The sequence below is a fragment of the Telopea speciosissima genome, chromosome 4 (genome assembly GCF_018873765.1).
Source record: "Telopea speciosissima isolate NSW1024214 ecotype Mountain lineage chromosome 4, Tspe_v1, whole genome shotgun sequence".
Classification (NCBI taxonomy): domain Eukaryota; kingdom Viridiplantae; phylum Streptophyta; class Magnoliopsida; order Proteales; family Proteaceae; genus Telopea; species Telopea speciosissima.
The window spans coordinates 14717681-14861859 of NC_057919.1; the positions used below are offsets into that span (position 1 = coordinate 14717681).

The window sequence follows — 144179 nt, forward strand, 5'->3', positions numbered from 1 at the left end:
TATAGATGTTTAGATAATTCATCGTTAAAATTATCATTGGTAAGTAGCCTCAACTCCTACACTCACTTAGGTCAGCCCTAGTGTGGACCACAATTTAAACACCCCCACCTTTGATTGAGATTTTGGCTGATCGAGAATCCTATAACTCATCATCTAATCATTGGGGTGAATACTATTTTCCCATCCAATCATAATGAACAACTAATTAAAAAAATAATTTGGTGATTTCATTTTTATCCTTTGAACATAATTATATCGATGTACTCTCACTTAGTAATAAGGTATCATCATATGTCATATGTCACAGGCCTTAAGCTCATTCCTCTAGATGAAAACATATATAACTTTGGTGAACTGAGACGTTTGTAAGCATATGTCCTACAGTCCTTTCACGACTTAATATAATTGTTAACAATGCTAACATTTATGTATTCCTTCATGAAGTTATATCTAAGGTGTATATGTCTCATCTTTCCATTATAGTTTGCCTCTTACATTAGCAATAACAACCTACTAATCACAATGTAGTGATATGGGAACCGTCGACTTATGTCATAATCGAAAGTCAGCCACTAAATTTCTCGACTATTTTTGTACTAGTTTCTCAAATCCACAAGTTAGTTCCCATTAAAGTAAACCTCTTGCAGAAAATTTGCACTTATTAGCGAAACCCATATTCTAATTTATTAAACAAGGTAAAACAAGAGTAAATATCATCCCCTCCCCTCTAATTATCCACAATATCAAACCCCTCCCCCAAGTTTTGAATAATGATAATGCCCTCCCCTACTTTTGAAAGATTCTATCAACCGTACCCTAAGTGGCTTACGGTGTTAAAATAGTTGTTCAAAAGATGATATTACCCTTAATTGGAGTTAAAAAAAAGGCAGAAGCCTTTAATTGGCTAACCACATACTTTTTTTTTTCTTTTTTTCTTTTTTTCTTCTTCTTCCTCCTGCAACTAATGATCGAACCCATTTAATTACCGCAGTAACCGAATCCCCAACTTCTTCTTCTCCTCCTCCACCATGGCCGAACCCACCGAATCATCTCCTTCTCCTTCATCTCTTCTCCGTTTTATAATGTAAAAACCCAACTCAAACCTCCAAACTCCATAGCTGCCACCAACCAAACCCTCTTCGTCCCCTCTGCTTCTTTTCTTTTTCTTCTTCTTTAATACCTTAAACTTGTAAGACCATCTCTATGGATTACATAGGTAATTCCAAAACATTCTACACCATCCATCATGGCAATAAGGGAGTCTACTACCAAAACGGCAATGCAATCAATTTCCTCTCCCCTCCCAAAAAATCTCCTTATCACACATAACAAGCCTTCAGTTTTTCTAAGCTTTCAGGATTCCCCCATTATAGCAGAATCCACAAGATGCAAGAGTTCTGGGGAAACGTTTGGCATAACAAATTTAGGCTGAGGTTTTGAGGGTGATGCAACAGGCGAAGAATACCCAGTTTCTCCATAGAAACCAGAGGAAGAATCGAAACTAGTAGGACTCCAAGAAGGTTGAACTTGCATGTCAAGGACCCAATGCTCTTGCTTTTCCAGTATATGATTCCAAGGCTGCCTTGTTTGCAGATAACTGGCTCACATTATCTGAATTAGAAGATCGAACTGAATCCACATTGCCCAAAGAAACCAACACATTCCTCTCTTGGTCTTTCAAAGATAGTGGCTTAAACTGGTCCTCTCCGTCCCCTGTTCTGCCCCAATCTTCAACAGTTTTGACTGTACTCATAGAAATTAATCCTTGCAAAACGTGATCATTTTCCAGCTCAGCCTCATCATCAGTTGCAATATGCTCAGAGGGCAATTATCTTCCAATTTTTCAGGTAAATCCGGGACAATCTTCGGCCGGCGAATCTCACAGCCTCAATCCCATGGGTTTGTCAAAGAGAATTCGAACGAAGAAGTTCTTCTTCGTTTCAATTAGTTATTTTATTAGTAGGGAGGGTAATCTTGAAATATCACATTATATAAGGGTATTTTTGGGTTAAATGAATATATTAAGGCTGATGTCATCACTTAACAACGTTTTTTCACGAAATGGGTATGGTTATCATAAAACAATTCCTCCTCTCTAACCTTGTCAACTTTTCTCTCTCTAGCGAAAATCCACAACATACTTCTTCCAAAGTCATTCTTCTTATAACTATAAAGACCACTAAATAAGAAATAAAGCTTGCCAACACATTAATGGGCCAAACCCAACTTGGCCAACACGGCAACACCCGACAAAGATGGGGATTTAAATATACCGCAGGATAAAGAGGTGGAAATTTTGGTAGGGGTACATGCAGAATGAATCATATATGTGTAGGTGAACGTAGATCTCACAGTCAATCATATGTTTATTTTAGGATCTGGATCCTCTACTGCCAAGCTGCCCGGCAGGACCGTGCTGCCCAGACATGGTGCTATGCGCAAAGACCGCCTTACCCCCATTCGGGCAAGGCTTTTGGGCAGGGGTAAGGCGGACATTGCCCACAACACCGTGTCTGGGCAGCACGGTCCTGCCGGGCAGCTCGGCAGTAGAGGATCCAAATTGTTTATTTTATTTTCATAAATACCTGTCCTCCCTTTGTAAATAACAAAAATAGGATAAGTGATTGCGTCTCACATGTAAGTGCACCAGCATGATTTTATAAGAAAAGCCTCTTCCAAGGTCTATTGGGGTCAAGGAGAGGCTGACTCCAAGGTTCAGTGGATTTCATGGAATCGGCTTTGTAGATCCAAGTCTAGAGGAGGTCTGGGATTAAAGCATTCTTCTATTCAAAACTCAGCTCTGTTGGCCCAGGTTGCGTGGAAGCTTTGGATGGAACCAGGCTCCTGGTGGGGCAAGCAAATGAAAGCTAAATATTTTCCTAAGACGGATTTTTTGAATGCCATTGCTGGTAATCGTCCATTCTGGACTTGGCGAAGCATTCTACATGGCAAAACAATTCTGCTTGATGGTCTCAGATGGGCTATAGGAGATGGCACTCAAGTTAAGCTTTGGGAGGATAATTGGGTGCCTGATTCTAAGAACTTCAAACTGCAATCCCCCCCTCTGCTGGACTGCCCTTTGTCTTGGGTTGCAGATATTATTGACTCTAATCGCCAATGGAATTCGACCCTCATTGATCGATGGTTTTCTCAGCAGGATGCAACCAATATTAAGAAGATCAGCCCGAGTGTTTAACCTTGTTTGGATAAATTGGTCTGGGGTATGTCTAAGAAAGGGGTCTTCTCAGTCAAAGTTCCATATCATCTCATTTCTAACAAAAAAGAAAGCGAGGAAAATGGTCGCCCTTCATCTTCTCACAGCTCTGTTAGACCCCCGGTGCCCAGCAGAATCTGGAATTTCATTTGGAATGCTCGCACCCTTCCCAAGATCAAGGTCTTTCTATGGCGAATGTTAGCGAATGGATTGGCCACTGCTGAGGGGCTTCGGCGTCATCAAATCCCTGTTGATTCGATGTGTCAATGATGTGGAACTACAGAAGAGTCAATTGAGCACATTATGCTGCATTGCCCTTTAGGGCCGTTTGGTTTGGTTTGGTTCCTTTGTTTCCTTTAGGATCCCTGAAAGCACTGATTTCAATCTCCATTCTTGGTTCCATCAATGGCTTTCTTTGGGCTCTGCTACTTCGAGGAATTTTAGCCTTGCTACCTTCATATGTTGGTCTATTTGGCTGTCCCAGAACGATCTTCTTTTCAATAAGAAGTCCTTATCCCTGGTGGAGGTTATTCAAGTGGCAGAGAGACATTTTGTGGAATTCTGGAGCTTGCAGTCTTCAGGAGAAAAGGAGCCCCTGGGGCGGGGCTAGGGTAGCAAAGGTTGTATCCAATGGTCTCCTCCTCCTCTTGATTACATCAAAATCAACACGAATGTCTCTCTCTCTGATGGAAACGCTAAAGGGGGATTAGGTTTTATCGGAAGAGACCACCAAGGTTCCTTGTTGTTTGCGGTGTCTGATCACAGCTGGATGTCGTCTATACTGTGTGGTGAAGCTGACGCTATTAGATCAATAGTGCTTTATGCTCTTCACGAAGACCATGTGCGCATTCTAATCAAGTTAGACTCGACCGAGGTTATTCGAGCGATATCTCAAACGTCTCCCCAACCCCTCTGGAGATTACCCCTATTGTGAATGATATCAAGCTCCTTTGTGCTCTCCCTCTTATGTGCTCTTTTAGCCATGTTTCTAGAGATGTTAACGGCTTGACCGACACTCTAGCCCGGAAAGGTCACTCCTCTTGGGTTTAAGATTGTATGGCCTAATTCCACTCCTTGACTTCTTCGTTGTTGTGAAGAAGAAGCCTTGGTTTGTAACCGCTCTTCGTTTGAATAAATCCATCTTTTACCCAAAAAAAAAATGTAAGTGCACCAGCACGAACGTGCAGAGGAACCGAATCAGGGTATATTTGAGTTTGACTTTGTTTAATACATGACTATACCGTCTATACGGCAACGACGAATTCTATATTTCTATTCTATTTAGGACTCGGCTCAGATTAACGTACGAGAACATCGGAGGATTCTAACGGATTCCATCTGAATGGCATCCAGGCGTAAGAGAATGTTCTGGTACGTGAACGGTGAACCTGAGCCGGCCTCTTCTATTTATTTAGGGCTTGGGGTGTGAAACCGTGAATCTGATTGCCGATAACCTGATTACTTCTCAGGAAAAGAAAGATTAGCACCAAACCCAGAGAGAAGTCGGAGAGAATAACCAGAAAATGCCGTATTCCAGGGGAAGATACGATAATGATGGTGAAGAGTTTGAAAACAACAATTCCCCACCCCAACAGAAGGGTGGAAGTCATGGCGGTCCAGACGGTTATAGCGACTCTAAATCTCATGTAATTCCTGCTCTTCCATTATCTCTGTTCTTTGTTCTTCGCTTGTTACTTTTCTTTTTGCTCCCTTCCTAACCCAAACAAAAGATTTCGAGAGATGGGGGACAAAAAGAACCGATAAGAATATTTATTTCATCCTTACTTTGGGGTGTTTCACTGTTGCTGTTGAATTGTATCTGAAACTTTTGTAATCCAACTGTTTTTATTTTGAACATGGATGATATTTATTGTATGATATGGTTCTTGGCAAATCAGATCAAACTATGCGTGATCTACTCCCACGAAAATATTATCCCCAGACAAGTATTATATTGTTAGGGATTCTTGTAAAAAAAATTCAGGGTTAGGACTTTGGATCTCTCCCTTGTTTTTCAATACCGTTTTGTTTATGAATCTTGCGTAGAAATTTACAGTGCCGATTGTTGGTATAAATTATGAAATTGCAACTAAATAATTTGTTCTCTCAATGTAGCAGCATCGAGATTGCTGGTGGCCTATTTATTTTTCGTTTACATGCAATGTGTTGAAAATACCCAGAGACTAATGCTTATGCTGCATCCTTATCAACCACATAGACATGCCGGCACCTATAACACATACATCTGTGTCTGTGTCAATGTTATTTGGTACACACAGAAGATGGACTCTCCTATTCTTATTTGTTGACAGTTGACACAATGTATTTAACATACAGGGCCATTGCTTAGAGCAGTGCTAAAAAGGTTTGGGTTGCTAGGGCAAATGCCTGGGTTTGAGTCTTGAGGGCGGCCACTTTGCGAAAAAATGTTGGTTAGGATCGACTCCAAACTCACCCCTCCCAGGACCCCGTTTAGGCAAGACCAGCACTGGGTAATGGCCCTTTAATGTATTTAACATACATGTCCATGTACCAGTCAAATGTGTGTGTTCGTCGAATGCTCAATTTTTTTCCTCTTATTTTTCTCCTCATTGAACATGCACCTCCTTGTATCCGTAAAATATATGCTTATCTAAGAGTTAATCCCCCACCCCCTCCTCCTCTTTCATATATGCTTTTCTCTTGAGTTCTCAAGTAGCTTCCTCCTGGACAGTCATTTGAAACATGGAACTGGTCCATCAAATAATGTATATAAAAGTACTGGATGTTATTCTCTTATTCTTTTCCTTGCTGGATGTTCATGCTTGTTATATTTCATTGAACGATAGAGCGTAATTTCTTGGCTATATTTATATTTTCATTTCCTTACTGAAGCTGAAAGATTTGTATCTTTATTCATTGCAGCATGGAACCCATGATTATGGCCGAGAATATTTAAGAAGCAAGGAGATGCATAAATTTAAATTGAGGGAAAGGGAAAAGGAATGTAACAGAAATTGTGATCGCCACCATAGAGACCACAACAGAAAAGGAAGTGACAGAAATCATTGTGTTCAAGATAAAGATGACGATTATGATCGTCACCGAAGCCGAGATTATGTGAGGTATGAAATGACTAGAGCTTGCAGCTATTTTCAATTTCATATTATTTTGATGGTGTAGTTTTGCTCTTATAGTGACTGAAGTTGATGGGATTTTTTTTTCTTCTGAGCACCTCCTTTATGTTGCTGGCCTATTCATAGTTTTTTAGTTAATTGGATGGAGTCATTTATGCATTTTACTGAGTTGCTTTGTTTGTTTATTTGTTGTGTCTTTTTTGTAGGTTGGATATCTATTAACAACATAAATGTAGGAAGTCCATGATACAATTCTACATTTTGATTCATTAATGATTTACTTTTCTTCACTCTCCAAGAAGACATGTCAAGTATAATCATCAAGGTGAGCATTAAGGATAACTCCTTGCTACTTGATTTAATGTACATGCAAAAAGATTGAGGTATGCGAGACACAGCTTCATGCTGTGAAAAGTTGGGAGCATGACTCCCTAAATTTGGCACAGAAAATATTCTTGTACAAAAAAACTTGGGAATGGTAAAAGTATTATGTTTCTGCTGATGATATGTCAGATCAATAGTCTCACTATACAGTTTCAATAGGATTCGTTTGTTTAGAGAAACTTGTGTTGAAGGTGTCCTTTAGTAATAAATCTAGTAAAATATTAATTTATTATTTATTCACTTTACAAAATAGCATTTGCAGTCATCTCAATTGTAACACAGTTGATTATGTAAAACCAGAGAATCGAATAAGAGAAGAGAAGATGGAAGGGAAAGAGGAACTGCTGAGGGACAGAAGTCGATGCTCTGCTTTCCTCCGTTCACTACTGAAATCCCCAATTCCTTTATTTATAGTGAAAAGATATTTCAAGGCAGGATTCCTAATCCTACTAGGATTCAGTACTAAAACATAGAATTACAATTAGGAAACTAAAATAGAAACTGAAATAGAGTTAGGACTGACATAGGACTAACACTAGGACACTTAAATGAGAATCTCGATTAGAATATTCCTATTCAAATCGAGGTACATTATTAACACTCCCCCTCACGCTAGAGCATACAAATCACCTATGCCCAGCTTGGAACAACCTCTTCGAAAAGCAGGAATAAACAAGGGTTTGGTAAACATATCACCAAGTTGATTAGTAGACAAAACAAATGTAGTAGAAACTAGAAGCCAACTTTTTCATAACATCATCTCTCACAAAGTGACAATCAACTTTAATGTGCTTGGTCATCTCATGAAACACTGGATTGCTTGCAATATAAATAGTAACTTGATTATCACAAAACATCTTCATAGGTTGATTGATTGGAAACCTCAACGGTTGAACTAATGATTTTAACCACATTAACTTAGCGGTGGTATGAGCCATAGCTCGATATTTTGCTTCAACACTAGATCTAGCCACAATAGTCTGTTTACTTTTCTAAGTGACTAAATTGCCACCAACAAAGGTACATTAGCCAATAGTCGATTTGCAATCACCATCATCACCAGCCCAATCAGCATCAGAGTATCCTATTAGATCAACACTCCGATTGGGTTGATAAATAAGCCCTTTACCAGGAGCTCCTTTTAGGTATCATAGTATACGACAGCCTGCATCCCAGTGAATCTTCTTTGGTGATTGCATAAATTGACTGACGAATCCAACTACAAAGGATATATCTGGGCGAGTAGCAATTAGATAAATAAGTTTTCTTACCAATCTTCTATACCGGTGTATATCTTCAAATTCTTCACTCTCACTAGAACCAAACTTTGATGAGAATCCATAATGTAGTTCCAGATAGGATTAATTCCCACTAGAAACCAGTGAATCAGGATCTCTAATAATGCCAGCCGATTGGAGTAGGATTGGGTAATTTAGGTTAAAACTAGGGTTAGGGTGAGATAATGATGGTAAGGCTTATATGGTTTTAATAGGCAGGTCAAAGGGGTTATTAATGTATAAAAATATCAGGGTTTTAATACGTTTGAAATTCTGTAAAATTAGGGCAGAACTGGTCTATCGATCTCTGGGTTTTGGGCTTTAATGGTGTGTGGTGATGAGGGGGTTAGAGGAGGAATGAAGGGCTGAAACTTGGCTCGAGTCCTGGGGGGATGGATAAGGAACTCAATGGGAGTTTGGAGGGGATTAGGTGGCTGGAACTTGGTTGCTTGAAAACCAAGCTATGGTTTCAATGGAGATTTGCAGGTTTAATGGAAGGGCTGGGGTTGGTGGTTCGATGGTCTGATGGGGCTATAAAAAGGAATCAATGGTGTAGTGGAGGTTCGGGTTGGAGGATGAGGAAAAGAAGGAATATTGCAAAAACTTAAAACAACTTACTGGTTTGAAGTATCTCCAAAGGCAGCAGCTTGAACAATTCAGAGAAACCTTTTGATCTTCACGATGCAAGGAGTCGCAGGAGTCCACCTACCCTATCCACCTTGAGATCCACAAGGATGCAAGCACTCAAAGAGCAATCGGTAACAATGGCAGCAAAGCTAAGAAGCAAAATTTGAATATTGAACTGTGGGAGAGCCTCCCATGATAGTGCTATTTATTAAACAAGGCTAACGCCAAAATCCTATTTAGATTAGGATTCAAATAAAAACCCAAATCTGATTCTATTACAAAACAAATCAACTCTCCAAATAGAAATCGTGGAGGGGAAGTAAAGCTAAATAAACTACTAAATTAACTTAGCTTAAAAGATTCCTAATGAACCAATCAAATTAAAACAAACTCCAGCCAATCAGAATTAGTCCTTAAAGGCTGTAAAAAAAACTAAGTATGGGAAAAGGCTCCAACGAAAAAACAAAGATCAACAGCCAAATTCAAGGCTTCTTCTTCTTCCTTGTGCTTGGACATGCATCAATCCATGGGAGTATCAACTAGTTTAGAGGCAACCATTCCAGTCTCAGTTTGGAGATCAAGTACATATTTCCTTTGTGGTCAACTAATCCCTTTCTTACTCCGTAAAGCCTCAATACCCAAAAGTACTTTAGAGAACCTAAATCTTTCATCTGAAAATGTTGATGAAGATAGGATTTAACTTGAGTAATTGTAGACACAACGTTGCCTGATACGATAGTATCACAGTAATCAAGGCGACCATGGTGTTGGAGAGGGTTTAAAATCAAGGCGACCAAGGAGCTTAGGCACCTAGGTGATGCCTTGATAACTATGGATAATATCATCCACATAAACTACTTGTATGACCGATTTTGAATTTTGGAAACGAACAAAGATTGAATGAACAGAATAACACTGTGAGAATCCACAGTGAGTAACTATGGAACTGAATTTATCAAATCATGTTCTTGGAGATTGTTTTAACCCATAGATGGCCTTATGAAGTTTACACACTTTGGTTGAATTCTCCCCCTGAGCAACATACCCTGGAGGTTGCTCAATATATACCTCCTCTTGAAGATCACCATAGAAAAAAACATTTTTAATATCCGTCTGATACAAGGGCCAATCTCAGTTGACAGCCAGAGAAATAAGCACACAAACAGAGTTTAAATGAGTGATTGGTGAGAAGGTTTCAAAATAATCCACACCATAAGCTTGAGTGTATCCTTTAGTAACCAAACTTGCCTTCAGTCGCTCAATAGATCCATCAGGATTGTGTTTGATAGTATATACCCATCGACACTTGGCAAGGTCATTGCCAGTAGGTAAGTAAGTCCATTAGAGACCATGTCTGTCAAGATAATAAAGCATCCATTTCTGTGTCCATTGCTGCTTTTCAGTCGCGATGAGAAAAGGCCTCGCTGTGGTGTCTGGGAGCAAAGGCAGTAGATATGGAAGAGGCAAGGGTATATAATGAAGGGGGTAGATGAGAAATAAAAACAAACTGCTCAATAGGATAATATATAGTCATGGATTTTTGAGTATAGGAACGAGTACCTTTATGAACAGCAATTGTTAAGTCAAGGGAACCATCAATATCAAGATCCGATTGAGCAGGTGGTAGAGTGGGGACTGTAGTAGCGGCATAGTTCGAGAACTCGCGAGATCTCGGCATCGCTGAGTTTCTCGGTTTTTGGAAAAGCCGAGACTAGACTGCCTGCGAGTCTCAAAAGTGCAATATCTCGGAGAGATCTCGGCGAGATCACGGATCTCGGTTTCGACCCATTATTTTAACCCACCTACCACTTAAATACCTTACCTAATTGGACAAAACTTGACATATCTCGGTGAGATCCTGAATCTCGGGTCCAGGTCTCGGGTTGACTCAAAGTTGAGGCTTCGAGTTGGAAAAAAAAATGCACCAACTCGGAGAGATCTCGCCCCGACTCGTCTCGGTTTTTCCAAGAGCCGAGTTGGTACCAAGACCTGAGTTTTAGTACCTTGAGTAGCGGGTGGCAGCTCCGGAACAACAGTAGAGGAAGGTAAATCATCAATAGGATTGGAGGATGGTATTTCTGCATGTTGTCGCTGCTGATAGACCTAAATTGGTTTTGGAGGGTGCATTGGAGTTGGGACTGGAAGAGGTGGACCAGAGATATCATCTTCTGGAGAAGATAAAAGACGGAACAATAGGATAATACGAAGTATTTGCGAAAAAAAATTACATCAGCACTAACAAACTGTTTATTTGTAATAGGATCAAAGCACTTATACCCTTTTTGTGTCCTAGAGTAGCCTGAAAAACTACACTTAACAGAACAAGGTGACAACATATCTAGGGTAGAAGAATATGAACAAAACAAGCACACCCAAAAATTCATGGGGGCAACCCAAACAAAGGTACATTAGGGTATAAAACAGAAAAAACAATCTTGTTGTGTAAAATAGACGAAGGCATACAATTAATAAGATAATAAGCAGTAAGAACCGCATCACACTAGAAACGTTGGGGACATGCATATGAATCATAATTGACTGGGCAACCTCCATTAAGTGTTTGTTCTTTTGTTCGGCCATTTGCCGTGGAGTGTTCGAACAACTAGTTTGATGAATTATACCATGAGCTGAGCAAAAATTAGAGATCTCATTTTGAGTGTATTCAAGAGCATTATCTGATCGAAATATCTTAATAGAAACATCAAACTGAGTTTTTATTTCATGAAAAGTTTTGAAATACTTAAGAAATTGGGACTGATCTTGTAATAAGTAAACCCAAGTTAAATAGGAGTAATCATCCACAAAACTAACAAAGTAAGAAAATCCTAATCTAAAGAAAACATTGAAGAACTTCTAGGTGCAATGTGAACAAGGAAAGAGGCATGGTGATGTTTTCCAAGTTCGCAGGCTTCACACTCAAGACGATGAACTAATCTGCAACTAGGAACCATTAACTAAAGCTTTGAAAGAGATGGGTGACCAAGACGAAGATGCCACTGTAAAGGAGAAGGTATTGTGGTGGTGGTTGCAGCAGTAGAAGGTCTGATGCCATCCAAGTAATATAGTCCATTGTGCTCAAGCCCTCCACCAATTGTATTCCTTGTTTGACGGTCCTGAAAAACACAATAAGAAGGATAGAAAGTAACAAAACAATTGTGAGTTTTGGTTAGTTGACTAACAGATAACAAACTTAAAGGTAATTTGGGAACATGAAGAACTGGTGAAAGTCATGGAAGAAGTTGGAGAGACAGTACCATGACCAATTACGTGAGTTGTGGAGCCATCAGCAAGAATAATGAGAGAGGAATTTTGAGTTTGATTTATAGAGGAAAACAAACTTGACTAACCAGTCATATGAAGGGATGCACGCTGGAATCAATAATCCACAGGGTGGAGGAGATATGAAATGCATAATTACCCATGTGGGCTAAGGTGACAGTAGAAGTGGAGGCTGACGCAGCTTCAAGATGTTGAAGGCGTTTGAGTAACTGGCTTTAATCATCCTGAGACACAGCAGAAGAAGTAGCAGATGTAGAACTATCATTAGCTTTCTCAATAGAAGCATCAGTTGTGACTATATTAACCAACTCATCCACCCACTTAGGTTTTCCATGTGTGGCCCAACAAGTATCAATAGTATGATTTGATCTGCCACAGTAAGTACACTGGCGAGAAGATTTATCAATAGGCTGACTACCTATACCACGACCACTAGTACCACGACCTCGTCCGCGATTGGCAACAAATGCTGAATTGTTTATCAGTTGTAGAAGGATTAGCCAGACGGTTGAAGTGAGAGAAGGAACCTTCTCCCTTGTGAGAAGTTGACTCTTCACATACTGGTAGTCATGATGTAGTCTAGCAAAAATTTTGCAACATGGAATCCAGCCTTTTGTTGCTTCAAGTGTTCCAGATTGGTAGTCAAGGGCTGATGTATCTGGAGTTCTTCAACCATACCTTTGTAATTAGCAAAGTATTCATTCAAAGTCATATCTCCCTGTTTGAGTTTAAAAAGTTTCTCATAGAGATCATACATACGAGAGATATGCTTCTCCTGAGAAAAGCTCTCTCGCTGTTGAAGTCGTGAGTTATATGGGGCAAATAGGTTTTTGTGTAGTTACTTTATTCCTTTGTTTCTGTCCTTTATATTTCTGTCTTTTATATTTCGACTATGTAAGGGCAATTCTGTCCAGTTAAGTTTTATATAAATAAATCATATTAACCTGCGAGAGAACATTAAGTTCTCACGCATGTCTTCTCTCTTACGGCTTGCTCTCTTTCTCTTCTCCTCTTTCTCCCTATTCTCTCTTCTCTCCCACCTTCTCTAACCTGGTTCTCTTATTTCTGGTATTGTATCGTGGTATCAAAGCCTGAATAATCAGATTGGAGAAACCCCCTCGATTCTCTTTTGATTTCCCTTTATCGATTTCTGGTTTGTGATGTACAGCCACCTATAGCTGTCTCTACGATGTAAGTTCACTCCTTGAAGAATGAATAGAGTGATACATATTGGTACCTACATGATTTGATGATCGATTGGAATCCTCCCTCGATTTTTTTTCTTGAAGGCTGCTGAGATCGAGTACAGGAGAAAACCCTGACAATTATTGTTTTGTTTCTTTCGAAGCTCTTCCTTGATGTCTGGTTGTTCTGGCCTTCTCCTACATGGTATTTAGTGATTCTAGAAATTATCTTACCCTGTTTTGGGGTGATGCTGCTGCTGCTGTGAAGATCCCTTCTTCTTCTCAGAAATTCTGAGATCGATTCTGCCTGTCTGCTTCTATCAGTGTGGGGCTGCTGCTGTCTATTACCTCTGGGTTGCTGGAGATTATTCATCCTTTTATTATCCTTTGCTGCTACTTATTACTGCTGTTCTTGGCTGCCTTCATTGAGTGATATTGGCTGCTGCATATTTACATTATTTCTGCCTCGGTTTTTGACGTATATACACTATGGCTGATTCGAAGACCTCCAACGACAATGTGAATGTTCAGATTACATCCATAAAGTTGAAGGGAGGTTCCAACTACTTATTGTGGGCACAGGCTGTTCGAGTCTACATTATGGCCAAGGACAAGGCTGACTATCTTACTTCTCCTCCTCCAACGGCTGACTCTAAGGATTATAGTACTTGGAAAAGGGAGAATGCTATTATTTTGATTTGGTTGTGGAACTCCATGGAGCCAGACATTGCTGCGAATGTTATGTTCCACACCACGGCAAAGGGATTTTGGGATGATCTCAAGGAGACATACTCTCAAGAGAAGAGTATGACACGTATCTTCGACCTTTATGAGAAACTATTTCAATATCAGCAATCGGACAAGTCTCTCCAAGACTATTAGAGTACTTTTAAGGGAATGGTCGAAGAACTAAATATGTTCCAGCCCCCTCCCCACTGATATTGAGAAGTTGAAGTCTCAAAGAAACGAATTCTTTGTATCTAAATTTTTGGCTGGTTTGAATCTTAGTCTCAAGGCTGTTAAAGGACATATACTTGCTGGGGAATCTGTCCCTACATTGAGTGACACTTTTTCTCGATTGCAGCGTATTGCTTCTTCTAGCTCCAAGCCTGACACCAATCCAAAGGAAAATTCTGCTTTCACTACTACTAGAGGCTGCGGTATAGGCCGTGGCTCAGGGGGAGGACGCGGATTTGGTGGTCGTAATTCTGGCGGACAGCATATTGACAAAGCAGCCCGTTTTATGTTCTTATTGTGGGAAGACAAATCATACTGTTGACACTTGCTGGTCCAAGCATGGGAAACCCGAATGGGCTCAAAACTTGGCCAATCATGCAGTCTCTGAAGATGGTTCTGATTTTGCTGCACCTAGCGATTCTAAAGCTGGTTCAACCGTGGGAGATTCTTCTACCAACCTTCGTGATGAGATTCAACAACTCATGCGTCGCATCAAGAGTTTGGAATCATCCACTTCCACTTCTGGGGCCTCCACCACCACTGCCACCCTAGCTCATGCAGGTACTCCTGCCGCTCTCCTTTCTACTACTTCCACACCCTGGATCATTTATTCGGGGGCTTTCGCTCATATGACTGGTAAGTCATCGGTTTTTAGTTCTATCTTTTCTAACTCTCACACACCTCCTGTTATTGTGGCCAATGGTTCCTCCACTCCTATTACCGGGCATGGTACTGTATCTCTCAATTCAAATATTTCCCTTTCTTCAGTTCTACATGTTCCTCAATTTCCTTTTAAGTCTTTTGTCTGTTAGGCAACTTACTAAAAATCTAAACTGCTCGGTAACCTTCTTTCCCTCTTACTGTGTTTTTCAGGATCTTCACACGAGGAAGACGATTGGTGGAGGGTGTGAGAAAGATGGTCTATATTATTTGTATGGCGTTGCCCCGTCTGCTTCGGCTGCAGCTACTTCTGTTGGTGGAGAGTCTTCGTTTCAATGGCATTGTAGGCTAGGACATTTATCTTTATCTAGATTACAGGTTGTTTTTCCTCAGTTAAAGAGTTTGAATAAATTAGAGTGTGAGGGCTGCGAGTTGGGTAAGCATCATCGTGCTACCTTTCCATCTCGTTCTATGCCCCGTAGTGAGTCTTTATTTTCCTTGGTACATTCAGATGTGTGGGGTCCTTGTCGTGCTAGCAATAGACATGGTTTTCGTTATTTTGTCACTTTTGTGGATGATTATTCCCGGACCACTTGGCTGTATCTTTTAAAGGATAGATCAGATTTTTTAAATGTTTTTCAGAATTTTTGCAATGAAATAAAGACTCAATTTAATGCTGTTATTAAAATTTTTCGGTTTGATAATGCTCTAGAGTTTGTTCAAAATGAGATCTCTTCTTACTGTGCTTCTACTGGGATGATTCATCAGACTAGTTGTTCATATACTCCTCAACAGAATGGAGTTGCGGAACGGAAATATAGGCACGCACTTGAAGTTGCCAGGGCCCTCATGTTGCATATGCAGGTGCCCAAACATTTTTGGTATGATGCTGTACTTCGTGTTTTTTGATTAATCGCATGCCCTCTTCTGTCCTTGGTGACAAATCCCCTTTCTCTATTTTATTTCCCGGTGTTTCGACTTTTAGCTTGCCTCCTAGAGTTTTTGGGTGTGTTTGCTTTGTTCACAATCTCCATCTTCATGGTGATAAGTTGGACCCTCGGTCCACCAAGTATATCTTCTTGGGTTACTCTAGGACCCAAAAGGGGTTTAGATGCTATGACCCTCTCACTCGCAGACAATTTGTGAGTGCGGATGTCACCTTCTTCGAGGGTACATCCTATTTTTCTGACAACCCTACTATATCTAGTGATCCATTAGCTGTGTCTGAGGCTCCTCCTATTCCTGCCATTGTCCCTATGACTCCTCCACTACAGGTGTACCGGCGCAAGAGGCACTTTGGGCAACTCCATCCAAATCAGCCTGGCCCATTCGCATCGCTTCCTGCACCTGTGTCAACCTCTGGTGGAGATCCTACTCTTCCTGTCTCTCCTGTCGCACCAGTTGATCCGGATCCTGATGCCTTGGCTATTGCTACTCGAAAAGGTAAACGTTCATGTACTTAAAATTCTCTCGTTGCCTATCCTATTGAACAATTTGTTTCTTTATCTCATCTTCCTCCTTATCCCCATGGTCTTGCTACCTCTTTGTCTTCATATACTATTCCCCGCATTCACACTGAGGCTCTTCATAGTCCTGCCTGGAAACAGGCCATGGATGTGGAAATGGATGCTTTATTGACTCGACATACATGGGAGTTGGTGGATTTACCTCCTGGTAAAGACCTAGTTAGGTGTCGTTTGGTGTACACTATTAAGTACCATTTCGATGGGTCTGTTGAGCGGCTTAAAGCCCGCCTGGTGGCTAAAGGATATACCCAGACTTACGGTGTTGACTACTTTAAGACTTTTTCTCCTGTGGCTAGACTGAATTCTGTTCGCATCATTATCTCTTTGGCTGTGAATTTTGCTTGGCCGTTGTATCAGTTAGACATCAAGAATGCTTTTCTTTATGGTGACCTGTTTGAAGAGGTCTATATGGAGCAACCTCTGGGCTATGTTGCTCTGGGGGAGAATAGTGGTCGTGTGTGTAGGCTGCACAAAGCCATTTATGGGCTGAAACAATCTCCACGTGCATGGTTTGAGAAGTTTAGTTCTGTTGTCACACAATTTGGTTTTACTCAATGCTTCTCTGACCATTCTATGTTTGTTCGCCGCCAAGGAGAGAAATTGTTGCTTCTAGTGGTTTATGTTGATGACATCATTGTGTCAGGAAATGATGAAAATGGGATCCAGGAGGTGAAAAGTTACTTACAGCAGCACTTTTAGACCAAAGATTTGGGCCAATTTCACTACTTCCTTGGGATTGAGGTTATACGAAGCAAGAAAGGAATAAGCCTGTCTCAAAGGAAATATGTACTAGATCTGTTGACTGAAACTGGTATGCTTGCTGCAAAACCAGTGGATACTCCTATGGACCCTAATCACAAGCTTGGTTCTGATGATGGTGAGAGTCTTAAAGATATTCATTCCTACAAAAGCTTAATTGGGAAGTTGTTATATTTGACAGTCACTAGGCCAGATCATAGTTATCAAGGCGGCAAGGCGACCATGGCGTTTGAGGGCCTTCCTAAGTGCCTTGGCGATAGGGCAGCCGTAAGGCGTCGCCTTGGCGAACAAGGCTTTTTAGTGTTCTTTTTTTATATAACCATTTTATTAGGCGTAAATAGCATATTAATTTTTATATAATTATACTTATATACTAAATAAATATGAAAGAATTGAAGTATATAATCAAGGAATTGCAAAATAGCATAATCATAGAATTACAAAATCAGTGAATCACATACCTACAAAATCAATGAATCACATAATTACTACTCACATGATGTTAGAATTATAAACTCACATAATCACAGAATAAATAGTTACATAACCACAAATTGCATAACTTACAATAACAGATGCATTTCATAAATTATACTAAGGAATGCACAATTTACATTGAATCACAGAAATTACAGCAACAGCCACTCCGGCAGCAGCCAAAGCCACCGGCCATCACTAGTAGAAGCCAGCCATAGAAGAATAAGGTTTAGGAGAATAAGAAAAATAAAAAAAATAGAAGATGGTCAGACATGGAACAAAGAAGAGGAAGAAGCTAGAAGAATAAAAGGAAAAAATGCAGCTGCCAAAGCCACCGGCCAGTGGCCTGAAGAAGTGAAGAAGTGCTGCTGGCCGGAAGAAGAGAAGAACTGAAACTGAAAAAAAAGGACACTCGCTGCTGGCCGGAAGATGATGCCGGAATGCCGGAGTAAAGGAAGACAGCGGTGCCGGAAGATGTAAAAGGTCACGGCTGCAAAAGGAAGAAACACAGAGAAGGTTAGAAGAAGGGTTTAGACTTTAGAAGAAGAAAAAAAATTGGCAAAACACTTCCCGTGGAAGCTGGAGATGTCGCCGGTGGGGGTGGAGAGTTGGAGACTGGAGACAGGGTACTGGAGATGTCGCCGGTGGGGGTGGAGGTTGGAGATGGTTAGAGAAAGGGTTTAGACTTTAGAAGATAGAGGTTTAGAAGGAAAAAGAGAAAAATAAAGCACAATACTTACCTTCAAGGCTAGAGATGTCGCCGGACGTCGGTGGAGGTTGAGGCTGGAGATGGAGATGTGGGTGGAGGGTGGAGAGTGGAGAGTGAAGAGGTTAGAAGGGGTTCAGATTTTTGGAGGAAAAAAGAAAAAAAAAAGGCACAATACTTACAAGGCTGGAGATGTCGTCGCCTCATCGGACGCCGGTCGAGGATGGGGACTGAGAGGGATTGAGGAGTGAGGTCTGAGGGAGTCGCGACAGTCGCCCTCGCCGCTGCTTCTTTTTCTCTTTCGCAGGTTTTCTTTCTTCTCTTTTGGTTATGGTTGAGACGGTGAGGAGTGAAAGACTTTCGTGTTTTTTTTTTCGTTTTTGTTTGGCTTAGGTGATTCCATGCAACACAATATACAGAAATAAAGTATACAAGCCTATGAAAATATAAGAAATAGAATAAAACTCTACATATTTTAATTTTATTTTGTTTTTAAATGATTCGGTGTGTCGCAGTGTAAGAAAATCATATACACAAAACCAATAAAAATATAAAAAATAGAATAAAATGCAAAAAAATTAATAAAATAATGAAGTAATGCCTTTCCACTAAGGTGCCTAAACGCCTTGACTCTTCAAAACCGCAAGGACGCAAGGCGACGCCTTAATAACTATGGGCCAGATATTTCCTATGCTGTTGGGGTTCTTAGTCAGTTCATGCAGTCCCCTTGCAAGTATCATTGGGATGCAGCTATCCGTGTTCTTCGGTATTTGAAGGGAGCCTCTGGGAAAGGACTGATTTATCGTCCAAATAAACATATGGAGCTGGTTGCTTATTCTGATGCTGATTGGGCAGGTTCTGCTAGTGACCGTCAATCTACTACAGGATATTGCACTTTTGTTGGGGGAAACTTGGTTATGTGGCGGAGCAAGAAACAGACCACGATTGCCAGGTCCAGTGCTGAAGCTGAGTATAGAGCCATGGCCCATACCACCGCAGAGCTGATATGGGTTAGGTCTCTCCTCCTTGAGATGGGTTTTTCTATTCCAACCCCAATGAAGATGTTTTGTGACAACCAGGCGGCCATCTATATTGCTAGTAATCCCGTCTTTCATGAGAGGACTAAGCATGTAGAAATGGATTGTCACTTTGTTCGCAGTGCCGTGTTGAAGAAGCTGGTTGAGACACCTTTTGTCTCTTCGTCTGATCAGGTTGTTGATGTGTTCACAAAGTGTTTATTTGCTCCTACTTTCCGGTCTTCTTGTAACAAGCTGAGCATGGGTGACATATATGCTCCAGCTTGAGGGGGAGTGTTGAAGTCGTGAGTTATATGGGGCAAATAGGTCTTTGTGTAGTTACTTTATTCCTTTGTTTCTGTCCTTTATATTTCTGTCTTTTATATTTCGACTATGTAAGGGCAATTCTGTCCAGTTAAGTTTTATATAAATAAATCATATTAACCTGTGAGAGAACATTAAGTTCTCACGCAGGTCTTCTCTCTTACGGCTTGCTCTCTTTCTCTTCTCCTCTTTCTCCCTCTTCTCTCTTCTCTCCCACCTTCTCTAATCTGGTTCTCTTATTTCTGGTATTGTATCACTCGCAAATCTTCCCAGACTTCTTTAGCAAGAGTGTGAAACATCACTTTAGATGCAATAACAGGTTCAACACTGTTCCATAAGCATACTTTGATAGTAGAATTCTCACGCATCCACTCATCATAAGATGTAAATGAGGAAGGATCTTTTGGATCAGTGGCAGGAGGATCATTAGTAATGTACTTCAGTTTACCTTTGGCATGTATATATATGCCTGTACTGCTTGGGCCCATAAGAGGTAGTTTGAAATTCCGGAGAGTTAAATAGTAGTAATTTGAACTTGAACATTGTCCGATGGAGGTTTAGGATCAGCCATGAAGAAAACTGATCAACACCACAACAGAAAAATAGTAGCAGCAGTAGTTTAGTTACAGCCGGCTCTTAAGAGAATCCAAAATTAGGGTTTAAAAACCCAAATCATAACATATATCAGAATTAGGGTTTAAAAACCCAAATCATAACAGATATCAGAATTAGGGTTTTAAAATCCAAATCTTAACAGATATCAGAATTGGGGTTTTAAAACCCAACTTCTAGCAAGTCAGAGAGATCGAACTGAGTAAATATCAGAATTAGGGTTTTAAAAAACCCAACTTCCAGCAAGTCAGAGAGATCGAATTGAGTACTTGAATAAGGGAATAAATTCCCAGAAACTCACAGTAGTGTTATACTAAAAAGGGTGTATCGCATTGAGAGAGAAGACCTTCACTTGAATAAGATCGAAGGATCAGACCAGGTTCACCCTTCAATCGAACTAGCCTTCAAGAGTAAATAAGAATCTTCTGGTTGGAAAACAAAAGGAGCAGAAACTGAGTCCTTGATCTTTGAATTTAATGGCTGTCAATTGATCTTCACTCCATGCAAGTAGTATAGTAGCAAAGTAGAACCCTAGTTTATTAATATCATCAACTAGGGCTCTGAAGTATGCAGGATAGGGTGCTGCAACCTTTTAATGAAAACCTTGAAAGACCTTCAAACTAGAATCGATAATGGATAACCAATTAATGGTTATGCTCTGATACCATGTAACACAGTTGATTATGTAAAACAAGGGAAGAGAACGGGAGAGAGAGGAACTGCTGAGGGACAGAAGTCGATACTCAGTAGTTCCCCCAATTCCTTTATTTATAGTGAAAAGATATCACAAGGGGCAGGATTCCTAATCCTACTAGGAATCAGTACTAAAACATAGAATTACAATTAGGAAACTAAAATAGAAACTGAAATAGGACTAACACTAGGACACTTAAATGAGAATCTCGATTAGAATATTCCTATCTAATCGAGGTACATAATTAACATCAATTGTTTAAAATTGTTATAAATTTTGTGTGTTTATTACATTAATGTTTTTCGTCAAAAGCCATTCTCGTGGGGTTTAAAGGTTCCACTGGAGGCTTACATGTTTACACCGCAGTGCTTGAAAATCCCATTTCTGTGAGGTTATTATAACTCATAAACTAGGTATTATATTATTCTTGAGAATACTATCTGGTTACATTTTCCAAATATGTTCTGATTACTGATGTACACCTAGTAGGGTTTGCATCACAACATGTAAATTCTCAGGTGATTATGGGTTCATATTTTTAGGTTCTAGATTTGGTAGGTCTGATTTTAGTATTATAGTTCCATTGATATCGCTTTTTAATTCTCTCTGTCCTGGCCTGTTAACGATTGCATTTTATAACTGTGCTTGTAATGATTTGTTGTTACAATTACGTTGCAGGCATAGAGACAATGATCGGGATGTGGAAGGGTGGCACAAGTGGCATAACTATCGATCTAGGTCCAGGGTTCGATCTCATCATAGATCAAGATTTCAATCTCCTTCTCAATCCAGATCAAAGAGGTAAGGGATACATGTCCTTGTTGATTCATTGTTGAAGCAGGTTGAGCATGGAGCCATCACCCAATTCAGGCATAGGTTATTCCTCAAAGCTTCATTTTGGACCTTCACATATCTGTTGTGGACCATCAATGCAGAAATGCAGAATATTGTTTGACCAGGGGCCACTGTTAGGATTTTTGTGATAAGTTACATCATAAACTATTTTTTTTTTATTTTACATTTTGTCAGCCTGTTTTGAGTGAAAAATAAAAAAAAACCATCAGGTAAATCAATCAACATAATGGGGGCAATTTTTCATATGCTCTTTATGTGAGGTTGGTACAGGTTGGGTACCCCTGCTTTCATAGGTTCTGCGAGGGGGAGGGGTAGATTGGATTCGGTCCTAACCTTTGGCAGTTCTGCAGAAATTTGCGGCCCTGCGAATTGAAACTATAACCATGTCTTCATGCTAGCAGCTCCAGTTTTTTAGAACCCAACTGAATATCTGACCATATGGCCTGATGGTGGTCCAATGTTCTCAGCCTCTGATACTCCCCCGTTCCAGCCCACCTCTACTGGTTAGGGTTGTCACTTTTTCTCCTTTTATGCTCAATCCTCCATCTGAAACTTGATGTCTTTTAATTCCTTTCAAATAAATAATACATACTTGCAACTTCATAAGGGAAATGTACCGAATGTCATATAGAGAAACTTGATAATATGGCATCAGTGCCATACTCAACTGACCTTGTTTCTAATGGAACACTCTCATCCAATGTACTTCAATACACATAACCTTTCATCTTCAGATTGAAATAATCCAGGTTTTCTTGGTGAAAATGGTTAATTTTAACTTGTATTGCAGCAAGCGGGTGAGTGGTTTCGATGTGGCACCTCCGACAACTGCATTGATCCCAGGGACTGATGCTACAGGTACATAATCTTTATTTCTGGCTTAAAATTTGATTTATTGCCAGTGTGTTTGGCTTGGAAAATCATGTGAAATTGCATGGTATCATTTGATGAGCTATTCTCGTTTTTTTAAGATTTGGGGTGAGTAGATATGTTATGACCTTTACATGATGTTACATTTTGTTACAAGATCGTGTTTTCCCTGCCATGTGGCAGACTTGGATGGGCATAAGTGCATCTATGTGATAGAGGACTCCACTCGTCTCACTAGTTGAATTTCAGCCTAAAAACAAGCTTGGGAAGTGGTTAAAAATTTGAAGTTTCAGAAAATTACAAAAATTACATCTCGTTGTAATGGTATTTTTGTACTTTCACTCCGAGCAAGATTTTAAGATACTTTAAGTACTTGCATTGGATTGAAACTCAACAGTGAGATAGGTGTGGGGTCTTTTATCACTTGAACCTACCTAAACTGAGTTGTTCTTTTATTCTGTTCTTGCTTTTGTTATTTGTGTTTTTGTATGTTGTAAGAAGGCAACATTGGCTGCTTCACCCAGTGTTTGGTAGTCTTTACGAACATTCTCGCCTGTTCTTGACGATTTATTCTTCTTATCTTGTCAATTTGATTACAATGGGCCACATCATTCTTAATTTGTTGAGTTTGTCAGGGAAAAGAAGTTTAATTTATTGAGAACACATGAAGATGTGGAGGCGTGTATTGATTTGTTATTTTATTAGTGCCAGACCAGAGAGAGAGAGAGAGAGAGAGAGATTTTTCAGAAGTGTGTTTTTTTATATATTTAATTTGTGCATTTACACCACAATATGATTTAATTATCTTTTGCAGGTCAATTGACGGGGGCAATTCCAACCGTTCCTGGAATGTTTCCAAACATGTTAGAGTTTACTGGACAGGTAAGTCTATTTCTTCCATGTTAAAGTGATATTTATGTAGATGCATCGACTCATTTAAATTCTTATCATATGCTTTTGTTCATATATGCCAGTTTGGAAGCCCACTCTTGATGCATCCCCATGCAATGACTCCACAGGTATGGTGGCTCAGTTGTATCTTTGTATGTTGAGTCATCCTCTGTGATTCATTTGATGTCTAATAATTTTAAGGTTTTCTTTTTCTCTTTTTAGGCGACAAGACACGCTCGACGGGTTTATGTTGGTGGCCTTCCTTCAACTGTGAATGAACAGGTTATATACATCCCTATCAAACTGTAGTCATTTCCTATTATTGGACTTGTTTATTGTTTATTCTGTGAAATGTTGTCGTTGTATTATGTTGGATTTATTTTATTTTGAATATGAATTTCTTTTTCATTTTTTTGGGATAACAATTGCTAGCTCATGAAAGTATAAGATTTACTATTGAAATTATAATATTTTACAGGGGTGGGCTCCGACTGCGAGTCAGGTGGAAGGCATTCTACCAGTAGGCCTTTTTTTTTTTGGGCTACATGTCAGTGTCTGGTGGGCCCCAATGTTTGTGAATGTGTCCTCCATGTCTTCAGCTAACCATGTTGATTTTCAGCCTAGTCTAACAATGTCATGTGTTAGAGAATGATTATTTTGTTGGGATGAATGAGAATGCTTTCAAAACTGTAGAAAGCTTACTTTGTTTGATGAACAGGGGCCTTAAAATAAATGAGGGGAATATAGCCCTACGCATGTGGGACCATCATGGAGATAGGTCACCAACATGTGTCCTGGGATGACTGAATGTCCTGTTCATCTGGCAAAAGGTGGGTCATGCTGCAGGGGACCCCCCTTCTGTTTTTAAAGTAGGTGAAAGCGTGAAACCCTCTTCTCATATTATAAAATGAAGTATTCCATCTCTTGGAAGACCCATTAGAGTACAAAACTAATTTTTGCCAATTCAGTAGGCAGTCTTTAATGCAGAAGAAAGGAAGATTTTACATTGGAAGCTTTAATCTCTGGAAAGCATAAATTTAAATTACTGAATTTTGATAAATTGTAATATTTTTTAGATATCAGATATTGGTGACTAGGATCAGCATCTGATCCATTTAAATTGGGATTTTAAGATGGAAGAAACCTGGTGTTTGACTATTCTTCCGGAAAATATTGTTGGGTCCCTTCAGAACCTACAATATTTCCTGCAACTTGTATTGTATTTTCCTATTACATACCAAACTTTAGTTGTGAAAAATTTATTTCTTTGCTTACAATTGTCTCTTCTCCATTCTCCACTTGATTTTTTTATATGCAATTTTTGGTGTATTTGCTGGGCATTCACTTCATTGTTGAACCTGTTACCACAATATGCTTTGTGGTGTATTTGCTGGGCAATCACTTCATTGTTGAACCTGTTACCGCAATATGCTTTAGGATGTGTCGGGGTACTTCAGTATGTTTGCAATTTTTTTTAAAACGTGATACATATAAAAGACTTATTGATAGCTTCAAAATCTATCTTTTCCAAGTTCTGATGATTGGTTACTGATTCTTTTATCTCGTTTTTACCTCAGTCAGTGGCAACTTTTTTCAGCCTTGCTATGGCTTCTATTGGAGGAAACTCCGCTGCACCAGGTATGTAGTCCAGTGACCCCTCACCCAGCCTTTTGTTATGATTGCTTTGAACTAATAAATGTTGTTGGTGGTGTTTTTTGCAGGAGATTCTGTTGTCAATGTATACATCAACCATGAGAAGATGTTCGCTTTTGTAGAAATGAGGTCTGTTGAGGAAGCTAGTAATGCGATGGCCTTGAATGGTATTATTTTTGAGGTAGGATGTTTTTCTCATAGTTTTAATTATACATATGGTGAGCATATCCCGTTCTTTATGTGTGTGTGTGTGTGTATATATATATATATATATATTTATTTATTTATTTTCCACACTTAAATCCTTTCTCAATGCTGAAGATAAAATAGCTTCATTGTTTTAATTGACTTAATAGTTTGACTTGTTTGTGCTGTTCCTTGTGTTTAACAGGGGAAACCAGTGAAGGTGAGCAGGCCAAGTGATTACAACCCTATTCTTGCTGCAGCCCTTGGGCCCAGTCAACCCAATCCCAATCTTAACTTGGCTGCTGTTGGATTAGCACCTAGATCCTCTGACGGGCTTGAGGGTCCCGATCGCATCTTTGTGGGTGGGATTCCATACTATATCACGGAAGCACAGATAAGGGAGCTTCTAGAATCCTATGGGCCTCTCTGTGGTTTTGATCTTGTTAAAGACAGAGAAACAGGCAACTCGAAAGGCTATGCATTTTGCATGTACCAGGATCTTTCAGTCACAGATGATGCTTGCAAAGGTCTTGATGGCTTGACATTGGGAGATAAAATTCTTACCGTTAGGCGTGCAAACCAGGGTATGTCACAGCCCAAACCTGATCAGGAGAGCACGTTCATACAGGCTCAGCAGCAGCAGGTAGCAGCACTATTTCCCTTTCTATATCCATTTTAATTTACTGAATAATGGAAGTTCTAACTGTCTGATTTTATACCATGCCGTTTCCCTTAACATTTGGTAGAACAAACATTCAAAACCCTGATGAAGTCCTCTAGGTTAAAATTTCCTGAATAGAGGACCTCTTAGCCCTTAAGTGTTACAACAACAACAACAACAACCACCATAACCTTATCCCAACTAAATGGGGTCGGCTACGTGGATCCGAAGAGGCCAAGACAGTAATAGAAATAAGAGCAGTAGAAGGAAGTAAAAAGGTAAAAAAGGGGTTAAAAAAATAATAATAAATAAAATAAAATAAAATTACTAAAGGAAAAAGTCTAAGCAATAGTTAAAGCAGCATCCTAGGAACATCCCCTTACGAGGGGTTGGCTACACGGGTCCTTGTCCTCTAACAACTTTATCCGCGGTCATACTAGGATCGAGCCCTCTCATATGCATATCCTTTCTTACCACTTCTCCAATAGTCATTTTAGGTTTGCCCCTACCTCTTTTAGTTCCTTCAAATTGAATCTGGTCACTCTTTCTTACTAGTGCATCCATTGGTCTCCTTTGGACATGACCAAACCACCTCAAGCTGCTCTCATGAAGCTTGTCCTGGATTGGTGCAACTCCCAATTCGGTTCTAATACAAGCATTCCTTATTCTATCTCTCCTGGTTTTGCCGTACATCCTCATCTCCGCTACACTCATCTTATCTATATTACTCTTCTTAACTGCCCAACATTCCGCTACATATGTCATCGCTGGTGTTATTACTGTTCTATAGAATTTCCCTTTAAGCTTAATAGACATGCATTTGTCACATAAAACTTATGATGCTCCTCTCCACTTCATCCATCCTACTTTAATTTTGTGGGAAACATCATCCTCTATATCACCCTCTTTGTTAATGGTTGACCCCAGGTATCTAAAGCATTCATTTTGTGGTAGCTCTTGCTTCTCAAGTTTCACCACTTCATCACGTTTCCTGGTTTGACTGAAGTTACACATCATATACTCTGTCTTTGTTCTGCTTAACTTAAAACCTCTTGACTCCAAGTTTGATCTCCATAACTCCAGCTTCGCATTAATCCCTTCCATTGTCTCATCTATCGAAACAATATCATCAGCGAATAACATACACCAAGGGACCTCATCTTGAATATGCTTGGTTAAATCATCCATGATGAGTGCAAACAAATAGGGGCTTAGAGCTGATTCTTGGTGTAACCCAATTGTAATTGGGAATTCACTATTTTGTCCCTCTGCAGTTTTGACACTTGTCACCACTCCCTCGTAAATGTCCTTAATTATATCCACATAGTCACTTGAGTTCCTTCTCTTCCCTTTAGTGTAGTTACTCCCCGGATATTCCTGGTTTTTGATTCTTTCAGGTCTACTACACAGGTGAAATGAAATCAGTAGTTTTAGTGTTTTATTCTTTTAAAAGAAAATGTTACCTTCTAAGGAAATAGTTGAAAGGGATCCATTATTAAATAGGGGCTGGTTTTGTTTCAAAATACTATTATTTGCAGGAGCAAGAACTTGGTCTAAGAATTTTATACCACCGCCAATTCAGAAAGGTTTAAAAACATTTTTATTCTTCAAGAATGTTTTGCTTTAATTAACTTTTATCTGATCTGATTCCAGGCAATGCTAGCTAACTCACTCACTTCGGTTGAGAAGTTGATCTCTAGATTCAATCTTAGGAGAAGAGCAGCAATGACACTTAGAAGCCATTCTAAAACCCAGCTTGACAATATTCTGATCCATGGCAATCCCATTATGAAGTACCTTCCAAATGAAAACACCGATTGTCATAGGAATGTGTTTGTTCCAGATTTGTTTATGCCACTGAAACAAAGGGCCATGAGCCCTTTTATTCTATGATGACATTTTAATGTATTGAAAAGGTCTAACAATTTATTTCTAAGTACTTTATTTTGCAGTTATTTGAGTTGCGCATCATGGTGCTTGTTTTCTTACAATTAGCATTAAGCAACTATGTTATTTCCTTTTTTCATTTGCTTCAAGTATTGCTGTCAGTAATTTAGTTATTAGAAGTTGAAAAACTAGTTTGAAACATAAGTGGAAGATGCTTATTACTGACTTCCTTGCCTTCTGTAGGTGTTTGCTTTCCAAGGTGCAGTAGTACCTGCCAAGGCTACCAAGTTTGTGTGTTTAACTCAGGCAGTCATTGCAGATGAGCTAAAAGATGATAAGGAGTTTGAAAGCATATTGGAAGACATGAAAACAGAAGGGGGAAAATATGGTGAACATTCATGACTCTGATCTCTGTGTATTACCTTTTTGGTATTCTGTGATCACTCTCAATTCTAATATTAGTTTTGCCTCTGCAGGAGAGCTGGTGAACGTTGTCATTCCTCGTCCAGGACCAAACAGCGAGTTATCTACAGGGGTTGGGAAGGTTTGTAGAGAGATTTTAATTGTAAATTGTTTTGAAATACTGTGCATATACTTTTCTGCGCCATTTCGCCTTTCTATGATGGGGTGTTATATAGGGGTCAATGGCCAAACAGATCGACAAACTCTGCATGGCAGATGCTTTATCAATATCTTTTACCTAAGGGGACCCCCCCTTCTGGTCCTCATGTGTTCAAAAAGGAATTTAGTAAAGCTTCCCCAAGTTTTGACCTGTATGACATCTTGGATATTGGGTCGGTCTATGTTACAGAGGACTGCCCATTTTAATTCTCAAATTTAAACCCAAAACGAGTATTCTATTTTTGTTAGACTTGCATCCAAAGTTGTGTGATTTCACATGGTTGCCAATAACATCAACTATTACAGTTTAGAGGTTAGAGGCATTTTTGTAATTTTTTGAATGTTTGAACCTTGTTCATCCCCATTGTTTACTTAAATCAGACCAATTGACCAGTCCAAAACTTGACCGATGAGTTCAGTGTGAATATTCCTTTGACAGACTCATCTATGTTTTTCCATTACTCATAATGTGGCAACATGTGAACTCTATAGAGTTCATCAACCTTTGTGATATTTGTCATTGGCATTACCCCAAAAAAGAAAGGGGAATGAAGCTTTTACCTTCTTTTTTGGGACGGCTATAGTATTGACTATTACTTGTTTTGATTGTACTTGTTTATACTGCTTCACAGGTGTTCTTGGAGTATGCAGATTTAGGAGGAGCCATAAAAGCCCGGACATTCTTGAATGGTCGGAAATTTGATGGGAGGGTTGTCATGGCCGACTTTTATCTAGAGAATAGCTTTGTGAAGGGAGAATATGGCGGCTAGTTGCTTTCTGAATTTCTGTACTTCCCCTACTGTGACATATTTTTCTGTATAAACCTATCTCGGAAAAAGAAATAGTCTGTATGCTGGATTTTCTTTTTTTGGAGGTGTGGGTGGGTTTGGTTTAGATAAGCACATATTTTTTGCTGGCGAGCTATAGGTGTAATTCTGTTAACCAACTTTGATAGTTCATTTTAGTTGAACTGAATTGTTTTTCATCAATAAAAAAAATATATGTTGATGATCAAGGTTGTAGACAGTACTTTTGACTGTTGGTGTTCTGAAAAATTGAACTTTCTGTTCAAGGTTGTAGAATGAATCTGAGGCCCTGTTTGGTTAGAAGTGAAGTTTGAAATGAAGTACAACAAGATTTTCAAAACAACAACAACAACCATAACCTTATCCCAACTAAATGGGGTCGGCTAGTGAGTAAACCAAGATTTTAAAAAATGAAGTGAAATAAATTGTAGAATTAGAGTGTTGATGTAATGATATAATGGAGGTTCACAACCAACGTTTTAACATTCCAATTGGAAACAATGATTCCGCCAATTTGATTAGGAATCATTAGAAACTGATGCTGTTAACCTCCACTCCTTACTAAGACCAACCGAGTTAGATCGAGTGTGGCCAGTCAGGTTGATTCCAATCTAGGGATCTGGATCCTCTCCAACTACTTGGGCATCCAACTTCTCTACAATCATTCGTCCTATGGCTGGAAGGATTTGGACGTGCATCTCAATATCTGTCAATACTTGTGGATATGAGATTTTAAGTCTTCCCTATTGTTGGGTGGGTGATTGAAGTTGGAGAGGATCTTTTCCCCCGATTTTGTCGTATTGATTCTCCGCTGATTTTGGGATGATTTGGATTGAAATCAATGGAAAATTGATCCTGTCTGATTATGAGTTTCTGAACCTAGCAAAGATAGGAGGTGGAAAAGTGAAGTAACAATTTAAAAGAGAAGTTTTGGTGTATGGTGTCCCACAATCGAAATCATTAGGTGGGTGCCTAAATCTCCCACCTAGCTGGCATATCAGGTGACACTGAAATTTTATCATAGTTAGATCCCGTGGTCTTATGCCCACATGTTAAATTCCAATCCAATAAGGGTTGCCATGTGGTAAAATAAAACATAGAAAAATCTAACATGCAAGGAACTAGGAGAAGGTGCGTGTACTTACATAGATGTATGTCAGTAGATGTGAGGGTAATTGATTCAATTTGAGACCAATGTTAGAATTGTTACATCATTCTTCCACATGATACAAACAGACGTATCCATCCACCATTTTTGTCTGTGGGTTCGTCGGTAATAGATACTTTCAAAATAAAAAAAATTGACATTTTAGCATGTTTTTGAGCTAAACGATCATTCTAAGCAATGATTAGGAAAAAAAGATTGAAAAGATAAATTATACTACGTAAATGTGATTTTTCATTGTTTGTTTTTTAAGTGAAAACTAAAAGGCACAATATGATATTGAAAAAGGAGAGGGTCCTCTGAATAAGAGGTATAAAGGAGCACATCAATGAGGGACAACAAAACAGTTCATAGATAGGGGTAAAGAGATCATTTCATATGTGTGTGTGTGTGTGTGTAAGAGAGAGAGAGAGAGAGCTAGCTGGTGTACCCTCTACCACCTGCTACCACTAGCTGAAAGAATCTTTTTCCTATTGAAAAATAAACAACCTGTAAAAATATCATTTGTCAGGCTGCAACACCGTTGCACCACCTTGACCGTCCCGTCCTCCATAAATGAAAAAAAAAATCTCACCCTCGTTAATGCCCCTGCGTGTTCTCATTGGCCAGGTGCTTGTGCAAGGGCCATATAGCTTGACAGCGATCTTCTGCCCTACAAAGCAAACGTGGAAAGCATTCCAACAGGTGGAAAAGCCATTTCATATGAGGGGAATAGAGAGAAGGTTCTAGTGTACCATAAATATCTTTGAGTTGCCAACGGAAGTTACACTAGTATCTTCTCTCTCCTCTTCAAAATATCTTATTAGGAAAATGTTCCCCATGGGGGGAGGGGGGCACAGCTCATGCACATACGCAACGGGGGGCAAAATAACTACTCTGCCCCCATGAAAAGTGGAAACTCCACACCCGAGATTCTAGTGTGCATGCTCTCATTGGCTTCGGTGCACATGTGGCAACTGCATTCCCCCATATAAAACCCTCTCCCCATCTTTTTTAAGGCTATTTGGAAAACTCAAAATAGCTGAAGTTTGCCATGTGAGTAGCATTGGGGATCCTATCCACGTAATTTCAGCCCATTCATATGCCATTATGCCAGGTGAATGGTTATGGAAGGGGTGCAGTGATCTAGTATCGGGTGAGTGTATCGAACTAGTGACCTCAAATTCTATAGGGAAAATTACATCCTCCTCCCCTTTACTTTGCCTTCTTTAAACTTTCATCCCCTTGACCTTCTCTAATTATGCCTTCGCCCCTATAGTTTATAATCAATTACAATTACACCCATACCGTTAGTGTCCCTTTTACCCTCCTCCTACAACTCAGCCCCCACCTTGCTTCTTCAACCTCTGATTTTGACATTGAATCAAGCTTTTTCTGAACTCACGACCAAGACGAACTTAGTAAACTGGGATTTCAAGTTGAGATAGGCTGAAGAGTATGCATATGTTAGGGTTTCATATCGATTACTTTTTCATTATTTCAAGCATAAACTGAGTTCAGTAAGAATTAGAGACTAAGAGTCCGATTCAACTCTGGTTTTAAATTTTATATCTTTGTAATTTTCAAATCATGTGCATGAGATCTATATTCTAATTGATATCTTTGTAAGAGTCCTCCACCGCCTCTGCTCTGAGTGTTTATAGTTATAGAGATTTCCATTATAAGTGAACCAAATATCAGATTCCCTTGAAATTTCAATCGATCCCCTTCTTTAGGTACAAAATGTTAACTCAATCTTTGAACTCCAACAGATCACAGATTAGGGAGATCGGTCTTCTTAAGGTAGCAGAAAAATCTGTTCAACAACCAGATCGTAGAGATCAAAATGAGTAGATCTTGATTAGTCCTTCCAGCAGCAACCTTCGGTGATCTAATACCAATCGATCCCCTTCTTCGTCCTTTGATCTTTTCTTGATGTCTCTCTGATCTCCTCTTATTCGTTGTGGTTTGTTGTGTTCTCTTTTTCCTCTGTCAACATCGATTTTCGTTGGATTAATGTTTTTCTTAGATTGATAGTCAATCCAGCAGATGAAGCTTCGACTAAATCGATTTTTGTTTGAACAACATTGTAAACACTTAGAATAGAGGTGGAAGAGGAGGCGATGGCAATGGCGACAGTGGTGCTGGTGGTGGGAGAGGAAAGATAGTTATGCACTTATGGGTGTTTTAGGTTGCAGGTGAAGAAAATGGAAGTATTGTAAATTTATTTCTAATGTTTTAGAACAAGGGTAAAATAAATTTTTTTAAAGTAAAATTAACACCAGAAACACTGTGAATCAGAGGGGTCTAAAGATAATTAGAAAAAATTAAAGGGTGAAAAGTTTAATTAGGCCAAAGTATAGGGAAGGGGATGTAATTTTCCAATTCCTTATACATACGTAAGTTATTATTAGGGCCGGTCCGGTCCTAAGTCCAAAATTTAGTTCACACCGATAAGAAAGATAGCATAGCCGTATAGAGTATAGAGAAATACAGTGTAGACCGGTATCCGTTTTCTGTAATGTGTATAAAAGCACTTTGCCTTCTCTGAAGCCCTAAATTCGCTTTAGGCCTTCCGCTCGATTTCGTTCTACGATTAACACAGACGACCATACCAAGAGAAGTCGAAGGGAAGAAAGAAGGTTTCAATTTCAAAATGCCGGATTACGGGGGAAGATATGACGGTAACGGCGATGGACTCAACGATTACAGTTCCTCACCCCCACAGAAGACTAGCAGTCATGGCGGTGCGGATGAATATAGTGACTCTAAATCGCGGGTAGCTCCATCTCTTCAATTGTTTCTGTTCGTTTCCCTTTTTCATATTTCGTTCTTATTCTTTATGTTTCCTCCCTCTTCCCTATCACACCAACCTCCGGGTTAGTCTCAAAAGTGAGATCTCAAGAAGTTTGCTTGGAATTAGGGTGGGAGGAGGGGAGGGTGAAAGAACTATTATTTTTTAAAAAATTTATTTTGGGGTGTTATCATTCAATTGTACTCGGTACTATTGATTTTCGTCGAATTTAGAACTATTTCTTCTTATTTTGGAGTGCTTTCATTCAATTGTACGCGATAATATTGATTTTTATCGTAATTGGACTGAATTTTAATTTGCCTTCTGGATGATAGCCTTTTCTATGTGGAGTTGTGGACAATTGAATTCAATTCTAGGGTTTAACGCATAAAATTAAATTTAGCAATTATTTTGTGTATGGTTTGTTTGTAGGCAGAACTGGATGGAGATACGTGTTTTGTTCGCGCAAAAATTTTATATGGAAACGTATTATTAGAGTTAGTGGTAGGCTGAACACTAGGTTCGGATTTTAAGCCCCTTAAACATGTTCTCAAGAACACCCTAAACCAGAAATTAGTTTAACTAGTAAAGTCAAAGTCAAACTTTATGGATGGGGTTCCGATTCTGTTAGGATAGTAAAACCCCAAAGTACTGCAAATGGTTCAACGGCCAGATTGAAATCAAAATTCAAATCCTCAAATCTGGAAACGAGAACAGATTGGGAGATTATATACCCTGGCAGACCAGAGGTTCTGATCAGCCTGATACTCTGGTCAAAGGATGCATTTATATGGTCCTTTAATACCTCTAAACATGAGTGGAATCTAAGGGATAGATTCCTCTCAATGGCTGATATCGATTTCAGCAAGATAGGCCCTAAAACAGGGTTGTCACCATGTTCAAATTGGTGGCATCTTGCTGTGATTTAAATCTCATTATTAACGACACTTAAACAGCTGTTAGCCTGTGACAGTCGATAAAATCCTTCCCAAATCACAGTACCAAATAACTTCCAGCAAGCTTGAAAATAAAAGATGAAATTAGTGCTTAGGCTCTCTATGGTTAGATTTGGATTTTGCATTCAGGGGGGTAATTTCAAATATTTTGGGGATTTGGTATGAATTTTTTTTTAAAGGGAAGTAGAATGTAATAGAAGTTGAAATCCCGAAATTGGTCGGGAGCTATTTCGGGATTTAAATTTCATTGATTTCGACTCTCTCTCTCTCTTGTGCCTTCTCCCCCACCCCTTCTCTGTGATCCACCCCACCCTCTTCCCTGTGCAACCCTCTCTCCTTCGCCCCCACCCTGCCTCTTGCAAATCTACCTACCCCTGTTGCAACCCCTCCTGTTTCAAGCTCTTCTACTTGATCTGAAATTCCTAAAGGCTTCGTAGTCACAAAATACAGAGCTTGAAAGATGCAGGTCGATGTTACATGTTAAACAACTTTCACTGGTTGAAGCGCTTTTATCTGAACAGAAGCTTCTTACGGTTTTGCAGTCTCAGAGGTCCAAGCCTTTGACGTTTTTGACTTTGCTTAAACCTAACCGTTAAACATTTTTGGAGCTTGAGTTCCACCCAAAACTCCAGATTCCTTGACTAGTTCAGGTTCAACCCGTCCCACCCTTGCTCGTAACCTCTCCTCCCCTTTTCCTATCCCTCGCCCCCATCATACTCCCTGCAAACCCTTCCCCACCCCTGTCGCGACCCACTCTCCGCCCTGCCTTGTTTCCCACCTCTACCCTTGCTCGCCCTCCCACCCTTCCACCTCTTTTCGTTGCCCATTCCATCCCAACAACCATAATGTATTTCTTATGCAACCAAACAATTTAAATTTCTTGACCAAAAACCTATTCGTTGACTTATTTTTAGAAGCCAATCTGAAATCAAAATAGAAATCCAACCAAAGAGAGCTTTACTTGAAGAGAAAGCAGAGCAAAGGAAGGAATATAGGACTTTTGATTTCTCACCAACAGGCCTAGATTAGAATCTCTCTGATCCTATAGGTTCTTTCTCTCCACTGAATCTCTCAGTTTCAGCAGCAAAAGGCAACAGCCATATTCTCATTGATTAAAATCGTTGGATGGAAATAGCCTTACAAGCAGTCCCTTTAAAATAAAAAGTCCCTACTCATGTATGTTACTTGTCCCCACACACTAACATAGTAAATAGGAAACTTAAAACTGAAAGGAAACTTATAATTAAACCCTCTATGTAAGGTAATGAAATTAGACCGAAATAAATCAGCTTAAACTAGCCTAATAAAGTAAATACCGTATTCCTGCTTCCCACCCCTGATTTAGGCCCATCAAAGTGGCCTATTAATCCCCCTCTCCCCCCCCCCCCCAAAAAAAAAAAAAAAAAAAACCTCATTGGACTAAAGGCCCAACATGTATAGAACCTAACCCAAGGCTTATTTCCACTAAAATAAGCCCACTTTTGCTGATTTATCTGCATCAGTTTGGTTTGTTAATAAGGTCAGGGAATTCGGTTCAGAATTTTCGGTTTCGAGTTTGTTCTTTTCCCCCTTTATGCCAATACCTAGATTTCTGTGAATGTTATGAGGAAAAGTTCGAATGAAATACAAGGAAATAATTATGATCGAGGGAGGAGCTTTGTGGAAGGGGAAGTGATGCAGATTCATCATCAAATAGGGCTTGTTTCATTGGGAATAAATGTAGGGTTGGGATATATATATGTTGGGCCTTTGTTCCCAAGGGTTTTCTATGTATTAGGCCAATTTAGTGGGCCTGAAATAGGGGTATATAGGTTGCATACGGGATTAGCTCAATACTTATTTTTTATTTTGTGTTTTTAATTGAACCGGTTTAAATTGGTTGCATCCAATTGGTTCAATTGGTCTAATTTAAGTGAAGTGATCCTATTGGCTAAGAGGTTCTTATATCCTATTGGCTAGTAGGGAATCTTCTTTTATTTTAAGTAGTTTAAGTTGTTTTTAAGTCATTAGGACTCTATTTTGAGTCTATTTCAGTTTCCTAGTCAGTTTAAGTTGCCTAATAGGTTAGGGATAAGGTTAGGCCATTCCTTTTTAGTGTCTAAGTCTATTTTTGAGTCTTCTATATAAGTTTGTAAGGGAGGCCAGCATTGGACACGAATTTGATTAATGAAAAGCTTTTGTTTGCTGCCATAGCTGCTGCTCTGCTCTGTTGAGTGAACCTTGTGAGTAATATCAAGGCTACCTTATGGGTAATATCAAGGTGAAGGGATTGGTGGACTCCGATCGACTCCTTGCATCTTGTAGATCGGGAGGTCCTTCTTCTAGTTCTTCAAAGCTGCTACCATTGAAGATTTAATCTTTCAAGTAAGTAGTTTATTAATTCAGCATTTAACCTTCTTCTTCTAATCCTCTAACCTAAGCTCCATCTACTCCTATTATCACCCCTTCCATTAATCCATAGATCCATTAGAACCCCAAAACCCTAAATCCAATTCTGCCCTAAATTGCAGAATTTTGTAACTCATCCAAACCCTAACTTCTTTATATCAAAATAATCCCCTAGACCTGCCCATTAATACCCTATAAACCTCTTTCCAAAAATCTGCCCCTAAACCCTAGATCTTACAAACAATCCATTTTCATAAGGCATCCTACCCAAAACCCTAGAATTCCAACCTCAACCAAATTTGATCCAACTTATACCATTAGACTCATAAAATTCTGCACATCATTACCAAATAAAACCCTAAGTCGAAACCCTAACCATAACCCTAATTCTGCCCTAATTAGCCTAAGCTGTCCCAATCGGCCAGCCTTGTTAAGAGATCCTATTACCCTGGTTCTTAGTGGGATTACTCCTACCTAGGACTACATTAGGAAGACTTATAGTTGTGTCTCTTCCCATTTTACTTTTGTTGGTTGGATTCTTACACAACTTAGTTGGGGGTTAGCTACATGGATCCTTGCAAAACAAAATAGGGAAAACTGAGGTTCCACACAAAAGTAGGGAACTGAAAGTAAGAGGAATGAAGAAATGAGAGATGAGAAGTTAGAAATGAGAAAAGAAAGTAAGAGGAAAGGCACAGCCCAGGAAGTCAGGAAAATCTCAGCTAAATTGTGTCGGCAACATGGGTCCTTGCCCTCCAGTAGGCTCAATCCGAGGTCATACTTGGTGCAAGACCTAGACTACGCATGTCATTCCTCAGAACCTCTCCTATGGTCATTTTAGGCCTGCCCCTAGCTCTTCTAGCTGCTTCAATCAGGATTACATCACGCCTCCTTACTAGGGCATCCCTAGGCCTCCATTGAACATGGCCATACCACCTCAAGCAACATTCTTGAAGCTTTTCATTGATCGGGAAAACTCCCAAATCAGCTTTAATACATTCATTCCTTAACTTTATCCTTCCTAGTTTTGCCGCACATCCATCTTAACACCCTCATCTCTGCTTCATATAGCTTCTCTATGACACTTCTTAAAGCCCAATATTCTGCCCCATACATCATAGCCAGTTTGACAACACTCCTATATAACTTTCCTTTAAGCTGTAAAGGAATAGTTGGTCAAACAATTTTCCAGTCGCACCTCTCCACTTCATTCATCCTACTTTGATTCTCTATGAAACATCTCATCTATGCCACCTTCTTTATTCATTGTTTTATTGTTGACCCAAATATCTAAAATAGTCAATTTGAGGTATCTCTCTCTCCTTAATTTTCACCATGTCAATATCCATCATGGTATGACTAAAGTTACACATCATATATTCCATCTTTGATCTACTAATCTTAAAGCCTCTTGTTTCCAGAGTTGATCCCCACATCTCTAACTTGGCGTTAATCCCTGCTTTTGTGTTGTCCACCAAAACGATATCATCTACGAAGAGCATACACCATGAGACCTCGTCTTGAATGCTCTTGGTTAATTTATCCATTATAAGCGCAAACAAATAAGGGCTTAGGGTTGACCCCTGATGTAACCCAATCATAAGTGGGAATTACTTGCTTTGGCCTCCCACAGAACTCACACTAGTTACCACGCCCTCATGCATAGCTTTAATTGCATCTATATATTTACTGGATACCCCGCTCTTCACAAGAACATGCCGTAGTATCCCTGTTCCCCCTTCTTGCATCCTTTGTTGGAATGGCCATGAAGACATCCCCCACCTCTTCTTTGACTGCCTGTTTACCTATCCCATCTGGAAAAAAGCCCTCTCCTCGATCTGGCCCCGCAGTAGGAGAATCCTGGCCTTCGAGCGGGAATGGCTCTGGCTAGACAAGACTTTCTCTGGGACTTCTATAGGTGATACTATTGAGAAGCTTGTGTTTGGCGCTGCTATTTATCATATATGGATAGAAAGGAACCTCAGGAGATGGACTTCCAAATCCTGATCTTTTGATTTGATTTGGAAAGCCATCTTCTTCGACATGTCCTCCAAGCTCGATTGCATGCGTCATAGGCACTTTTTGGATACCCCAAGGAACAGGCATATTGTTGTTTTCTGGGGTCTTGATTTGTCTCTTTTGCAGCTTCCCACTTCTACGTAGGTCGGGCAGTCTGTTCTTCCCTCCCCCTCTCTTTCCCCCCTTTCTTTTGTTTCTATTGTATATCCCCTTCCCTTGTTCTCCCTGCCCCCTCCTGGGGTTCGGTAATACATTTTTTAAGAGTTTGATACTCAGAGAATGTTCACATTAATCATGTAGACATTTTGTGCAAGGTCTCCTCAATCATGACTCCTAGGAATGCTACTTAACAAATGTTACTGCCCATGCCTATTGTACCTGATATCAAATATGGGGGTCTTATTTTTATTACCACGTAACATGTATAAAATGTTCATGTTGTTGTATCAATAAAGTATTTGTTCAGCTAAGTTCTTATATTTGACAGCCCATCTGAAGAAACATTTGAACATTCAGAATTGGTTGTCAAACCATATATATGAATTATGTAATTTTATTTGCTGAATTGATTATTACATTCATTTAATGCTAGAGAATAATCATTTGGCTATGTGTTATACCCTTGCTGATGCTACAATCAAATGCATTGATTTATTGCAGCATGGATCCCGGGAGTATGACAGAGAATCTTCAAGAAGTAGGGAGAAGGAAAGAGAAAAAAGCCGGGATAAGGACAGGGAAAGGGATCGAGGCAGAGACAGAGACAGAGACAGGGAAAGGGATCGAGACAGAGATCGGGATCGTCACCATAGAGACCACTATAGGGAACGGAATGACAGAAGGGACCGTGGTCGAGATAGAGATGACGATGAGGATTATCACCGAATTCGAGACTATGAGAGGTATGAGTTGGAATGCATTTCAGTTTTCTTATGGTGTATTTTAGCTCATGTAGTGGCTGAAATTGGCATGAAGTTTTCTGAAACCTCCTTTGTGGAGCTGACCCATTGATAATTAATTGGAAGAAGGCATCCGTGTGTTTTGCTGATTCCCCTACTCGACCCTCTTTTTCTCTCTTGTAGGTTGGTTTCTGTTAATAACATAATTATGAGAAGTGTATGATGCAATTCTACATATTGATTCATTATGGTTTTCTGTTCTTCACTCTCCAAAAAGCCTTGTCAGGCATAATCCTTGAGGTGAGACATTAAAGAAAACTTCTTAGTACTTGATTTAAAAGGCTCCTGGTCAGGTGATTGAGGTATGTGAGATGCAGCCCTATGCTATGAAAGGTTGGCAGCGACTGGCCTCATGCATTTGGTCCATCTTTATCTTGTATATTTGGTGCAAAATAATGTCATTGCAATGAAATTTTTTTTTTATTGTTTGGGGGGGGGGGGGGGGCTGGAAAGAGTAGAATTATTCTAGGGAGAATTTCCTACATCTACCAGATAACAAAAAAAATTTATAAAATTGGTAGTTATCCATTATGTTTTATATTTACAAGTTAAGATTTTGATAAAATTTACCAAATTCCCATGTAAGTAAAAAAGTTAAAGGAATACCTTAAAATACCCTCAATATTATTTTCTCTCCTTCTTCCTCCAACGAAGGAACACCTCCGCATCCACTCCCTCCTTGTTCCTCCCTTCCCCTGCCCTGCCAAGCCCTGAAACCAAATCCAGTTGTGTTGTTCAAGTAGCTAGACCATGGTTTTCAGACTGACAAGTTTAAAGTAAAAAGAAAAGTCATGGGCAAGTATACATTGCATCACAGGAGATGGAAGACTCCGTCTCATTGAGTAGCGGCACCACACCTTCTGCATCTTCCGCCGAGTTGCATTGCTACTACTTCTCTCAAGCACCTTATTCTGAGAAGGCCTCAATTTATTACACACAATCTACAATGTCACTGCAAGCTCTTGCTAATATGAAACCACCTGAAACATTCATTTGTCACTAACCCTGTTTTCCATCTCTTTCTTTTTGTTCAAATTCTTTGTGAATCAGAGGTATTAGCTCTGGTTCTGAGGATAGCTTGATCCGAATGAGAAATCTGGTGGGTTGGGTTATACCTGTTTATATGTTCTTCATGCCCAGGAACTGGCACTGACAAATCAGCGAAGGAGCTGCAGTTGAAACATTCTTCGGATATCATTTAGGGAATTGTATGTGTATTGAAGATAATAAATTAGCCACCTCCATGATTATAGTCATCCACCCTGAGATTTGATTTGAAACGGACAAGTTAATGGTGCTGCTGAGTTTCAAACTGTCAAGCCGAACTCTTTTTATTGGAACCCAACTTATAATGGACCATGGAAGGGAATCACACAGAAAGAGACTGTCAAAGTAGCTTGTCGAACAGACCCAGACAACACCAGTAGCAACAGAGAGAGCGTTCAATCCGCTCCAAAACAACCAATAAATTTGCTGGGACTGTATAGGCTCTCTTGCATTTTTAAAGAGAAACCCCTCGTGTGTGTGAGAGAGATGACAAACATTGCCAGCATATGCTTGAAGGAGATTGGAGAGGTTGCGGAGGCGTTCCTGATGAGGAGGAGGAGAGAATGATGTTGGGGGTATTTTAGGTTATTCCTTTAGATTTTTTACTCACATGGAGAATTAGTAAATCTTTTCAAAATCTTACCTTGTAAATGTAAAACATAATTGATACACACCAGATTTGTAAATCTGTTTTTTTACCCAGTAGATCGTCAATTCCCCCTATTTTCTACTGCATGATATACTGTTATGTCAGACCCATATTTATGTTCTCCAGTTTTGATATGTTTTAAATATACATGTTTTAACTGGCTTATATATGAGACACAGAAAATGCAAAAATCCATTTTCTTTTTTTTGAGTATAGAAACTTGACTCAAAAAATATTACAATTGCTACCACCGTTATGTATCTAAATGACTTTGGTTTATATTGTTGTGTGTTTATTTGTCAATTTTTTTTATCAAGAGGCCATGGTCGTGAGCTGCACTGGAGGCTTAGACTAAGTGGTACGCCTTATGTTCCATCTTGGTGCTTGAAAACTCTGTTGCTATTGGGCTTATTTCACCGAAAAACTTGGACCGTCATTTTTATAGAATTTTCCATCTACCAGTATTTTCCAAATTTCTGCTGTTGAAAATTATTAGTGTGTGTCTGTACAGACCTAGAAAGTTTTTGTATCGTAAATGTGATTAGATTTGATATGTTTGACTTTACCATTCTATTTCCACTTGCATTTGATTGTTATTTGTTATTCCCTCTGTCCTAGCCTGTTGTTAAGCCTAATGTTATGTTAATGCTTTTTATGATTTATTGTCTCAAAATAATTTCCAGGCGTAGAGAATATGATCGAGATCGAGATGGGCGACATCGACATAGGTCTCGATCTCGTTCAAGGGGTAAATCTCATCATAGATCAAGATCTCGCTCTTGCTCTCGATCTCGTTCAAGATCAAAAAGGTAACCATACATTTCATAGTTTATTTCATTGCTGGTGCAGGTTGAGCATGGATCTGTGCCTACATATTACCAAATTTAGGTACAGGTTATTCTTTAAGCTTTGTTATCAAACGTTCAATGGCTTTTAGTGGTTCATCAATACTGACTGTTGTGACAACCAGGGCCCATTGTTGGCATTCTTGCTATGGGTTACATAATAAACCAGTCTGTTTTACACTGATGTAATGTGTTTTGGCTGAGGAACACATTAACTAAATTTAGCCAACTTCATGGAGCTAAATTCTGTGGCATCCATGGTTAATTATTTCCCTAAATTGCCAGTTTTTTTCGTTTAGAAATCACCTTGTAACTGTTTGAGGTTGGTGTAATTTTAGTCCTAGACTCCTAGTCAATGATTTAAAACTGTCGGCTATCTGCCTCTGCTGGCCTGATATTCAGCAGTCTGATTGTTGAGTGCAAGGCTTGGCTTCAAATCATCTCACTACTTGAAGACATTCTGTCTGGTTTGGTCCAGTTATGGGAGGTCCGTCTGTCCAGTTTCAACAAGGCCTGGTGGTCCAATTGTCCGGTTTTAATGGTTGTAAATTTGGACTTGATGGTATATTGACCATTCATTGGTTTCCAGAATGCTTCCAATCCTTGAAATGATACTCAGTCCGGATTTGCAGTCTATGGTCTGGACAGTTTGACCATGGTGTGACTGGCTGTCCAATGGTCCGGGAACTTTGTTTTGGGGGGTTAGGGGCATATTGATGCATGTGAATGATTGAGATATTCAATCATGATCAACAGATATGATTATAATTTAACCTGTAATAATTATCAGTGTATATTAGTTAATCTTTCATTCACCTTTGTGGTAATCAAAATTTTTTCCTTCTATAGTAACTATCTAATTTTAAACTTGTCATTGCAGCAAACGGGTTAGTGGTTTCGACATGGCTCCTCCAACTGCATTGATGCCAGGAGCAGCAGCAGCTGCTGCTGCTGCTGCTGCAGCAGGTACATTGGGTTTCTTTCCATCCTATACCTTTAATTCAGTCTCTATTTCTGTGCTTGTGTTTAGCTTGGAAAATCATATCAAATTGGTTGGTACCATTTGGTAAGCTATATTCATTTGCTTTTTACATTGAAAATAATAGCAAGCCAAGGCTGCCGTATCTTGATTGGCTTTGTTATTTATTTATTTTCTATATTCATGAACTAATTCTGAAACTGAGAGTGGTTGGTTGTTTCTTGTTTTTGGTGTTTGTTTGTTTGTTTCTGTGTCTTATGTTTTGTTGTAAGAAGGCAATGTTGGGCTACTTGTCCCACTGTGCTGCCAATGGCTTTGTTGAGCATATATGAACATAAGGAGGTGCATATTGATTTGATACCCATTATCGTTAGCAGTATTTGATCTTATATTTTGCCTTTACACCATTATTTAATCTAAATGGATTTTGCAGGTCAATTGAATGGGCCAACTCCAGCAATCCCTGGAATGTTTCCAAATATGTTACAATTTCCTGGACAGGTGAGTCTATTTTATTTTATGTTGTGGTGATATTATGTTAATGTGTCGGTTCAGTGAATTTCTTATTCGATGATTGTGTGTTCCAGCTGGCAACCCCACTCTTGATGCACCCTCAGGCAATGACTCAGCAGGTACAGTGTATTGGTTCTTCATGGATATAGGTCATCCTTCTTTTGATACATTTGATATCTAAATGTTATTTGCTTTCGTTGTTAGGCAACAAGACATGCTCGGCGGGTTTATGTTGGTGGCCTTTCTCCAACTGCGAATGAACAGGTTATTCATCCTGCTGACTGTTGTCTAATTGTTGTTCTTGATTTCGTGGACTGTTGCTGTTGTTTTTTTCCACCCCCCTCTCCCCGCGGATGGATGTTTAAGACTTGATGAATCCTTTTCATTTTCCTTTTCTATTTTTCTGGAAGAAGTTCAGTCTTTTGTCTAATAATTTTTCTTGTGTAAAAATGAATATTCGAACTTCATTTTTTGCCATCCTTTGGGAGAACTGTTAAGAGTGCGAGAAGAATTTGGCAATTCAGCATGCAGTATTTTGACATGGTAAAAGAGAATATTAAATTCTTAAGTTTTCTAAGCTCTGAAAAGCAAAAACCTAATTACTTCATTTTCAATCTTTAAAATTGAGAAAGAAAGTTCATAGCTGGTACTTTCTGGCATCAGTATCTGATCCATTTAACTGAGATTTTAGGGTGGAAAGAAACTAGATATTGGATTGTTTTTTCTGGAATATGGTGTTGGCTCCTTGAAGAACTTAATGTATTTCTCAGAACTTGTAATGCTTTTTTTTTTAAATTAATTTAGCAGAACATTTGTTGTGACAAGTTATTGTTGACTTATTATTTTCACTTTCAGTTTGTCTGCATGATTACTTTTTTAGAAGGATCTGTGGTTTTTAGTATGTTTTACTATTCTTGTTTGAAGCATGGTTGAACTTATTGATCACTCGAAGTCTAGATTTTTCCTAGTTAAGTTGATTGATTACTGATTATTTTATATATTTTTTTACTCAGTCAGTGGCAACTTTCTTCAGCCAGGTTATGGCTGCAATTGGAGGAAACTCTGCTGGACCAGGTTTTAATTTCTTCCCTGCTCACCCTTTGGTTGGTTACTTTGAATCAGTATATGTTGACACTTGATCTTGCAGGAGATGCTGTTGTCAATGTATACATCAACCATGAGAAGAAGTTTGCATTTGTTGAAATGAGGTCTGTTGAGGAGGCTAGTAATGCTATGGCCTTGGATGGTATTATTTTTGAGGTATATTCTTGTTGCTATCTTGATTATATCCATATTATTTACCAAATTATCATATTTATTGGTTTTCAGAAACACTTGAATCCTAGGAATGTTCCCAGTGGTGAATTCAAAATGATTTCAGACCGCACATGTTTTCATTAGCCTAACAATTTGGTTTGTTTGTGTTGATACTTGTGTTTGACAGGGTGCACCAGTGAAGGTGAGGCGGCCAAGTGATTACAATCCTTCTCTTGCTGCAGCACTTGGGCCAAGTCAACCAAATCCCAATCTCAACCTAGCTGCTGTTGGATTAACTCCAGGTTCTGCTGGTGGACTCGAGGGTCCTGATCGGATCTTCGTGGGTGGGCTTCCGTACTATTTCACAGAAGTACAGATACGGGAGCTTTTAGAATCCTTTGGGCCTCTTCGTGGGTTTGATCTTGTCAAGGACAGGGAAACAGGGAACTCAAAAGGCTATGCATTTTGTGTGTATCAAGATCTGTCAGTAACTGACATCGCTTGTGCAGCTCTCAATGGAATAAAAATGGGTGATAAAACTCTCACTGTTAGGCGTGCAAATCAGGGTGCTTCACAGCCAAAACCTGAGCAGGAGAGTGTATTATTGCAGGCACAGCAGCAGGTAGCTTTGCAGGTAAGGGGCAATTGCCTTTATATAATTCATTTTATTTTCCTGAATTAGTGTAACTCTTAATGTTAGTTACTATACCATGCTGCTTCCCTTTAAAATTTAGTAGAAGGAACATTTAAGAACCTGTTGTAAGCCTGTAGGTTCAAGTTTCCTGAATTTCTTTTTGGATTTACTAATAAAATATCCTGAAGTTTTTAGGAGCTTTAAGCTTCTGATCTTCAGGTTAGCCATGACATCGGGCTCATTGTGTTATATTGAGGCTTCAGGTAACATTTTCAGTTCATATTTTGTAATGACTAGAACAAAAAGAAGAAATAAAAAGCAATGGTTATTGGGGGTTGGAAAAGAAAAAAAAAATTTGTTTTCCTTGTGCCTGGGAAAATAATTTAAAGGAGATCCAAATGGTCACCAAATAACCACATGTTTAATTTAGAAGGAAAAAAATCGCTACCTGGCCACGTGGCTCCTGCGCCCAGACACAGGAGCACATGAAAGTACAGTCTTGCCCTCCATGAAATAAAGAGTCACATCTATGTTGATGCCCTTGTATGCACTCTCATTAGCCCCCGTGCTGATTTAGGCGCTACACGACCAAACAACGATCTCTTGCCCAATTTAAAAATACAGTTGTTTACAGTCTTTCAACTTAGTCTTTTATTTTGAATTACTTGTTTGTCAATTATTTGAATTTTTAGACTGGGTGGCACATTTATGGTACATTTTGCTTACAGTTAGCCACTATGTCACATTTTCCTTGAGGGAGGAGAGGGTTGGGCACGCCACTAGCTTTCCTGGAGCTAGCAGCTGTTCCCAATGGAGATGGTGGGAAGGGAAGGACGGGAGGGGGGGTGGTTTCATTTCCATAGGGGGTGGAGAGAGACAAATTCAGGCTGGGTACGGTGCCAGCATACCCAGCCTTTACCCCTGTTTTAAGTAACGCCAGGATTGATTAATTGAACGGATTATTAATGACTGCTTTAAATTTTGCAGAGACTTGTTTTCCAAGGTGGTGCACTACCTACCAAGGTTATATGCTTAACAGAGGTAGTTAACGCAGATGAGCTAAAAGATGATGAGGAGTATGAAGACATAATGGAAGACATGAGAGCAGAAGGCGGAAAATATGGTGAATACTCGTTATTCTGTTCTCTTCTTCCTGTGTATATTCTCTTAGATCTTTTCTCAAATATTAATTTTCTCTTGTCTTATATCTTTCTGTTTTACAGCCTTTTGTAGTACCACATTCTGCTATAGAGAATCACGCTTAACCCACATACAGAAGATCCATTAACCTTTCCATCTTTACTCTTAAGATTGGGGTTTTTTTTTTTTTCTGTTTGTGCATTTTGATTATTTGAATTGCTTCAAAATTCTTATTAATTTTTGCGTCTGCAGGGAATCTGGCCAATGTAGCCATTCCACGTCCGGGACCAAATGGCGAGTTATCTCCAGGTGTTGGAAAGGTTTGTGGAGAGATTTTGCCTGCAGTTTTTCTTCTGATGAATATACATTTATTATCCTGTAGATTCTTTTCTAATTGTGTGTGATTGACCAACCCATCTTTTGGTGCTTTGGTATGATTTTTTTTCCGGATAAGTTGTGCATGGTATAGAATGCTGTTTCTTTTTCTAAAAATCCTAATCCTAATCCTAATCCATATGTATGATAGTTTTATTAGAAATTGGAATCATCAATTTTTAATCATCGAGGTCTCAATTCTATCACCTTTTTGAAGCCTCGCCAAAAAAAAAAGCTATATGATTACTGATTACTTGTTTTTACTGCGTTGCAGGTGTTCTTGGAGTATGCAGACGTAGATGGAGCTACCAAAGCCAGGCAAGGGTTGAATGGGAGGAGATTTGGAGGAAATGTAGTCACAGCCAATTATTATCCAGAGAACAAGTTTTCCCAGGGCGAATATGATGGATAGTTACTGTTCTGATATTATCGCCTAAGCATTTGATAATCACCTTCTCCCTGTATGACTTCTTAGTGTTTACCCATGGCTTAATTACAATTTCTTTTTCCTGTTTTGGTTAGACTAAGCACATTATTCTATTAGCAAATCGTTGTATCGTACTATGGATTTTATTACCCGGAGATTGCAGCAGTTGGATTAGTAAATTGCTTTTTTGAGGAAAAAGTTGTGTCACCGGTTTCTTATCCGATGCGTTGCTGTGACTGTTGAATACATCTGAAGAGCTCCTTTAGAAGTTAGATGATCAAATTTTGAGTTCATATAAGGTCATTTAAGTTCTTTTTTTTTTCTACTGTTTTTTAAGATGGAGTTGATTTCAATAACTTTTTTTACACCTCTGGCTACAGATGGGAGGCCTATTGGGTTATAGATTAAGGTATTGGAATCAGCCAGGTAATACTTCTTGTTTATTGGAAAACAAGAGATAGAACGTAACGTTCCACTAGTTTATGGTTCCAAATATTTTTCAGAGACGTCTGGCGTTTGTGCCGTGAGACCTACTCTTTAACCGGGAAAGAAAAAGCGGTGAGACTAATCTCGAATATGAAATAGTATTATATAAACCACTAATCAGCAAAGAATAATTTTTACCCAAAAAATATTCAGCAAAGAATAATTACTTTGGGCCCAGGGTATCAAATTGGTATCCAAGTGGGTATTCGGTTCGGTTCCAAGCAGTGGCAGTGGGATCCAAATCCGGACCAAGTTATGGATTGGTTTTAGAATTGAATACTCTAACCGATCCTGGTCGGTTCAGTTTGGATCTGGTGATAATTCGATTATTGTATTGGGCTGCAACAGGGTCAGGTTGGGCCGAGCTTTTTAAAACCCTAGGCCAACCCTGAGTCTCCTTAGCTGGGCCCAAGTCTGGCTTGACCCTAACTCAAGGCTTGAAAAATTCAACCCTGACTCGCCCTTAGGGTTAGGCTGGGCTGACCTTGGTTGACCCTAATCATGGAGTGGGAGAATGGAGAGATGCATGGGCTGGACAAAGTTGGGCTGGATTGGAGAGAAAATTTTCAATTTTACATAAAATAACACTATGATAAAATATGGGCTGATGTTCTCTGTGCCGCAGTGCAGCCTGCGCCTAGACACACGGGTTTGCCATTCAAGGGGTAAGGTAGTCATTTTGCCCACCTCCATGTGTCGGGTGCAGCCTACGCCCCTGACACAGAGAACATTTGGTTATAAAATATATTATCACTTATTATCTTTATATATAATATTATATAACAAAATATGTATCACATTTAATGTTTAAAATATATATAATATATCAATATATATTTTATAGTATAATTTAAAGCATGGTTGAGTTGGGCTGGGTCGGGCTTAGCCGGAGGCCTCAGCCCTAGCCCGACCCGACCCTGTCTCAGGGCCAAGTATCTCAGCCTAGGCCCTATTTGGGCTTAGGGCGGGTTCGGGCCGATAGGGCCAAACTTGCATCCCTATTCTTCTATTTGGTTCTTATCTGGTTACTAAATCTAATTACTATATTTAGTTTAAATTCAATTATGCCATTCGGTTCTCGTTCGATTCTAATATTCAAGAGAAGGAGAAGATGAAGTGATAAAGAGAACAAGAAAGACGGAGAAGATGAAGCAGTAAAGAGAAAGATGTAAAGAATTGAAGAGTTATAGAAGAAGTCGTGATCATGAAGAAATCCATATTTAGTAAGACTTAACTACTAAGGAGTAAGTGAGTCTAAGGCTCTAAGGCTCTAAGGGTTAACCGCCAACTTAGAATCTAAGTTGACTTTTAGGCGGGTATTCGGTTTAGATTTGGTTTGATTTGTCGATTTAGTGGGTAGATCCGAATCCAAACCGAACCGAATCGAACCGAGTTATAAAGAGATTTACAGATCCAGGACTTCACCATATTAAATTCGGTCCGAATCGATTCAAGTTATTCAATCAGGATCCAGATTCGGTATTTGGTCCTGTTACTCATTCACACCCTTACTTTGGCTGTTTATTTAAATAGATTAACTTCACTAATAATGGACAATAACAAAGTTAACAATAACTCTTGCAAGTTGCAACCCCTTTCTTTGTAAAACCTCCTCTCTGTTCTGGCAGCGTCTACCAAGCAAAGCCTTCTTGAAGAGGCTCAGCTGGTTCTTGCGCCCGCCCTTTATTTAGATTAGATGTTGGGGCAAGGCAAGCCCCAGAAAAGTATAGATTGATTCCCGGTTTCATTTCGGCAGTTATCCTGTATTCTAGGAGCTGGGGTACAAATGGAGCCATCATACCATTCAAAGAACAAATACCAGCTACCAGGGGCAGATTGAGAAGTTGCATTCCATCCTTAGGCTCTCATAAAAAATCGAGAGTAACCCAAAGTAGAATAAAAGAGAACCCCAGAGCCGTATTTGTATGGGAATCGGCCATAAACGATCCCAATTCTTACCAATTCACACCCAAAAATCTTATCCGAATCATCACTGGTCGATTTTATCTCTGATTCCGCAATATAAGACTTTGGGAGCCAACGTTCCCTTCTCTTAGAAAACCAAAGCAAAGAGAAAAAATGCAAAGTTTACTTACTGTTGAGGTGGTTCGGGTATTAATAACACGTTACTCTACTGTAAGTAATACCATCTTTCCCAACTCCTTTTGAAGGAGGTCGCTCATGGAACCCCCCAACCCGCCACATAATTTTTTTAAAAAAAAAAATTGATTACTTATTTTGCCCCATTCAGTAGGAATAGAATTGGTTGCGTGTGTTGGACATCAATATGCGCACTCTAGCATAGCAGTAATCCGTAAAGGGGAATGGATGGAGTTAGTAGCATTGCAGCCAATTGCTAGTTTTCTACTTTTGTAAGATGGTGTTAGTGGGTTTTTTAGCACAAGTATGATCCATTAGATTTAGTTTCCTACCTACACATCCTTCCATTCTATCTTCACTCTGTCCCTCTTAATACCGTTTCACCTACCCGGGTAATTGAGTGGCTCTACGGTGTGACACATACAGTGCAAGTTTTGATGCTCTCTCTCCCTCTATTCTTCGTTTTGTTCCTGTTTTGGTTACTGGTTTTTCCTGGTACTTGTTTTTTTATTTCTACTTGATTGATGGTCTTGCCTCTTAGGGGTCTTCTCTCTTGCATTTGAAGTTCTTAGCTTACTCTTTATTTTGGTCGGTGCTTAATCCTACAAGTAGGGTTTTGCGATTCCGGCTATCTTTTCTGATTTTTTACGGTTCACCTCTTTCCTTTCAGTGCTCATTTATGTCCCACTGGGCTCCCCCACGTGGGCCTCCTGGTCCTAAATCTGGCCACCAGTATCGCGGCCGCCGTTCTGCTAATTCTGGGTCTGGCTGGCCTTAGTTCCTTCTCGGTTCCGCCCAGCTGCCATTGTGAGGGAGAATTTGGTGAATAGCTTGGTCTCGGCTCAACTAAGCCCTACTGTGTCTCTGGAAGTACTTTAACCAAGAGTGTCAACAGGGAGAATCCGATGTTGTTTGGCTTTACTGTGGGTTTTCCAAACCAACCAAAGATATTTTTTTGTAACCATTTCTTTGTAATTTGGTGAATAGCTTATAAGGGTTACAACTAAATAACAATCATGTCAGCAACTCTTTTTATGGTCCTGATCAAAATAATAGATGATCTAATATTATATATTTATAATTAATACAGGGTCGAGCTGGGCCGGGCTAGGCCTAGGATCTAAATCCTGATCCGACTGACCCTACCAGGGTTAGACTATAACTAAACCCAAACCCGCCCTCAGGGTTGAAAAATCAGGGTTGGGTCCGGGCCGGACTCAAGACGGGTTCGGGCCAGCCGAGCTTTATTGACACCCCTACCTCTTGGGGTCATGTCTATCACTTGGCTTGAAAATGGGAAGTTTTTGGTTGAGATGGAATTGGCTGCTGCTCGGGATAGACTTCAAGCTTTATGCCCCTGGTGGTGTGGAAAGGCTCAGATCAATCTTGTTACTCATTTATTGGACGATGAGTTGTTTAGCTTTGAACGTGGAATTGTGCCTGTTTGAGTTCAGGTTAGTCCCATCCCCTTGGAAGCTTATTCTTTTGATAAAATTAAACAAACAGTTTCCTATGTTGGTAAAGTTCAGGACCTGTTTCTCAATACTTCTGAGTTGGGTTTATCTTCTAATGTTGGTCGTGTTAAAATTCTGTTCAAATGGAGAAGGCCTATTTGTACTCATTCCAAGATTCGTAACAATCAGGGGGAATCGTTGCCTGTTTTTCTAAAACATGAGGCATTTAAAATTTGTGGAAAGTGTGGACGTCTCTATCATGAAGAGAATTTTTGCCCCAGATCATTAGGGCCTGGGTCATCTAGTAGGACCCCGTCTATTAGTTTTTTTGAGCAAGCCTTGACGCCACTTTGTGTTAACTTCACTGGTATGACGGCAGAAACCCTGATGGTCATGGATGAGGTTGTTAGGGCTGCTTCCCCTATCTCTGAATCTGCACTCCCTGCATTCTCAAATCTTGGGTTGATACTTCTGGACTGGGTCACGGTGAAGCTGAAATATCCATATGTAGTTCGCCTGTGATTTTTCTTTCTGAGCCTGAGACTATTAGTGATTCAATTGATGTGGATCTTAATTTGGGTGTTGTTGAAAATCCCTCTGAGAAGTTTAATTCCCCTTCTCTGGACCTTGCTGCTGATAATTCAATTCCAAGGTCCATTTTCTCAAGCTTTTCTCCCAGTGATGATGCATTTATTTCTTCCTTATTATTGGATCTACATCCGGATTCAGAACTCTTTAATATTGTTGAAGATGAGTCTCTTGACCTAGGGAATTCTGTTCCCTCGATGGGATTGAGCTTCTCTGGTTCATCTGTTGATTTGTATCCATTAGATTTCGACCTTTCTTTTGGGGTTGCTTCGGATCTTGTGTTTCCTGAACCAAACAGAAGAGGCCCTGTTTAGGAGGTCTTTGTGGGGAATCCTTTTGGGTATCCTAATCCCAAAAAAAAAAAGAAAAATGTTCACTTCTTCCATTTCTCCATTTCTTGCATTTGAATTTGAGGCTTTCAAAGCCATTCTGGAACTCTCTATTGCTTCCTCGAATGACCCTACTTCCTTCATCTCTTTGGTTAAAGAATTGGTCAGTGAGCTTTCTGGAGGTTCCAATATTGGTTGTTCAGATTTACCCTCTGATGATGGCATCTCTCTTGGATCTGTACCTGGCACATCGGTGGAGACACAGACACTTAAACTGGTATTCTCCTTTACTCAGTACCTGCAGTTCTTTAACTACTTTTCTGTATTTTTTATTATCCTGCTTAGCTTATCTATCTGCATTTTGGAGCTTAAAAATTGTGCGGTGCATCGGTCTGTTCATCCTCGAAGAGGTTATCACTTTTGTAGGTTTTCTGTCCTTATCTTTTCTGTCATGTGTTTATCCTTTCCTGGAATATTAGAGGGTTTAATAATATACTTACAAAAAAATGTTTATCCTTTCATATAAATAAATTTCATCTTGATATTATTTTCCTTTGTAAAACTAAATGTGTGGAGTATGCTTGTTTAAAGCTGAAACCCCCTATATCCGATTACAAATCTGTTTGTTATATTAATAGTACAGGATCAAGAGGAGGGAGGGTGGGTAATGGATCCTTACTAAACCAGTCATCATTGTTTTGGATTCATTTCTCTCTAGTAACTTTATTGGAATTAAAATTGAGGAGAAAAGTTGCAATACTTTTTGGTTAATCTGCTTGTACGCACCACCACATCAAGCTGCTAGGAGTCAATGCTGACTGGATTTATTTGATTTCGGATCATCTTTGGATTATATGTTTTGTATTATTGGAGATTTTAATGAGATGCTTTCACCCTCTGAGAAAATTGGAGGGTCTCCTTTTCAATCATCCTTTGGCACCGAAAAACTTAAAGATGTCTTTTTCTCTTGAGGATGTGGGTTTTCGAGGATCTCGTTTCACTTGGACAAATAAGCAAAAACCACCTAGACTTATCAAAGAATGTCTTGATAGGGTTTTGGCTTCCCCTCAATGGTTCTCTTGTTTCCTCTTGCTTATGTTTCTAAATTATCCCCAGTAGGATCTGATCATAACCATTTGCTTCTTTCAACCTCTGGATCTCGTCCCAGTTACAAAAAAGTTTTCCATTTTCAGGAAGCTTGGATCTATCACCCTGAATTCTCTTCGTTCTGTATATCTTCTTGGAATTCTTTTTCTGGGGATCCAATTGCTATGAAACTGGTCTCTTTTTCAAATATTTTGAAACCTGGAACAGAGATGTGTTTGGGCATATTAATTACCTCAAGAATCAAATGTTTGATAGTAATCTTTCTTGTTCTGATAAGACTGCACCAGACCAAGTTATGTTGGATAAGATCCAAGGCCAGTTGAAATGAATATTTGATGTGGAGGAGGCCTTTTGGTTATAGAAATTCAGACATATGTACATTAGAGATAGTGATCGAAACACCAAATTCTACCATTCGGTGGCAAAATCCAATTTGAGGAAAATAATGATTGATTTTATTTGGGATGAGGAGGGTCGTAGAATTGATGATCCTAAGGCTATGGCTCATATTTTTGCTTCTCATCTTAAAAGTCTTTTGTAACTTCGAATCCTTTGGATGCAGGTTTTGTGGAATGCTTATTTCCTCAGGTCCTCTCCTCGGTGGATGCGGCATTAATTTGCTCTCCTCCTTCATTGGAAGAAATTAAGAAGGTTGTATTTTTCTTTGGTCCTCTCAAAGCTCCAGGTATAGATGGGTTTCAAGCTTGTTTCTTCCAAAAAGTTTGGACCTTGGTAAGCCTAGATTTGCTCTTTTTTTCCTCTAAGTTCTTTGATGATACCCTTATTCTTCAAGGGGTTGATCATACTCTAATATGCCTTATTCTTAAAGACTCTACTATTTGGGTTGGGAATTTCAGACCCATCAGTCTTTGCAATATGGTTTATAAAATTTTATCCAAATTAATTGCTAATCTGAAGAATTTTTTAAAAATCTTTTATTTCCCTTTTTCAGTCGGCTTTTATTTCGGGTAGATAAATTACTGATAATATTGTTGTTGTACAGGAAATCTTTCATTTTCTTGAACATACCAGAGGTAAGACAGGATATGTTGCCATTAAGATTGATATGTCAAAAGCTTATGATAGAATTGAATGAAATTTGATTGTCTCTCTGTTTAGATTTCTGGGGTTAGGGGATAAGTGATGCAATTTGATTTTATCTTTAATCACCACAACTTCTTTTTCTATCAAATTAGATGGGAGTCCTTTCGATTTTTTTAAGCCCTCGAGGGGCATTCAACAAGGTTGCCTCCTCCGTCCTTATTTATTCATTGTGGCCATGGAGGTCTTCTCCAGACTGTTTTTTGTTTATCGGAATTTGAATCTATTTAGGGTCATTAAAGTGGCCAGAACCGCTCCCGAAATTTTTCATCTCCTATTTGCGGATGACATCTTCATTTTCTGTTGGCTTCTCGAGATGATTTGTTATCTATTAAGGCTATTTTGGATTTGTTCTAAGATTTTTCGGGACAAGAAATAACTCTTTCTAAGAGTGGTATTTATTTCAGTAGGAATGTCCCATCTTTGGAAAGAACGGCACTTTGTTCCCTCATTGGTATTAAAGAAATGTCTAAAGATGTTATTTATTTGGGAATTAATCTTTTTCATGGCAGATCAAAGGTTAAGGAGTTGGATAGAGTGGTTGTGAGAATGCAAAATAAACTATCTCTTTGGAAATCTAAATTTTTATCATATGCAGGACGTAAGGTATTAATCAGATCTATTCTTGCTTCCACTCCTGCATATTTGATGAACAATTTTCATTTTCCAATAAAAATTTGTCGCAACATTGATTCTTTATGTCTCAATTTCTGGTTGGGGAATTCAGGAAAAAAGAAAAATTCTACTCTTATTGCTTGGGATAGAATGTGTGTTGCTAAATCAAAAGGGGGGTTGGGTTTTAGAAGGGTTGAGGATCATAACAAAGCTTTATTGATGAAATTAGGATGGAGATTACTTTCGGAATCCACTTCTCTTTGAGCTCGAACTCATAAAGCCAAATACTTTCCCAACTCTACCTTTTTTTATCCTAAAATCCACACAAAAAAGGGAAATCTTGGACTTGGAATAGTATTATTTATATTATTCCATGTCTGCAAAATATTGTGATTAGAAAAATTGGCAATGGTAAATCAACTTTCTTCTGGACCGACCCTTGGATACCTTCGATTCGAGGTTGTGTCTTTCCTTCTTTACAAGATTTGGCAAAAAGAGATGATAAGGTTGACTAATTTATAATTAATTCAGGTTGGAATTCTGTTTACTTGATGAATCAATTCCTATGCATTTTTCCTCTCACATTTACAGGATCAATCTGTCTTCGTCTAATGATAGCTAGTGGTGTACTTTAGCAAAAAATGGCAGATTTAGTACTAAACTAACAGTTAAATCTCTAAATTCCATAGTTTCCCATCATAATTTATTTCGATCCTCTTCATGGAATTTTTTTTGGAAAATGAAGATTCATGCCAAGTTTAAAATTTTTTTCTGGCGATTGTTAAATGTAGGTCTTTCATTCAAGGCGATCTTATCCAAATGGCTTCAGATCGACCTTCTTGTGCTTTCTGTGGAAGTTGTGTCAAATCCTATTGGCACTTATTCCTTTCTTGTGATTGGGTTAAACACATCTGGGCTGTTGATCTACTGGGGCTAAGAACGAAATTATTGCTGTATTCCTCATTGGAAAATCTTTGCATTGAAACTTTGTTTAATTGTAAATTGGACTAGTACTCTTTAAATTCGTTTTTTGGGGCGTTTGTTATTACGTGTTATTTCATTTGGGCTGCTAGAAACAAAGTTGTGATTGGTTTAGAAAAACTTGATCCCATTTGGATACTGAAGCAGACTAAAACATGGTTGGCTGATTTGGAAATATTCCCACCCCCTATTACATTCCATTATGTAAATTTGGGCAAAGGAGAGGAGGTATTTTTATCTGTTTTTTTTTGTCTTTTGCATTTCAATTATTCTATTTTAATCTATGCAGGATACCAGGCACTAGGAGTAACTTCTCTGGGATGGTCCTTTATCTTTTTGCTAGATGGTAGATTTATTTTGTTTGCTATAGGTTTTATTAAGGCATCCAGTGGTATAGATCCTAAACTGTTTAGTATAAGAACAGGTCTTAGACCATTCCATAAGTTTAGGGTTAAAGATAAAAGAAGTGTGATGCTTAAATTATCGGATCGCTGATCTTCTTCCATCTCCAACCACTAATCCTTGGCCTTGGCCTCTTCTAAAAGACTTACTGTATATAAACAATATAGGATCTAATGTCTCTTTTGTTCATAAGGGGGATCCTTTTTGTTTGGGATTAACTGTTAATTTGAACAAATCTGCCCACTCTAAAAAATTAATGTATATGCTTGTTCAGTAATATTAATATATTTTATCTTATCATCAAAAAAGAGTAATCCGCCAAAGGTCCATGACTCCTTGTAGTGGTTACAAATCACGTCTTCTAAGTGTGAGAAACACTGTTCACAAAACTTGAACGCTCAGTCATCACATTCTACAGCAGCACACATGTAAAGTAAATGATCGACAAGCCTCCCTATGAAAGTGAGTTTTTCTGTGCAAGGCAGTATGAAACACTGTTGGTGTAAATTATAATCTGGTGTTAAAGTCATCATATCAGATGATATTTCAAGGTGTGAACAGTCTCAATTTTGAACACTCTTGGAGATATGAAAGTGCAAGATCGACAGGTTTTTCGGTCGTTAATCGGAATACCACTTTTTAACAGACAGGTATGTAGAGTCAACATTTAAGGTGACTGATGGGCAACATCAGATGTTGGGTGATCCAACATCAAGCATGACTTGGGTGAACCATACTAGGGTAAGAAGCTTGGGTGGTCTCGCGAGATGCTCTGCCATTTCCAAGAATCCAAGGGATATGGGGTGACCTGCTTGGTCAGAAACAAAGCAGGTAGATTGATGGCCATTGTTATGAATCATCTGTGCTGAAACAGCCATCCGAGATGGCCTAAATTGTTGTTGAAACCTGATCCATGTTTCGTACAAACTTGAATCTTCCATCTTCAAGCAGACAGCTGCTGCTACTTTTATATTCAGCTTTTGATGACATAGTTGCACCGTAACTCCAGGTGACCAATATTCCCAACAGTCTTAGGCGAGCCAGAAGGTTGCTCCCAAGTTATTCCTTTTTGTTCATGAGTTCTTGCACTAGCCTGCACTAAAGATTTTGGCAGGACAAGATTAACTGTGTATATGGGACCAATTGCTGCGCCACAACTAAAGCTACAAGTCTGTCTAATGGGTAATTAAAGTTAAAACCAAGCCAATGGACTACAAATTGAACAGTAGTGAACAATGATTGAAACCCCCCAGGTAGTAAGACAACTTGCGACTTGCCTGATAGCAGAATCAGCCAGCATTTGGTGTCCTGCACGGCAAAGTAATTGACTGACAAACATACCTTTATTTTTGACATATCAGTGTTTATCCGGTACTGGTCCATGTGTAATCAGCAATAAATTGAGATATACATAATTTCAACATTAATTCCACATCAACCACTTATCAGGACATTGCTACTATACAAGTCCAGCATTTATAAATTTGAAAGGCATAAAACCAAAACTTGCCATAAGAAAATTCTGATCAAACTAAGCTGAAAAACCTTTTATTAGGAACTGTTGATGAATGCACCAATATATACCCTGCAGTTTCCCCTATGTTAGCGACAACTTCTACAAAATTGCCAGAGGTCCACGGAAGAGCCGACGCCACTGCCAATGGTAAAAAAGAAAATTTGTTAATTTGAAGCAAGTGAATGCCAAGACAAGGAAAAGGAAATTGAACTTAAGGACTCATTGCCAACTGTTAAACCAAGCTACACGCACAGTAAGAATGACTGGTCAATGGAGCACTATAGCCAGTCCAAAACAGAACCGTAGCAAACAATAAAATATTAATAGTCCTGCTAATCTGCCATTTCAACAGACCAAAATCTGCATTACTGCCAACTTAAAAGGTAAAATCAAGATCATTACAGGTTTCCTCACACTCCTAGAATCCAAGTTTCATCTTCTTACAAGCTCCATCCAATCGCTTTATCAAATCAGGATTTAATACATAGATCATCTTATTGAAAGATCAAACAAATCCCTTTCCCTTAGCTCAAAAGCTCGTATCTGATCTCACAACCATCCTTGAAATCATTCGAATGGAATAAACTACAACAACAAACTCAGTCTTATCCCAACTTAATGGGGTCGGCTACATGGATCCAAGCAAAACAAAGTAGGAAAAACAGAGTTCTAATATATATAAGGGGGAAAGAGATGAAAAAGAAAAAGAACAAACAAATGAAAGATGGGATAGAAAAAAGAACGATGAAAGATAGTAAGAGGAAATAGGCATAGCCCAGCCCGTAAAGAGAATCTCAGCTAAATGGGATCTACAACATGGATCGTTGCCTTCCAATAGGCTCTATCCGAGGTCATACTAGCCTATGCATGCCCTTCCTCACCACTTCTCGTATGGTCATTTTAGGTCTACCATCTACCCCTAGCTCTTTTAGCTCCTTCAATCGGAATCATGTCACTCCTCCTTATTGGGGCGTCCCTCGGCCTCCGTTGAATATGACCATACCACCTTAAACGATTCTCTTGTAGTTTTGTCATTGATCGGGGCTACCCCCAAGTCCGATCTAATATGATCATTGCGTACTCTGTCCTTCCTTGTTTTTCCACACATGGAAAAAAAAAAATTATTAATATTTACACAAAAAATTATAATTATTTTTACCACCATCCACTGCCAATGGATAACCCATCATGGAGCCCAGCGGATCAACCCCAATTCTTTTCTTTTTTTTGGGGGGGGGGGTGTTGGAGGGTAAGAGTTTAATACCATTTAATTAAATAGGTAGGGTGATGGAGGTGGGTCTTGCCCTCCAAGTTTACCATCCAAGTAAAAATGATAATGCAATTCCACATATATCTGTATAAAATGTATGTGCAGGAGATCGCCACACCACTGATGTGGAAGGAATCCCCATGCCAAGCCAATGGGGACATGGGAGGGAGCCATCACATGGTGAGGGAGGAGAGAGAGCGTGAGAGAGATGGCCACATTGCCGGTGGCCATAATCTTTCCAAAATAAATGCAGTTACATCTCTTGACCTATATACGGATATACCTATAACAGATAGCCCATAAGACCAAGATGCATTGATTTCCTTAGAGCCCAAACTCTAAAGTCTATACCCTAAACCTTTCTTCAATCCCATATCTGGAATTTCCTCATTTTCATTCTCAAGAAACCCTGGTTCCTATCTACATTCTGAGACCAGAAGTGAGGAATGGAGATTGGAGACCATAGATGCAAGACAATGACAACTCAATCCCCATCACTCCCTCAGAAGTAGAGCACATATTGATGGAATAGAGCTAGGTTGGCAGCCACCATCTGATCTATTTAGTGTGGAAGTACTCAGTGCCATTTATAAGTTCTTGCATTCGTCTTATTCTTCTGATTGCATTTCCTATTGTCTTGCAGAGACCAAATCCTAGCTTGTCCAAGTAAGGGTGTCAAACCCTAGCTAGTCCCAGTTAAGCCAACCGGGACTGACTGAATAAGATCAAGATCGACCAACTTACTAGGACCTGGCTAAACTTGTTTGAGAACCCCAACCGAGAATGGGGCCCAAATTGGGATTTAGGTCTAGTAGGATAGTTAGAGATTTATTTTCTATATTAGGTCCTTAGGATAATAAGTAATCTTTTATTTGGGTAGGTCAAGTAGGAGATTAGATTGTTTTTCCAGTTTCCTCATTTGAATAGTTTCCTTGTCAAGTTAGTTTCATAGCTTTTTTTAGTTTCCTCATTAGATGTAATTGCTTTCTTATAAATATGCTTGTAATACGTTGGAGAAACTAGTTGAATATGGAATAGAAGATTGGTTTGATTATTGCCTGTGTGACCAGATCCGCCTGTTGGCTGAGCGAGCCTCTCCCTTTCTCTTTTTCTTCTAGCAGATCCGAGATTCTCCTTTTCAGTTCCTCTGTTCATCAAATTCTTTTTCTTCCCTGTCCCTGTTGTTCTTCTACTCTTCTTCTTCCTTCCATTACCTTTTTTCCTTGAGCTTTTGAGTTTCACCCACTCGATATGCTGTTTGGGGGTGGTTACTGCCACATAAAAGAGTTTGATTACCTTCACCCCACCTTCTGTTCCTCTTCACCTCTTGGGACTGATCTGGGCTACCCCAGGCGACACTAACCCCAGGGTTTCACTTTCAAAAATCCTTTCTGCTGAGAGATATTACCAGCACTCGTATCTGAACCCACAACTCTCGCTGGCTTCGGTTCCAGAGGAGCTGTTCCAGTTCTTTGGATGCTGGATCTACTTGATACTGGGGTTAAGAACGAGGGAATTTTTATATGATACCTGGCCGAGAGCTTCAAGGCCATCTAAGGTCATACTTGAGATCCCAAGTTGAACTCTCCCTCGTTGCCGCATAGTTGTCATGGCGTCGCCATGGCGTCCTGGCGCTGGAGAGGGTTGCATGGCGACCTACGCCATGGCGACCCTCTTTGATTTCTTCTTCGTGTCTCTCTTTCCCTCTTCGATTTCTTCTTCCTGTCTTCGATTTCTTCTTTCCCTCTTCGATTTCTTCTTCGATTTCTGAATTTTCTTCTTAAAACTTGAGAAACACTAGAGAAAAAATAAAACATGGCTTGAGTATACATCTATTAACACATTAAAAATAGAGAAAATAAAAAATAAAACATGGTCGACATGCTCGCCATGGCGTTGCCATGGCAGGAGACATGTCGATATATCGACGTGACACCCCTCCACCGACTTGGATCACCGTGACGCCGTGACAACTATGCTCATTGGTTCGAGGTCTGGAGGTTAATGTAGGAGGAGTTCAACTAAGAACCACTCTACAGTAGGATCGATAATAGTTGCAGCAGAACACCAAAATAGAAACTAAATCAGAATTAGTAATTTAGTGAATAAGGACCAAACCAGCAGCAGGAATGGCTCCAAAGTAGGATCGAGTGAAGGCCTAGGCAAGGGTGGTTTGTGCTCCAAATATCAGCCAATTCTAATGGCTGGTTGTGAAGTTATTCAAGTCTGAAGTTTGCAACAGATTCTGGGCAGAACTGAGATCGCAGGTGCAGCAGTCCTTCTTGATTGTGTAAAAAGCAGTAGCAGTACTTGGTGATGATTATGGATTGATTCAAGTCTTCAAAGAGTTCTCCAGCAACAGTTTATTGCAGTCACAAGATGGCAGCAACAGTAGGGGTCAATTTGAAGACCAAAGGAAAATAGAAAAATAGATAGAAAGAAAGATAGGGATAGGAAGGAGAGAGAGAGAGAGAGAGAGAGAGAGGGGGGGGGGGGGGTAGGCTATCTCAGCCTTGGGTCTCTCACCCACAACTATCTCAGCTGTGGAAAGGCAAATTCTTTCTTAGAATTGGAGGCAAGCATTGCTTGTAAATCTCATTAATCAATTGGTGACTCTTTCTTACAATGAGTGCCAATTTTATAGCTTAGGCAAGCTTACAAAATAGAAAGTAAGAAAATAGAAACTTCCTAAAATAAAATAGAAAGTAGGGAAATAGAAACTACCAAGGCTTTATTGGATCCAGCCTTCTAAACAAACAAGGAAACAAAAATAGAAACTAACTAAAATTAGAAGCTACCTAAATGAAATAAAATAAACTTTCTAAAACTGAAAACAGAAACTAATGGCAGCATTAGGATAGGATCTTTCTCCACCTGATGGGCCCACAAGATCTTCTAAAAAGCATCCCCACAAAAGGCAAATATGGGCTGTGACACTGTTCATGTGAACAGTAACATGAACAGTGTTTTGCCTTTTTTTTTTCCTTCATATTTTGATCTATATCAACTCTCCCCCACTTAAAAGAAATTTGACCTCGAATTTTAATAAGTGTAGGACTGATCTTCATGTTGTGCACATCTGTCTTCAATCGAGTTTTCTACACTTCTGCTTGTTTGTTCAGTAATCGATTTATCGATGTTGTATGGGGCTGGGGGCAGGACGAGGGGAGTTGAAGAGCTCGAGGGTGGATGGGGAGGGGCAGGGCAGGGTTGCAGAGCATGGGATGGGGCAGTGATGGAGAGGGGGAGATAAGAGAGACAAGAGAGATGGGAAGTTTTCCACCACCCCCCCCTCAATTGTGTTCTGGAATAATGAAGTATTTTTTTTTTTAATTTGTGTTTCTGTTTTTTGGGTGTTCAGATGCCCTGTTCACTTTGGGAGAACAGAAAAACGAATCGGACTTGCCAAATGCGAATTTTTGGTTCCCACAGAAGAAAAAAAACACTGAAAATACTTCTTCAGGGTAAACACGGCCTCAAACGAGGAAAATCAATATTAACGGAAATCATCGACAGAGAAAACGATAAGAAGTCAGATTTGAAGTATCAAGATCAGAGAGATCTAAAGAAAAAAACAAAGAGAGATGGTTGTTGCTCTTCAAGTTCATCGATCATACAGGAGATGCAATAGATACGAAATAAAAGATTTAAAAAAAGAAATAGTAAGTTTCCTTGTGTAATTCTGGGAGGAATGGAGGAAGAAGTTGCAGGACAATTAGGAATTCATCGGAAATACGAATGGAATCAGAAATCTCATGACGAAGGAAAGCAAGTCCTGGCACAAAAAATGATAATTAGAATTGCAGAAATTAATTCGAAATGGAGCTGTACAACACCTGAAACGAATCTAAATCGAAAATCGGTAAAATGAGAAACTGAATTCTGAATAAAAGGTGAAAAGAGAGAGAGAGAGATCAAAGAGTTTCAGACAGAATTACAGAGAAAAGAAAAGAAAAAAAAGACATGCGTGGAACGAACCTCTGCCAATCTGCTGAGAGGGATATTCGCTTTAGCCAAATTCTGTTGGAAGAAGGGAATAAGGGAAAGAGTGGATCAGACACCGAAATCGCTCAATCCCTGTAACCCTAGTAGAGTGGAGTTCCTCTTCAAGCTCTCAAATGTAATGAGTCCCTTATCACTCAGAACAGAGGCGGCGGCAGTGTTGGTGCTGGCAGTGAAAGAGGAAAGATAGTTTTAGGTTGAAGATGAAGAAAAGGGTAGCATTGTAATTTTATTTCTGCTGTTTTAGTACAAGGGTAAATAGTCTTTTCCATACTAAAACTAACACCAAACTAACACCATCAGCCAGAGGGGTTCTGGGTGTAATTGGGAAAAGTCGAGGGGAGGAATGTGTAATTAGGGTAAAGTACAGGGGACAGGAATGTAATTTACCCTAAAATATAATGTACCGAGTGTATCGGCTAATACGGACGGATACGATATACTTGATACATATAGATACACTCGATATGAACGAAACAAAGCATAAAATGGTCATTAATATGTATCGATACGTATCGAGACGTATCGGTCGCTACAGCTCGATACATATCAATATGCTCGATACGCTTGATACAAAAGCACTTAAACCTTTTGCTTACTCATAAATTCGACACAGCAAGCCTAGAGGCGGAAAAAAACACCCTAAACCCAGTAGGAAAACTTGATTTTTCACTTACTTGGGGCTTCCATTCAACACTTGAAAACGAATCAAGGAGTGGAAGAACATCATCCTTTGCATCATCCAACAAGCTGAAATCAAAGATTGAAGGGGATTTCACAGGAAAAAGGTATGCTTTTTGAAAAAAGTTGATCTATTTACTCAAATCATGCTTTTAGTTCTGTTTTTTCGCTATAAATCCATGCATTTAGGTTAAACTAAGCTATTAGATGCATCAAAGTTGAACATTTGCAAGGATTTGAACCAACCCGACACTCTTCATGGCTATAGAATGACTGTACATTGTAAGAAACCTCATCTTTTATAACAATTTCAATTTAATGCACTTGTTTGGTTATATATTATTGATGAGCACATTTATGTGTGAAATCTTAGGGCATAAAGCATACATTTTACCACATTGGACAGAGTTACTCGGTGCTTTCTTATGCTTTTCAGGGTTTAGGTGAATTATTGTGAAAATGGAGGAGATGATGCTAAGGAGATGTTTTTAAGCTTTTTCGAGGTGTTAATAGTATGGATGCATAGCCCATCGAGTCAGCTTCGCAACGGCTCAAACGACACTTGATTCCGAGTTGAAACGAAGAAGTTATGGCCATTTCCGTAACGACGCACGAAAATGGTGTACAGGGGTTTATTTATAATTATTGACAGTTAGACGGGGACAAAGTGAAGCGGAAGTTCGGATTCCAGGGGCCTTAACACAATTATCAGAAGTTACTTTACTGTACCCGAAAGATTCCATTTGGAAGGCTCTGGACAGTCCAACTTCAACTTGAGATATCTTGGCCTCCCCAACTCCGAATTGGACGAAATTTGGGTCTATTTTGGGTGATTTTTCGCAAGGAACAAAATGGTGAGGCCTATATAAGCACCCCATGCTCCACGTTTTCTGAAGGACAGAATGGGTATTTTATTTATTCTTGAAGGAATCCTAGTCATCACCCTTACTCTCTCTCTCCTCCAACTTCTCAAGGGCACTTCTGGAATTCTACTTGGGATAGATTTATATTTTCTCATCTATGGAAGGTTGAAAAATCAAAGATGCTTTGATTTTATTGCTTGGAGAAGATATCTACAAAGAAAAGGAAGCACTTGTTAGAATTGGAAGTTTATTTTTCTAGAAATAGAAGGTCTATGTAAACAATCTTCTCTTCTTCTTTCTTTTTTTTTTTCTTTTTTCTTAGGATTCAAGGCACTGTAAAAGAGGAAAGAGAAGAGAATATTCTCTTTTCTTAGGGAATATTTCTCCTACACTTCCCTCTTCTCTCTGCTCCTCTCTTCCACCTAGAAATACCCCCTACCTCTCTTGTAAAAATTGCTCATTCACTTAGTGAAATTTCTTCTCTTCTTCTCCTTCTAATTTGTGATTTTTGGCTTTTCTAAGTGCTAGTTTGCTTTTTTGATTTTCATTTAATGGTTATAACAAGTTTAGTTTATGCTTTAATTTCAATTTAAGTCTTCAATTGAGTTGTAATTTCTTAATTCTAGTTTAGGTTTTATGCCTTCTAGTCTAAGTTCTTAAGTTGATGACAAGACTTGAAGATTTAGAAGAGGAGGCCATGGTAAGTTTATGCAAGTATTCAAGCTTTTCAATTACATTCATACAAGCACATCCAGGTTTTACTATCTAAACTCTCAATCTCATTCTCCATCTCCTCTATCTCTCTCTATCTTCTTCTTCTTCCCCCTCTATATCTTTTATTTTAATTTTATATGGTTGTGGTTTATGGATGCATTTTTATTCCCTTATTTCTTTTTATGTGGTTAGTATGTGTGGCTGTATTTTTATTCCTTTCAATTCGTTTTAGTTTGATAGGTTAGATGCTCATGTGTTAGGACGTCGATTTAATCCCTTAATTTTGTTAGATGCTTATGAGTTAGGATGCATTGATTTTCGTTAGTTTAATTAGTTTAATTTAACACTTTAATTTGGTTCACTTTGCATTACTTGTAAGTTAGTTAAATAGAGTGGCGTATATCTCCTCGTGTTCGACCCGTAGCTACGATTGACCCGTACACTTGCGGTTTTATTTTAACAAAAACAATTATTCTCCATTTTATTGTTTATGCATGATAAGAGTGACTCTATATTGCTTGTTTATATTGTTTTTTGTTCCAAAAGTTTATTTCCATGTGTGTCTTGACCATTTCCGTGCATTTTACACCGTTCAATACGTATCTCCGATATAATACGATACAATACGTCTCTTCATACAAACATATCATGTTACATTCTTATCATTTCACTTGTTCATGTTCAGTCTTTGCATTCATTCATTCATATCTGATTTCATTCATATACATGTTCATTCACTTTCTTTCTCTTTCCATTTCATGCTTTAAACGTCGCCATCATAATCTTATTTCATGCTTATACATCATCATCATCATATACATCATTATCATCTCTTCATTTCATACATTGCCTTACATATCATTCTCATAACGATTCTCATACTAGAACATCAACATCAACATATAACATTATCTACAAGCTCATCAATACATGACATCCAAAGAACACATCATAACAGCACTCACATAGGCATCGTCAACAATTTACATATACATATACTTTACATAGACTTCACTAAACAGTACATCAATCACATATAATATCCATGATTCCCTCACCTTTTCTCAATAAAGTGTTTGTCCGTGTTCAATAGCACAAACATGAAAGCTCTTCTCTAAGATTTAAACCCAAATCAGAATTTCCAGCAATGTAAGTCGAACTCTTCCTTCAATTTTTGTAGTTCCAGTAACCTTAGAGGAATCTAATTCAATACTTCAAAGATTTAACCCTTCTTCCTAATTCCTCACCCTATCTCTTCAATCCCAAACTTTCAGCAACACAACTCTCAATTCCTTTGAAATCTGAAATCCTATGATCCTAGCTGATTCAATCCAGCACCATCTCTATCCTCTTCCTTCTTCTCCTTCTTCCTCTTCTTTCTTTCTTCCTTTTTTCTAAGTGCAAAACTCAACAGCCTAGGGAATTTCCAGCAACTATAGGACTGTCCCAGCCTTGCCACCACCTACTTAAGCATGCACATGGTGGTTGCCTCTAAGGCCACCATGTGATTCTGGTACACTAGTGTGCTTAGTCAAATCAGGTCCATGGTTACCTCCTCCTTCCAGCCATGTGGCTGGGTTCCTATTGCCAACAGCACCTTGGCAATGCAAATGGTTAGACTTGATCAACAAAGTGGCTGACCCTTGATTACACCTCACCCTTATGCCATGTGGCTACTAACCATGCCACTACCTCATCCTCTCCATGCACCATGCGGCAACCCTGAAGTAGGACACATGGTCCAATCATGCTATGCCACCACTGATCCCTCATTAATCCCCCTAATAATAGGATTAACTCAATTAATCATATTAAATCAAATACTAATCAATATTTAATTACTAAGATTAACATAAGCATGCCACCTTGTGCTTTGACTATTCATCATAAATAAATAAATAAATAAAGCAATTCAATAGACACTAAAATATTAACAAGTAATCCAATTAATTATTCATGACCTGCTTCCGGGGTGTTAAAAGAATTGTCATTAAATTACTTAAAGCCCCTTATTTTGCAAGTAATTAAACTTCAGCCTATTCTAAATTGAAATACCAAATTAATCCCTTTTGGAATTAAATACTATTCTGCCACAGAGTTTGTTTACTTCTTTCTAAAGGATTCTGAACCTCCACTTATTACAGAATAGCCATTACATTCTTATACTTGAATTCTCATAGTTTGGATGGGCCATCGAGACTCAAATTTAGAGCTTTGAAACCCGTGGTCAAATCAATAACATTTAAAGAACAGAATGATTGGTTAACATTGGTTAATTACCTGGAAAAAGAATTTACAGTCAATCAGCGATGTCGTGTCATCTAGGCTTTCCATCGCCACTTTTCATGCACCATGCATTACCTCTAGCAATACATAATTCACTGATAACCTGCCAAAAAAAATATATATATATATATATAAAATTGATTAAGAGGGGGTGTCCAATTTCTAGTACAACTTAAAAGGTTTATTACAGGATGCTACTAAATAATATGGAATGACTCCACATATATTTCACTCGCTCCTTTTACGATCAGTACATGTCTAATTGCATCTTTGCACATAAACCCCAATGGGAAGTTTCAGAAAAGACTTCACAAGTTCTATTCTTTGGGGTGGGAGGATAGATAACAGGAAAAATATTAATTCATTAGAAATAAAGAATGTCACATGGACAAGTAATATGCAACAACATCAGTCTTAAAAGGGGGTGGGGGAAGAGAAAAAAGTATACAACAAGTCAACAAAAATAATGAGGGATAGCCGAAGCCTAAAGATCATGGTTTAAAATATCGGTATGGGTCTGGCCAATACCCATATGGATCGGACAGAATTGGCCTGGATAGGGCTGAAATACTTGAAAAATGCACTTGTTTGTATTGGACCTCATATCGGCCAAAAAAATTTGAAAACTTTTTTTTGGGGAGAAATATTGGACAAAATACAACATAAATTACAATAGATGTGTAAAAAAAATCTTAACAAATTTGTAAAATCCATAAAATATTAATCAAAAGGATATTAAAAAACATAAAATGTGATTTTTATTATAGAAAGGTAAATAAGTGTGTATCAAACAACAGAAAAATTAGACAACAAATCATAGCAAGAATCACAAAAAAAAAAACCAGAAAATCGGTAGTGATTAAGAGCATGGTTCAAAATCTCGCGATATTTCGCCGAAATATCGCTTAATTTCGTATATCTCGAGCTTACCGAGATGCGAAATCAGGTCGAAATGAAAAAATACCATATTTCGTCGATATCTCGATATCTCACGAGATATCGACGAAATATGGTATTTTGGCTTAAAGTGTTACGTGAAGGGGGGCTTTAATACAATATTTCGCAGATTTCGGTCCATATTTCGACCGAGAGTTGGCTGCATTTGCTAAGGAATTTCAGTCTTTTGCCAATTCTTCCACTCTTCCAAGCTCTCATCCAACACTCTAGCCATTGTTCAAGCACATTGTTGTCGGATTTTCGCCGGTAAACTCATCGGAGGGTCATCTAAGCTCATCATCCAAGCCTTTTTCCACTATTTAAGGTAAATTCTATTTCTCTAAAACTATTTTTTTGAAAAGACTATGTACAAATTTTGTTGGATGGTGATGATATTAATATATGTTAGACACCGGAGGCCCGCCTCACGGTGTCAAAAAAAATTTTCCATAAGTATTTTTTTTTTTTAATTTTCTGGTTTTAAAAATTCATTTTCCTGCAATTAAAATATGAAATAATTAGGGGTAACATGACTTAGATGGTAATGAATTAAATATATGTTAGACACCAATGGCCGATCTACGGCTTCACGGTGTCGGATTTATTTTTCTGCTCTTAAATAATTATTTTAATTTTCGATAATTAAAAAAAATATATAAAAAATAAAAAGAAATAAATAAGGAAAAATATGAGTTTTAAGTTTAAAAATTAATGAAAAAATATGAAAGTTATTTCTATATGTTTTGAAATGCATTACATGAATATTATGTTTACTAATTTTTTGTTTTGTTGTGTTAGGTCAATACTTATATTAACATTACATATAAAAAATTGGTTTAATTATGTGAAAAATATAAGGGTTAGGGGAAAAATATTAAATAACTATACAAGTGTATTAGTAATCTAAAAGTGTCAATTGAAGTGCATCTACATTAAGTTTTTTAATTATTTGTGTTACTTACAATGCAGTAAACAAGTATCATTATGGCGGATCGTGATAGACAACGTGCGAAGGGCAAGCAAAAGGTGGGGGAAAGTAGTCAACAAAGGGGGCGGAGGGAACAAAGAGAACAGAGGGAACAAGAGAGACCAGCCAGCCAGCATAGGGGTGGCATCGTTACTTGTGCTTCCCTCCCATTTGCAGTTTTGGAACCCTTCCATTCAAACCACTCCTCAGAAGCAAACATGCTTCTCAGCCCGGCCTTCTTTGTCTCAATGCTTTTGAGGGCAATGTAGTTGGTGGTTTGAGTATGGGTGATATGGAGGAAGGACCGACTGGACATTGGCGTGCCCCATCTTTTGACGCACATACCACTCCATTGGCATCGGATTATGGTGCATCACAACCTTACGGTGGATATGGATATGGATCATCATCATATGGGCAGTTTAGTGGGGTAGGGGATTATGACTACCAATCCCAATCCCAGTCCCAGTCCCAGGGACATACTGGATCATCTTTTGTAGATAACATCTTTACATACCCTAACGGACCTAGCTACCAACCTCACCAGCCATACATGCAGCCAATGCCATCGCCTCTTGCGCCGGCACCAACATCATATCACAGTGGATCATCTTCTTCACGAACTGGATCGATTGGTAACCCTAGTTTATATCCTAGGATAGGTTACCTACAGTATGTTGATGATTCCATTTACGTGACACTTGTGGATGACTACACTCGTTTCTTCTCCGATTCTATACCGTGGTACACATATGTCCTTCAAACAGAGAGCAATGGACGTCGACACCAGCGAGGCATGAGTGGGATTGATCCAGGGAGGCACAGCAACTACTATTAGCAGTTTAGCACTTGTAATTTGTAACTTAAGTTATGATTTCATTGATCTATGAACTTGTGAGTTGTGACTTGCGAGTTGCGAGTCTTGTGACTTACTGACTTTGACACTTAGTGTATTGCCTTTAAGGCTTTAAGCAAGTTATTGAATATTATGGAGTTTATGAGAATCATGGTACTCATCAATGTGTATTGGCTTTAACTTGATATGTGATAAAGTTAAATACTATTATTAAATATTAACTGCCTAATCTATGTGTATTTAACTATTTATACATTAGGGTCGGCGACCATATGTCAATCAAGGGTGCAAGCCCAAAACACCAATTTGAATTCACATTTTTACAATTTTATGGTTTAAATGTGTTTATTAAGCTTAAATAAGGCTGTCCATGAAGTTTCAGGCCTAGATATGGCCAAATACCCCTCGAGATGTAACCCCGAAATATTGCAGAAAAAATGCAATATTTCGGTCATATTTCGCGATATTTCGGGTATCTCGGTAGGCCCGAGATACCGAGATATCGTGAAATATTAAACCTTGATTAAGAGAGTGGATTCAGTGAATGTAGATTTGCAAATCCAGCCTTCAGATCGCAAAATGCTCCACACGATGTTGAGAACAAGCAAAAATGGAAAGAACCCCAAAATTTCAAGTTGATCGGATAAAAATCTTTCGAGATATGGCCTCTGGAACGTTGCTAGTCCATTTTATAAAGAAAAAAATGGGTTTTACCGAGTATTGGGTCGGATTGGCCGACCCTGGGTCGGATTGGCCGACCCAGAGGCCGATAACACTACCCTCTCCGGAATTAGGCAGGTATCGGTATCGGCTTCAGCCGATCAGATACTGATTTTTTAACCATGCTACACACCAACAAGTGGACCAAACAAATGGATAGTCACCATTACAAAAACTCCCTCTCTTGCATGTTCATCTGCTATCGAGTTTGTTGACCAAGTCCTAGCTCAACTGTAGGCTGGTTGTAAATCAAGGCGCAGGAGATGAAATCCGGCCTTACTCGTTTAGGGTGACCCCCTTTACTAAACCAAATAAGGGTACTAGCTTTAGCTAGTGCGCCCTGTAGCTTTTCAGCCGGGCAAGACCCTTTTTGGTCCGATGCTCGGGCGGAACCAATTCCCAGGGTGTAACGGGCGTGGAAAAATATCACCTCAATTTGTCTGCCCGTCAATTTCCTCAATTCCCTCTAATAGAGGGAGGTGGACCCCACCTCGAGAAATGTGTTCGGGCAGGGGATAAGGTGGTCATTTCTGTCCCCCTATTAGATGGAATTGAGGAAATTTAGGGGTAGACAAATTGAGGGAATAAAGATCCAACGGGCGGTGTGTACAGGGCCCAAGTACATATTTACTGCAGCATGCTGATCCGCGATTACTAGTAGGCTTGTAAAACGGTACGGTTTCGGTAATACGGTATGGTTTCGGTACGGTACCAAAAATAGGTACCCAATACCGATACCGTACCGTACCGTTTAAGAACCCTATTTTCAATACCGCTACGGTAAGGTTTTGGTACGGTATGAAAACAGTATATATACGGTACGGTTTTGGTACGGTATGAAAATGGTATATGTACGGTACAAAAAACGGTATAAATTTGATTCTTATAAACGGTATGAATATGAAAACGGTATATATACGGTGCAAAAATGGTATGCATACGATACGAAAACGGTACGGTTTTAAAAACGGTACGGTTTCAGTACATACCAACGGTATGACCGTAAAAACCGTTACCGTACCGTACCGTGGTCAATACCGTTTGACCATACCATACCGTTTTTGCAACGGTGCGGTTTGGTACGGTTTTACACGGGCGGTTTTGGTTTCGGTTTCGGTATACGGTTACGGTTCCAGATTGACACCCTTAATTACTAGTGATTCCAACTTCATGTTCTTGAGTTCAACTACTCATGCCATGGATGTGGGAACATCAACTCCATCCCTGTGGGCCTCCGAGGAGCAGGAGAAATTGTTGGAATTCCATGAAAGAGTCTCGGGAGCTAGGATGCATGCCAGTTTCATACGACCATGTGGAGTGGCACAAGATCTGCCTCTTGGCTCATATTGAGAAAGAGAAGCTTGCTTGAGATTGGGCGAACCTTGCCCTTCTAATAAAGTGAATATATCACAAGAGCCAGCTAGAGTCGTTCTGCAATCATCCAATAACCAAACTCCAGTTGCAATCATCCAATAACCACCTCGTTCTGCAGCCATCCATAATAGTAGGCTTAAGCTCAGTTGTAATCAAGTCAACTATAATGCCCCACATTTCTAGTATAATACTTTAATATTGATTTAAATCATTTGTTATTATTTTATCTATTGAATTGTTTTATTTATTTATGATGAATAGTGCAAGCACGAGTTGGATGGTCACTTGCCAGTTGTCGATCTCCCAGAGGTGCACTGGGGGCGATAAAAATCCGGTATACCACACGGCTACACCTAGAACCCCTCAGACTTCTGAAAACTTTAGGCATGAGATACTTCCTCTGCTTTTCACAAGATTTCACATACCTCCATTGGGCAGTTAAAACTTAGAACCAAGACAACACTAATTAGACGAGTAATTTGATTAAAGCATTACTTATTTGGTTTCTCCTATAGCTTTTCAATGATGAGAATACCCAGGTTTATATAACTAAACAAAACCCAAAAGCTGTATTGAGCATATCAATGTCAACCTAGTACTGCATAGGAGATCTTTCCCCATCATTTTCTTTTATTTGCACATTAAAAGGCTTTTTTTTTTGTCCTTTGAGAAATCTTCACAAATTCAAACCAACTAGTCTATGTTTGTTGAGGGCAATTTGGGTTTCTAAAAATGTTTATAAGTGCATGCTGGTTTTCACTCGAGTTAAAGGTTATGTTGAAAGACAGAATTTAGGAAAAATACTTGAATGATCGATGAGATCAGCCAAGCCTTCTATTTATAATATGAGGAATTACACCCAAAAGACTATAATGACCCTAGCATAACCGACATAGCTAGGAATACATGAAAACATAAAAATAAAGCTGTAAAAGACCAGAATAACCCCCACGGTATTCTAATGTACCTTATTCAACACTCCCCCTCAAGTTGGAGCAAAAATGTCACTCATGCCCAACTTGACTAAACTAGGATGAAAGACCTTTCCAGGCAGTCCCTTGGTGAACATATCAGCAAGCTGTTCAGTAGACTTCACGTAAGGAACACAAATAAGGCCTTCTTCTAACTTTTCCTTGATGAAATGCCTATCCACCTCAACATGCTTGGTACGATTATGCTGTACCAGATTATGTGCAATGCTAATGGCAGCCTTGTTGTCGCAGTACAACATCATAGGAAGACGAATAGGAACTCCAAGATCTTGTAGCAAACCTTTCAACCAGAGCAGCTCACCAATACCTTGTGCCATAGCACGAAACTCTACCTCAGCACTTGAACGAGCCACTACATTCTGCTTCTTGCTACGCCAGGTGACAAGATTGCCACCCACAAAGGAACAGTAACCAGAAATAGACTTACGGTCTGGGGAACCTGCCCAATCAGCATCAGTATATGCCTCTATCCACAAGTGACCATGAGGAGACAAGAGAATTACTTTCCCAGGAGCTGACTTCAAGTAATGAAGAATCCGAAGAACAGCCTCCATATGTGAAGTGTACGGATCATGCATAAATTGACTGACAAGACTTACAGCAACAGCAATGTCGGGACAAGTATGGGAGAGATAAATCAACTTCCCCACTCATCTTTGATATCTCCCTTTATCAACCAGTTCACCCTCCTTTTCCTTGAGACGAACAGTGGCATCCATAGGAGTATCTGAAGGATGGCACCCTAACAAACCCGTCTCAGTCAGTAGGTCTAGGATATACTTTCGTTGGGAAAGAAAGATGCCTTTCAAAGATCTGGCAACTTCAATCCCAAGAAAATACCTTAGTTTCCCTAGATCCTTAATCTCAAACTCTTGTTCAAGAAATGTCTTCAACCTGCTAATCTCAACACAATCATTGCCAGTAACAACAATATCATCAACGTAGGCTATCAAGATAGTGAGTTTTTCACCAACCCTCTTTATAAAGAGAGTGTGATCTGCATTACTCTACTTGTAGCCTACAGAAACCATTGCTTTGTGAAACCGGCCAAACCATGCTCGAGGGGACTGTTTCAACCCATAAAGAGCACGCTTCAATCTACACACTTTGCCTCGATTGGTGTCACAGACTTTTGAGGATAGCATAGTACTTAGTAACCGACAGCTCCTTTTGGGTAGTAGAATGGAGTGTCTTCCGGATGTCATAAACCTGTGCATCATTCCCCAATTATCCATAAGTGCCCTTAGCAGCAGCCCATATCTGTGCAGCTGTGTCAAGGAGAAGGTACTGGCTGGAAAGTCCTTATGGCATGGAGTTCAAGACAAAAGACATAACCATAGCATCATTGGCAGCCCATCGAGTTTTGGCGGAGCCTTCTTCAGTAGGCTGTTTAGAGATGCTAGTAAGATGCCCACTGAGTCCTCTACTAGCCACAGTTAAGGAGAGAGACCTGGCCCACATGAGATAATTGGTGCCATCTAGTTAATGGAGGGCATAAGGAGGAATTTTTGTCGGGGGCTGGTATCACCTCCGTAGGTAGCCGTGGTAACCCGAGTCTCCCATGGTGTAGATGGAGCCTTGGCAGCAAATCAGAAAAAAGGGACCTTGAATGGATGGTCGATTGATCCTCCTGGCAGCAAAAACCTTGGAAGATAATGGCAGCAACAAGCAGCCCTAAATCCCAAAACATCGATAAGAAGCAGGGTTTTGAAAAATACCTTGAAAGAGATAATCGATTGGGATTAGGGGTCTTCAAAAACTTGGAAAAAAACTGTCAAGTATTCCTTGAAGTGTTGTGAGGTTGCTCTCCAATCAGCCCAATCAGAGAACAGAAAGACCAAAATCGATAAGTGTCAGGGTTTTTCAAAAAACCCTGAAAGGAGATCGATATTGGGTAGATGCCTCAAATCTGTGGAAAAAACCTGCAATAGTTGCTGTCCAATACTGCTGTGTTGGATCTCAAATAGGAAAACCAGCTTCGAATGCAAAGGAGAGACTGATCTTCAAGAGGAGAGAACTCCAAACAAAAAATCGCAGAAAGAGGGGCAGCAGCTATCGAACTTGAGAATGAGTTAAATCATCAATTGAAGAGGTGATATATAGGGCAGTATCTAGATCACAAGATCACCTCATTAGATCTGCCCTAATATGGAAAGAGAAACAAAGGAAAAAAAAGGTGAGAAGATCGAGTAGGTGGGGGGAAGAGTATCGAGTGGAAGGAAAAGAAAGAGGAGAACAATGGAAAGGGTGGGGTTGGGTGGGGTTTAAAAAAAAGCTAGATCAGAGAATGTGGCTCTGATACCATGTTGAAAGACAGAATTTAAGAAAAATACTTGAATGATCGATGAGATCAACCTAGCCTTATATTTATAATATGAGGAATTACAACCAAAAGACTATAATGACCCTAGCATAACCGACATAGCTAGGAATACATGAAAACATAAAAATAAAGCTGTAAAAGACCAGAATACCCCCCACGGTATTCTGGTGTACCTTATTCAACAGGTTACTACTTACCCTAACGGACACTTAAGGGTCCTATTAAAAATGTGCGAGAAAACCACAAGGGAGGCAAACAGCATTCAAAAAGGTGAGGGGTGTATCTAAACTTAGAAATGTGTGGGGGTTTAGTAGTAACATACACTATGATATAATATGAATAATGTTAGTTGAATAGGTGAGTATACTTAGATAAGTTATCAGTTTTTCTTATTGTCATTCTTTCGATTCAATTGTTTTTGTTTTCCCCTCATGTTCTTCAGTCCAAATTGATCCAAAGCATGCGGTTTAGATTGGACTGAACTATCAAGCATCCACATCAGATTGGGACCTCTAATTCCAAGTTTTGGTAAGTTGACTTTTTTTAATATGATCTCACATCTACATTTTCCTGTCCCACTAGCAAGTGTAGAATCACAGATGCATCGAGTTGCTGGAATTAATGAGCTGTTATCACTGACTACAAATATCAGCTTCAGATCCAAGCATGGACCAAGTAAATAAGTAGCTAAAGTACAACTACCCATTACATACACTTTATTTCTAAATGGGCACTAAAAACAAACAGTTTTTGTTGTATTTATAAGATATGAAAACCTTTTGTAAATTTCCAGACTATTCAAAACTAGTCAATTATATGTCCATAAAATCTCCTAGATTGCACTTAATGATGCAATTATTATATGAAAAGTTTAATCCTTGGATCTTAACTTTCTTGATGGTGATTTTCATTCAACCTGAATAGCACAGAGAAAAAATATGTAACCATAGTTGTCACGGCATCTAGGCAACCCAAGGCGTTGGAGAGGGTCCAAAATCAAGGCAACACCAACAAGGTGCTTGGACAATTATGCATGTAACAAGTGTTCCAAGGGGTTTGTCAGTCGGATCAAAGTTAATTCAAACAACAAAATAATAATTTGGCGAATATCTTTTGGGTTAAATTTGTTGTTACTCTTGCTTTATGTAATTTGACTCCATCAAATAATGAAATCCCACTGACCTTACTAAATTCACTATCTTTGATATCCCTCTTAAGATCGATTTTGGCAGCATGAACAACATCAGCCTTCTTCAGGGTTGCATTAGGTTCCTTGGCGCAAAAAAGCTTAATAATAACACTCCTGCAAAGGGAAAACCCACTCTTGAGCATAAAGGCAAAAGGCAGTTCCCTTTTTTTTTTTTTTTTTTTTTTTTTTTTGGGGGGGGGGGGGGAGAGGGGAGGAGAGAGATCAGAAGCAAACCTCAATGGATTGGAATCTGAATGATCTGGTGATGACTTCAAAACATAGACCCCATGGATATTTACAGCAATTTGACTTATAACAGTCTGGAGCTCAGGTAGATGGGCATCTGCACCTTTTGCAGCAGCAATTGCAGCCCTTGGATCAGCCTTTGGAAGATTAGATTTTGAAAGTGCCAGATCCCGTAAGCCTTCACGAATCAATTGCAAGCTACCAGCATATAAGATATCATGTTAATATTGATCCCCAAAGAAAGTCATCAATACGATTGCTTACAAATTCTGAAAGAATGTAGTTTTCATACTAAAAATTTGAAGCAATTCAGGTTCCAAATAAAGAAACTAACTTGATCTGATGAAAAAAAAAACAGAAAAATAAACTGACGAGCTATAATGTAATGGATAAACATGGGGACTCTGGCTATGATGTAGACTGGACACTCTTCTAGAAATGTTCAATTAAGATAATCAAAGCAGCTAACGGATATGTCTTCAACAATGTTAACAATATGCAGGTGTGGAGGTTAACAATTTCCAAAAAAAAAAAAAGATTAGAGAATTCAGGGGATATATAACATGATCCATATTGCGAGTGAAAAGCCCCTTTCTTTGCGCATCATAGCGTAAGTAAAAGGGAACAAAGAGGCAAGCTGCCGTTCGGATCGGACCAGGATGAATGGGATTGCTCTGACTTTTATAGTTTCTACTATAACAATAACAAAAAAAAATCAGCTTTATCCCAACCTAACGGGGTCAGCTACATGGGTCCAAACAAAACGAGGTAGGGAAAAGGACACACACACAAAATGAAAGAGGAAAATGATAAATGAATGATAAAAGTAAAGAGGTAAGAGGCACAGCCCAGTAAGACAGGAAAATTTCAGCTAAATGGGGTCTGCTACATGGATTCTTGCCCTCCAAAAGGTTCTATCTGAGGTCATACTTGGTACAAGACCTAGATTATGCATGTCCTCCACAACTTCTCCTATGGTCATTTTAGGCCTGCCCCTAGCTTTTTTTGCTCCTTCAATTAGGATCATTTCACTCCTCCTTACTGGGGCGTCCCTAGGCCTCTATTGAACATGACCATACCACCTCAAATGACTCTCACGGAGCTTGTCCTTGATCGGGATAACTCCCAAGTCAGTCTCTAATACGTTCAGTTCTTACTTTATCCTTCCTGGTTTTTTCGCACATCTGTCTTAACAACCTCATCTCCGCTACACAAAGCTTCTCAATATGGCACTTCTTAACTGCCCAACATTCTGCCCCATGCATCATAGCCGGACGCACAACAGTCCTATAGAACTTTCCTTTATAGTTTTCTACTAAATTTTTAGATATATCATTAGTTATTGGGAAAGGTTTGTCCAAGCAGCCCACATGGAAAGAGATATCTTTGTGGATGCTTCATTTTTTCCACGTGGAAGAGTGATATGGCAATTCTAACATGTGGATGGGGCACATGTCAAATTTCAGAGCCTAATTCAATTAAATCATAGTTGTCAAGGCATAGCCTAGCTGTCGTCTAGGCGCCACCTAGGCATCCAAGTGGCTTCTTGGGTCGAAGGCAATAGCATGCCTTGTTTGATACAAGAAAGGTGATTGCGTTGGATGCCTAGGCATCGTTTTGTGGCCTTATGACAGCACAACTTATATTACATCAGTTTTTTGAAACTTCACGAATTTCCATTGATTTATGTTCATTTCTTTGTTTTTTATATGAATATGCTCATATTATATCTTATTTACTAGCATAATTATGTCATATTGCATTGATATGGCTTCTATGTTGCATATAACCATAATTATATAAAATTATCATTGCTATATTATATATAATGCCCACATAGGAAGGCCTTGACACCTATGAATCAAATACCTTCCCATGTATTGGCATGCAGCCCAATGTATGTCCATGCATGCCTACGGTTGCTCCAAGTCTCCAACCAACTGTGAACTCTCCCATAGTTGATAGTCTTGGATTTTCAAAGCTCTATTTTTCCACTCACAAAATTTCGATTGAATGTGAGCGGGAGGGCTTGGGGTCTACCAGTCAACAAATTTGGGGCCCACCTGAATCTCCATGTGGCAGATATTTAGGAGTGCCCAAGAGATTCCCATCCAGGCAAGCCACCTGGAAGCATAGTTGTGAAGGCATCACGTAGACGCCGCCTACTTGTCCAGTCACATTTCAGGGTCCTAGGCATGTTGTCACCTTATTGGATGCAGAAAAGGTGACCGCCTTGGTCACCTGGACATTACCTTGGATACCTTGGCCGGTCTTGTGACCTGTGACCTGGGCAGATGTCTTATATTGTATTGTGTGCTTGTTTTATTGTTTATACTATATGAAATAGATTCTCCTGACTTGTTGGGCCGTCCTCTTTCCTCTTACTTCCTTCTTTCATCTGTCTTTCTTTCTCTCTTCTTTTTCTTTTTTAGTTTACACCTCTCATTTGTCATTTGCCATTTTGCATTTCTCATCTCTTTCCCAAGCTTTCTTTTCTCCAACTCCTCATTACCCTTTTTCCTTTTTTGTTTTGGATCCATGTAGCCGACCCCATTAAGTTGGGATAAGGCTGTGCTGTTGTTTTTGTTAGATTCTGTTTCTAACCCTTTTATTGGTTTGTTTACAGGATTATGAAGCATTGCGATACATGACATCATGCTTAATGCATACTAACATAGTTACATGCTCTATAATTTTGTTTAGTAATTATATGCTATTAATCTATTATCCTCTTAGCTGGGATAAGGCTCAGTTGTTGTTCTTGTATGCTTTTAGTTATTGCTTTGTTTTTTGATGAATATGCTTATGTTATATCTTATGTTTAGTTTATTATATGTTGGTTTTTTTCATATTCGGACAATACTAGCATAATTATAACATATCGCATTGATGTGGTTTCTATATTGATTTTTTTTATGCGACTTAAATGGTGATTCTTCATGTAGCATATAAGCATAATTATATCATTGCTATATATACTACATATAACGCATACCTAGGCGCCCCTCCACCGCCTTCGGTTGCCTAGTCGCATTAACTATGCTTCGAAGACCTCTTCCCTTGGCTATTGTATAGCATAGAAATAACTTTATAAGTAAATTCTAATTTTAGTTTTTATTTAGCTAAAATGTCGCCCGTTTTGGTTTTACTATGATTAAAAAAGGTTCCACTGCCAAAGAGTCCAAAATGATGTTTTGGGAGGGTCTATTTGTTTTGTTATAAACACTGGATATTAGGCATAAAAAGGTACTTGATTGGCTCCATTTCTCTCTCCCTCTTGATTCTTTTTTGTTTCAATTTTCTATAAAATGCAGAAAATGATCTCTGCTACGTGCATCTCCAACATTTTCATGTTTCCTTTTTTTTTTCAACTCAATCTCTGTTTAACTTGTTGGAAGTTGAAGCCCTCCTGAGTCAGCAAGATACCTGTGGCCGAATCCATGTCCACACATAAGATACGCAATTCGGCAGGGGGCAGACGAATCTAGGTAACATGGGTCTAATGACAGCTAGAAGATTCAGACTATGCAGCTGGAACAAGAAAATAAGGAAAACCTCCCAATGTTTCTCTAGTTAGACAAAAACCCTGCTGAGGTGTATCCATTACTCAAACCATTCATTATACATAAACAAGATAGTTTAAAGATATCATGTATCAGTATCACTGCAATCCTAATTTTCTCCACATCAAAAAAACTGCCACAACGGTGCTTCGAATTTCAAAAATAATCTACAGTAAAAGATAACCAGTCAAGGTTTTTAAATTGTCCAAAGATTAGATATAAAAGGATAGTCAAATCAATCAGCTCATAACCATGAATGTTTCAAATAATACATGCCAATCATATGAAATGGAAAGTTCTATTGAACTTTACCTGCAGACCTTATGAATACGAAAAACTTCCACTAGGGCCCTTGGGAGAGCTTCACGAGTTTCATCAGACATGGACACTGTCTCAGACCTAACTGCTCCATCTACACTTCTCTTCGCACCTTGATCAGAACTAGAAGCTCCAGGCCTATTAGTCATAGTTGACTTAAATGAATTTCTCATTGCAGGCCCACCTTTCCCAGCACCTGTCACATGAACCATTATGTTTTTCTCACGCTTTTCCCATAGTCGTTCCTGCTCTCTCACAGCATTTGGATGGCCCTTTATAAAAGACATATCCATAGGTTCTTTAAATTTCCAGTTCTTAAAGGAAGGTCTTTCAACAGCCAATGGCTTAAGCATACGCCTCAGAACTTCTTTTGAAAGTCCTGAAGCATCTTGCTGTTTGTAGCTGATTAATGGATTCTTGCTGAATAAAAGAAGGATGTAGTCCCTAGCAAGACATTTTATTCCTTCACAAAGCAATGAACTTGCTGTAACCCATAATCCTTGTACAAGATAAGCATGCTTCTGAAGGACCAGTAGAACATCTTCATCTGACTCATCAGGAGCAAGGTGCTTAAGGGCAGTGAAGCGATGAACCTCGGGCCCCTATAAGAGTGTCAGGAAAAAAAATGAAAATCCAGTCAACTATCATGCATACAGAAGATGCGCTGCTGGAAATCAAAGCCCAAGCACCCAATGTATCAAATAACAAACAAGAAATAAATGTAAATTTAAATTGGTTGAGTCAAAGGAAAACCAGCAAAGTGCAAATCGGGGGGAGGGGGATGTTTAGATCCACACCTTCAAACCATCCATTCACAAGAAAATCATTCAGTATCAATACAAGTCGCCAATATAAGCTGATATTTACCAGTCTATAATGGTAAGAAAATTCCAGCAGTATAAATTCATAAAAACTGTTATAGTTTGAATCAGTCTAACATAAGGAATAAGCTCAATACCAGGAGATAATAGCCATAATGTATCCAACATTCCAATTTCCGTCTATCCGATCATAACACTATTGGGAAGGAAACAAGATTTATAACCATAGAAGCATAGACTGGGGAACTAAACCCAACATTACATCAACTAGAAAAATTGTTCATCAGAAAATTTCAATTACAAGACACCCTTATAGGTCAATTAATTGGTCCGGAAGTGGGGAAGAGAAAGAGACTAATGTGGTTCTAGGTCACCTAATGGTTAGGCTTCATAAACCAACAGTAATCCAGTCGCAGGCTGGGGATTTTTTCGACAAAATTGAAAGATTATCACATGTTCCAGAAGGAGAGCTTAGCGGGTCAACTGAGCTGAAGATGTAAGTAAGTTCCACTGCCATGCCCGATTCCCCTCCGGCGGCCCTGCCCGCCGGTTCCTCCCTCTCCCTTTCTCCTTCCCCTCAAAACCTCTCCCCCCACCTTTCTCCTTCCCACTCGATGGGCCCATTTGATGGGCTTGGCTCCTTGTATAGGATTGCACATTTACGGGCTTTGAATTTGGACAGATCCAGCGGGCCTTCTTGCATGGACTTGGGCTTGCTTTGATGATGGGTAGGCTTGTTGTGCTTTGGCCCATCTGTGGACTTTCATTAAGGAAAACAGACTTGACAGGCCCACTCCCTACTACTGGCATCAAGACCTGGAACTCTCTCTTCAGAACCACCCCCTCCTCTGCTAGGGAAGGATACCCTCCCCACTTCGTTCCACCTTCCCTTGTTGGTGACCAACTAGTCGGCCGCTGTCCGTCGGGGCTTCTTGACTCTGAAATCTCCAAATGGTCGAACTGCTTGGTAGGTCATTTCCTTGGGAGCAGACCTCCCTTCAACATTGTCAAGTCATATCTATCTAAGCAATGGCTTTCCCTTGGGACCATGGATACCTACCTTCTTGAATCTGGTGTTTTTGTTTTCAATTTCTTTGATGAAGCTGATAAACTAAAAGCCCTTGAGAGTGGCCCCTGGCTTGTGGGGAAAAATCCAATCTTTCCTCGCCTGTGGGATCATCATCTACAGCTAAACAAGGATGATTTCCACTCCATCCCCCTTTGAATCACGCTGCCTGGTCTCCCGCTCCACTTCTGGTGTGAAAAGGGCCTCAGTATTATCGGATCCGTCATCGGCAAACCCCTATACTCTGATAAAAGAACCAAAAAGATGGATCGGTTGTCTCTCGCTCGGATCTGTGTTCTTGTCTCTGCTGATGCTCTCCCTCCATCCTCAGTCTCCATCTTCGATGATGATGATGGCTTCTCTTTCCAGCAGAAGATTCTCTTCGAAAGAATCCCACCTCAGTGTGTTGTTTGCAATGTTTTCGGTCATCCCACCCAAGCTTGCAATCCCTTGAAACCTACTTCCACTAGGTGCAATGTGAACTCTTCTCGCGAGTACCCTACAGCTCCTGTGAGTGTAGTCGACTGGGTGCGAAATAGTTCCCTTGTCGTGGTCGGTGAAGAAGTCCTCCCAAGTTCCATAGCTGCAACGGAAGGCCCTGATTCCTCTATCCACCCTCTGCCCAATTCCTTTCCGGTAGACTCTGCTAATCATGGTCGGAGAAGAATCTGTAGTCGTCAATCTCGCCGCAAGGACCTCCCGACATCAGGCTCTAGGCCTCGTCGTCCTCCCTCTGGACCGTGGGTTCCCCCTTCCTGCTACCGCTGGTCCAAACAGATTCGAAATTCTCTAGACTGTCAGCCTCTGCGACGGTGAAGATTTTGCTTCTCCCAAGGAGCTGTCCTCCAACCCTACTCCCCCTAGCCTATCGACTATCAACCTATCACTATCCTTCTCCAAGCCCCTCTGACCCTCTGCCTGATGATAAGTAGCCATCTCCCCCTATGCTTGACGATCTGTCGCCCTCTCCCCATGTGATGTTCTCTCCAACGTCTCTCCCCTCGAATCTGGGGATCACCTCTTTTCTCAAAAAACAAGCCAAGTCCTTTTTTTCCCCACGTTCTTCTCTTGCCCCAATTTTACCTACCCATACTGTGGGGCCCCCTTTAGTTCCTTTGCCCATTCCCTCTCTAACCCGGCCCTCCATCCATCCCTCTTTAGCTAAGGTAGCTAGGTCAAATGGGCCAGACCCCCCTTTAATCTCGGCCCACTGCTCTAACGCTTCCGGCCTTACCCTCCCTGATTTGGGTCTTAAATCCAATTCTTCTTTGAATCACCCTTCTCGCCAATCTACTGCTCCCCCGCCTCTTCATGTTTTTCGTCGTCGTAATCCCAGCTTTCCTCCTTTCCCTAAGAAATGTCCCTACATTACCTACTCCTTGGCCGGTCCAGAGATGAATTTGCCTCTCAGCCTAGATATCAGAGATCCCCCTTATTGTTGCGAGACTCGAGACCCAGGATAAAGGATCTTCGTGGTGCTTGGACTGGTCGTCTCAATAAGCCATTTGCTGTTTTTCTGTAAGGACTTTTGCCCCGTTTGTTTTGTCCTTGCCTTCTGGTAGGGCTTTTGTTGGCTCGTGCTTGTATGTTCTTCCCCCTCCCCCCCCCCCCCTTTTCTTCCTTTGGTAATTGAATTATTTATTCATCCCAATCCCCAAAAAAAAAAATATCCAGTCGCAGGCTAGGAAAATTTTCCAGAATTCAAAAAATATCCAATACAAACAAATCAGTAATTCAGATATGGGTAAAATTCTAGTCAAAGGCTCCAATAATATGGGGGAACAGATTACTAAAACTTGATATCAATCCGATGGATAGATTCTGAGTACTCAACAAATCCAAATTGATCAAGGGAACTCAAGAACAGAGATGCAGAACCAGAATTCGATTTCAGAAACAAAGCAACCAGAATATATTTAGAAGATCAAAATATGCTGGAATATTAATAACAGCAACAGAAACAATTAACTGAAATCAGATTCCAGAAAAGTGACTCAGATATCCAGAAATTGAAGAAACATACTAGACCTAGGATTCTTTTAGTTTGACAGAAAATAAAACATGAATTCAGAAAATGAACTGAATCCAGAACTAGTGATCAGAATATAAACTAGAAGAAGAGTAGATCAGAATAACTACCAAAGACTAGAAGATGATAAACGGAAATAGAATACAAGAACTAGCATGCACAGGAAATAAGAAGTTCAGAAACTGACCTGATCAGTCAATAGATGAAGTGCATAAAAAACAATCAGGAATCCACCTGATTTAATCTGGAATCCACCAGATTGCCTTGCTGAATCCACAGCAAGAAATACCCAGAATCCACTGAGCCACCAGAGAATTCCACCCAAGCCTTACATGTTTAGATAAAGACTCAAAGGAACAAAACAAACCACTACTGTCTAGCCGTAGGCTATGTTTTAAGAGTCCCTAACTGACTCAAACTCCCTAAAACAAAGACCAACTGATAACGAAAGATCCCTTCCATCGCGTACGTGGGAAATTTGATGATATGCATTAAGACAATTGACAAGTAAATGGGAATGGTATGTCAGAATGTATATGCACGGGCAAGTTTTAAAGTATCGGTATCGGGTATTGTATCGGTTGGGCAATTTTAAGAGATATATCGTATCTTATCGGAGATACGTATCGAACGGTGCAGAAACGCATGAAAATAGTCAAAATACACAATGTAATACATTTTTTAACACAAAAAAAAAAAAACAATATAAACAAGCAATATATAACATATAATGCATAAACACTAAAATGAAGAATAATGTATAACTAGACAAGTGTGTTAAATTGAAATTGTTACAAAAGATGAGGTTTCTTACATGTTGTAATCGTCTATAGCCATGAAGAGTATTGGATGATGCAAAGGATGAAGTTATAGCACTCCTTCATTCGTTTTTTAGTCCAAAAGTGTGAAAAACCAAGATTAAATGCAAGATTTTAGACTCTTGGTTAAGAGTTTTCCTTCATTTTTCCGTTAGAATAGGAGTTGTATAGAGTCTGTGAGTGAAAAGGGCTTTTTTATGGATTGTATCGATGGTATGGGTATGTATCGAGATGTATCGAGCCATATCGGTCAATACGCATCGATACATATTAAACCACCCATAGAACCCTTTACCGGACGTATCGATGGTATCGATATGTATCAGTCGTATCATATCGTATCAGCATGTATCAGCCGATACAATTTTGATACAATCCGAGACAGTCCATAAAAAAGACGTATCGGTATGTATTGGTACCGGCCGATACGATAAGATAGTACTGATACATCAAACCATGTGCATGGGTATGCTAAAAGATGTTAATATTTGTTTTTTTTTAGTGAATTTGATATATGCATTAATCATGGATATAATCAGCACCATCAACCCCCCCCCCCCAAAAAAAAAAAAGAGAAGCTTAAAGAAATATTCAATATTCTTGCTTTTATGCATATGTAGGCTCAAACTATGATTCATGAAGATATATACTTTTAAGAAACCCAAGTAACCAGATATTGCTCATCCTTTGATCATTGGTTCCTTTTCTATAGGTACATTTCTTGCATTTTTCAACTGATATATTCTATTGGAAGTTTAATGTTACTGAAAAGTAAGTTTTATTGGTATGGTGCCAATAAAGGACCTTGTGCCATTCACGTTGCAACTTAAATAAATTCAATGATTCATTATAGTTAGTTTAAGGGAAAAAGGGGGGGGGGGGGGGAGGCGAAGTACCGAAAGTAGTTTATCTATATTGTCGTGAGGGTGAATATCCCTCTCGGGATTAGCATCCTTAGTCTTGGCACTAATTCCGAGAGATCTCCTCTCTTTTCTTATTTTACTTTTTTGTATTTCCCTTTCTACTCCTACTTGGGCCTCTCTATAATAATCGAGAGTGCTGCTCTTTGGCTCCCTTTCCTCCTTCCTTCTCTTCCTCTCTTCTTCCTCACTTCTTCCATCTCTTTTCTGGATATTTACACGGTATCAAAGCTTCTCTGATCACTGGTTACAAGCTCACACAACTCTGCTTTGGTCCTCCAGCGTCTTCTTCATTCTCCAACCAAGTCGGTGCAGCTGTGAACCACTTCTAGAGCTCTCGGTTTCCCTTCTCCAGCAGGGGGTGTCTCCCCCAACCTTTTAGTGAAGTTCTACACCTTGTATGATGGACTGTTGACATCGAATCTGAGTAAGGAGTACATCGATGTCCTCTTTTTCTTTCCGAATGCACTCTAGCTGTTCGATGTTATGCTTGATGGTTATATGCACTCTAATTCTTGAGTAAATCGATTGGTATGTTGATGTTTACTGTTCTACAATGACTCTTGCATTCGGTAGTGAAGGACTTATGCTTTTGGATCGATTCTTGATCCTTGTTTGGCTGTTTGGCTGTTTGGTTATTGGTCTCTCGTTGATTGGTTTTGTTGGTGGCTGGACTGTTATTTGTAGCTGTTTGGACTGTTTTACTGCAATTATTATGTCTGGTTTATCTTGTCTTTGGTTGTAATGGGAGAAACACCAAAGGATGCTAAGTTGGTGACCAAGGTTGTATCCTCCTCATCAACCTATCTCACATCAAAGAAGTTGGAAGGAAGTCACAACTTTCAGCAGTGGCAGAAAATTGTATCCCTAGTTTTGACAGGAAGAGGTGACAAGAATCACTTAACAAGGGTGAAGCCCGCAGGGACTGATGAGTCTTCGTGGGAAATTACTGATGCCAGGATTTTGGGACAAATGCTCAACTCCATGGACAGCAACATTGTTGACTTGGTCACTCATATTAACACCGTCAAAGACTTATGGGATTACTTGGCTGTGTTATACTCTGGACACAACCACCTCTCAAGAATTTATGAGCTGTCTCAAGAATTTTACAGTGTTGATAGGAAGGGTTGTCCGCTTACCCAACACTTTGCTGATTTCAAGCGCATGTATGAAGAATTGAATGCACTGCTGCCCATCACCTCTGATGTGACACAATTGCAAAACCAGCTGGAACAGTTAGCTGTTATGAGTTTTTTGGGCAGCTTGGGACCCGAATTTGATTCGGTTCGATCTCAGATCCTAGGTGGTGACAGGGTTCCATCGCTTGCAGACACTTTTTCTAGGGTCTATCATGTATCCCGAGACACTACACGAGACTCTAGTACTGTTGATAGCATTACCCTTGTGAGCAGTGGTCGTGCAGGGGGACGTGGTCCTCCTAAGAATCAACGGGTCTTGATTTCTCTTGCAACCACCCATAAGTGGCCATTGCACCAATTAGATGTGAAGAATGCGTTCCTTCATTGTGATCTACAGGAGGAGGTGTATATAGAGCAACCTCCAAGGTTTGTTACTCAGGGGGAGTCTGGCTTCGTTTGTAAGCTGAAGAAGTCCTTGTATGGTTTGAAACAATCTCCCAGAGCCTGGTTTGGTCGTTTCACAGAAGTAGTTCTTGAGTTCGGTCTATCTCGATGTAACAGTGATTACTCTCTCTTTTATCGAAGGACCAACACAGGCATAATTTTCCTTGTTGTATATGTGGATGATATAGTGATTACTGGAGATGACTCTTAAGGAATTAAAAGTTTGAAGTCTCATTTACAACAGAGGTTTCAAACTAGGGATTTGGGGAAGTTGAACTACTTCCTAGGTGTTGGAGTAGCTCAGTCAAAGAAGGGTATATCTCTATCACACTCCTGATCTGCTTACAGAGACTGAGATGCTTGGGTGTAGACCTCTTGATAACCAAATGGATCCTAATGTCAAACTTGTTGCTGAAGAGGGAGATGTTCTTGATGATCCAGAGCAATATAGAAGACTTGTTGGGAAGCTCAAAACTTTTACCAGACCCGATATTGCTTTCCTAGTTAAGTGTTGTGAGCTAATTTTTGTCATCTCCTCAAACTCCTCATTGGGATGCAGTTATACAAATTTTGAGATATCTTAAAAAGGCTCCAAGGCGTGGATTAGTATATGCTAGTTATGGACATGGGAGAGTTGAAGGGTTCTCAGATGCAGATTGGGCTAGATCACCTGTTGATAGGAGATCAACTACAGGGTATTGTGTGTTTGTAGGAGGCACCTTGTCTCATAGAAGAGCAAGAAATAAAGTGTAGTGGCTAGATCAAGTGCATAGTCTGAATATCGAGCCATGGCACATTTGAGGATCCCACACCAATGCAGTTGTGGTGTGATAACCAAGCAGCAATATATATTGCTCCAAACCTAGTGTTTCATGAAAGGACCAAACATATCGAGGTAGATTGTCACTTTGTTCGAGAAAAGCTTCAACAGGGAGTGATCTTTACAAAGCATGTCAAGACAGGAGAGCAACTTGCAGACATTTTTACCAAGTCATTAGGAAGTGGAAAGGTTGATTATATTTGTAACAAGCTGGGCATGATTGATATATATGCTCCAGCTTGAGGGGGAGTGTTGTGAGGGTGAATATCCCTCTCGGGATTAGAGTCATTAGTCTTGGCGCTAATCCCAAGAGATCTCCTCTCTCTTTTCTTATTTTACTTTTTTGTATTTCCCTTTCTACCCTTACTTTTGTAATCCCCAAACCCTCTTTTATAAATGAGAATATTGGGCCTCACTCTAATTATTGAGAGAGCTGCTCTTTGGCTCCCTTTCCTCCTTCCTTCTCTTCCTCTCTTCTACCTCACTTCTTCCATCTCTTTTCTGGATATTTACATATATATGTTTCTTTACCTGGGTGTCATTGATGGGCACACCAAACAGCAAGGTTTCAATGTTGGTGACCCCAATCCGAATCAACTGGTACTTCTGATTAATCCACTGGATGATCTGATCCTGATCCAGAACAGGATCGGCTGTGCTCCTCGCTCTCTCACTGATGCAGATCACCAGCAGAAGAAAGAAGAGGAAGATCTGTTCCTGCGCTGGTTTGAAGAACAAGACCTATTTTTGGCCAGAAGTTTATGGTCTGAACCCATTTTCTGGTTCAACTGAACCATTGATTCAATTTCTGGTTCAGTCCAAATCATAGGCTAGTTGTAGGGACCTATTTTTTATTTTATTAATATTATGTTGCTTACAAAGACTGGAATACATCTTATAAATTCCAGATCTATTGTGGAGTCTTATCTTTATTCCATATCAATTATTGGGTCAGATTATGACACCCATTCAAAGCTTATCCATAATACACCTCCATCTTAATACATCCTTTGATTGAGCTCCTGCTCCAACTTAATAAACTTCTGATTGAGCAAGAGGAGAAAACAAAAAATGCACACGTGCACACACTCACCCAAACACAAAATAGTTTAAACCTAGTTCAGAGCTACCAATATGCCAATGATGAGCTATAACATTCAGCCAAATAGATCAATACTTACTTTATCTATTGCAGGATTCAATAAACCAAGATAAAAGATGTATAGTCAGCAAGTAATTCTATGCCAATTACTAAATCAAATTGGGTACTGTACTTATTAGATGACTAATCAACTACAGCTTCATTATACGTCAGATTATTATTACTTCCATCAAAAGTAGAAATGCATAGTTAAACTGGGGACTAACAGGATACAAACCTCAGAAAGGTATGTTTTAAACCGTTCCTCCAGTGGCAGGGAAAGCAAGAGCCTGTAGGAAAAACCAGGAAGAGATTAAATTTTATAATGCAAACAGGTTAGGGTGTGCTAACTCCGTTTCAATTCAACACAGATAAATTCAAACAAAAAAATAATTAAGTTTAAGAGACACAATGACAAGTCCTACCAGGTATGACTACAAGAAAGGGAAAGGAGGGAAAGATAAAATACATCAAATGGAATGGGAACCAACCCATAAGTTGGATCACTAAGCTTGCTTAGGGGGGAACATACGCAACCAATACACCAAATCTTATGTTTCCTGGTGAAATATTGAGATATAAGATTGTGCTAACTTAATTCAAAGGCTAAAAGGGTATTACGTAAAACAGACCAATGAGGATACTAAGTAATGGAAAAATGGTTTAAAGGCTTACTGTTAAATCATACTATAGATTCCTTCATGTAGGTTAGCATCAGAACCTTGACTTAGCTAGAGTGTGTGATCCGAGTCCTCCCCCCAAATTGAAAGTACTATACTTTTTTGTTTGCTCAACCAACATTTCGGTGCTTCTCAAAGGTCAAAACCTTTATGATGTATTGGGGGTTATTTGGAAGGACAGAAACAGAAGAGTATCCAATTCTGACTATTGTGCAGAGATTGGTCTTTGTCTTATGCCTGGGCAGTTGGACAAGTAGAAATTAAAGGTATTCACAGAGAGGCTTTTGAACATGACTGGTGCTCTCCTATTGAAATACCAACTTATTCCTCTCTTTTTTTTTTTTTTTTTTTTTTTTTTGATAGATAAGATACAGATTTAATTAAAATGAAGAATAATTACAATCTACAATTATCAGCATCCTTTCCTTTTGTACAAGAATTGACAAGTCATGCAGGAAATAAATTTGTAGGTTTGCATAAAGATATTATAGCAGGGACTGTTGATAGAAGTAAATGTTTTAACTTGACATTAACAATCAGAATAAAAAATATGAACAGAACACAACCAAATTGACAGTTTGACACCCGCAAAAACAGCAGTGACACTCAAAGACTGGAGATGAGAATCACAAACCATGAACAGAAAATGTAAAAGGTGAGTGTTATCAAAGAAACAACCAGAATTATATTGTGAACTAATAGATTTAGTTCAAGGAAAATGAAACTGACCCGTTCCCAATTATATCTACAAATAAATGAATGACTCAATTACATATGGCCTAAACCAGGGCAAGGCATGATTGTGCTGGTTCTGAGACACTTTCAGCTAACAGCTAGACAAATCCCTGTACAATATTAGAAAGGCCATTAATGGTCTCAATACAATTTGTGACACCCTCCTGTCACAAACATGTCAGAATCATCCATTTCAAAGCAATTGTCTACTAGACTGTTTACTTTCAAAGCTTATAAACCACTGCCTTATTCCCCTGCTATCTGTCTAGAAAGCACCACGAACTAGAATGATGGGGAACCCCAGTCACAAAACCCTATTTGGGTTCGCAATGGGTACACCCAGATACTACACCACTCAAATAATTAAATGGATGGCAAATCTGTAATTAATGGAGGTCAAGCTAACAAAGAAAAGGAAGAGTTTTGTGGATAACAATAAGGTTGCATGGAAGGGCACACTTGGAACGAAATATAAGATAAGGGATAGAGGGGAAAGTGAGGCTTAATTCTGAAAAACAGAATAAAAGAGAGATTTAAAGGACAACCATGAGGTTGTCTTCAACCTCATGTTGGGTAGAGAATGGCGGAAGACCAGATTGATTGCAGGACTTCTAATCTCCTCAAACGACCATGATTCAGTTTGAAAATTTTTTGGATAAGATTTCTAACTCCAATCCCTCTTAAGAGACATCAATAGCAGACTCCGAAGATCTTGTAATAAAATAATGAATTTTCTGCAAACTGGGTCTCGCGGAACAGGGGGAACCAGCTCTGCAACTCAAGTCGTTTCTCTCAACAAGAAAATCCTCGTGTCCTCAAAATCTACAACTTAGGTCGTCCCTCACAGTAGAAGGGATTCTCAGAATTTGAGGTTGATATGAGTTGAAATGATGGAGTTCCAATGAACTGTTCTCAAACCAGTAACTATCGCCAGTAAAGGAATAGGAGAAGACAATAGCAAGAATAATAAGAAAGAAAGAAGGAAAGAAGGAAAGAAGGAGGTAAATTCTCGCACGGGAAGCAAAGAGAGGGAAGAGAAGAGGTGAGAGAGAGAGGGAAGGGATTGCACAAGCCACACGGGCACTCAACTAAACTCAATTTTCTAATCCATTATCAAACCTGTCCATCCAACTATGGGTTACAATGCATAAATAAAAGAAAATCAAAAGACTCCTGGGCTCTAAAACTGAAACAAACTCTAAAACATACTTTGAAACTAACTACTACTAATGTTATCCATCTTTCTAAAATAAAATTAATTCCTAAAATCATACTAGACCCAAAAAACCAATTGGAGACGGTTCTCAGTCTGGGTTCTCAAACAGGCTCGCCTTGGTCCAAAGAAGTACTCTTGAACCACAAAATCTGATCCTGAACATTAATCCTAAACAGCTAGGCTGGAGAGATCCCAATTCCCAAAAGATGGATGATTAAAATCAATCCCCCCCCCCCCCCAAATTTAAACTCAGGAATGCAATAATAAGTGGTTTGATTAATTGACTGCTTCCTGACCCCTTAAGACAATATAATCCAGAAGTCCAATTTCTAAATAAATCATTGAAAAGAACATAAAAGATGAAAGAAGAAAGGACAGATACACTTCTGACTTCCCCCATTCACAAAAGGTTACAGAAGTTTCAGTTCAAGCTCAATTGGTTCCAGTTTATCGAGATAAAATTCAAACATATGAAGATTAAAACCCAAAAAGTTTCCTTGCCACAAATACGCATTAACCCATATCCATATAGTTTAAACAGACGGTTTCAGTACACCTATTGGATGGATCAAATAAATAACTTTCAGCGGCAGGAGACAAAAACCTGGATTAATGGAAATATTGTGGGAAATTTCAAGGCTATATTAACTGATGCAGTTGCAAGTTGCAACTCATCTCCTCCGCATCTTCATAGTTCTACTCATCAGCCATCAGGAACAGGGGGCTCTTGCAATTTCATTTTTCTTTTTCAATTTTTCCACTCCATGGTTGGCTCAACTGCCAAAGCCTCAAGGGACTTAGAGAGGACGAGTATGGCGAAGAGATTGGGTCGACAGATGAAAGCGAGAATGCCGACCATGGCAGAGACAGAGTGGCCGACGTAGGCATACTTATTAATGAGGAGGGCATTGAGGATGCTGAGTAAGTCGTCAACACAGGGTTCCAAACTTCCAATCCATATTCCATGGACTAAGAACACAGGTGCAGGAGTTGCACTTACCTCCAACTCCACCAAACTCGCATCTATTTTGCTCCTTTTCATTTCATTTGCTTCACTTCAATTTATCACCGAAAACTTTAAATCAACCTCACTGCACTTTTTCACAACAACAAATGCTAGAATACAAGAAGACAAAAGCAGCAGATGATGAATCGTTGCAGAAATGCAGAACCGAACTGTTGACGGAAAACACGGAATCTCGATGAAAAGATACCCTATCGTCTCCCATCTCCAGCCACCGAGGTGCAATCTTCACTCCCTCTTTCTCGGGTGGATGAGTCCCGAGGCCATGTAGAATAAAGTATGCAGAACCGAGATCTCTGATTCTGTTTGACATACATCTCAGTGCACAGGAGAGTTGCGACACGACCACAGAGGGGGGTGGAGGGAGTATGTAGAGCCATGGAGGGAATAGATAGGGAAGGGTTGGGGGAGGGGAGAGGGACTAGTGGGGAGAGAAATTGATGCAGATTCATCACCAAATAGGGCTAGTTTGCTTAGGAATAAGTCAAGGGTTGAGTTATATACATGTTGGCCCTTTGATCCCCTGGGTTTTCTATGTAATAGGCCACTTTTATGGGCCTAAAACATGGGTAATTAGGCTGCATAGGAATTTAGGCCTTTGGACACTATAAATAAAGAGGAATTTGGGGGAGAGGTTTCTCACCTCTGAATTTTGAAAAAAAAAAACTGCTCTTGCTGCTCTGCAACTTTGTTTCTTCTTTGAAGAATTGCTTTGTGTCTGATCAAAGCTGGTGGGATTGGTGTTTGATCCAATCAACACCTTGCGGTGTGAAGCCCAGGTGGTTCTATTGAAGCTCCATTCAAGTTTTCTGTCCAAGATCAGATTTTTATTCAAGTTTCAACTTCCAACAACTTGCTGCCAAAGAATTTCTGCAACAGTAAGTTAGAAGTGATCCCCATCCTCTCCATTCTTCTTCTACACCTCTATAGCCCCAACCCTAGCTTTTCCCCCTTTGGTTTTTTAATTTCCCCATAACCTAAAACCTGCACAGACCAATCCAACCATCAAAACCAAACCAATCTACGATCGAATTTCCATCTCAGTCCCAATAGCACTCGATCCAAACCCTAGCTATATCCTCCCACTCTAAACCCTAGAATCCTTCAATTTCCATTACTCAAAAACCCAAAACCCTAAGCCTAACTTGCTGCCCATTCAAGTTTACATACTTCCCTCCATCAAAACATCTCAGGACCTTCACTGTTAGACTCCCCTACCTCAACTTAACATAACCCACACATCAAACCCTATCCCTAATTTCACCAAAACCCCTATTTTTGGCCTACCCGATTGGTGTTCATAACAGATCCAGGTTGTCTGGCTCCTAGTTTGACTTTTCAAACGTAGGACTACATTAGAAATAGGAGAGGAGAGAGAGACGAAAGGCACCAGTGAGTTGCAGCAGCGAGCAGAGAGAGGAGGGTGTAACAGCAGTGGAGAGAAAGCGTTGCCCCAGAATAATTCTTCTGTCCCATATGGTCCTAATTGTGCTAAGAATCTATGGAATTGCCAATATACCCTTAACTTTGAGTTATTTATCATTCTTGTGGGTCCATAGCGACCCAAAGCAGGGTTTTGTGATCCGGGGATGCATTATTAACCGTCTCAATGCTCTTGATAATCAGACAACTACAATTAATCTACTTTCTTTTTCCTTTTTCTCAATGATCAATAATTAACTGGATCTACCAATCATTGTAATGGTACATATAAAAGGGATGGAAAACTCAATTCAAAAAGCATGCTCATTGACTTGTGATTGTAATAATATGGAACACAAGATGTGGAAGTATGAAATATGAGGAACCACAAAACATGTCACATCCAAAAGAGATTTTTTTAGAAATAGAAGCATAGTAGATGGATATACCTTCTTGAAGGACCTTTTGCTCTGTTGCTGTCTGTAGTTGTTCCAGGACATAAAGAGTTGACAAAGTCATAACTTCAAACAGGAAAAAAAATAGCCCGTAGTGAGATTAATAGAAATAAACCAATGCTTGGCCATAACATATTGATGCAGATAGAAAACTTTCAGCTGAAACTGATTATATAATGCAAAATAATAAAATACTAATCAGTTAATGAAAGCATACGGGCTCATTGAAAAAGGAATCAGATAACTTTCTTCTGCAGCCATTTTTTGACGGTATCTGCTTGAGAAACTGCTGTCTCTGCCATGGTATTCAAGTGAAACCCAAGACTGGAAAACAACAAAGATATAAATTCCACCAGAAAATAAACTCCACGGGTTGAAAAAACAAAAGGCAAAGAAAAAGAAATGAAGAAATACTTCACAGCATGGAACTGGGAGAGAGTAACCAAAACCATAAAAATGCAGTATACCATAACAAAATACATTTATTAGCAAAATATGGAATAAGTTTTTTTTTCTAACTGCTTTGATGAATTCAACAGGATTAATAATTTTTAGCAAAAAAAAACACAGGATTAATAATGTTACAACTTTGACAAGCATGTGATGTCCTCCCCCCCACCCATCCTTTCTTTTAGATGATTTAAGTACACAATAAAATAAAAGAATATAATCAATGATAGCTATCAGCTCCCAAAATCAGCCACAAATCTCATTCCAGGTTAATTTGTAATTAGCTACAGTGTTAACTTGTTTGAAGATAAACTAGTCCCAAAAAAAGGAACCTAGGAAGAGAACTAGGTTTACCATGAACAAGAAAAAAAAATAAGTATAAGATATATGCTATGTAAATCTCCATCATCAATCCCTATTACCTTTGTTTCCTCTGTCTCAAGGACAGGATTGTTTTCATATCCTTGAACAGAACATGCTCAGAATATTTGTTAATCCCATGATTATATTCTTTCCCTTTTCCATCAAAGCAGTTCAATTTGACAGGTCATTTTGTGGCCACTGGAAACTGGAAAGTTTATCGGCTGTTTAACCTTTCCTTTGTCGACAATCCAGAAGTCATCTAGTTGGATGGAACAGCAATGATTTAAAAGCAAACTGAAGGCTGACCTTTCTAACCAGCAGTCAATTGTCCAACCATCAGATTAAATGGTTATACAACTAGTAAAAATTATATAGATAACAAATCAAATACCAGCATAAAGAGTGTCCCAGTGCACAACCCCGCTACTGCAGGCCTGGGAGGGGCAATGACAGCCTTAACCCCTGCCGGGAGAGGCTGTTTCCAAGTCTGAACCCGCAACCAACAAGTTGTAATAACACAACTAACCGCTGAGCCAACGTTGTTGCGCTATTGCAACCATCAGGTTGCATGTTTGAAACATGGAAACAGCCTCTCCATGAAGCGGGGTAAGGTTGCGATATTTGCCCCCGACCTGCAAAGAGCGGAGCCTCATGCCCGGGATGCTTTTAAAGAGTCCTATTTTGAATATGAAACTGAAACCTATATCCTACGTATGCAACTCAACAAATAAAAGATTTAAATAAATAAACTACTTCCCCAGGTTGGACCGGTTCTTGGTTTGGGCATCCAAAGTGGGTCTTGTTTGTCTAGTCAGGCTAGAGCAACTGCATCAGAGATGCTAAGGTAGGGTTAGTGGGATTCCAATCTGGTTCCAGGCGAGATGCTTGGTTCATATCAATCTATCTTTCTATCATTTCTTTAAGCTATCCATCATTAAATCAGGTTAGTAATCTCATAAATATGTTTTGTTCTTGTGCATACCCTACTTACTGGAATTTCAGTTTCTATATTGTTTGCATCTGAGATTTCAAATCAAACTTCAGATTTGGTAACCGGATAGTATTCTAAACACACCCAATGACCAACGGTGTCAAAATTTGACTTTTGTGCTGATTTCTTAGAGTCCTACTTCAAGTTGGATTCTTAGTTCTACTTGTTTTGAAGATCAGATTATGTTTGCTATTTCAGGTTTATAGGCACTTCTTAATTCTGATCAAAGAAAGGGCATACCCAGTGAATGAGGCGCCCGCCACTGCGGGGTTTGCGGAGGGTCATAATGTACACAGCCTTACCCCTGCTTTCGCAGAGAGGCTGTTTTCAGACTTGAACCCGTGACCACCTGGTCACCATGGAGCAACCTTACCATTACACCAAGGCCCGCCTTCTTAATTCTGATACCTGATCATTATTCTGCTCTTTTGTTGACTATCAAATTGCAGCCTTAAGTTTCTGATTTCATTGTTCTGTTGAAACCTTAAACTCTGGAATCCTATTGCCCATAGGATTAGTACATACCTCCAGATCTGACCATCAGATTTCAGTCAGAGTTTGAGGAGTTATTCTCAGCCATTAAAGTGACCTTTGACCATAGTTTTGCGTCCATCTGAGGTTTTGATTTCAAGTTATTGAATCTTCTTGAATCTGTCCTTTTTCTCTTCACAACGATTGTGGTTTTCAACTGAGTTTCTGAACCTAATCCCTTAGGCTTCTAGAAACCCATCAACCACTAGATTCCATTACAATGATGGCATCTATGCAATTTATGAAACTTCAAACTCACTCTCCAACCACTTCCAGTGGTTTCTCTAGGTATGGGTGATTTTATCCACCAGCTTAGTTGGGGCTCAAATTGTCTAGACAAGGTGTCACTTCACACTTGATTCATGTGGCATTAGCCCCAAAGACTACACATGTGGCACAATCAACATTCAACTGGTCAGTTTTAGTCAAGATTTTGACTATTTATGATGCCAAGGGAAAAGTTCCAAGAAATGGGGGCCATATGGAGTCTGTCTTCAAAATCAAATAGATGTCCGATCCATGTGATAAATCTTCTATTGAATTGTTCGAGTTGGCCATGTCAGCCCATCACTGGTTTGACAGTTTAAACAGAAAATACCACTAAATGCTAGGCCATACAGTTGAGATGAGTCATGAAATTTGACACCAAGAAAATACAAGGGGTGTTCTATTTATCCAACTGTCAGATTAGCAACATCAAACACCCAACTAATATGAACCAAAAAGACAAAACACTATAATGAACCGAAACGACAAAACACAGAAACCTGCCTGGATACTATACACTAAACAATAGCATTCACCATTGGAAAGAAAAATGTGAATAAGTATTCCATGTGCTGATTAATAAAGGTACAGCATGAGAACATGAACCAACAATCGCCCTTTTTATAAAAATAACAAACATGCACTTCCAGAATATTATTTGCCAAAGCATATGGTCCCCTGTCTCCCATGAAAATAGCGTAAGGTTCCTCACACATGCTATATGCCTAATTATACTTTGATAATACATTTGAAAGGCATGTAATGGAATAGACATATGACACCAGATCCTATGTATCTACAAGCCTAGCCTGTTTTTTATTTTTAACACCTTTTAAATGCATTAGCAAACCATAAGCAGGATCAAGCATGAGCAAAGAAACCTTTCACCTGAGCACAATGGTCTATCAATCATACTAAGGAGACATAAGAAACACCTCTACGCATGTGGAGGCAAGAGACTAATCTTTGTACTAAATATACACAAACTAAATTGAAGAATCACCATTAGTCATGTGAACAGAAGACAACTATAACCAGCTTCTTTTTCCACCATACCATGTTCCCTTTATATCTATTCAAATGGTCAGACTCAAATGGATTATCTTTTAAATAAAACAGCAAGCAACAGATAACTGATAACAGTATAATATTCATTCCAAGGCATGAAGTAGACAGTAAGTTAGTTTGACATGTCTTACCTCAGCATCATCTGTGTTTTGCTTATCAGATGCCCTCGCCAACTTCCCCTGCACAGAGATGATAAAATTAAAATCTCTAGGTCAATACTTACATGGAGCAGCAAAAGAAACCTAAGGAGTAAAACAGGGTGGGGGGGATGAGTAACAGGATAGTTGTGAAGAGAAATCAACATGCTTTTTTAATCTGAAAACACTGAACTACTGATCTAAAAGTCTGCTTCAGAGGCATCCCCTTCAGTTTAGTGGGAATACTGAAAGAAGTTGGCAAAATATGTTTTTTAAAATGATCTGGTCTGAATTTTTCAACAAAGGCATTATATTTTAAGAAAATAACATAGATGGATTCCAAGCATAGTTCTAAAACTCGCCGAGATCTCGACCTGGTCGAGACAAGTTCTCTTACAAGACCCAAATCTGCATGGTTTCGATAAACTCAACCGAAAATCTCAGTGAAATCTCAAAAATCTCGGATATCTCGACCTGCTTAAGAAGAAACTACTCTTGTTTTTTCTCAAACGCTATGATGTGGCATTCATATGTCATGCAGATGAAAGACGATGCATGTCGGTTCCATCGGACCATGAGTGGACTTGATTCAGCATGTCATAGTTCATATCAATTGATAGTTACAGACTCACAATATTGTATTGCTGGGACATGGAAGACTATGGTGTCTATTTAATATGCATTGTTCACTCATCACTGTACTTTGTAGTTTTTACTTTAAGTCCTTAACTATTTTTTAAATATTGTGTCTTCATCCATTATTGCATAATTTACTTGTTTTATTTGCCCATTATGTCTCATAGCACTCAAACAATGTGTATAGGACTATAGGCAAATATCATAAAGATTTGACGTTTATTGCCAACCAAGGGTGCAAATCCAAAGCACAAAATTGAGTGCTTTTTTTAATTTTAAGATTATAATATGTTTATTAAGCCTAAAACAAGATTCTTTTACAGTTTTAGAGCCAACTATAGCCATTTTCCCACCGAAACATCAAACCGAAACCCAAAAAAAATGCACTGTCTCGCTGAGATCTCGAGAATCTCGAACTGGCAGAAAGACCTCCTCGAAACGAGTTTTTGAACCTTGATTGCAAGGCCAGTATTGGAAAGAAGAACTGAAGAAGATTATTACAAAAAAGGAAGAGGAAAGATCACCTAAAGAAAGTAAGTTGAGAGGACATTGATATGTAGACACATTAATAAAATATATATTTATATTTATCTGTGTGTGCTTGTTAGAGTAAAGGCAGGGTCATCTAACCATCACTATAACGATGCATTTGCTGATCCTTCACTGGGGAATATTTTCCAACAGAGTTAACAATGTTTCCATACATATTGGATTGTGTCAACTCTTGCGGGATGTTTTCACTATTTCAATAGAACAGTGAGTGGTAGTTACCTAGGAGAAAAACGAAGTATGAATTTGTCAAGAACTAGCTCTACATGCAAAAACTGGCTACAGAACATCCAAGGCCCCTTTTGACAGTTGTAGCCCCAGTACCCCTGCCCCACCCCCACCCAAAAAAAAACTTCTCACATGGTTGAGAGCCTGTTCAGTATAGTGGCACAGAAAAAGTAAGATACTAAAGAAATCCATCAATGGCTTATACCCAAGTTATCTCGGTAATAAAAAAAATCCAGGAATATTTGAGATATGAATATGATCAACCACAGTTGAAATTTTAATTGGTGTTGAAACTACCATTCAAAAGAATAAAAATCCATGCATAAAATTTAATTCATTCCTTCTAATTGGATTTTTCTATAATATATTTCCAAAATTTTATTTGTTCATGTAGTAAACAATTTTTGGGGGGAAGACAATATTGTTCTGTATCTCTGACAAATATGATGAGTGTTATTTTAGGAAGAAAAATAATTAAAAAATAGAGGTAAATGAATTGAGACATACAATGTGTATAGACTATAGAACATGACTTAAATAACTGTTAAACATTAGCAAATCCACCATGGCATATCAGTATGCAATGTGCATACATTTTAAGGACTTCTTCTTATATTATGTAAAACTTAATATTTTGATACAATAAAAATATACAACTAAGATGTGAATATGTGAAATAATATTAAAATTATAATATATATTCAATAAATTATTGAAACTTTACTATATGTATTTGTATTCATACATAGATATGCTTTACACGGAAGTATTTCCTCAATTTTGTGTAAAAAATTTTGGATTATAGCACATATTAACTGACTTTACTCTAGGCTACATCATTTTAGTAGTATTGTTATCCTCTCCCCACTAGAATAGTTGTCTTTGTTGGATTCACATTTCCTTTCCCCCTTCTGTACCACTGAATCCATGGGTGAAGAGGTTCCTTTTCTCAATCATTGTTTCTTTCTCTCCTGCTTATCTTAAGATAAATAGATTCATCCCCCAAATCCTCTCTTCTGTTCATTTAAAACTGTTCGAGGTAGGCCCAGGAAAAAACCAAGATATGTAGGGTGAAATGTATATAAAACAAAGGAGATTTGTCTTTCACCAAATGCTGCATTAAAGATCCTCCACAATAAAAACATATTGAAATACCCACTTATGCACCATGATTATCAGGGTGGACAACACAAGCACTTCACCTGCTTTTTTGATGGACCTGCAGATTCTTCTTTCTTCTCATTGAACTTGATATTAGCTTCCACAATATTATTCTTCTTCGGCCCACCAGACTTCAGGTGCTCCATAGATGGTCGAAGCTGCACAACTGCATGAACAGGATTGAGGTGTAACTGCAAGATAGGAAAAGGAGAAAACACATTTCACAATTCTTACCAAGTAAAAGTGACAAGAAGGTTAAATAACCTCCATCCAATGATGCCAAAAGTGTCATAACCCCTTCCATCGGCCCAGTGAAATGGTCAAGTGAAGGGGGAGGATTAGGCAGGAGCTCAAACAGCAATGTTAATACTAAAAATCTCATAATCAACTCCCATGTGCTGTGACACCAATTAATCATATGCAATACTCACAAGCTAATTATAGACCAAGAACTCTAATACAAGCTGCATGAAACTTGAAATGACAGGACCATGATAATAATCGACTAAAACCTAGTAAACTATGGTAAAGTTGCTGCCCAAGACAACATTATGCCGTCACAGGTAAGCTGATCAACACCACAAAAAATGACAATTTGGAAGGACGACAGTGAAATGAACACAATGTCCCACCACTACACATAAATAGCCAATAACAATGAGTAAGTTGGGTATTCAGGTTAAACTAATTAAAAAAGTGATAATTACCCATCCATAAGTAGTATGGAATACATTAGGAAAATAGAAAGAAACTCTGGAAACTAAAAAACCTAAATGTATAAGGGGAAATTTTCACTAGTTAGGACTGCAGGAAACACACTGTTTTACTATAAACCCAATAAATCAAAAGCATTAAGCTACAGCATCAAGAGGCATTAATTTAGATTAAAAACAAAACAAAAAAAACACCACTGCTAGTGTTAGTAAAGCTGTCACTTTGGCGAAATTGAGTAACTGGAGATTAATAAATCACTCTGAAAGCCTGAATAGTAGGAATAAGGAAGAGTAACCAATCTCGAATTAAGCACACCTTGTTTCCCATCAGAAGTCCAACTGCATAACCAGAGGTGGCGGGTGGCTTCCATGAAGTTGATAAAGTCTAGATAACAATAAGAACAAAGACACTATGTCATATTATGACAGATTAATGGTACAAAGCAAGTTAAGGAGAAGAAGCTGGACATAAAGGAAGGATCCAAATGTAAAAAGAAAGCTAAAATTGAAAAAGAATATAAAAGATAAATAAATTTGATGATATGAACTTTTTCTCCACTCAAAAGGCCTTCCACAGGAAAATATATTATCATAATGTATGTTTGGTGTTAATTTCTGACATGCATCCGAAGAACATAAAAGTAAAGAAATCTAAAGTACTCCTCCATAATTGGTGGAGTTTTCAAAACCAACAATTCCAACATGGGTGTTTTCTTATCCCTTTGGAAATCTTGTACTATTTCTATCTCTATATTAAAATGTTCAAAAGGTCCTGGTTTGCAAATTCAGTATAGAATGAGATCCCATTTACAGCAATGAGACTCAAAGTTTCAGCCAATTCATACACCAACATTACAAAGAGTTTCAAGATATTATAGCTATCCTTGGTTTGGACGAATTATCTGAAGATGATCGTTTAACCGTAGCAATAGCATGAAAAATTGAATGTTTCTTATCACAACCCTTCTTTGTAGCAGAGGTATTTACCGGTTCTCCATGGGATTGGCCGAAAGATGGTTGTCGGTTCAAGGAAGCAAGGAATCAAATATGAGACCAACATGGAAACATAAAATAAGAATTCCAAAAAAATATATAAGGAATAGAGACATATTTACCATATAGCAATTGATTTAAAAGATGCTTATACATGACTAAAGAAGGATAGACTATGACAAAAGTCTACAGATAAACCTGCATTTTTGTTCTCATTTGGGCAGGAGCATCATCGTTGTAACTGCTCCTATCATCAACATTCAGAGACAAATCAACTTCCATTTGCGAACTTTTGGGCTTCACTCTAACCTAAACAAACAAATAGATCTCATGAACATTCATCGTATCAAAACTAGAGATATAAGTAACATACCCTTAAAGAGATGGATGAATGATGATAATAATAGTAGTAGTAATATAAGATAAGAAAAAAACAACAATGAAAGAGAAAGCACACCTGTTCACATCGTTCATCGAGTTCGTACGGACGCCAACAAGGTCTAAGAGGATATTGCAGAACGTATAACTACAAGTACGGGAAAAAAAGAAACAAATGTAACTAAATAATTCTTCACGGTGAAACAATTAAACAAGAAAAAACGAAAAATAGTTTCTGTGCGAAGGACACCTGAGTATTGTTATCAAGTGGAGGAGGGGTAAAGAAGACGTCTATTTCCCTGACCACTGCATCTTCATCTCCGTCTACTTCCATTGCATCTTCAACCACTTGCTCCTCCGTCTTCTCCACTTTAGTGAAGTTGTTGAGGGTTGAGGAAGGAGAAGGTTCAGATGCCGATTTGACGGTGGCATCAAGTGAGGGCATAGATGAATCCTCTTGCTTCTTCGGAAGCGGAGATGAATCATCTTGCTTCTTCGGAAGAGGGGTACAAGGTTGAGGTTCTGGTTCTGATGATACTGGCTCTTCCTTTGGTTTAGGTTTGAGCTTAGAGGATTTGGGAAGGAACCTGGATGGCCTCGAAGCAGCCATGCCTGGATCACCGGGACCGTCTATGCCGATATCGTCCAAGTCCAGGTCCATGATAAGAGGTAGAATGTTTAAGACTCAGACGACGACGTTGAGACTTGAGATGGATAGTTGCAGAGAACAATAACCCTCGACGTCGCCTTCTCTTTCGGCGGCGATCGATCGGTTAATCGATGCGAATGTGAAAATGTTGAAGCGTATTTTGGCTTTCGCAACTATCCTCAAAAAGGTAACGACTCGATTTACGGTTTCGGAAGTATTTCGCAACTCTAGTTTGCGCGCGTGAAAACAAAAAATGGCCTAATTGATAAGAATCACCGATCCCGAACTCGATCCCGATCCGTCGACCTTTTGTGTTGGGTTCGAATATTTGAAATTATCCTTTTGCCCCCAAAAAAAAAATTTTATTGGAAATTATAATCCATAAACTTTGCTTTTATTGTAAGGATATTCTAGTAATTGTATTCTCAAAAATCAAAAATTCCTTACTTGTGAATACTGTTAAGTACAAATATAAAAAGATTTTCAAAAATAATTTGAAAGTAACTATAATCAAAGAGTGTTATTGTTGTGTAGATTTTTCGAGTATATGGTGAAATGACACTTTATGTGTCAAGGGCAAAGAAGTAAGGTTAAAATTATTGTCTCATTATGTAAAATTTTGTAGGAAAAGTTACGAAACACCCCTTGAAAATGGATTGATACTCAGATCACCCATTCACCCCCTGCATGAGAACCCTATACTCACACTAGCCCTTATCGGTAGTTTTACACTGTTAAATATATTTAAATCTACTACCCTTATTAGTGTAGAGTTACTATTTTACCCTTAAATCTAAAACCCCCAATATCCATCTTCTTCCTCACATGACCTGCAACTTAATCTTGGCATTTCCAGTCCAGCCATGCATCGGAGAAGAAGAAGAAGACACTCGAGCTTTTGATAGGAGCAACTAAATCAACTGCAAAGGTCTTCTCAGATCCAGCCAGAGCTTTGTTAAACTCAAAGATTTCGATCGTCAGCGACATTCAAGCGCAAAGAAGAAGAAGAGAAGACACTCGAGCTCCAATCGATCCAGAACAGAGACATTGAAAAACCTTCTCTCTTTCATCTCTCTGATCTCTCTTCCGTTTAGGGAAATTAAAAGTCCCTACGGATCACTCCGCCTCTCTCTCCTCCGGCACCAACACCGGCCTATGCATCTTCCTCCCCTTTCCCCTTGACTTCCGGCACCCTCTGGTTCCAGATTATCAATTCGGCCCTGGTTCCAGATTTCATAATCTCTTGAGTCTTTTAGGTTTCCGTTGATAATAGAGATTGAAAAATCTCTTGAGCATTTTAGGTTTTCGACAGCAGTTATACGAATCAGCAAAATAATAGTTGCAGAGACAGAAGATGTTAAAATTTTTTATTATTCTTTTCTACATTAAAAATTTTGGCTCGTAGTTGTGGAAAAAGAGAGATCGAAAGAGACGTGAGGATTTGATTTGGTTCATCTAACCCCTATTGAAGGTGAAGAAGGGGTATAAAAGGAGACCCAACGGGTAGGGTTTTGCTTGAGAAATTATTTGTTTTTTTTTTTGGAACGAAAACGGGTAGGGTTTTGCTTGAGAAATCAAAGGTTCCCCTTGAATTTCAAGTTGGTGCTGATATTAGTTAATGATCAGAGACGGTTTTATTCACCTGCGGTTTGGGTTTTCTCCCAGAATTCTGCTACTACTTCGAGATATTAGATCTCAGCAACTATTCACTCACCTAGGGTGATATTTGGAGGATCAATTCGCACCATCAGAAGCACCACTCGACATGGTTATTGGCCTCTTCTGGGTATGGTTTGTGAGTAATAAAAGATCTCCAGATTTAAGCCTAAATAAGGAAAGTTTGAGAACTCAGAAAGAGCCCTCCGAAGGATGCATGGATTGATTAATTGCATAGAGGAAGAAGAACAACAGGAACCACTGAAGGTCCTAAGCCGCAAAAATCAAACTGTACCATTTTAAAGAATACATCTCTGTTTATGGTTGTAACGAACAACTTTTGTTAAAAAATTCCATGTTTTCTGATGCTTTTTCCCCCGGCGGTGAAAGGTGAATTTCAAGTCAGAGCATTTACGTACAGATCGATTAAGGGTCGACCACGAAGCAAAGGCGACGACGGCGGTGTTGCAGGGCGTAGCAGAGGCGGTGGAGTATTTTAGGTTGAAGATGAAGGAAAGGGTAGAATTGTAAATTTAATTCTAAAGTTTTAGTACAAGGCTAAAATAGTCTTTTCACAATAATAATTAACAGCAGACTAACACCGTTACTGTAGAAGGGATAATCTGAGTATTCTCAAATAAGAGGAGGTGATCTAAGTATCGATCCATTTTCAGGGGGTGTTTCATAAATTTCTCAATTTTGTATATCTTATTAGGGCAAGGGTTTACACGACAAGTTCACATGTTGATGTCATCAACACTTACTCCAAGCACTTGACTATCCTCTCAAAGATACACAGGTGCACAACCAATATGATATAGCAACACTAACTAAGGGACGCTCAACTACACTCACAGTCACTGGCCCTATTGCCAAGAGTTGTTGTGTCAACTAATGGGAATCACAAATGTTGTCTAGAGCTAGTACTGACACTTTACTCAAGCATACAAACTCTCACTGATAGCGGTTCTCACTGATGGCATACATACACACATACACACCCCAACCTGACTGTCGAAAGCTCTACCATATGTGTACATTCATCCTACGAAAAAGCATTTCTAACTAAAGTAAGCAAACATCCACGACACAGAGAAATACATGCTTCAGCGGTTTACCTACGTGCAAAGAGTAATGGTCACTTAGACCTCAGCATCTACTCAATACTAATTTTTCCAGTATAAAACTGAGAGGCCGCACCTACGACAGATGATGTTTCAGTCACACCAATGACTCAGGAATCTGACCTGTTTCAATCCCAAAGCATAGAGATAAGGGTGTTACCCCAATAGTTTCCCGATACCCACTGGTAACCAACACCATGTCCAAGTGCAGATGACTGAGCTAATATTAGTACCCCACAATGAAACTTCATCTAGCATAGGTCTCAACATGCATCATTGTTGCTAGCATATACATTAATGGATACAAGAGTACCAAAATACAAAGATCAAGAGATAGAAATGCTTTCTACAAAAAAACAAAAAAGAGAGATAAAAATGCTCACAACTATGTGTTGTCTATGATTTCTGGTATCCGGAGATGAATTGGGATGACTGGTGGCTCACTAGAATATTCAACTCCTCCCAAACAAATGGAGAACAGGAATCTTCAAGTATGCTCAATCACTAGTGTCCTGGAGTGGTTCTTTACTGTGTTGGAAACCACAACTCAATTCTCCTTTCTTTTTTCTTCTCCTATCCTTTCCTTGTCATTTGTCGATCTCTTCTCTCCTTTTCTTTTTCTCCCCTTCTTCTTCCTTCTCTTCTTTTCTTTCTCTTTTCTTACTTCCCCTTTCTTTCACTCCATTTTTGTGCACCACACTATGCAAATGTGGACATCAGTGTTTCCCTTCCATTACAACAGCTTTAATGAAGCTATACATGTACAAGAAAGCAAATGGAGGGGGGGGGGTTTCAAATGCATACAACAAAGGGAAGGGGATTTCTTCAATTTCCACACTCATGGAGGCCACATCCTCTCTCTTTTTCTACTTCCAGTCTGTAATGCGCTTCTCCACCATATCAATAGCTTGAATAAAAGCTTTACATAGTTAAGCACATAGGTAAGGGTGTCAACCGGTCGGGCCTAGCCAGGCCTCACCAATTGTGCAGGCTGCACCATATCAATAGCTTAAATAAAGCTTTACATAGCCAAGCACATGGGTAAGGGTGTCAACCGGTCGGACTCGGTCAGGTTCGGTCGGGCCTAGCCGGGCCGCACCAATTGTGCAGGCTACACTGTGTCCGACCGTTTGTGTATTCGGACCGGCCTGGACGGGCTCGGTCGGTGTCGGGCTTTAATTGGGTACTAATTAAAATCGGGCCATAACCAGATTGTGGGTCTGTTTAACTCTTAATTGGACCTTAACCGAGATTTGACATAATTAAATTCCTACCTGGAAAAATGAAGAGAAAGGAAAAGGTTTTCCACCAAAACACATTCAAGACCCAAATCCAATCCCAACTTTTCAAACTATAACCTCTGTTAAGGGAAGAGATAGGGGTTGTTCTCTCATCCTCTGGGAAGGTCTAGGACTCCCAATTTCAAGTTTCCCAGACATTTTTTATGTACAATTTTTGGCTTAAGGGGCCAAACTCATAGCTTTTGGAATGAGCTTATCTATTTTTCCACTGTCGTCATCTTCATTCAATTTGTGCTTATTGCCTGTCATCAGTAAGTCTCCATTTCTCTCCTGCACTTTGTTTCTTCTTCTTCAATTCTTCTTTGATTCAATATGTTTTTCCTAAACTTCTGTTCATTAGTTTTTATGTATTGCTTTGTTTTTTTTTTTTTTTAAATTATAATTAACTCAAATCTATGAAGTGCTTATCCTTATCAGTTCAATCATCATTGACGGAACTAGGTTCGTCCTGTTCTTTGTTTTCTCTTTAAAATCTTTGATTATGCTAGACTAGTGCTTGTTTTGACTCATTTAAGTAGTAGGCTCTTCTATCTAATATTCAAAGTACACCAATTTGGAGACCCCCCCCCCCTTTTTTTATACATGTCTGGTTCTGAACATTTTTTATGAGTTATGGAATTAATCCCATCAATTGAATTGCCCATTGGTTTGGGCTCAATGGGCTAATCATTTTAAGGGGTTAAATAGGAAAAGTGGGAGAGGGTTATCAGGTGGGCTAAATGGAGGGTAGTTTGCTAAAGGGTCGGGCCTAAAATCGATTGGTCCGGTCGAAGGACCCCACACCAGGACCGCCTCGACACGTTTAAGAATCGGCTCGGGCTTTAACTGTGCGGGCTCAGTTGGGCCTGTTAGGCCGGGCCTGGAATTGACACCATTAAGACATACCAATTGGCCTGCTCCCATTATGGATCCAGCTCCTTATGGATGGAAGTGTGTAAACTTGAATGGGCAGCAAGCTAGGTTTAGGGTTTTGGGTTTTTGAGTAATGAAAAATTGAAGGAATCTAGGGTTTAGACTGGGAGGATGGAGCTAGGGTTTGGATCGAGTGCTAATGGGGTAGAGGTAGAAATCCGATCCTAGTTTGGCGTGGTTTTGATGGTTGGGTTTGTCTGTGCAGATTTTAGGTTATGAGAAAATTAAGAAACAAAAGGGGTAAAGCTAGGTTTGGGGCTATAGAGGATTAGAAGAAGAATGGAGGGGATGGGGATCACTTCTAACTTACAGTTGTTGCAGGAATTCTCTGGCAACAGCTTGTTGGAAGTTGAAACTTGAATAAAAATCAGATCTTGGACAAAAAACTAGAATGGAGTTTCAATAGAATCACCCGGGCTTCACACCGTAAGGTGTCGATTGGATCAAACACCAATCCCACTAGCTTTGATCAGACACAAAACAAATTTTCAAAGAAGAAACAAAGCTGCAGAGCAGCAAGAGCAGTTTTTTTCCAAAATTCAGAGGTGAGAAACCTCTCCACCGAATTTCTCTTTATTTATAGTGGTAAAATGCCTAATTCCTATGCAGCCTAGGAGTGTAAATACACCTAGCCAGCTAACTCTAATATCACTTCCCTTGATTAATTCGTGGGAGGTGGGGTCTTAAAGAAAAAACAAAAATTACATTAAATTAAAAAAGGTGAGTTAAGTCACTTAAATTGAACCACTGGTTCAAATCAGCTTTGGACAATTGGATCGGTTCAATTTAAAACACTAAAACATGAAAATAAACTAAGTATAGAAGTTAATCCCGTATGCGACCTATGCACCCTTACTTTAGGTCCATAAAAGTGACTTATTACATTGAAAACCCATTGGACCAAAGGCCGAACATGTATATGACCTAATCCTAGATTTATTCCCATCAAAATAAACCTCTTTTGGTGATGTATCTGTATCACTATGTGGGCTGGAATTTATCAACCCAACCTTAAACTGTTGTTTCATTATGAGGTCTTAATTTGGATTTTCGTAACGAATAAAATCATGCACACAATATATGAGAGAAATTGTAGGATTCAAGTGCTAAATATGAACAACTTCACCAGTTGTAGTCATCAACAACTTCCTGATGTATAAATCTTTTTTCTGCTTTTGTTTTTGGAAATTTGATGGTATTATGATTGTGAGATCTTAACTACTATCGATATATTGGTAATCATCTTGTTATGGTTTGTTTGCTACAATGGATCACGATCTGCAGCTGAGTTTTACGGAAGTTAAAATTTCCCCCCTTTTTTCCTTGTTAAGTTGCTTGAGGTCAGTTTACATACATGTTTTCCTTTTGGGTTTTATGGATGCACTATTGACTTCATCAAAACATTGTTACTTTATGCTGTCGAAATGCAAGTGTCCATGGGGCTGATGATTCTCTACAATAATTTTGTTAGACTTTTGGAATTTTATTGATTCCATGATTCACATACTTAGACAAACTCATTGGATCTTATGAGAACTCCTTTTAGGAAAAATATGGGTTTATTCTTCAGAAATTGCTGCAATCTCTAAAATTAAGCTTAGTCTCTTTCCAAGAGAAGATAAGCAAATTTGGGGAGCTTCAAGGAATGATGTTTTTACTGTCAAGTCGGTTTACTATCTTTTGGTGTCTATCAATGAGGAAAGGGCAACCTTGGGTCCTTCCACTTTTCATTTACATCAATGGGATCAAATTCCTACAAGTGTTTGGAACCGGATTTGGTCTCTACAAACGCTACCAAAGATTAAATCATTCATGTGGAGAGCTTGTAATGATGGTTTAGCATCTGGTGAAGGCCTTTCTTCTCGCCATGTTCCAATAGATCCTACTTGTCATAGATGTGGGGTGGCTAAAGAATCGATAGATCATCTCCTATTCGAATGTCCTTTCGCCAAAGCAGTTTGGTACGGGAGTCCTCTATCCTATATTCCTCCATCGGATAGAATACCAAAATTGGCAGAGTGGTTGAATAGTTGGGATCTATTGATACGCTAAGATAAGAAGGTTGCTCGAGAATCTCTCTCTCGAGCTTCTTTTATATGCTGGTATTTGTGGCGTGCTAGAAATGACAGAGTATTCAAAACAAAGGATTGGAGTCCAATTGAGGTTATCTCTATAGCTGAAAGAGCATTTCTTGAGTTTCAGTCAGTTATTACCTCTTCAAACCCTTCTCAAACCAATTCGGGTACCATTTCAAGTAATGAAAATGATCGGTGGAATGCCCCACCGTTGGATTTTATAAAGGTGAATTGTGATGCTGCAAATCCTCAAGGAGATACTGTTGGCGGACTGGGAATTATTTTTAGGGATCACAATGGGCGTCCTCTAAAGGCACTCTCTATTTCCTAGGTCTTATCCTCTGCAATCCAAGGAGAAGTTCTAGCCATTAGAGAAGCACTAATGCAAGCTCGTGAATTAGGAATCACAAATCTCCTTGTTGAATCAGACAACAAGGAGATTATTAGCTTTATTGAAGATCCTAATCGTGTTCCGCCGCTTGATGTTGCAGTTGTCGTTGAAGATGTTCGTGAGCTACGTTCTACTTTTGCATCTGTTTCTTTTCTTTTTGTTCCAAGGGCTATGAATGTAATTGCAGATGCCCTAGCAAGGAAGGCCCTGTCTATCATGTGTATGACAGATTGGCCGATTACCACTCCGTGGCTTGATGATCTTTGTTTATCTGAAGCCATTGGCTGTACACATGATTCTCATCAATAAATCTTCATCGTACCAAAAAAAATAAATTTAAATGCATAGACTTCATGCTGAATGCTTTAGAATGATTAGAAGAATGAAGTCGGCATTTAACCACAACTGCAAGGTCTGGGGAAGGTCATAATGTACGCAGCCTTACCCCTGCTTTCTCAGAGAGGCTGTTTCCAGACTGAACCCGTGATTTAAAGTAATATAAAGTAATTTTTTAAAAATATTGATTTCTGAATCTGAGATATAGGAATAGAGAAACTCAAATCAACCCAATAGAACAACCTGAAATTTGGATCGAACTACCCTTTCAGTACTCTAATCAAATTCCCAAAATATCAGAACACATTAATGGCTGGGTTGTAATTAATTTTAAAAACTCAAATTCTGAAATAGAGAAAACTCAGGAATAAAGAGATTTTTAAGTAGTAGCAGAATCAGATCTCAGAATGGACCCAAACCTGGGTCAAGTTCTTCTCCTGGGTTACTCTCCAAAACCCCCAAAGATGGGCTGAATCTGAATAACAGATCAGCCTGCAGTTACAGATGTGTAGCAGAAATAGTAGCTTAAAACAGGGGATCCACAGGTTAGACAGGGAGGTATTCTTGTAGTTTAAATAATCAGTTTTCTAAAACCAGAATACTCCGTAGATCTGAGAAGTTATACTGCTATTAATTAGAGATTAAAAACTAATCACAGAAGTAGTAATCAATAGCAGGAAGACCAGTAACTGATGTGAGACAAAAACAGAGTATGAAACAAATAGGAAGAACTCAGGTTTCCCACTTGCGGATTAGAATCTCTCTGTCCTATCGGCTTCTCACCAGGCTGAATCTCTTAGGTTGGAGAGCAAACAAAGCTTCATTCAAAATAATCAAATCTTATTGAGCCTTGGCTCTTACAAGGTTAAAATAAAAACAAGCACATCGATTCCTAATTTGAAAATGAAAGTGAACTCCTAGTCTAATAAGAAGAGATCATAGGTAACGAGGACACTTCAAGTAGTTAAAGCAAACAACTCAAATTAAAATTTAAACAGCTAACTATTGAGCCCACGAATTGGGCTGGGCTTCTTAGCCAAGATGGGGGCCCTGCTGGCCCTCTTTTCTTCTTGTGGAAGTACAGCTTCAGGCTTCAAGCCCTTCCCTGCATCACCACCCCTCAGCCACAAGTAATTCAAAGAAGTCTAAAGCAAACAACTAACCTACCTTGAGGAAGCAAAGGTAGTGTCGAGAGGTGGGTCTTGGTTCTGGTTCAGGTTTAGGTATATTCTTTAGTCAGGTATCTTGATGGTTTGAGTATGTTGCATTTTGTTTCCTTGCCAGTTTGAGATTTTTGTGAGATCAGAAAATTGTTGGCAGTTCCACATGTCTTTAGGTTTTCTTAGGTTAGTCACTTAATGGGTCAGTAACAACTATTTATAGTGGTGAGGGTAGGGATCAACCCTGCAAGAAACTAGGGTTTCCTTCCCATTAAGGAAACAATACCTTAGGTCCACACATAGTAACTGGACTCATACCATTAAGGTAACCTCCATCAACACAACTAAACCGATTTTAATAAAACTAAAAGTGGGACTATGCCAGCCCACCTTATGGAAATCCTATAACTCGATCACACAGGAGCCAAAATATGTATCGATAAAAGGGTTTGCATGACCTATGGACTGAAAGATACAGGTGTGATTTTGTTTATGGATCATGGGATGAGCGGGTTTAGGGCACCATGGGTGTACTTTATAAGAATTTGTCAAGACTTAAATCTGTTTCTAGGGCTAATTAATTGATTTTAGAGTAGTTGAGAACAACCACTTGGAATGGAGGTATGATCATGTCCAGAAAAAGAACAGGTTTGACAGTTGAAATCTCAAGTGCAACTGTATGAGAAAGGCTCAGTATATAGCTGGGCAAGTGAGATTATCCTCTCTATGCTCTAATAAGTTATAAATCATGGGATGAGCTTGCTTTTGGAGTTGTTAACAACCATATCTGGATGGAGCGCAACCTTGGCAAATGCAGATGGACTTCCAACTTTCGATTCTTTGATAAGATTTGGAAGTCCATCTCATTTGCTGTCAACTCTAAGCTCTCCCTGTTACCCTCCCGTAATGTTATTGACTTCTCAAGGAACATGCTTATTGTTGTCTCTTGGGGTTTGTTGCAACCCTCTGGTCCTCCCTCTTTGACTGTTGGGTGATGTTTTGTTTGTCCTTGTCCTTATTGCAACCCTTTGGTCCTCCCCCTCTTGACTGTTGGTTGATGTTTTGTTTGTTTTGCTTATTTTGTAAATTTTGTTTCCTTTCCCTCTTTGGGGTTCATTCTTTCTTTTCTTTCTTTGATAATGAATTCTTTATTCACTCAAAAAAAGTTATGATACAATTTGATTATTTTTATTTTCTAGCCAATGATACACGGAATGCGCCAATAGATAACCTAAAAGAAAATGAGTGTGTAATTGGATTGCGATTGGGATTAGAATCAAGGTCGACACTCGTCCGATTCATGGTTCAGATCAGGGTCTCAAGATTAAGAAAAAGCCTAGTGCATTGAGCCTATATAGGAGCTCAAGTGTGGCACCTTAAGATGTTTTAGGACCTTAGGATGGTGGTTGAACCCTTCCCTCAGGTGGAGAATGATGTGATTATATTAGGTAAGTAACAAACCTGTATTATTTAATTCATATCCACACAATCCATTTTTAATTCTTTCAAAAGCTTCTTTTTCCTCTTCAGTGATTAAATAAAAATTTGATCACCTGATTGCAAATCGGTTCAGATTTGGATTAGTTCTCAAAACTTGACCAGATTGGCTAACTTAACTGAAAAAAATAAAAAATAAAAAGCCAACCAGTCAGTCAACTTCAATCTTTTAAAATCTCACGCCAGCAACAGTGTCTAGTTGCAGACATAGCAACCCCTTACTAGACCTTTTAGGTGGCTTAATAGAGAAGCACTTTGAACTCCTTTTTTCTCTTTATGGGTAACTAAACTTTCTTAGGTCTAATTGTAACTGTGCAACAGTAATCCTCTTTCTCTCTCTCTCTAGTAGCTTTTGGTTAAGAAAAAAAAAGGAAAAGGGAAAGACAAGCTTTTCTTTAGGGTCTAATAACACTTACAAGCTTGTGTCTAGTTTAAAGAAGAGCAGGATCCATTATTACTGAAGGGTTCCTTCCAACTTGTTAGTTAAAAGATGTTGCTTCCATAGATAAAAGTCAAATTGATCAATGGTTGGTCACAGTTTGTGACTTAACTGCTAGTATTTCACTTTCATTTCATAGTAATTCAATTCCTCCTTTTTGATAGAGAATGGTTGTTTTTGAGGAAAACCCACTTGTCCCAATCAATCCATGGAGAGATGAGTCACTGTCTTCTTGATGATAATGCTAAAGAGATGTAAACTGATCAAAACATCTCTCTCTCTCTCTCTCTGAGTCAGCTTCTCTGTTCTTTTTAAAAAGTTGGAGAAGAACACACTCAAATGAATGAGTGGTCATTGACCCAATACATTCATAAGGTAACATCTGTAGACCCCACACCTTAGTTCATAATAACATGGGAGAAAAGGAGAAAAGGTGAAAAGAAAGTTTTTTAAGTACATGATGAGGAGATCTGATGGTTTTCCTGATAATGAAAAGAAATTTATAGAAAAATAAAGGGCTAAGGAAAGGAACACTATGGAAGAAGAAATTTATAACAATTGGAGATTCAAAAATTCAAAGTGGATAGGTTGGTACCTTGTAAAAATATATCCCAATCCAGAATCTCTCTCAAACTTACATCAAACTTACAGGCTTTGTTATAGTGAAAAAGCAAAAGTAAAAAAGATAATCAATTTGGTGATGATGATCACACTCAAAATTACTACTTCACTATCTTTCTTTTCTTGGCATTGTGGGTTTTGGTTTTATTTGTCTGGATTCTCTCAATAAGGTTCTTAAAATCCTAACTCCTCACGTTAGGACGAATAGAATGGTGTCTCTGTTCTTGTGTACAAAGACTCATATATTTAAAATTTTGAGTTTTCCAGCACATACTTGCAAAGTTGCAAGTACAAAATCATGATCTCTTCCCCCCCCCCCCCCCCCTCCCCTCCTTGCCTTTATTTTTAGGACCTAACGGGTCCCAACTTTGGTTCATGGCTATGGTCCCGGCTACCCCACTTGGGAAAGGACTCTGTTCTTGGAATAAAGAACCTTTTCTTTTTTCTTTTTTCTTTTTTTTGTTTAGAAAAAGAGGTGGGAGGGTTAGGGCTTGGGTTTTGCTTACCCATTCATATTATCTTACATAAATAATTGAGAGAAGCATATAATTAAGGCTCCTCGAGCTCCCCAAATCATCTCCCCTAGTGTCAAATTTCATATGGTAAAAAAAAATTTAGGCTATTTTTTTCTTGGAGAAAGTTTTCCTTTACACCATTCAAGGGTTCTAAAATATCATATGAAACTGATAATACCCTCTCTTGTTGCGCAATACTCTCTCCCATCTATCCGAAAACCACGATTAAAGGATTCACCTTCACCGTGGCTTAAGAAAACTTGGTCCTTTTTTCTTAGACTATTTTTAATGGGATTTAAAGACACTAGGTCATGAACCCCACTTAAACGATTCATTAAACCAGAATAAGCTTGAATGAACAATTCCAATCTTACTTTTTTCAAGATGGAGTGTGTGTGGGGAAGGGTACTAATTAAATAATCAAAGATAACTAATGATATTTAGTAAAAAAAATTATATGGAATTTATGTATATATATTAATTATAGTAATTAATTGATATTAACAAATTTTAATTGATCTTTTAAATCCCTAATTTTAACTTCTAACCATACAAAGAGGAGCACATCAAAATTTTGTGGTCAAACTAAATCATATTTGCCAACTTATATTTAATTCTTCTCATGTATTTTGGACAGCCTATACTTTTGGCTTATAATTTTGAATTCTCAACTATATTTTGACTACAATGGGAATGCAATTTTCTCAATCCAAATCAATTTGGTGTTTTTATTTTTTTAATTTTTATAATTCTTTTGATTAGTATATTTGAATATCACCAAAAGTTATTGAAGAATTTTGACATGACTCCCCTGCATTACTAAGGGATTTGCAAGTCTATCTCTTAGCATGAACAATATATGAAAGTCCAACACAAGGTCAATCATAAAAGTGATGTGGATTGAGGCACTAAACACACAAGAAATCTAGCTCAGATTTGATTCTCTAGAATGAATGTTGGAATTGAATGGAGAATATAGCACTTATCTCAACTGTTGAACTCTTGAAATGAAGCAACCATACACAGTAGATAGATTGATACACCAACAAGATCACGCACTACATTTGGTGAGATTGAGTCGTGCCACCGGTCACTCTCCTTAAGATCATAATCGTTATTTATGATGCAATCCAAATTCTAGTGAATCGACCTTCAAAATGAAACAGTCTCTTAGGCTTTTAGTAATTGTTGCACTTACTTATTGGACCATGTCAAGACACTCTCTGGTTGTGCCCAATCAACTAAATAAAGGAACAAAGGGAACTCTAAAAACAACAAGACACATGAGAAAGCAAGGAATAAGAGAGAGGTTTTAGAACACTTGAGGGCCAAATTGATAACACTCCTGATTCCTGTTCTGTAGGAACAGATTAAAAGTGGAATACTGTTTGGTAACACCGATCTAATTTCATGTTCCCAAAAATCAGATTGCCCCTAAATACCCTTAGGCATTTTGATTATATGTCAAAGATTTGAAAAAGTAACTAACCCTTTCGAAAATAATATTTCACTTTTATTTTTTCAAGACGCATTTTGATTTTGGGATGAAAATTGACCACATGAATACAGAGGTGATGTGGCCAATATGTGAAGTTCTTTCTCCCTTAAAGTATGCTAACAGTATACCATACACTAGTACCCTATATGTCTATCTCTCTATCGATCCCTTTGAACGATAAATGAGTCATTTCAAGATGGGAAAAAAAGAGATAGACACATAGGATGTTAGAATACGGTATACTGCTAGCATACCCATCCCTCTTCCTTAAAATATTAACTAATCCAATACATGGGAGATCTCTTGTGGCTGCCAAGGCTCACTTTGATATGTGACTCACCTAGCAAATCAGTTTCTGTTCAAGTATAATAATTTATGAATGGACCTAATTATTTGTACACAATGTAATCACTAAACCCTAAAAGCGAATTTGTGGCCATACATGGACGGCCTTTTACTTGCAAGTTCAATTTTATACTTAAAATCTTTGATAAGTAAAATAAGTAATACTCTACAGACTTCTTTAATGGGGGAATAGAATAAATAAGACATTGAAGTGTTTAAGAAGTGAGAAAGAGACAAATGAGAGCAAAAAGAAAAGAAAGAGGGAGGGAGAGTATGCTAATTAGGTAAATTAAGGCCAAAGTTTGACATTTGGGGACTAAATAAAGCAAAAATTACTTTAAGGACTTAGAAGACATGGATATAATGTAATAAAATATTAGAGTTTGAAACTTTGAATATTGTACAAATTAATTATAATATTTAATAAGGATTAAGAAGATAGAATAGCCATCTTTAAAGTCAATTAAGATCATGATGGAGGGTGGAGATAAAACATATGCCGGCTTTATGATTGTATTTTAGCTTCTTAGTTATAAAGTCTTAACCTTAACAGCACTACTCAAAAAGAATATTTTGAGGGAATTCCCTACATCAATGGGCGCCCGCCGCAATTTAGCAAATCATCCGTACAAGGGAATTGAACCCATGACCTCTTAGGATTTTTGCACTCTATTGTTAAAATACCAACCAATTATGCTAGCAGTTGTCTTCAAGGAACCTCAAAACTAGATGAGTGTCTTCGTGCATTTATTGCTTACCTTTATTTTATAGCCTTTGCTAATGTCGTAAACCTGATACAAAATCCTTATGGGTAGCTTGAATTTCAAAGGTTAGGCATGTGTTTTGTTACTTGAAGAAACCAACTTACCATTTTAAAAAGCCAGTGATTCAATTCATCTGCTTATATATTTTGTTTAGAGAATGTTCGTAGGTGTTATCGACCATTACTTCACTTAGTTATGAATCATGGTGATACGTCAAGTACATGAAGTGATAAAATTGGTTGGAGCTTAAATTTGATATCCATATTATTTGGCTCAATTGAATTATCTAACCATAAGTTCTTGGGTTATAAATTTCAACATGGTATCAAAGCATTCGCAGATCTCTACTTGGTCGCATGGTCTCTACACAAGCGTTTGGGTCAATGGGTGATCACGTCTGAGTATCTACCTAGGGGGTAGAGACTTCATCTCTCGGTGCCCTGTGAGAGGGCGTAGGAAACACCACCAAGTAGAGATCTTTTTCCCTACATTTGTATACAATTATTCAAATGACGAGCTACATATGCCATATGTATTGCCATAAAAAAAAGGGGCAATATTTAAGGGAAAGTGTTGGAAATAAACCTACATTGGAAAATTCTAGGATCTTGAATGCCTTCATATACCATTGAGCCTCTCCGCCTAATAACTTAAGCTTTTGGATTGGATACTCTAACATACTATATGAAGGCATCCAAGGTCCTAGGTTTTTTTTTTTTTGTGTTATTCCTACAGGCCAATTTCAAAATAGCCACACTAACCCTTCACTAAATTTTTGCTAGTGACCCAATAGATCCTACTATAAATTACATTGGATACTCTAACATGGTATACGAATGCACTTTTTTTTTCTTCTATATTTGTGTTCATATATATGGGGAAAGGTTATTTGAGTCGTGTAATCAAAGGATTCAGATCCTCTATTGTCGAGCTGTCCGGCAGGACCGTGCTGCCCAGACATGGTGTTGTGCACAATGATAGCCTTACCCCACTCGGGCAAGGCGTTTGGGCAGGGGTAAGGTGGACATTGTGCATAGCACCGTGTCTGGGTAGCATGGTCCTGCCGGGCAGCTCGGCAGTAGAGGATCCAAATTGGTAATCAAAAGGCAATCTCTTGACAACATACCTAGTTGTGCCACATGGAAAGGTGATGTCGTAAAACTGACCATTGGATATTTAGAAAATAGTCTAGTTTAGTCATTTGTAAGATTTCAGACTCAAAATTCAATTATATAATCATATACCCCCACCCTATGTACTGACATAATCTCCTTATATTTTCATCAAGCAATTTTTTTTTACTAAACTTATTTTTTCGTTAGATTTTTAAAGTTTTATTTTGTTATTTGGCTATCATCAAGCATATATTTTAGTAAATCTTAATTTTTTTATTATATTTTCAAATTTGTATTTATTATTTTTTTTTGGTGAAATTTTTTTATTTAGTACTTGACTAACTTTGTTTGGGTTGAGACTTAACATGTGAATAGTTTGTCTTGGGATTTATCTTACCACCAAATTTCAGCCCCATGTCTTAGGAGGATTGTTCCTCATAGTTTTGATTGAATATTTAAAATTTGGACACGAGATCGTTAATTGGTCATGTAGTCCCTACATCAGCGTGGGGGAGAGGGGCAATGAGATAACATGCAGGGACATCAACACGGATGAGATTTTTATTTCAAGAGGGACTGAACGGTTATTTTCAGACATTCTTGTGTCTGAATGTAGGAGCCACGCAACCAAGCAACGTTTTTTTTCCCTTAAAATTTTATATTAATATAATATTTCCGTTGCACTATTTTTACTTCCTTTTCACGAATTACCTTGACATCAATTTAAAAAAGTGGAGTGGAAATAGCCATTCTCTATTACTTATCAGCATCAGATCAACAATATTAGTTATAAGGAAAATTACGGGGTTTCCCAAAAATGGGTTTTGATCTATCAATTTATCCACCAAATCTTTTGTTTACCAAATTAACCAAAATAAAGATGTGTACTATTAAAATACCTCAAAGACTGTTCACTCTAAGGTAGACATTCACCCATATACATTTTAGACATTTTTGCCCTCTACTAATAGTTGCAAAAATGTTCAAACGAACTATAATTTGTATGCGACACATACGTGCTACAATTCTCACTTTTTCCGTCGGACTTGTTATGGCTATCTGCCACCGCTATGCTTACAGGAAATACAAATCTTTATTTTGAGTAATTTGTTATGGAAAAAAGAATGCTACTTGGTCGTGTGGCCAATGTGGCTCCTGTGCTAGACATAGTACTGCCCTGCACCCATGAAAAATACCGTATTACCCCCATAAAAAGGCAGAAATTCCACTCAAATCGATGCTAATGCATACACTCACATTGGCAAGCATGCGTGTGGAGGCTCTAGAGGCCCACGTAGCATTCTCTTGCCCTTGAGTTATATAAAAGATTAGATAAATAATTGGGGAAACCCAAAACCATTTTTCGATTTATTATACTAATTTTCCTTTTTTCAGTGTGCAAGGGCATCCAAATGCAGACATTGAAAATATATTTAGTGCGAACGCGGTTTGGAATTGGTAGCGCCGGTTGGAGAACGGACCGGACCAGAAAAAAAAATTGCAACCACAATGTGAACACTAGCACGTGTGTTTACTTCTTCTATGAATTATTTGTTTTCTACGCTTGATGGTTCGGACTTCGGACCTATTTATGATTTTAGGGGAAGCATTTCCTAAGGGGAGGAGCGTGCGTGTGGGGACCAATGGGAATTCACATGGAAGCATCAAGTTGGGCGATCATTTGCATTTCATGAAGGATGAGTCGGTCATTTTGCTCCCATAGGTTAAGGCGCAGACACCTGCATTCTCCCCCTCCCCCTAATAGAAACCGTTTTCCCATGGTTTTATTTTGGGGAAAAGACGTTGCTCGACAGCATCCCCTACTAGGAATTCAGGAATCGGTTTTGGATATGGAATCCATGTCGGCCACACTGATTCAAGTTTGCCTATATTGGATGGATTTGTCCTTGGTTTCATTTAAAAATTGGTTGTTTACCGTTTTACCTTTGGTTCGTACCGATCTACAGATATGAGGGCTTGATTTGGTATGATTTCTATTTCATGAATTGTTTGATTTCATTTTTGCATCTAATTTTAGTGAAATAGAAATCATATTTGAATATTTGAAATATTTGAGGAGCTCTTTCGGAATTCCTATTTCATTTGTTTTTTTTTGTTGATAAAATATTTCATTTGTTTTTTAACTCTTCTCTTTAATGAGTACCTGGTTGATTAGATTGGCAAAATAATAATTTCATGTTCAAAATAAAACACAACCCTTCTTCTCTTAATGGTCTCACCATCACCACCACCTCGCCACTGTCACGGTTACCGCTACCGCTACCACCATCACCATCCCCAACCACTTCCATGCCACCACCACCACCACCACCACCACCATCATTGCTATCACTACCATGGCCACCACTTCCATGCCACTACCACCCGTCCCAAAGAAATATAGAGAATCTATTATAAGAAATTGAACTATCAAATGAATTTTTATATTCTTGAAATATTTCATATTAATTAAAACAATTTCAATTTCTTGACAAAAAATCTATTGTTGACTATTGCATGAAATCAATCTGAAATTTAAGAAATCATATCAAATCAGGTTGAGATCAGTCAACCTACCGATACCGATACAAATCAGCTGATTGAACCAATTCGATACGGATTCTTTGAACCATGCCCCTATTCCAGTATGCCTCTCACATGGGGCAGTGAAATGACCACCCACCCTTCCCTTTGGGTGCTATGGGAAAAAGTTCTCTGAATCACCAAGGCAGAGTATGTTAACACTTGTGTGTGTCTGTATCTCTCCCTCTCTTCCTCACATGAAATAACTTCGCTGCCCTCGAATATATAACCCCGTTTATAATGCTTTTTATTGGTGCACTCCCCTATTCCCATGCACAATTTCCTTTTATTTATAGAACCGGATTTTAAACATAAGCTTTGTACTTGCACGGTCGGAGTTTAGTTTTTCAGCACGGACACATGTGGTTCTCTCTCAGATGTATGTTCACGGTGCACCTGCAGATGTTCCATTCTCCACGGTCGCGCATTTAGAGGGATAGATATGGTATTTAACATACCATTTTGCTGTGCGCAAAACCTCTTGCGGTCTTGCCTTAAGTTATTTACCGATTCACCCTCGAAACTGGGACGCACAAGCTTGCCAAATTGCAAGAAGTCGAAAATGCCCTTAGGGTGATGCGAAATTCCAATAAGTTAAAATGCCCAAAACGTTTGAAAAGGACGATCGCCTTTACGTACCCGTCGACATCCACCAATAAGGGAAGCTTTTTGGATCAAAAGACAAGGGCGCCTTTACCTTTCTTAGCATTTAATTAAGGAATTTAGAGATTCATAACACACACACATACATGAACCAACACAAAAAAATTAAGAGAGATATTCTTGTGTCTTCCTTGTCTCCTACCACTTCAAAAAACCAAGAAGTATATCCATAATCCATTCCATTCCTTCAATTGATATCTACACTCTAGGGCTAGAGTGTGGATTTGGACATATTTGTAGGGCATGATGGTTCAAGTAATCGGAATTGGATTGGGTGAATCGTAAGATTTGAATCGGAATCAATTTTGTGAATCTTTTATTTTTTTTAAGGAAAAAAGTTCTCTATCCGGGAGTGTGGCTTACGCTAGTACTCCCATGAGTCTATCTCTCTCCTCCCCATGTGAAAAGACATCTCTGCCCCCTTATTTTAAGGAAGAGAGAGATAGACAATGGGAGTGTTGGTGTAGATCACATTCCCGTACAGAAAACTGCTTCCCTTTTTTTAATTATCAAGTTTCATGTCTGATCTTCATTTTTAGCTTCTTTTTTTTACGAGAATAAAATAGCAACATAAAATCAATGGAACTTACTTCTTTTCTTACAAGATTCCTAAGCTTATTGAATAAAAAATATAGATTTTGAAACAATTTTACTCTTTCTTCCTAGTGCCAATTTTTAGGATTCAAATCGATTTCGATCCATTCTAATTAAAATCGATAGAAACTAATCTCATACTTGATTCCATATAGTTGAACCATGCTAGTAGATAGTTACCGATATGTCAAAAGCTCCAAAACTAATGGAACATATTAAATCAAGCTTTTTAACCTATCCCATACTAGACTAACCCAATATAGGATCCATTCATTAAAGTAGATCTTCTTAGGCACATACCACATGCCTTGGGTTTTCATGACATTTCTCATCTCAATTTTATCTAGTATCAATCCATTCCCATCAATTGAGTAATCTCACTAGTCTTTTTCGGTAAATAATTGTCACTTGAAAAAGAATAGATAAAATAAAATCGGAAAAGGAAGTGAAAGGCACATAAATTCGTTTCGAGGCAGTTTTTCTTCACCCACGATCACTAGTTAATCACTTTTCACACACAATTCTGACGTCTAAACACATGACTACACAAAATGACCACCGCGGCATCCCTATAAAAAGCAAGAATCCCTAAGGGCAGAGCGGTTATTTCGAGTGGACTGTGTCTAGGTGCAAAAAAACTTTTTCCAATTCAATTTATCCACATATTCACATTGCATTTTCTATTTTTCTTGGAAAAGGAAAAGAGAGAAATAGAAAAGAAATGTTTGTTTTAAAGTTTTTCTGTTTTTAAATTCCTCCCAACGACAAAGACTTGGGACTAAAAAGTCGTCCGCATCGTGTGAAACGTGGACGGCAACGATTACTTCCCCGAATTTCTCCCAGGTTCAAGAGCAAAGAAAGAAACTTGGGGAACTCGGTTACCTCTTGACCAGGGTTAAACTCTCTCCTGGTTAAAATCCTAACCATGGTTAACTTCCGCCGCTTTAGTTAGTTCTTTCTCTTGCGGCATGGAGACTCGTAACTCGTAACAAGTCGTATCTCGCAAGTCGCGACACTCTCTCCCTTCGGCTAGCGCCTCTCTTTCTTTTTCTCACTCGAGAAATTTATTACAACTCATAAGCCGCCTTATCCGTCATCTCCGGCGACGATGTACGGACGCAACGGAATTGTTCTCTTAAACTCGATCTACTCCGCCAGAAATATCAGATTTCTCGCCTGTGCGTCTTGGATGTCGGATTCATTTGCGAATGTCTGTTAGAGTTGCAAACCTGCTAGATTTTTGCGATCGAAAATGTCGGAAACCTGACTTTCTTGCAAATTGTAATTCTTTTTTTTTTTCCTTCCCCCTTTCGTACACTGTTTGTCGGTGTTACATGTTCCGTAGTTTCAACTCGGTACTCCATCGATTTGATTCAACCCGTGGAGAGAGGGGTTAAAGGCGGTGCTCTAGTTTTAGATGTTGATAGGTAGGGGTAGGGTTTTGGCTTTTTCAGTGACTTTGTGAGCTCGGCTTTTCAGCGAGGGCCTTGGTGTTTTGCGTAGATTGGATCGGTCGCTGAAGCTCTAATTCTGGTTTTGATTTCTGATCGAAGGAAATATAGGAACTGGTAGGTGGGGAGAACAGGGATTGCGGACCGGTAGATGATAGTTGAGCTCAAACCTTGGACAGGAAGGGCAATTCATTGAATTCTTTTGGATTCCGACACTAGAACTGAAAAAAAGGACCCGGAATTCCAGATTCAACCTTAGTTTGATTTTCCAAGAACTGTAGAATTTTGGAAGGTATGCCTGTCGAGTTGGACAATACGTCCGCCATGACTGTTTCTACGGTTTCCGGGGAAGCTAGTGTCTCTTCTTCTGGTAACCAAGTGGCACCACCGCCGACAACCACGACGAAGAAGAAGCGGAACCTCCCTGGAATGCCAGGTTAGTTTGATACATGAATATTCTAAGCCTCTTAAAGATGAAAAGACGATTTCCTAATCTAATTTAGTGTTTATTTCTTCCCACTTGCAGATCCGGACGCTGAGGTAATTGCCTTGTCGCCGAAAACTCTAATGGCGACGAACCGGTTCGTCTGTGAGATCTGCAGCAAAGGATTTCAGCGCGACCAGAATCTGCAGCTACACCGCCGTGGTCATAACCTTCCTTGGAAGCTTCGGCAGCGATCGAGCAACGAGGTCCGTAAGCGTGTTTATGTCTGCCCCGAGCCTTCATGCGTTCACCATGATCCTTCGAGAGCTCTGGGCGATCTCACGGGGATTAAAAAACATTACTGTCGGAAGCACGGCGAGAAGAAATGGAAATGCGATAAGTGTTCGAAGAAATACGCTGTTCAGTCCGATTGGAAGGCGCATTCGAAGACTTGTGGAACCAGAGAGTACAGATGCGATTGTGGAACTTTGTTTTCAAGGTCTTCTAACTTTTTCCAATTTTATTAATTATTTTGAGTTCATTAATTTCTTCCCTCCCCCTCTTCTTCTATCCTCTTCTAGTTCGCTTTAATTTTGAGTTTTTAATTTTTTTTTCCGTCTCTGGGTTTTCTGTTTCATTATTGAAGGAGGGATAGCTTCATCACTCATAGAGCTTTTTGCGATGCCTTAGCGGAGGAGAGCGCGAGAGCTCATCCCGTTGCGAATTCGAAATCAGAAGAAGAGCCCAAGCGTCAGATCGTTGCCTCTTCGCCTCCGCATTCTTCTGTTGTCGTGTCTGCTGTTTTGCCTATTCAAAATCCAGGTAAATGGAGGTCTAGAAAAGGAAATTTTAGAACGTTTATGGTTGTGTTCTTTTGTCCAATACGTTTTTTTTATAAATAGAAGGGAAGAAAATACAAAAAACTCCTCTTAAGTCCTTGGATTTTTGCATTTTTTGTCCGTATTGATCTTGTTTTATTAAGGACTAGGAGATATGAAAACTGGGATTACAATCTCTCCCCCCCCCCCCTTCTCTGACACCTGGGGTTGTCTTCCCTTCTGTTCCCCTTTCTCTCTCTCAGGAAGAGGGGGTTTCCGTTAACGTTTTGATAAAACTTTCCGAAGGCTCCGTGTTTTGGATGGGAGATTCAAACCCTGCAATCGATAAAGAAACAGAAGCTTGAAAGCAAGAGTTTTTTTTTTTTTTTTTTTTTTTGGGGAGGTGATAATTTTCCAGGTGTGGTTGTCGTGGGAGATTGAGAGGGAAAGGAGACATGATTGCCTTTACTTTCTATTCAAAGAAAGATACGAAAAGAATTGAGAGAAAGGTTTACTTTCTCTCCTTGCTTTTCCTCTGTTTGATACAGTTTCTTACTTTGGTTTTTTCCTCCCCTTTTGGGTTTTTGGTGACAGATTTACCAGGAAATTCAATTGATATGATAAAGCACATCCCGCCGTCCACCTGCTTAAACGGGAGCAGTGGTAACAGCAGCAACAGCTCTTGCACTTCTACCAGCAATGGCAGTACCACTACTAGTGTTTTTGCAAGTCTATTCGCATCATCGTCAGATTTGATATGCGCCATGGCAAGATCGGAGCGTTCGACAGCGCTAGCAACAGTCTCAGCCGCAGAGCCTACTTCTCTCTGCCTATCGTCCAACGGCGGAGGTTCCACAATCTTTGGTACAACGTTGGGGACGGAACGCCGGCAATACACAATGCCTTCGTCACCAGCTATGTCTGCCACAGCATTACTCCAGAAGGCTGCACAGATGGGGGCGGCTGCTACTAACTCCTCGTTCCTCCGAGGGTTGGGGTTGACCTCTTCGTCGTCGTCTGGGCAACAAGAGGGATTGCAGTGGAGTCGACACTTGGAATCGGAGCCCGGAAGCTCCACCACGACAGCCGGTGGTGGTGGGGGACTCGGACTCGGACTCGGGCTTCCGTGCGAAGGGGGTAGAGCTTTGACGGAGTTAATGATGGGCCCGTCGTCTTTGTTTGGGCCAAAACCCACGACGCTGGACCTTCTGGGGCTGGGCATTGGGGTTGGTGGTGGTTCTCCCACTGGTGGATTCTCTGCTCTGATGACGTCAATAGGAGGTGGCGGATTAGACGTTGCCGCTGCGGCCGCCACGTTTGGGGGAGGGAATTCTGCAGGGAAGACGTGGAGGCCTGAAGCCACGGAGAGAAAGCCTAGTGGCGCTGCCCCTGCACCAGCCCTGTTGTAGACAAAATGTAGTTGTTTATACGAGTGGGTGCGTTTTCGTCTACGTTTTACGAATTGCTTTGTAAAGAGAAGCCAAGAAATTCTGTGCAGCTTTAATTAGGGTATGTGTAGTAGTAGTCTACTAGTAGTACTAGCGTAGCAGGAGTATCGATCTCTATTTCGTTGTCAGCGCTCAGCATTAAAGGCCCTCTCCTTATCCCTTCTTTTTTCAAGCAATTGAAGGAACACGGGAAGAGATTGAGGGGGAGTTTTTTGTTTTTTGGTTTTTTCTTCTGGTTTTGTTATATTAAAGTAAAATTAAATTAAATTAAATTCAAATGAAGTTTCTTGGAATTGTGGATCTGACTAGTAGAGTGTGGAGGGTGAATTTTTTTCTTCTTCTGGGTGTTGGGGTTAAGTTAGAGAGCAATCAGAGTTGGATTTGCTGGTTCTGGTTGAATGGGATCAGAATCTGGCCGACTCATGATTACTAGGGTTGAAGATGATTCAATTCTGCTTACATAACAATGATTCCACCTAATCCGATCCACAATCTTGAATTCTTGGTTTGGCCTTCAAACACCACAATGGGGTCTCAACTGTTAGTGAGACCTAACATCTGAGGGTAAACATCACCTCATGCCAGTATGACCCAATGTAAGTAGACTGATCGAGAAAGACATAGTTGCAGTGCCTTAATAGTAAATAATGTAAAACCATTTGCAGAAACACCATTAGTTTGTGTTATAATATTTGGGAAAAAGAATGATTTATTCTCAGAAATTGAAGTATTGAACTACCAAATGGATTTGGATTTTTTTTATTCGTGAAATCTTTCATATTGATACAAACTAAACAATTTCAATTTTTTGACTCAAAATTTATTTGTTGAGCATTTTCTTGAAATTAATCTGAAATTGAAATAAAAATCATACCAAGTCTAGCATCTTGGACAATTATTTAATTGGTTCTAAGTTTGAAGATCAAAACCAATAAGCAATCGGTCCGAATTTTTTCCGATTCTAATCAATTACGGTTAATGAGGGTGGACCTTGGTGCAATGGTAAGTTTGCTCCATTGTGATTAAATGGTCAGGGATTCGTGTTTTTGTAAACAGTCTATCTGTGAAGCGGGGCTAAGATTGTGTACATTATGACCGTCCCCTGACCCCGCAGTCAGGGATCGAGAAGAGAGATGCTCGGTCTCTTTGGTTTGAATCGGTTTCGGTTTGGAAACTTTCCAGGTAATTGGCCTAGGATCGTCGGTGCTAAAACTAGAACGAGTTAATATCTGGGATATTAAATGGTCGGTTTGGTTCCGGTTTTAATCGAGCAATTTTGGTCAAGTTTGTGGGTTCATACCTCCATTGGAAAATTATCACTTCAATTTGCCTGCTCGTCAATTTCTTCAATTCCTTGTAATAGAGGGAGGTGGACCCCACCCAGGTAGTATGCTCGGGCAGTGGATAGGGGTGGTCATTTCTGCCCCTATTAGATGGAATTGAAGAAATTAAGGGACATGCAAATTGAGGGATAAAGATCCTACCCCATTTTGACACCTTTAATAAAATGTCTTGAATACTGTCTAGAGTTCTGCATTGAAGAACCTATTATTTAAATTTGAGTCCTTGTTTTATGGGGACTGGGGAGAGGGTTGATTGCAATTTTGATTGTTGGTTGCTTATGTTGGAAAAACAAATACTTAAAATTAATGGAGCCAAATATGCATAAAATTAATAATTAAGATAGATCAAATCAAGCCAACCATAAAACATATACTAATTTTTAATGTGGAAAAATCCTTTTAAAGTGAAAGGCAAAAACCACACGACCTAGTCCAAGCAAAACCTCTCAATATAACCAATAATGAGATTACAAGTTCTCTCTAGACATTGTTAGAAGCTAACATTCATTAAAAAAATTTACTTCCCATGTTCAACATCCCTTGTATCAACTATAGGAGCATCAATATCATCATCATCCCCATTAGCATCTTCAGTATTTTGTTGTACATTTTCTCCATCATCAATTAATGGTTAATCTGTATTAACTTCTTGTACATTGTAACCTCTCACGCGACCGTCAAAAAGTTGACATATTGTTGCTTTTGTTTTCCTTCATTGTTTACACACAATTGTAAGAATCATGTTACGATACCACTTGCTGGAAAAACAAATACTTCCTTATTTGTATGCAAACTAAAAGAGAAACATGACAACAAAATATGTGCAAAGCTAATAATATTGATAAATCCAATCAAACTAACCACAAAAAACACATAAATTTTTAATGTGAAAAATCATTCCAAGGTGAAAGAGAAAAACCATGGGACCAAGTCTAAATTAAAACTTCTACTATTACAGATAATAAGATTACAAAAATCTGTCTAGACAATACTAGAGGCTAACAATCATCAAGAAAAAAATATTCTTGGGAAACAAGATAATTCTCACCTTACGAGGTAGATTCATAGAAACACAATACTCTCACCTCAATATTGACATGACAACCATAGGAAAAACTATAGAACCTTTCATTTTTCTTTTGATGACTTTCTAACTCTCCATTCACTCATGGAATAGAAAAAAAAAATAACTCACACTTACTGCATTACCACGTCACTCTCCGTTTTATGCACAAAAAACTAGTAGACAGTGAGTCGGTTACGCATTCTCTCCACTAATGCCTTCTCATGTGGGTCCCCTCCTAGATGTTCATGAGGAGAAAACCCAACAGTGTGAATGTGAAGGTTTTGATTTGGATAGGCTACTAAACTCAACTCAACCATATGGCCTAATATGTATTCTATTTTTTTTTTAATATACAGTATGTATACAATTCTTTACGTCATGGCGCCATTAAACCATAGTTGTTAATTGACTTCCATCATCTTTTCAGAGCTTACAGTCATATGACAGAATGTGTCGGAATTAAATTATACCATGAGTAGATGATGATGTGAACTACTTGACGATAAAATTTGACCACAATTAAATTGCCATGTGTCAGATATATACAATGTGACCATCCTTGAGGTTTTTTATGAAACACTTGTTTTAATAATTTTAAATAACAATGATAGAGGAGATAAACATTGTTAACATCAAATCTTTCTATAAATTAATAGACATAGTTTTTGTTGCAAGTAAAAACTAAAATAAGTATATTTTGTTATATCATTTGTCATTATCAATCTTAGACTTTGCCACATAATATTCCTTGAGTTAAGCATAAGTTTTCTATAAAAAAGAGAGAATAGATAGAAAAAAAGGTAAATTGATAGATGATAGTTATAAACAAAGAAAATATTAGGAACATAATTAAGTTGTGTGCAGCATGAGTTCTTTGAATGTTTAGATCCTATATTATAGAAGGAACCACTCAAAGATGGATTTAATGTCATGAAGAGGATTTATGGGAACATGTTTTTTTTTTCTATTGGTTGTTTCCTTCACCCTCAATTATTTATGTCATAAGGAAGATTTATTTAGATCTTAAACAATAAGTAGGTTATCCTCTAGAATGGCCACATATTAAAAATTTGATGGCTAATATTATTTCATTTGTTTGTATAAACCAACTGTATATTGGACTTTTGTCTTTGTATTTTAGGCAATATGAATATTTCTTCCAAGATAACTTTCTAATTAACATTCAAAACCTTTATATTGACCTAGAAAAGCACAATCAAGCTAAAACTTGAATTTGAGGGTGGGAAGGGAGGTGGGGGATGGGAGGGGAGAAGACTAAATACCATAATGAGACTACCATTTACTCTATTTTGTATGAAGCTTTGAACTAAAATGTTCGTCATGATGTTAGGCTCCATATAACCAAGTTGTTATACCAAGCAAAACCCAAAAGAAAAAACCAAAAACCAACGAACAAGGTCAAGGTATGGCCATGAGGTTACAATGTCTTCGAGGGGTTCAAGGAGCCCATTTCTTATTATTAGATATCGAGGGAATGACTTAGATTGGTCACATGTCAAATTTGAGTCAAATTTAAGACTCAAATTTGATCATTAACACTTCTTAGTATTAGTATTGACATACCCTCCCATGTACCATCTTGATATTCCATACACTTCCTTTTTGTAGTTTTAGATATTTCAATATTTTGTTTTGCCACATGGCTAATTCCATTTATTCTAAAATTTGATATGTAATTAAGGGATCTTGAAGTCTATCTATCCATAAAAATATCACTCACATGCAACTTGGCATATAACAGAACTAAATGTCCTCTATATATAAAACCTGCTCTCCATGAATGCCTATACATAATTATCATTTTTTTTTTCCCACTTTTCCTATTCATGGCTGTTAAAGACCATATGAATGTCTATGTAGCTTCCTTATCAGTACGGGCTTGTGTATTAATTATATGGTCAGTTTCATCTAAGAATTAGAAACTCATGAATTCCATGCAACTACTCAACCAGGGTCAGCTATGGCTGTTACAAACAAAGTGCATTTGTATCCACTGAATCCGAATCATGGCTGCTTGACCAACCTCTGCATTAATTTTCTTTCCTTGCTCCATAATTATTTTGCAAGTTTCTATAGTTTTGTATGAATATAAATAAATGAAATTATGAATTTTCATTTGAAAACAACTACCATAGTTGAATACTTGAATATTTAAGTTGTGCAAGACTTGTCATATAACTCATAAATGGTAAAAAGGTATGCATCTTGTTGTGACCAAAGTGGTAAATCGAGAGTTTACCTAAAAAAAAAAATTGTGGTAAATTGAGAAGTTAAAAAAAAATGAAATGATGAGGTTTTAATTTCATGGAAAGAGGCAATGGCTATTAGGTATGGATTCAAAAGGAACCTATATGCTAGTGGTGGAAAGTGATAATCAAAAGGTTATCTCTTATCTCCGTGATTTCACGAAGATTCTGGCTCTCTCAATTAGGCCGATTGTCACTAATATTAAACACCTGGTTACTTATTTTGACCATGTTTCATTTCAAAATATTCCAAGGAAAGTCAATGTTGTGGCTGACTCCCTTGCCAAGAGGGCTCTATCTCTTGTGGATAGGATAGTTTAGCCCAATTCCGATCCCTGTGTTTCTGTTGATTCAATCTCAGATCCCAGGAGTGTAATCTGTGTTCTTCAATAGTAATTCTATTTACCCCAACAAAAAAAATTTCATGGAAAAAAAGTGTGTTATATTATGGGGAATTCGGACATGGGAGATTCTCCCATTGCCTCCGTTAAATAAGGGGCAGGGGTTTTTATGTCATTTCATATGGACATTTATACTAATTTGACCATATTTAATGTTGATGGTGTGTGAAAACTTTTGTCTGAACTTATATTAATGCTAATCAGACAAAGAAAAAAGGACTATTGCCCTTGCGTCCAGACACTGGGCCTCATGAAATGACCATCGTGTTTTCAAGGATTTTCACCTTTCCATGGGAGTGTGACGGTCATTTCACACAGTCTTGTGTCTGAACGCGATCGGGTAGAGTTCTTTCTCCCATATTACAATGTCTTGACTCGTTGGTAAGAGAGAAATTATAAATTTCTTTTCCACCATATTATTCAGATGAATATAATTTTCTTAAACATACATTGAGATAACAATTGAGGTCTCGGATTTGACGCATATCTGCATGAAGATACAGCCCAACACAAAAAGACCGGCACACCCTTGATCCTTTCCGCCTTTTTTGGGGTGTGTCACTCTTTTCGTGCTGGACTGTGTTTGGATGCAATTACATCCAACGACCGATTAACGTTCCTTTTCCCAATAAATAAAGTGGACCAAGTCACTCTCTTCTACTAAATGGGGTTTTTGTCCATTGGTGGAACACCCTAATCTTTGCTTGACTGATTGGGAAGAGACGTGCATGAGAGCTCCAACCCCACCTCTTAAGTTTCTATATCAACCCTTCCCACTCATTTATGCAATTCATTTCATATTCAAAATTCAGAATTTAGATGGGCTCCTTTAATGTGATCAATACCTTTAACGTGACACTCTACTTTTTACCATTTATTTGTGATATAGTTTTCTATTTTGGGGCACCCCTTTTTTGATACTGATAAATGCTTATAGACATTTCAAGATCCAGAGAGTTTTCATAGTTCCAGGCATGGATTGAGCTAGGGGTGTCAATTTCAGGCCCGCATGGGTAGAGTCGACCGAGCCGACTGATTAAAGCCTGAACTAATCCGGCCCATTTAACAAACATGCCGGGCTCAAGCACGAGCCAAATATAGTCGGTCGTTTCCGGTGTGAGGCCCTTACCTGTTGGTCGCCCTACTGATTACAAGCCCGACCTTTTAGGCCGTTTGAAATACCTATACTAACCCCAAAAACCCTACAATGCTCCATTTTTCCTTAAGGCCCAAAATAAAAATCAACTAAGAGCCCTAACCCTCTCCATGGCTCAATAAGCCAATGATTTTCAATGTAATGGGCTTATGGGCCAACGAATTAAATATTGGTTCCCTGGTAATCCTAATAATTAATTAAAAATCTGTTTCTGTCATGGCCCGTTTCAAGGGATTTGGCTCCTGTCCCGTGGCGGGAGCTGGACGGTCTAGCACCCCTTCAAATTATTACATGTGGCACTAATAATATCCAACGGTCTAGAAAGATATGGAGATTTTTAAGCCAATAAACCCAACAATTCCACCCGACCCGATTTTATTTCTCATTTTTCTTCCCCCTGTCGAACGACTGTACTCTGCCCATGGAAATCAAACAAAAACCTTAGAAAGAAAGAAACACAACTTACCAAATCTCCATCTCTTCAAACCAAATGGCGAACTGTAGAAGCAAATCTCCATCTCTGCAAGCGCCGCCTTGGCCCTGGCCGTGACATCTACATGTAGAGGTCTATATCTTATATCTTTCCACCTTCTGGGTGAAATCCCAACAGAGAGATCTGGAATTTTTTTTCTTTATGGGTTTTAAACCTTTAATCACAAACCAGTTTCGTTTCTGAGAGTAATTATAATTTATTTCTAGTGAGAAAACAGTAATGCTAATTTCAAAAGTGGGGTTTTGTAAATTTTGCAGAGGAGATAGCGCGTTTTGCAGTTTAGAGTGTCTACCACGGCAGGTGAACCAAGACGAACGCAAGGAGAAGTGTGCATTGGGTTCGAAGAAAGATGCATCTACTACCGCCGGATCGGAATCCTCCCTCACTAAAGGAGAGACAATCGCTGCTGCATAGACTTGCAGAGTTAGAGTCCCTGCATGATCTGTTTCCCTTACGCTTTCTATATATTTGTGAAAAAAGGAAGATTTTTAAATGTCCTGTGATGGGAAAAAGCTTATAAATATGATATTGAAGGCAAAGTGCAGTTTTTTCTTAATATGCAACTGAGCTAAGTTTAGTTACTGTGATTCATTCTCATCATCTCAGGTAGATTAATCCAGATTTTCATATACAGAGAAAGAATCCCTTATGCTTGATGGTCTTTGTAATCTGTAAATAATTTCTTCTTGTTTGCTTCTGTATTTAATTTCTCTCAATCATTAATGGAAGAAAGTTGCAGGTTTTAATAGACCTTTTTTTTGCCCCTTTCTGGGTTCATCGAACAAGAAATTTATCGTCATAGTATCCATTGCTGAGCTTTGTGAATGAATGTGTTTCAACCGTCCACGAGATTCCCATCGTTTGGTTTGACGAGATGGAGATTTGCTAAGTTGTGTTTCTTTCTTTTGGGTTTTTGTTTGAATTCCATGGGCACGAGTAGAGTCGTTCGAAAGAGAGAAGAGAAATGAGAAGTAAATCGGGTCGGGTGAAAAGAAAGGCTATCGTTGGATCTTTTGCCTTAAAAATCTCCATATCTTTCTAAACCGTTATTAGTGTCACATGTAATAATCTAAAAAATCTCCATATCTTTCTAAACCGTTATTAGTGTCACATGTAATAATCTAAAGGGGTGCTAGACCGTCTAGCTCCCACCACGACTGGACAGCAGCAGGTCCCCTTTATAGCCTGTTTAGAGTTAAAATGTTCACTAGCCCGTCTAAAGCCAATTAAAACCTGAACATTGACCTATTGAAATAAAATAGGACCATGCTCGTGCAATGCAAGCCCGAATACTTAAATGGTCAGACACCGATATAGGGGAGCCCCGGCTAGGCCCAATCGAGCCCGATCAATTGACACCCCTAGATTGAGGTATTGGTTGAGGCTGATATTGATACCTGACCGATCTTGGATCAGGTATCGATATCGAGTCAAAAAAATAATTTTTAATGAAAAGTAAGAGTTTAAATTGACCAATCCGGACCGATATCAGCCAATCAGGATCAGTACCGATAAAGACTGATACCGATATCCCAATCCTTGGTTCCAAGACCATGAGGGAGTCACAATAGTGATCGGATTATTCTAGATATGCGTGGACATACATGGGGCATATTTGATTCAACTTGAGTATGAAATTCAAACATGGCTAATCTAGACCATAGTTAAAACACGTTTTAAACACCATATTTTTTAAAAAACTATTCATACTTTAATTACTTATTAATATAAAAAATAAAGATACATAGATGTGTCCATTACAATTAAGGACAAGTTTTTTTAAGACAACATGTTTAAACAAGCTTGTGAAATATTACAGGGCGTGGACTGGATTTTTCATCTCGCAGGTTGGACCGGACCTAGGTTTAGGCCTATATATTTATGTAAGATAAGAGCTATTGATTAAGTATCATAATTTACATTTAATATGCATCATTGATTTAAGGGAAAATTACATATACCTCCCTTGTACTTTGCCCTAATTACACCTTTCTCCCCTTAGTTTTCTCACCTTACATTTTGACCCCTTATGGCTGACGGTGTTAGAGTGTTGTTAATTAATGATTTGAAAAGACAATATTACCCTTGTTCTAAAACACCACAAGTAGAATTACAATGATACCCTTTTCATCATCTTCAACCTTTAAACACCCATTTCTTTCCTCCACCGCAGCCATCACCAACACCACCACCGCCATCACTACAGCCACTACCTCCTCCAACGCCACCACTGCCGCCGCCTCCTCCTCCTCCTCCTCAGACTCTTATTCCCTAAAACTTTAAATTCACACACTAAATGTTGACCCCTCTATTTGCAGATTATGTTTCAATTAAATGTTAGTAAATTACAATTAGAAAAAGCTTAAGGGGTGAAATAGAAGAATCAAACTTGGATTTGATAATAGATTGAGTGGAAGATTGATTGTTCACCTTGGTATATACCAACCAGGTGGAAGATCGAAAACCATAGAAAACCCTAAACACTAAAACCCCCAACCCCAAAACCCATCCAGAAAAAAAAAAAAGAATGAGGATAGCTCCTATCGTTTCTGCTCTGTTATTAGCTCTTTTGAACCACCTTGCTCCTCCTTTGTCGGAGCTTCCATGGCAGGTTGTGCCATCGCCGATGAAGCTGGAGGTTCTGATCTCCACCCCCAAAAAAGAGAAAAAGAAGCAAAAGGGCATAGCTAGCTATAGCTCACCTGGAGTTCCTGGAAGATTCCTCTTCTTCTTCACCACTGACACAAGAGTTGGGTTGGGAGGAGGGTTAGGGTTTGGATTGGTTTCCTAATGAGCAAAACCTCTGAATGTAGTGGGAGATGGGTTGTTCTCCCCTTCCAATGCCCTGCTCTTGAACAAAAATGGGTGCTCTATTGCCATTTAACTCTATGAGAAAACTGATCTCCGAAATTCCTCTTTCTAACTTGAATATGTGATAAAAAAAATCTGTTTGTTTCTGCAACTTTTATCTCTTCCATTACATCATTGGAAGATGCCAATGGGATGAAGCTTCTTAATCTTGAGATGAAACGATTCCACAAAAGACAGATGTCTCCGAAGCATTTGTTGCCTCTGTTTTGGACCCCTGAATCTCTTAAAAGTTCTAGGGCTCTCGGGTGAAGCTCAAAATTAGATTTCCCAAGATTTACTTGAAACCTAGTCTGATTTTTGTTTTTCTGATCAAACAAAACCCAATATCTTAAAGCAGTAGCAGCAACGAATAGACCATATTCGTCTTCAAATCCATTTTTGTATGAATTTTGGGTCTCTCGAGCTGCTTCTGTTGTTTTTTGTTCTTCTCAAAGAAAACCCAGCCAATTATAATCACACTGTGATGCAGGCTGTAATCTAACTTGACTCATCCAAGGGTGAGGTTGGAACTTGGGATTGAAAATTTTGCAAATTGGCAAAATGGGTGGTTTTCTATCACCGAATTGTAATTATGTTGTTCCCTTTTCTTCATTCAACAATGAATCCCTCCAACTGAAGCTGGAACCGTCGATGTTGGTGGAGCTGCCTTGGGAGCTTGCACTGGTAGAGCTAAAACTACCGTCGATGGTGTCGTTCTTGGTGTTGCTACTGGGGATGGGGTTTTAGACGTGGTCGGCGTGGTTGCAACAGCAGGTGGTGATGAAACTGACGTGATTGGAGTAGTTGGTGGTATGGTAGTCGGCGTTGCCGTCGGGGCTTGACCGTTGACCATCGCAATGTAGAGAAGGAGGAGGAAGATGAAGAAGGAGGGTAAAAGGGTCATCTGACAAGGACCCAAGGTTAGTTTAGGGATTATGAAAAATCTAACTATGCCACATCACCACCTAACAGACGGATGCTAACGGCAGGGGAGGAATTAGTAATTTTTGAAAAACTACATGGGAATCGTATGTAAGGTGGAAAAATCAAAGGGAGGAACGTGTAATTAGGGCAAAGTACAGGGGAGGTATATGTAATTTTCCCTTGATTTAATATAGTAAAAATATAAATATTAAAATTATTTTCATAATTTTTGTGTAACAAAACATAAAATGGGGAAAACAAAAAGGCGCCACATGCTAGGGTGGGGCCTGCATTGAGCCTGGAACCCTTAGCAGGGCTTGGATTTTCAAATACCTATTCCAGCCCACCCTGATTGCACGATTGAACAACTTAAGGAACCCTTCCCCAAATTTGGTTGGGCCTCATGGAAAAAAAAGCATATTTAAGAAACAATTAAGGGAAAGAGAACCCCACCAGGTCACACAGCGCGCTGCCCCTCTGCTCTAACTCAAGGGAGTGCGAAATGACCGCCACACCCCCTGGAACCCCACAAATGAGTAAATGACCAATATTACGATGGTTATTTTGTACGCCCCTGTGTCAGGGCATAGAGGCGGCATATCTAGCACGACCTGGTGGCGTGTCTGGAATCTAGAGCGACCGGATGGTGGCATTCTTTTTCTCAACAATAAAATAAGTCTTTTGCAAGATATTGATAGGATTTCCCCCCTAATTTCAAAGGCATGCCACAACATTTTGATTGGACAAATTTGCTTTGAAATAGAACTTCTTAAATGCCATTTTGTTTAGAATATGTTCATCTTTTTTTCCGTAATTAGTGAAAAATCATAATTTTTCACATGCATTTCACTTTTTTTTTTTCTCCCCTATAGACATGCATGTTACTTTTGGCATAACAAGCAAGGGATGAGGCTCCCAGTTTTAACATAAAAAGGTGTACCCAGTGCACGAGGCTGTTTGCATTGTGGGGTTTAGGAGGGTCAATACATACACAGTCTTACCGCCACTTTACAAAGAGACTGTTTCTTGATTCGAACCGACAACCACTAAGAAATTAAGGATCTGTTTGGAAACGTTCAAAAGAAATACTTCTGATATTTTTGTGCTTTTATGAAACACATTTAGAACACTTTTTGAGAAACAACTAAAAGAGGTTTAAAAAAAAAAAAAAAAGAAACAAAAACTTAAAGCAAAAAAGTGATGGCATACTCGATATTCATGAATCACTACCACCGCCACCACCCCCATCACCTCCACCTCCAACACCATCACCACCAATAACTATCACTCCACCAACATCACCTACACATCCTCTGTTTCTGTTCTTTTGTAGTGACAGAAATTCTTTTGCCATACATAATCTATAATAAAATTGACTAAAAAACTAAGAATATAAATAGTATGCTTAGCACAAGAGAGTAAAATATCTAAACACACATATAAAACCCCCATAATAATTTTACCACCTATTTAGTTCTTGATTGGTTCACATTTGGTTAATTGGTTAATGGTCCGGTTCTGATTGGTTCGCATCGCTCAATTGGTTCAATCTAGTTCCCAACTCCAGACCCAGATTGACACGGAAAGCTATCTCCTCCAATTACCAGTGCCTATAATAAGTGGGGGTGGATCCCACCGGGCAGAGTGTTTGGGCAGAGTAATTGTGCCCCCCTTTATTACAGGCACCGGAGAACTGGACCGGGCAGGGCTATGGAGGGGACAAATAACCGAATAATCCGATTGACACTCTTGTCTTTTTTTAATTTGATAACTCTCCTTAAAATAATAATCTTAACGTCGATTGATTGTACTTACGCACGTCTTCTCTTATCCTAATTGAAAATGAAACCCAATTTTCAACGCTTTACTCGTAGCGCGAAACCCGCCCCCATTGCTTCCAACCTTATCCCTCTTTCCTTTCACTCTCGAGCTCTTATTCCTGTTAATTTCTTTCTTGCAGAATCTAATTAGTCCTTCATCATGAATCTCCTATTTGCTTTGATCATCATCTTCTTCTTCCTTCTTCTTCTTCTGTGGGTTATTGTTAGATCAGTGTACTATGTCATCTGGGTTCCATGGAGAATCCAGCTCCATTTCCAGAAACAAGGAATAAGTGGCCCAGGCTACCGTTTGATCTTCGGAAACTTAGCGGAGTTTCGTGAATTGATCGCCGAAGCTCAAGCCAAGTCGATGCCTTCCTTCAATCATGAGATTGAACATAGAGTGATTCCTCACTACCACAAGTGGTCGGCCATGTACGGAAAGACATATCTGTTTTGGTTTGGATGGAAACCTAGGCTTGCTACATCAGATCCAGATATTATTAAGGAGGTTTTGTTGCTTAATACCTCTGGTTCTTTTGGGAAGGTACCCTTTAACCCTCATTCTAAGCAGCTTATGGGAGATGGGCTCGTTGGATTGGAGGGTGAGACGTGGGCGAGACACAGAAGGATCACAACCCAAGCCTTCACCTTGGAAAGAGTCAAGGTCATTCTTCACTCTCTCTCTCAATTTTTTAATCTGATGATACATTGGATCCTGTATTGGGTCACGATATAAGATAATGGAGAGATTCTCTTGTGCCATCTATTTCAACGATGGGGATTACAAGGTGGGCAATTTTGGGTGCAAGTTTGGCCCAACCAACTCGAGCCCACCCGAGCCCAAATAGGGCCTTAGCTGACCTTTCTAACCCGCAGGGCGGGTCTGAGTTGGAATTTTCAGACCTGAGATTAGGCCGGGATGGGCTTGGGTTAAGCCCAACTCGTCCTTGTGTTTATAAATGAATGTACATTCTTTTTTTTATATATACATATATTATATTAGGGAAAAGGAATGTAACCGGCATTTACCTGTTGTGCCTAGACACTGATGGGTGTGAAAAGACCGCCGCACCCTAAGACCTTTCCACCTTTTCAAGGGATATGGCGATCATTTTCCACACACAGCGTTACTGTTCTTTCTTCCATTACATTAATATATCAAATTTCACACTCTTTTGTCCATGTTAATTATCTCCTCCAACACTATATTTTTAAACTTTCTACTCCATGCCATGCCATCAAACTGACCCACTGCTCTCTTTTTTTCTCTTTTTAATCTCCTTTCCTAGGTTCAGGGTCGGGGTCAATCAGGCCCAACCTGGCCCTGATCGGGCTGGGCTGGACTAAGCCTGATAGGTTTGGGCCTAGGCTGAGATATCTCGGCATGATCTCAGGGCTGGATCAGGCTAGGGCTAAGCTAGAGGGGGGGGGGGGTTGGGTTTTCAAAAACCCAGCTCTGTTTGTTGCTCCTCTAGTTGGCATGATTATAGGGAGTTTAATAAAAGTCACACATACCTGAATGATTGATGATGAGGAAGTGTCCTTATTGATTAGGTTGTGTTATTGTGTGTTTGTGTTCTTGCATGTTCATCTTATGGTGTTTCTATTTTGTATTCAACTATTATATCGTGTATATTTCAGTTGTGAGACTTCCTTTTGATAAAATCATTGTCTACATGTTATTACTTTGGTAATTAGGTACATGTCTGTTGCATAATGAATATATGCCCATATTTTTGCTCCTGGGGCAACTTTATTAAACACGTATCGTATCATTGTCGTATGTGTTTTATTGCACCAGTCTTATGAAAAGTATTATTACCGTCTAGTCCGTTTAAATGCCGTACATATCCGTATGCATTTTATCCATCTTAACAAATTTATGGCCAAGTTACTCTTTTCAGATGGAGTCATGGAGCTATGAAGCTTTGAATTTTTTTTCTCTCTCTCTCTCTCTGCGCTTCCCAATTATATACATCCTTGACACATAGGGTTATGGTGATTGTCTTTGCAGGGTTGGGTGCCAGAAATCATAGTTAGCACATTGAGCATGTTGGAGCAATGGGAAGAACAGAGAGAAGGAAGAGAGGAATTTGAGATTGATGTGCATAAAGAGCTTCACAATCTCACAGCCGACATCATATCACGTACAGCTTTTGGGAGTAGCTACAGCCAAGGGAAACACATCTTCCAATTACAAGATCAGCAAATACACCTTGTCTCACAGGCTTTTCGAAGCGTTTACATTCCTGGTTTCAGGTGACACTCCCACTCCACATTCTCAATCTATATATATAATTCAGTACTCACTCACCTAAGAGTATGAATTAGCTCTCTTTCAATACTTCAATTCATATAGGTTTCTGCCTACAAAGAAAAACAGAATGAGATGGGCACTGGAAAAGGAAATTCAAGAATCGTTACGAAAGCTAATTAAGATCAACAGTGAAACCAATGAATACTCGAAAAATCTACTTGGGTTAATGATGAGCAAGAACCAAGAAAAAGAAGGACTAGCAGTGGAGGAAATCATAGATGAGTGCAAGACATTTTACTTTGCAGGGAAGGAAACTAGTGCTAACCATTTGACATGGGCTCTTCTACTTCTAGCATTGCATCAGGAATGGCAGAGCAAAGCGCGAGAAGAAATCAATCGTGTCTGTGGTGCCACTGGCCTTCCAACTGCAGAGAACTTGAGTGACCTCAAGATAGTGAGTTCCATACATTTCTCATGATTCTCATTTTTATGGGTCTTTTTTTGGTTCTTCCAGAATACAGTAAGAGGAGTATTAGAAATAAACTTACATTAAAACTTTGGGATCTTGAATGCCTTCATATACTTGTCAATTTAGCATACAATTGAGCTGCAACTACATCTGTTTGCACTTGCAAAGCTTGAGAGGTAATTTATCAGTCAATTGATCTGCAACTA

General features: G+C 39.0%; 4 protein-coding genes across 12 annotated transcripts in view; 3 read left to right on the forward strand and 1 right to left on the reverse strand.

The window, feature by feature from the left end:
* The first annotated feature begins 4688 nt into the window (after positions 1-4688).
* Positions 4689-47386, forward strand: LOC122658064 (splicing factor U2af large subunit B-like). 7 transcript variants are annotated; one of them, XM_043852939.1, is made up of 13 exons: positions 4689-4860; positions 6119-6318; positions 21491-21613; positions 22458-22525; positions 23352-23419; positions 23512-23556; positions 23651-23710; positions 25006-25066; positions 25150-25262; positions 25473-25910; positions 28059-28203; positions 28292-28359; positions 29069-29226. In XM_043852939.1, exons 1-13 carry the CDS (start codon positions 4738-4740, stop codon positions 29204-29206), a joined length of 1650 nt encoding a protein of 549 aa, XP_043708874.1. In that variant the 5' UTR covers positions 4689-4737; the 3' UTR covers positions 29207-29226. The 7 variants fall into 7 exon arrangements, with proteins under 7 accessions (XP_043708874.1, XP_043708875.1, XP_043708873.1 ...); XM_043852940.1 differs by having other exon boundaries at positions 25473-25905; positions 28057-28203; XM_043852938.1 differs by lacking the exons at positions 23512-23556; positions 23651-23710; positions 25006-25066; ... (3 more) ...; positions 28292-28359; positions 29069-29226 and adding exons at positions 43610-43654; positions 43740-43799; positions 44549-44609; ... (3 more) ...; positions 46819-46886; positions 47216-47386 and having other exon boundaries at positions 4716-4860.
* Positions 47387-57877: 10491 nt separating this feature from the next.
* On the reverse strand, positions 57878-105334 carry LOC122660154 (DNA-directed RNA polymerase III subunit RPC5). 3 transcript variants are annotated; one of them, XM_043855339.1, is made up of 14 exons: positions 105053-105334; positions 104796-105022; positions 104625-104693; positions 104366-104476; positions 103491-103559; positions 102503-102652; positions 99882-99929; positions 96298-96404; positions 96075-96146; positions 90787-90838; positions 81342-81949; positions 77214-77664; positions 67858-67966; positions 57878-58185 (listed from the first exon to the last, which is right to left on the reverse strand). In XM_043855339.1, exons 1-13 carry the CDS (start codon positions 105204-105206, stop codon positions 67895-67897), a joined length of 2190 nt encoding a protein of 729 aa, XP_043711274.1. In that variant the 5' UTR covers positions 105207-105334; the 3' UTR covers positions 57878-58185; positions 67858-67894. The 3 variants fall into 3 exon arrangements, with proteins under 3 accessions (XP_043711274.1, XP_043711275.1, XP_043711273.1); XM_043855340.1 differs by having other exon boundaries at positions 77214-77334; positions 77455-77664; positions 104796-105334; XM_043855338.1 differs by having other exon boundaries at positions 104796-105334.
* Positions 105335-126151: 20817 nt separating this feature from the next.
* On the forward strand, positions 126152-129026 carry LOC122660515 (zinc finger protein GAI-ASSOCIATED FACTOR 1-like). The gene is made up of 4 exons (XM_043855852.1): positions 126152-126670; positions 126761-127157; positions 127305-127480; positions 128071-129026. Exons 1-4 carry the CDS (start codon positions 126529-126531, stop codon positions 128883-128885), a joined length of 1530 nt encoding a protein of 509 aa, XP_043711787.1. The 5' UTR covers positions 126152-126528; the 3' UTR covers positions 128886-129026.
* A 12366-nt stretch (positions 129027-141392) lies between these two features.
* Positions 141393-144179, forward strand: part of LOC122660516 (cytochrome P450 734A1-like) — a 3231-nt gene continuing 444 nt past the window's right edge. Inside the window, exons 1-3 of the mRNA XM_043855853.1 lie at positions 141393-141911; positions 143262-143506; positions 143607-143958. Of these exons, the coding sequence (XP_043711788.1) occupies positions 141405-141911; positions 143262-143506; positions 143607-143958 (1104 nt within the window). The 5' untranslated portion in view covers positions 141393-141404. The remainder of the gene's footprint in view (positions 141912-143261; positions 143507-143606; positions 143959-144179) is intronic.

Coding starts and splice junctions, on each gene's coding strand:
- LOC122658064 (XM_043852937.1), top strand. CDS start 33,043: ATGCCGGATTACGGGGGAAGATATGACGGTAACGGCGATGGACTCAAC. Junction 43,524..43,609: donor TGTTACAATTTCCTGGACAG/GTGAGTCTATTT, acceptor TGTGTGTTCCAG/CTGGCAACCCCACTCTTGAT. Junction 46,550..46,818: donor AGCAGAAGGCGGAAAATATG/GTGAATACTCGT, acceptor TTGCGTCTGCAG/GGAATCTGGCCAATGTAGCC.
- LOC122660154 (XM_043855338.1), bottom strand. CDS start 105,206: ATGGACCTGGACTTGGACGATATCGGCATAGACGGTCCCGGTGATCCA. Junction 99,930..102,502: donor CAGGTCCATCAAAAAAGCAG/GTGAAGTGCTTG, acceptor ATCTCTGTGCAG/GGGAAGTTGGCGAGGGCATC. Junction 81,950..90,786: donor TTAAAACATACCTTTCTGAG/GTTTGTATCCTG, acceptor ACACTCTTATAG/GGGCCCGAGGTTCATCGCTT.
- LOC122660515 (XM_043855852.1), top strand. CDS start 126,529: ATGCCTGTCGAGTTGGACAATACGTCCGCCATGACTGTTTCTACGGTT. Junction 126,671..126,760: donor GAACCTCCCTGGAATGCCAG/GTTAGTTTGATA, acceptor TCCCACTTGCAG/ATCCGGACGCTGAGGTAATT. Junction 127,158..127,304: donor TGTGGAACTTTGTTTTCAAG/GTCTTCTAACTT, acceptor TCATTATTGAAG/GAGGGATAGCTTCATCACTC.